Genomic DNA, 144179 nt, shown 5'->3' with positions numbered 1-144179 from the left:
AACACCCCAGGGAGGTAATAACGAGGCATACTTAAGAACAACCACGTCGCAGAACAAATACTCCGACCAAACTCAAATAATTTGTTTTAATAAAATAAATTTGGAAGATCAGCGTCCTAGGTCGTCGACCTCTAACTTTTTGCTCCGTAAATCAACACCCTAATCAATTTTGTTCTTCATTTCTTCGATTTGGATAAGAGCTTGACATAAATCAAAAGTTTTCAAACAACTTTCCGTTCGTAATGTAAACAGACGAATATTTTAACGTATTTCATTGATAATTTCGAGTTTAACAAAGACATCATAATAACGATTATTTTACTTGAATCTTATTTTAATTAATTTTTAATACATATTTCAAATAATTTTAAGGATTATATTACAATCTTGTATCGTGAGCAGATCATATTGGTTCCAAAGATCAGGCGTAACTCTACGCAACATACTTTAATGAAAGTAGGTGCGTGGATAATAAAGAAAGAACAAGTTCCTTATGTACAGCTACATCTTTCAGTACCTACGTAACTGAGCGAAATATAATACTCGTCCCAATAATACCAATTACTTTGGGTACTATACCCGTACCTGCGAAGGGTAAAGAACCCTGAGGCAGTTGAAATTGTTTGAAATCTTCTTACTGATCGACCGATTGAAGTTCAGTATTCAAATACGTTTTCCTACAGATGTATTCAACTTTATTCAAAAACACAAAGTAAACTTCAGAGACTTGAGGACCAGGGGTCTCAAACTTTATATCAACGCAGTTGCGTATCTTATCGTGGTCGTAAAAGAAAGATTTAAAGTTAGCGAAACTCCTGACCCCCATTCTATCACCAGTAATATTATTTATGACCGCAATTCTTTGTCTGGAACCGACAAAGTAATTGATTTAGTCTGTTTGTGTTTTTAACGCAACACATTTTCTGACGTACGTTTAAAATATTGCCTTTCACGTCGCACGGGGAATACGGGTTAATTATTTTAATTGTGGTTTTAAAATTAATGTACTCTTAAATATTCTCCGTTAAAACTATTAAAATATTTTAAAACCGAGTGGGGCGTATTGTGAATGCGTAATAACTTCTATAAGTAATTATTTTATGGTGGAAACAATGCATGTTTGTACATTGGTGAACCTTTTATCTCGTGGTGAATTAAACATATTTTTGCCGAACAAAGGGCAACGAGGATGTAAACAATTACAAAGAGTGTCCTGATTAATATTTTAAAGTAGAATTTAATACATTATTAATTATTTTTTAAATAGGTATAGAAGGTGATGTAGCAACATTCGTCTCTTCTTATACCTTGCATAATGAATTAAATGCCACATTGCCACACAATGACACATTCAAACCGCATTGGCTTCTGGTTTTATTCTTATTTCATAACAGTTGCAAAACCAGGCACCTTAAGCTACTTGGCCGGCTTCAAAAGTATACTTAACTATTGGCTACGTAAATATTCGTGATTTTCCGCGATAGTTATAATCGATGCATCTATGAAGAGTTATACCTGCAGCCGTTGCCAAAACACGACGCTAACAGGCAAAACCGCAACCATAGCTTGTATCAAACCAATCAATTTTTCAAGTGGCACATGACACACGACTATCAATACCGTTACCACATTTTTACCAAAGCAAACACCATTTTCCGCAATCTGTTATGCGTCCAAAAGGCACACATGGGGATAGAAAGGACGAAAAACATTTTTCCACCTCTCGGTCGCTGGTCTAAGATTCACAGTTATAGGATGTGCTATAAAAGCCGATAGCTAGTCTCCTGAGAAATTCTTGGATTCGTTCACACGTCACAGCGCCGTGTTCGATAGAAAGTTATTTGTACAAGCGATTCTCGTTAGGTGTTGCAAGATTTACTGGTGTGTAGACGATGAATTATGGTCCAGGGCGGCTTCTAGGAACGTATTGATCTTGTGGAATATTCGCAATTCTTGAGTCCTTGCCAGATTTCGAAACTATTGGATTTGTGTGTATTTCTTGGGAAACTTCTCACTGACTATCCACAGGATGAAATCTACGAACTACCTTAATACATAACGCTCAATGAGTGAAATTTGACACACAGCACTACAATACGTACTAAGGTCACACGCAAGTATTTCATTCACATATTTCTATGACCGGTAGTAATACCTCAAAGGTTTTAGCAGAATGCCATATAACAATCATTTTACATATCATAAAAGCTCAAACAGCTGCTCTCGCAGTTTCAAGTATCCAAGAGTTTCTGTCGGTATGTTTCTTTCCGTACTAAGTTATGCAAAGTTTCCAAACTGTCGGATAAGGACTTATTGTGCAAACCACTAAGTTACAAACAGGAGAAACTTTCCTCTTTATAATATTAGTTATGATAACATTATGTGGGTAACGCTGAACTACATGTTCCATTTTGATGTTATTACACGCCCACGGATCACATCAATCTTGGTTGTCAATCAAGTAATTATTGAGTCAATATTACGTCCACTTTACTTAAAGGTCAAGAGTACAATTATTCTAAAAAAAACTAGTTACATTTATTTTTCAAGATCTTATCTCTGTGTTTTATTTGTAGTTCGCTTCACATTTAAGTAGCCTTTACAGTATTACTGTATAAAAATGCAAAAGTGGAATTCTGTTAAGAACTGAAGCAAACATACATTTACTTTGATTCTCTTGACGATTCGGCGCAGATTAAACTGGCCATGTTTAGATTTTTCATAACGTGCAACGCAAATAACATGATCTGACAAGTAACCTTATTTTTATAGAGTAGCTTTTCAACCAATTCAAAAATGTCTACTACTAGCTCGAGGCGAACGACGCTAGTCACAACATTTGGCGCCAAACAGTCGGTGTAAACCGAAGAAGACAAACGTTCTAGTTTATACGTCACTAACCCATCAGCTGTCACTCTCGAATAGTGGCTGACTTTGCACCACGATGCAGTATTGTCGAGATTGGTGTCACTAAGACATTTACACTAGCAGTTTTACTAAATCAGATTTCTTATCTGATATATTTAAACGACAGATTATACAGGTAACCAGTCACTCACAGATTATTGGCAGTTTAATGGTGTTCTAATGATATTCTAACTGAGTGACTATTTCACACCTCTAATTGAGCGAATAAATAACATTGTAATTTTTGGCAACAGATTTTCCGAAACGGTGCAGCGATGGTAGATAAAAAATATTATGATGATTTTAAATAGTTGTTAAAGTTTATGAAATAAAGCATATTTAATTCATTCATTCATTGGCCTGAATACATCTATTGCAGATGATTAAGGTGGCGACGTAAAGGGAATTTTACAACTTCTCTACCTTAGGAAATAATACCGTTATTTTAAGAAAAGACCATTGATTGAAGACGTCAAATGGATTGCAAAATCATAACCGATAAATACTTCTCAATCCGATTGATGCAATCTCAAATAGATTGACACAAACGATTGACAGTTAAAACAACGTGTCACCTTGACTACATCTACACGTGTAACCAAAGCATTTCAAAGCAAGCCGTAAATCACGTCATCTTATTAAGCCTATTAACATTCAACACAAGTACCGGCTTGATTAAACTACACAAAGGCGCATTACTAAATATATATATGTACTGAAAATAGGTAAATAGAGGATAAATGTATTTAATCTTTAGTTTTAGGATGTAATTAATACATTATTTTGGTACTAATTAGTACATAATTAATAATACATTATAATTTTAGTTAATTCCTAGAAATGCTTAACTAGCGAATGTTAGATGTAAGGAAGTACACTGCTAGTAGTTGTACATTATTACAATTAAGATTCCGTGGTATGAGTAGAACGTGTACGTATAAGCTTTCAAAGAAAACGTAATTGTACACATATGTACATATTATCTAAAATAACGTTAGTATAACTAAAAGAGAAGAGAGGAAAAGAGGTTTATATTAGGTCGGGGAAAAAGTCTTTTCGCATTATAGTATGTAAGTATGAACTTGTAATAAAATCTTTTCTCTACACAAAAAAGCTTGATATTTGGGTGCCTGACGAGCTCATTGAAAGAAAACTAATGAACTGTGTACTCATTTGTGATTCTTGAAGCCAAAAAGATTTTATTACAAGTTCATACATACTATAATGCGAAAAAACTTTTTCCCGGACCTAATATATTTCGTTTGTGAATACAAACAAAATATAAAATGAAACAAATCAAACTTTATTATATCACTAACGTACGATTACATAACTAGAATATATTATTATCTTTTTATAACTCTTCTCAATGACCTGTAACCCTATTTGCGTTCTTCTTTTGTACTCTTAAGACTTTTATTCTTTTACACGCATACCACCCATCTTTTAGCTATCTGTGTATTAAAAATAATTAAATTATCACTTGCTCTAAGAGTGTATAAAAACATCGTGATGAAACTTGACTGCCTCCGTGGCGCAGTGGTTTAGGTCGCCACGCCGATACCACTGCAACGGGAGGTCGTGGGTTCGATTCCCACACGGAGCAATTATTTGTGCGATCCACAAATAATTGCTTCGGGTCTGGTTGTGCTTTGTGTCCGTTGTTTGTATGTTTGTAAAAGTCCCCGCGACACAAGAGCAATTCTTAGTGCGGGAGTTGTCTTTTTAAAACGAAACGAAAAAAAAAAAACCTTGCATGCCTAAAAGATTTTTTAACACATTTCTTAGGGCATACGAAGTCCCCAAATCGCACTTGACCAACGTAGTGGACTCAAGGCCTAACCGCTCACTTGTTCGGAAGAAGGAATCTGGAATAAAAACCAAATTGAATACTGACAAGTATTTATAGATGGAAATAAATTTTGGAAGGAATAGAATAATGGCGCAGTAAGAAAGAAGCCCTAGAATATTTGTTTTATTGTTCTATGAGAGTCCACACCGACTGTTATTACCATTGTCTAAACCAGTGGTCCCCAACCGGTAGTTCGCGGACCACCAGTGGTCCGTGGAAGTCAAAATATGGTCCGCGACTGATTTTAAAATTTTAAATTTTTAGGATGATATTACACTTTATTTTTAATATACTTAGATAGTGGTCCCTACTAACAAGAATAATATAAAAGTGGTCCCGGACTAAGAAAAGGTTGGGAGCCCCTGGTCTAAACCCTAGAGTTTGGATGAGAGAATTCGTACGACAATTGCTACCAATATTGATATTCATACTAATCTGATTATACTAATACCGACCGCAAGCTTAATGCAGATAAGGTGAAAATTAATTAATATGAATGCTAAACCGAATTAAACATGTATGTAGGTATGTCTATATCTTATTACATTTATTTATTATTCATTTATCGTCAATCAATGTTGATATTGGCTATTGGTATTTAGCGTTTAGCTAATATTAGATAGATACATACTAACGTTATAAATGCGAGCTTTTATTTGTCTATCAATTACGCTTTTAGGGCTAAACCCTAGAACCTTATACCTTATAACCCTAGAAAATTATAAAATGTTGGAAAAGAAATAGTGACATACATCCAAAGTCTATTTTCATTTCAAAGATCGACGCTTAATTTTTTTTTTAGTAACACGGCAATAAAAACTTTTCCAAGCAAATATTAATATCACCTCAATACCATTATTTCCCTTCCTCTTTCTTTCACAAGACTGACAACAACATAAAAATCACATTAAAATCTTGAAAGGTAATGCATTTGAATGTAACATAATATATTCAGATTGCATATTTCATTAAACGCATGCCTTCAAAGGCATTAGGGGAGGTAGGCCGAGTAACCACGACCGTCATTAAGCCGATCTAGGCCAACAGACCGATGGCGCAGAGGAAAATACGAAGGGAATCTTAAATAAAGAAAAACAGCTATGAGGAAATATTCCCTTAATTAGTTCGTGCTAAAAGTCAATTTGTTTCGAAGCTTCTATTATTTTAGTTCTATTTTTTTCGGTAAATCATTTACTTTATGTTGAAGCTTTTTGTGCGGCCTCTGATTGATGTAACATCAAAATGTTTGTTTTGATTTGATTATTTGTTGGGAATATTATAAAAAAATGTAACGTTTACATTTAAAAAATAGATTCTACGTGTTATTTAAGAGATGTCTTTAAAACACACAGAAATGAATGAGGAAATTTTTGAACATTTTATCGACAAGAAAATCACAACAAAGTATATCCTTAAAAGGGTTATGCCACTTAACTCCAAATCCATTGTTCTCTAATCTTTAACATCCCATACATTATTTCCACTTTGACTCCAAAGCAATAAAAAAAAATAATTTACAGATAGAAATATTTCCCTACATCAATTCCACTTAACTCCAAAAGAGTTTTTGTAGAGTCAGCAGCAAAAATTATATCTTGACGATATTTTGGTGTAAGCCCATATACCAAACGTCCTAGTAATTTTTCACAAACCAGTAATTTTGATTTAAGTTATTATAATTAGGTTAGTCAGTTCATCGTCCTCAAAAACGAACACCGTAGGATCAAAAGTGCTATCCTGGTGAAAAGATTGAAAGTCAAGGACGGGATTAAGCTGTTATATTAGAATAAAGTTCTAAATAAAAATTAAATTTCTTACTTAGCTAAGTTAACATAAAATAAATAGTGCAGGTTTTAATGTATAAGATATAAGTTTTTTAGATATAAGTTGTCGGAGTACACGCGCTGTTCGCTTCGATGTTCTTATAATTTTAGATTTTTTTTTTGATTTTTCAAGTGACGTTTACTACGTAATAAGATTGGATGTTCAATATTATAATTATTCAGGGCCTGACCATGCCTGCGCGTAGTGCAGCGACTCGAACTGCTCCCTCTGCATCCATGTCATCCGTATGGCTAAATATTTTATGCTGCTGACTCTACTTCTGCTGATTTCTTGGAGTTAAAGTGGAATGAATTATATTTAAATAAAATATTTATTAAAACTGTTTTGGAGTTAAAGTGGAACGTTTTTTGGAGTTAAGTGGAATAACCCCCTTAAAATATAGTCCAAAAATCTGAATATTATACAGTTACAAAGAATTTGAACATACCTTAACGCTAAACGGCTTAGAGAACAACAACAAGCGGCTTTTGTATAAAGGGATTAGTTTCATGTACTGATAATCCACTTCAGGTGGATATAATCCGTGTTACACACATGACAGGTCATTGACACTTACAAAGAAAAATAACACATACGGAATATGACGTGTTATACCTGAAAGTATAGGCAGAGGTGAATGAAATACTCCCACTAGTCGCCATTTAAAAAGATAGTCCCAAAAATAGGTGTTATATCTAATATATTCGTGATTAAGAAAAGACACCCGAAAGAAATCAAACCCGTCATCTCTACTCGGCAGTTGCGTACACTACCAAGTAAAAATAAGTAAATATTATATAAGACAATGCTTTTCTTAAAAATGAGGTTATTCATGTTCCAATTTTACAACAGTGAGGTCCCAGAAGGAAACAAAGAGAAAATTATAAAATACCTTTTTAAAAAAGATTATTTTTTAAAGTAACAAGAGTTGGACGGAAAGAAAAATTTAAGAAAGTAATTCTTTATTTTAATATTTTAAGTATCTATTATTCTAGGAACTTTGTTATTTTAACTGGCAGCCTGTTCTTACAAAGTAGTTAGATATAATAAACATCCTAATTAAAGTATCATAAAAATTAACACGGTATTTAAAGTTCCATACCGTTAGGTACTAACTTAAATCTTATGGTTCGGTATTCACACAGTGCATATAACATACTTCAAAATATATTCATATGAACATTTTCAGTGGTTAAGACCAGTCACAAAAATTATTAAAAAAGTATTTTTAAAATGTACCTGTGTAACTTTACCGCACACATTTCACAAAACAGGTACTTACTGACAAAAATCAAAATGAATAAATTTGCCTCTGTATTTCATACCCAGACAAAGCAAAATTATTGCATGACTTAATCCAAATACCTCATCGTTCTTCTTATCCTTGCATGCTATCTTAGAAGTTGCCACAATCTGATACTCATATTACGAGTATACCAGTCCATTCAAATTCCATAATCACGTTCTAACTAACATCATTGGGCGGTAAACTTAGTACATATTACGTTCCTTTGACAAGTGGGTCGAGGCACCTGTTTCGAACAGTGTTGCAGTACCGGGGGCTACTCCGTAAAGGTAGTCATACGTTATGGACCCTAGGACGAGCGAATTTGCATAAAACGAGCATACAATGTTCTCTTTTCTCTAAACACCATTAGATACTGATAATTGTACAATCGATCAAGAGGCAAACGAGATTCAGTCAGCAACTACGGTTGCTACAACCTGGCCGAAACGTCAAGCAAATCAAGGTAATTGATGCATAACTCTTTTTTCAATATCGTTTATTTCTAGAGTTTCGTTGTCACACTTATCATGCACATTCCTAGCAGTGCGATCAAAACTAACATCTGGTTTAGTTAATAAGTAATTAAGTTTAGTAAATAAGTGCAACAGGAATAAACAAATATTAGTTCCACCATTACTTCTAATGGTGGTCGCGTCAATATAGTATTTGACAAAAAAAAGTCATCGTTTATCCACTTACCACAAACTCCAGAAATTCGTGCTCGTGTTATGCTCGGCTCGCATTCGTCTGTCTAGTGGTAACGCAAACTAACATCTACGTCACGTACTAGTCCGTATCTTTGTACGTGACGGTGCAAACGAGTTGCGAACTGTAGGGTTCAGTACCCGTCTTACTGGTGTGTTTATTAGTATTGCAGTTCATCGACCCGTGAAACGGTCAAGGTAAGATAAAGCAAAACTCCATCGAATAAGGGGAACAGTCGTTGGTTTTATACATTTGATAGAATTCTCAATGTCGCAGCTAAAATTATTGAAGTTAGTCTTTCCCCACGAATTCCCCGTCTCTCTTTTGAGTAATTCAAATTCTTTATTTGTGATTTGACAGTCTTTGTCAGTTGACAACTATTTGGACGCTTTGAATACATTGTTTCCTACCTTAGATAATAGTAATTAACACGTTACGCCAAAGTAGCAATGTACTGAATAGTCAGTACCATCAAATTACAGTAGTTGTAAACTGAGATACATAATGATCATACTGATCATTAAAGTGATCCTATTACAATAAATGTATCAATTTGGTAGTACCATTTTGTCCTATATGTATCATGCATACTTTACCTTAAACGAACTTACTCGCAATAACTCAACGTGTCCATCAATCGGACCTTGGAACTTAGCAACTGCGTACTACTGATAAAGTAGAAATACCTACAACGTCACAAAAGTCAGAACTCATCGATGAAACAACTTCGATAGCATTCATCATTGCCCATCGCGAACTTACTAAAACTATCTGGTGACAACTACGTCTTGATAATAATATAATAACATATTTGTTGTTGTATGATCAGGATTATGTTTCAGGCGCCATTAACATTGACCCTTATCAAAAGTTTCTCTGATGTTGTACCCTTGTTGGTTACATTCACAGATATGAAATAGACTAGATACGGTTTGAGCATTATCTTATACTTTGTCCATTTAAAAGCCGCGTCACTACATCGTAAGTTTGCTTTTCAAGACAGTTTGAACTTGGCCACAAAAAATTAAAACCTAGGCATTGCATGAGGCAGGTCGTGTAGACACTTGCAACGCTTAACTCAGCTCACTGTCAATTTCGGTAGCAAAAAAATGTTTAATTAATTGACTGATTGAGAATTTGGATTGATTCAAAAAAGATTCATAACTATTCCCAAAATAACTGGGGAGCGATAGAAATTGACGCTACTTCCAATGACAAAAGCACTCCTTAGTGAAGTTAGGGTATCTAGCATAATATTGACAATATCCGTGGTTACATTGTAGGATTAATTTTCTCCTCTCCACAATTGTAAATTATGCAGGCCGGTAAACCTAAGAGATTTATATGTCATAGCGTTGCACGGCTTCGGCTTTACAAGGTTTATAATTGCTGTACCTTTAAAAAAGAACGTAAGAATTTTCCTTGTTCTTAAAAAGGATCTTTTTCTCGGGTCAAAGGTTTTTTTATGGGTCATCAACACTGAATATTCTACAGTCTTGTAAAGCTTAATATAATACACGCTTTTGTTAAATTATTTTTTACTTTTCAGCGGAGATGAGAGGGAGTAAGAATATTACATTTAAGGAGCAACATTTTTTCACAGATACTATGGAATAAAGTCTCACGCAAGTAAATATTGGATTGATTAAACAGTTATTGAGCTTTACAGAAGTTTCTTATACTTTAAGGAGTCCCAGATTTATTGTTACTTGCATAGAAAACAGTAATTAAAATAAACAAACGTATAAGAATGTATGTTGGATCAAACGTTGGTCAGAGCTTAAACGACCCTTGAAACCAACATGCCAACATTAGTCCAACAATCATAATTACGTCATAGAAGAAGTTTCAAAGAGTTTGAAAGTGAACTTCAATTCAATGAATTAATTACAAAACTCCATTTAATTGAGTTAATTCTTTTTAACAAAACGTTATTTAAAATACTTGAAAAGAGCTCGTTGCGAATACTATAACTAAATGTTAAGTTTTTGAATATTAAAACTTTTTTATTACTAACCAAAATTATCAAGAGTATTAAAATCAAGAGCAGATTGAAATATAATTAAGATCTAAGCTACTATTGTTTTCATTTATCGCCTAAAGCCCGAAACAAGGCACCTCATTGATGTAACAATGCATTACTTCTAGGTTTAATACCATTGGGTGCAGAAAGTCCTCAAATATTTACAAGATACTCTGGTAAAGTCTTTGGCATTATACTGAAGCAAAAGCAGAAAGTACCTTAAATAGTGTTGAAAGGTAAAGAGTATAAAGCCCGGTCTCCACTTTTGGATGACTATCTTAGCCTATCAGAATAAATTTAACTGTCACATCATCTAGCAGATCCATTGTATAACACTTATTTCTAAACTATAAAACTGTTTCTAAGTATTATGAACTAAATATCTTACTTATAAATATATACTTATAAGCGCCGTATTCTATCTACACTACAACTCACCTATAACTTCCCACAACAAAACAAACAGGCATTATCACGTGTACAACACGAAATACCTGCGAAGCACCTGTGTTTTGTAACAAACTACTTGATTAAATTCCACACTGGTCTGTCATGCTGTTACGTCTGATTTATGACATGTGTAAATCTTGAGGGTGCTCAATATGCCCGCTGAAACTCCCCGGTATTACGAACCTGTAACGGAAACCTTTAAATCAAGGGATATAATAATTCTATTATTAATGTTGTGGATTATAATGTAGAATGTCTGTTAGATCTATTTGTAAGTCTAAAAATTATTTTGATTTCGACATCACTGTATAATAAGCAAGTCTGTCACCGTAAACAGTTCATTGTGAAACTTTGGCCGCTAGGAAACACATACAACTTTCATGTGGTTGAGAATTGAACCTGGTATTACGTCATAATTGTTTTCATTATGAAGAAAATAAACTGTACAAATAAAATGAAATGACGTCACAGTAAATGTTTTTGGTTTTCAAGGTATAACGTAGCATAATAATATCTTGTAAATGCTTTGTTCTGTTGACAACTTTGTCATAAAATTATATTAAGCAGTAATTAGGTCGTACACAAGGGTATAGAATATTTAATTATAATTAATTTACAAAGAAACAGCAGCAAAGAAAATTCAGGAAAATTTTCGCAACAAATTGTTTGTCCATAATAAGTGAATATTAAATTACATGACGAAAGTAATGAAAGTAATGGAAAATATTTACGTTTCTTATTATTTTAATCACCAGAATTTAAATACTTATACAATTATTATTGCAGTATACATCCATTAGAACTAATTGAATCCCTCGATGTACTCAGAGTACTCAAATGTACTAACGTATGTACAGTACACATGTAATTATTTGAAAAATTCTCAAATCTTATCCAATTGTATCTTAAGGTGATCGAAGTCTTGGGAAAATAGAGACAGACATATAAAAACAAAGTAACTAATTAAATGAAATCGACTTTAAGCTTAATCTTCAACAAGAATACTCTCAATAAATTTATAATTATACTACTTATTATTTGACGTACAATTGTACATCATAATTATATTAGTATTTGTGCATAATTTTATTTTGAATGTTAGGAAAATAGCTTCCTATAGCTGCAATAAAGGTATAAAACAACCAATCATACAAATAGCCCATCATCTCTGCCACCCATACTTCAAACAAGTAGACTGACGATACCAGCCATTTTATTTATTTAAAACACCCCTCCTCATTAAATTGAGGATTCTGCACCTTAATTCAATGAATCAAAGTTTATTTTGTTGTGATCGAGTTGTGGATTTCGTTTTTATTCAAGTACTTGCACACAGCAACTGATTGACATCATTACTTTAACATAATTTCCGTCTTGTCAAAAAATATCTGTAGATGTTTTACATCAAAGATTTATTTTATTCATTTTTTTCTTATGATCGTCCGTGTTCTTTCAATTTAAGTAGACCGAACTGAGTACGGTTAGCGAGAAACAATTCTATACTCTGTCACGTTTAAAAGTATTTGAATCGATGATAACAACGAAATTAACCCTGTATATTTACTTCAAAGTTTTATTTCAATCACTATGTATTGCTTGATAAATAATTAAGTTGATATTTTCAAACAAAAATGATTTAAAACGTGAGTGTGTAAGTACATATTTCTGATGCCAACTGTACATTCAATTTTCTTTGCCTTCGTACTTATCATCTTCGATATCAATAAAACACAGATTTTTCTTCATAAGCTTATTGGCGTATTGAATACGAAGTTGGGAGTAAAGTAAAGAATTTTATTTTTAGATAAATTCTCACTTAGGACCCCGAGCTATTTATTTAAGGAGGGCAGACGAACGCTCCACATAGATACCTAAAGGACGAATTTATAGACCAAAAAGGCATTTTTTTTGTCTTAGAGAAGTTTAGGTAGCTTGCATGGACACTTACTTTTGTTTAAGAAGGGATATTGCATTTCTTCTTTAGTTAAATCTTTCTCCTTTAAATAAATAGTGCCGGCCAATTCGTTGTAAAGTTCGTTCGAAAAAAATTTGCACAACATTTACGACTTGCCAGACTTTCCAAGACACGATGCCACGTACTTCTACCATTTTTAACGACACCTAGAGTTCCGTATTTTACTGAAATCCTGTAAAATTCTAGGATTGTTTTAATATATTCTAGACGTAGCTAGTCGTAACCTAGGTAATATTCTCGCAGACCACTTAAATTAACGTCGTGAGCGTATTACTAAAATTCCGAGGCATGAAAGGGGAATGTACTTTAACGTTCTTAGTGCACCCTTCCTAGACACGTCTATGTGTCCATTGCATTACAGCTTATGTACGGGCTAGAATTTCCTGGCCGTATTCTATTTAAATATGTTGGAAATGTGTGTATAATTTAATATGTTACGATGCAAAACTTCTAGAAATTTAACTAATATTTTATTACTTAATTTGTGTGCTCAGAAAGAATTCATATAGTTTTTATGAATAGATTTTTTCTCTAAATGTAAGACTGGACGCGTTTATTAAATATTACGCTCCCAAATATACAAAAGCTTTTCAATTAAAGTAAATTCTAAAACAGCAAAGCAAAAATAGTCCTTTATGGTACCAACAAAACAATTTATCGTACTAAATGCCAACAACAACAAGATCGTTAGCCCACATCATAAAGAGAGCCGTGACAGCTCATTTAAAATTATTGAAGAAAAATACGGCAATATCATCGACCATTGTTAGACGGACGCTTTTAATATCATTAAAAAATGGTGGATAATCTGAGGTATAATGATCGGCGCATTATTGAGGTCGTAGACAGAGGAGCAATGGGGACCTCCACAGAACTCGATAATTGGATTCATTGCTAGCCCCGAGAAATATGGGCTCCATTTATTGCCCCCGGACGTATTGACGACAATGAGACCAGATAATTCTCTTGTATTAATAACGTAATAACGGTGATTTGTTCTGCCTTGATACTGATTACATTATTGCTAATTACCAGTGATGTTTCATCACAATGTCGTGGAAATATTTCAGGGAAAATTTCGTGGAAATATTGTAATTATGCTCGTAATGAATGATAATTACCAAATTATGTGACGGAATGTTTTCATAATTAAAAGTAATAAAAACAGTTTTAAAATAATCGTCGTTTTGCTATTGACACGAGTACACAATCGAAATTAGATTTAGGTTTTCCCCGAAGGCTGCAAGTATTTTAGCCTTGCTTTTCAAGCGTCTAGTTACTAAGAAAGAATGAACTTGATAACTATGTCACGATATACCCACTTGGAAAGGCTTTAGTAAAGGCGCGTCTGAGCCTTGATTATCCTTGTCTCGCAAAAAAGACTGATAGATTTTTGAAAAGTTTTTTAGTGCATCTAAAAATAAACTAATAGTGACACAAAAATCAGTTGCAAATGTCCTTTAATTATAAAAATTCATAGCAATTTAGATACAAAGAATCCGTAGAACAAATTGCATAATCAAATTTAATGAATACTAATGGAATGTTGAAAGTTTTCGACTTATTTTCCAACTCGACCAGCGAATTCGCAGGTACACTCTCAGTGGAACATGACGGGAAAAATCTCATTTCAATTTTGAAATTTTTCAAGTAGAACGTTTAAGTTTCTTTTGTTTGGCTCGAATGGAAAGTTCTAAGGGTTTAACCGAGGAGAAATGTAACGATTGTAACTTGATACAAAACGTTTAACCGACTCGTTCTTACGTAGACATTCGTTTTGTTCCTGTTTTAACAGTCTGTGAAGAGTTTTGAACTGAAGAATCCTTTTTATTACAGAACAGCGTCAAGTCTATAAAGTACTATAAGATTTCAAATATACGTATAGAAATGCCTCTTTTTAACATTCAAGATAAAACTTTGGTAAGGTCTGTTTTTGAACTAGCTATTTTACTTCAACATGTTTAAACTGGTCGTAGATATATAATACAAAAAGTCTGCAGTGGCGGATGAACATGAATGATGGCTATCATAACTTTTAAACTTTCTCGTTGTACCACTATTATCTTAAGTACACTCAGCTTGCTACCAGTGCTGCAGTGTAACGGAAAAATATCCGTACTTAATATTATAATTATGCAAAAGCCGGTCTGTTACGCCTTTATGATTAAACTGAACCAATTTCGATGAGTTTTATGTACGGTGATAGTTATTTAACAAAACATAATATGTAACTTTTAACAAAAATCAACAATTAAAGTCATATTTTTTTTACTTTTGCGTTGTATGTTTAATATACGTTGTCGCTGGGAGACTTAGCTTGCGCCCGCAGCCAGTTTAACCTACTTCGAAACGTTAGGCATTCTGAGTTAAAATGCGTGTCCGTGTTCCCGTATTCTATTATATTATACATCAACAATAGTGTTGTAAAGAGGATACAAGTTTTTAAGCGAGGATAACTACGTCAGTCATCGAGTCAAGAGACAATAATCTCTTTTACATTAACCAAATAACAACGAAAGAAACAAGATTTTGTTTACATCCCTTGCCTGCCCTTAAGGGAAATATTTCCGCTATGTTGTTCCACATTATCTCTGTACGTCACGCAAACACTATGCTATTAAAACAAGAAGATTTTAATAGAGGTTTTCATGTTGAAGAGTTACGACACTCATGGGAAATAATGAGGTAGTTTGGCCCTTCCTTAATAAGAAAGACATGGCAACAACTTTATAAAATGGGTTATAAAATTATGGTCTCATGGTAATTAGAATAAACATTCAAATATTAGCTTAGCAAGTTCTTGAGTATTATTATGTTTTGGGACATAAGGCTCACTAAAGTATCTCTATATTCTTGACCTTTATTCCTTCCACACTTCCACACTAGGTGGGTACCCCTCTCGTCATAGAAAACAGCCATATAGCCGAGTGCTCTAAGCTTGCACCACGCACGTTCACGCAAGTAGTCGACGGTTTAAATCAATGACTTATCAAAATGATTAATATCTCTAAGCCCGAACCAGTTTCTCCAAAGTATGACCTATGAGCTTATGACTTTGATTTTGAAAAAATATTTTAACAAATACGGTTACACTCAGTGGTTCCAAAAAATCCTTTCAATGTACATAATTCATGATATATTTAACACAGAGTCACCGTTTCTGCTATAGGAATAATAGCAGAAATAAAATAGTTAAAATTATTAGATATCCTAATTATAAACTAAGCGGAATGACACAAACCACGAAAGCACTATATATACTAATTACTAAATACAATATATTACTCAAATCTGAAACTATTTGCATGGTGACCGTATAATGTATTTGAATTGAATAACTATATAACATATTTGTTGCGGTTTACTAATGCTATTTAGAAAGAAATAATTTGTAATGTTTTTAAAACATTCAATGTAGCTCCAAACCAATATGTTACTTTAAAATTATAGCATTTCACGGCTGAAAGCGGAGACTCAAAAACTACCAAACAGATTTTCGTGACGAAAGTGTTCTATAATTTAACAAAAATATGACGTTGATTCTTATCAATATCTTGAAAATACCTGAAGAAGTGATTCTGTTCTACGTAGGAGTAAGACAATGTTTGGCCTATTCTCTGTTGTTGTAAAAAACAAAAACAAAAGTTTAAAATAAACCAAATTGAAAAACAAATCAACATCAATTTGAAAATTACAATTTGTAAACGTTAAATGTAAAGATAACATAAATATTACTTTGAGGAAGTTCTCCAACTTTAACAATTACAATGATCCATATTTAAAACCATCGGAATACGCTTTTCACGTCTTCTATCTCTATCTGTGCTTTGGTAATTTATCGGACCTCTCACTCTATCTGACATAATTTACGTTTGAACAAACAATGATCAGAACGAACGGTTAACTTTGAATCGTTTATGGTTGTTGTTTCATTCCTCACTTATCAGGTGATATAAGGAGCAAGTTATATTTGTCAGAAGTTTGTAAAAGTTATTTATGATATTTAAACATATGAGGAAATTGTTGGAGACATTTAAGCCTCTGCCTGCTATACATGCATTCATATATATGAACGTATGTATAACATATACATATGAAAAATATATTGGAAACATATAAACCTACGAAGTCTTCGAATACAACAGGCGTAGTATAATGTAATTGTGTATTAAAATAATGATAACTAATTAAACCCAAGACTGTAGACATAAAACGACGTAACAAATAACTCTTTTTAACAATTGCACATACACACTTGGCCGATGAAAAATAAATGTCGTGAAAAGTATTTACTATTAAGTCTTTGAAGCTCCTACATACATCTATAATAGCACGACTTCGAATTCGTATCGTAAATTGCATACTAGCCTTTTATTTCGCACTTAAACGCAGAATCTTCAAGATAAGGTTTTATTGAGGACACAAGCTGAAAAAGTTCGGAAATAAAATCTAGGAGATTGTATAAAGAAAAAAGATTAAAATGGTTTAGTTTTTTTTATTTCTTAGCATTTCTTGATCAAAGTTTTGGTCGTTATACAACTCTATACGCGTCAGTAGTACTAAAATCGGTATATTCCCGGTGTCCACCCCCTGCTTGTCCACCCCGGGTGGACAGAGACGCAAATCTTTTAAAAAGTTCTCGGTGTCCACCCCTGGGGGACAGTGAGAATTAATTTTAAATTATTCCCGCTGGCCACCCCGGGTGGACAAAAACACGGGTTTCATATTACTACTCTCGATGTTCACCGCCGGTGGACAAAGCCACTGCTTAAATAAACATTCTCAATGTTCACGCTTGCTGGAATTGGGTGTAAATAATTATAACAAAATTAATTAAGTAGGTATATAGTTTAATCGTATTATCAACATTTCAAGGGTAAATAAAAGTAGGTACACTATCTATTGTGTGTTTTCCCATATAATGTTGATTGACCCTAAGTTGCGGCACTTATTAAACCAAAGTATAAGTTATAACAATAAACGTAAAAAAATACATTTTAAGTGATCATTTTATTCACTATATACCTACTTAATTAATTTTGTTATAATTATTTACACCCAATCCAGCAAGCGTGGACATTGAGAATGTTTATTTAAGCAGTGGCTTTGTCCATCGGCGGTGAACATCGAGAGTAGTAATATGAAACTCGTGCTTTTGTCCACCCGGGGTGGCCAGCGGGAATAATTTAAAATTAATTCTCACTGTCCCCCAGGGGTGGACACCGAGAACTTTTTAAAAGATTTGTGTCTCTGTCCACCCGGGGTGGACAAGCAGGGGGTGGACACCGGGAATATACCCTAAAATCCATCATGTCAAAATAATATAATATTAGTTTAAAGCCACTCACGTCTTTAAGTTTACCAATTGTAAAGATTGGTTCAACACCACTTACACTAGAAATGCTAAAATATAGGTACGAAAATCTAGGTTGACACTAGAAAACAATTAAAGTAGTTATCCCCTATATTTATCCTTGTGTTTTACTAACGGTGTTTTTACTAATACGTTCATTTTCCCAATTAAATGTATCAGTAATCTTATCTAATAGCCACTGAAATAAGCTATCATTGTTGCCTAATTTCCACAAAATAATTAATCCAAGTAAAAGTAAAGATCTTAAAGGTTTTGGTGTACCTTTTCATAAAATTAATCCAGCGTAAGAACAATTACAATAGGCTCTATAGTTAAGATTACCGTTAATCGCTGTCTAGACAAATCTTGAAACCATTGTTTGATAAATGTAGAGAATTTTACCTTTTTATTTTGATTGTAAAGTGATAAAGCACATCTTCATCATTTAAAGTAAAAATACATGTATATTTTGTTATCAGACGGATTACCCGTATCGAATAAAAGCCTGAAAAGGAATAAAAAATGGAATGGAAACATTTTTTTTGAAGAAAATAATTTCACCAAACTATGTGACATTATGCCATAAATACATTTCGCTCCTTGAATACAAAAGGGCCACAAATCGAAATCTATAAATTTTACAGGAGAGCCAAAACAAATTTTTGAAACTGTTTTTTTATAACATTTCATATATTTATTTATTAAATATAAGATGTTAATATATCATTAGATGCGTATTTTTTAGCTCTATCTTTCTACAAAATAAACTTTGTAATAGCTGTTACCTATTAAGAGAAAAAAGCATATAAGTCCCTTTTGCATTCAAAATTTGAACCAATATTATGAGAAATATGTCAAAAATTAAACATAGTTTTACAAATAAAAATGGTTGATTGTACTTTTTTGGTAAAAAAAACCGTATCAAAAAGTTTAATAATAATTACTAAGTAAAACCATAACTGAATAGACCAGGAAAACATTGTATTAAACAATCTAAATGAAAAAATCTTAACTTTTTATTAAGTAAGTAAAATTATTGAGATCAACTTTGTGCGTAACTTTCATTATTTAGTAAAATTAAACATCAATCATCATCATCAATCAATGGGTAACGTGACGAGTAGACTGAGTGCAGCAGGAGTATTAAAGAAATAAGATAATAGAAAAGGTTTTTGAGTTTTATAAGCCTTTATATTTAGCATTCGAGGATTATTCCAAAGCTTTTGACAGCATTACTCACTCCGCCATAGAATCATCACTCCATCCAAGTCCTACTTAAAGATACTATGTAGAATCGAACCTTCATACATCAAACTCATCAAAGCAATAGACAACAATATCATTCCAAATCCAAAGAAGCGTGAAACAGGGAGACCCGCTATCTCCCAAATTATTTACCAGCACCCTCGGAAAAATTTTCGGGAGCCTGGCGGTGTTACGGCAATCAAAAGCATAGTTGTAAGTGGTAAACAGTTAACAAACCATTGTTTTGTAGATGACACAGTCCTCTTCTCTTTTTCGGCATCGGAACTCGAATCAATGCTCAAAGATCTGAGCACGGCAAACCTTCAGATTGGACTGAGTAAGAACCGTACAAAAACCCAGGTTATGACCAACAACACAAAACGTAGGCTCGAGGTAAACGGGCACGTCATAGACTATGTCGACGAGTACACTTGCTAGGGCCAGATAACCTCTTTTAACAAGCGACGGGACAAAGAGTTGGACAAACGTGTCACAAGTGCCTGAAAGATATCCTGGTCCAGGAAAGAGCTAATGAAGGGTAACCTTCCACTGTCACTGAAGTGAAAGCTCGTCGACATGTTTATACCTACTACCCGTCCTTACCTACGCTGCCTAAACATGGTCCCTTACGGAAAACCAGAAAGAGCCAGAGAGCGATGGAGCATAGTATATTATGCATCAAAAGAACAGATCACGTCCGAAATTCAATACTGCGCTCCCAAACTCGCATAGCCGATGTAAGGGAGAAGACCGCCTGGCTGAAATGGAACTGAGCCGGCCACATTATCCATATGCATTCGGAAAGGTGGACCCGCATATCTACCAACTGGATGCCAGAAGATGGTCATAGCAGACGCGGGAGACTTAAATGGAGATGGCGGGATGACCTAGACGCATTTGAAAAGGACTGGTCGGATCTTGCCCCTGAAAGAGGAATTTGAAAAGAAAGGGTGCCTCTTTACTTTGCCTGCATCAAAATGTATTATTTTATTTTTAAAATTGTAACGAAAACTAAAATTATTATCATACCAAACGGTCATATTTCTGGCCTTCCCATTCTAGCACGCTAAAAATGATTATTTATTCCACAATAATTTTATGCAAAAGGGACGTATTTCAAAATATGCTACTGTTATATTACAAAATATAATAACAAATACTAGTGTTTGAATGCAAAAAGGACATTTTCCAAAATATGGCAGTTTTGTATCGTAAAATATAATCACATTAACTTGAAATTTTGCTCCCAACACAGACATATTTTGGATTGTGGCACTTTTTCATGCAACTGACGAGCATTTGCGTTGAATCTCCGGGCGCAACTCAAAGAGTGGCTGTTTTGCACTGACATTACCTGTCAAAGTGAGCTAATGCAAAAAGGGCAGTAAGTCAGTGCAGCCATAATATAAGCAAAAATGATGGGGGTTTTTTTTTTACTATAAAATATAGTCGGTTCAGGTGTCATTTTTGCAATAAAACGATTTTCATTTTTTTTTGAGTTGTGGCCCTTTTGCATTGAAGGAGCGATTTAGCGGTAGTTTATCTATTCAATAGCGTTTTTTATATTATGTATTTAAACGCTATTGAATAGATAAAATATCGCTTAATGTACCTCAGAAACCGGGGGATGGTCAATTAAGCACCTAAATATATTATTTTACCAACATTATTATTAAAGTAATATACAGATTTCTAATTCGACAGTTAAACGTACAAAGGCAAATATATCCGGTCGTTATACCATAAATATTTTTACCCATAACATAAGGGGAATATCTTTGAAGAAAACCAATTTCCTTTTATCTCCCTATTTGTCAGTACATAATTCCTTATGTAAACTATCGAAAGGATAACTTTACTGTAATGAGTTTAGACACTGTATTCTCCATTCCTCACCTTACCAACTCCCTCTTTATCGCCTTTAAAGACCTCTGCCCTCTAAGGTACAATAAGAACCATATTATCTAGAGATACCAACTGGAACCGACCTTAATGCCCCATAAAGAAGCAAAAGGGACTTCAAATTTATACGGTTTATAAAGCTATTTAATTGAATAATTCGGTGATAATATTTTCCATTCAAAATTGTGTTTGTTTGTTGATGAAAGTCGGTTAACCAACACAGTTAATGTTTAATTGGTTTACTTAGTATTCCGGTTACTGTTGTATTAACATTGAGACGGGATTTTAGTTGCCCCAGTTCTTTTATAAAGCAATTTCTTTTTATGACAGTGTAATGTAAGCAACAAAGAAGGAAACTAGGAAAAAAGTGTTCCCGTTCGTTAAGTGTCATAGCTAGGATGTCAAAGCCATAGACTTCTATATAAACATAAGTATTGTTGGTTTATAGCTAGTACTTCTTTTAAATATTCTTTGACTGCATTGTTCCCACAATTTAACCTTCCGAAACATGGAGGCAATCGGTATGTATAAGATGATCCAAAACCCATCCAAAGATCAACTGTAGCTTTACCTCAGAGATCGCTCCGTGCAGCTGTTGTTCAGCCACGAGCTGTATTTTCAGTATGTAAATTATTGTATATGTATATACCTACGTAGAGGAAACCAAGTACATATAGTTACATTTTGAAGTGTACTTTACACTGCTTTCCTTCCAAGAACCGTCTGTTAGTTGTTTACAACTTTTTACAGTCATCAGACTTCATACAGAAGCTTTTAAAATGTTGTGTGCACTTATAAAGTACATCGTGGTCCCATAAGTAGTACAAAAACTGGCAAGTCTACACCGCATCTCGGGACCGTTAAAAACTTAGCCGTCCAAATAAAAGTTTTAATGAAGCGTTTTTATGTTGCAAGGTTTACTTAAACAGAGGTTTAAGACGAGACTATTTTGTATGTGGCTTTATTAGCGTTTTACATTCTACTCTGTATGTACTTTGTTGTTCACAGATTTCGGATTCAACTTGAATTGCACGCTTTCGTCTGATTAAAGTTGTCTTACTACTTGAAGCCATTTAAAATTAAGAAGGAAGTTTGTTTAATAAGAGTTTTTTCTACGAAGATGATACTGGATCCTCATTATACATCTATTATGGAAATATTTATTAACAAATACAACAAAACCGTTACTAAGAATTCCACACAAGTTGTTCTGCCTATATTGCTGGGAACTAATTAACTAAGCATACATGATTAACTCAATTATAATTCGTAATTTAATTAAATTATCTAGCTGAAGCAACAAGATGCCAAACTGACTTAATTGGACAAAAATAATAATCATAATACAGACAACGATAATTCGAGGCTACTTGATAAGTCACTCAATGAAATGTTAAACGGAATAAATTAAATTGTTTTAGACATTTTTGACGATAAAATCGGTAAATATAAACAAAATCCTTTTTATTAAACAGCGACTATTTGTTAAAGAATGCAGTAGCGCAAATCTCTGCCACTATCGACTAACCAGCGGCTAACTATCGCTAAATTCTGTATGTAAATCTGATAGGGACCTCAAGCAGGCGCTGCAGGAACTATTTCTACAGTACAATTTAATTGTCAAACCTTAGGTACTCGTTGTACATAGCGTGGCAGAAGGCGCTGCTTATTGCCGGCGACTAGATCGCGGTCAGAAGCGACGACAAGAAAGTGTAGACGTGCCATGTATAATCAAAAGAGCGAAATTGTAGCGCAATGAGCAACGATTCTAGATCACGGGTTCGTTTTGAAATCCGGCTAACTATTTTGAAAAAAGGACTATCTCGGTTCTTTAATAGGTGCGTATTCGCTTCATTCAAATGACACTTAGGGTACTATTTGATAGTTAGGTTTCCTAACTAAATTAATTCCTTTGCAGTTTGATAGAAGCTCAGGCCATTTTTTTATCAAAGGAGTAATTAGACGGCGTTACTTGTAACTCGTACACATTTCCCAGAACTCGATCACAGTACTAAAATTAAATGTCTCGCACAAAGGAGGCAAAGGAAAACAAAACACCAATGTAATAAAATTTATTCAAAGAATTATGAGTTTAAAAAATCACAGTAGGTATTTCTTTATGATCAACGAGTCTTAACTGGACTGTCAAGTTACGATTAACCTTGGGAAATTAGACTTTTGTTCTAGCAACAATCGTTTGTGACAAGAATAAAGGGCTCAGTTTGTCCTAACTTGCACCCAAGCCGAAGCTCAAAGAAAACCAGGTAATTTATAGGAGCGAGCGCGTCCAAAACAGCCTCTTAGACAAAGTAATACATTTTCTAAGGCTTCATAAAAGAAATTGACTTAAAAATACTACGGACCTTAATCTTGGCAAAGACGAGACTTGTGCCCTGCGAATAATCTTGTTTATTCGCTCCCAGTTTAATGAGATTGCCTCGCTCTAGTAGTCGTGTGACGTCACCACTGTCACGATCCTCACAAAATATATTTTATTCCTTTTAAAATATTGCGTTTTTTGTCCTGAATTTCGTGAAAGGAAATTGTATTAGGTAGTGGACTCTCGGGTCATAGATTGATATCGTGCATTAAGTGACGGATTGGAAGACCCGTCTAGCTCCTCGCTGACCTATTTCCTTTTGTCGATTTTACGACCCGAAACACGCTGTTTTCTTTTCATTTGTTGAGAAGCTTTGTTAAAGTAAAAAGTCGACCGACAAAAGTTAGGCAATGAGAATATTTAATCTAGAAGCGAATGAAAACTCAACTCAAAAGATCAGTTCATTTTCTTTTCAGTAAACAGTAAACGAGGCTACGAATTGAAAAATAACTTTGGGTTACTACAATATACTTTATATTAAATTCATCTTTTGTTTATTCCACATGATAAATCGTAGCAAAAGTAGCATAATGCGCACTAAAAAGTGAGTACGAACTTTGTGTAACATCGTAACAATATATCAACATGTGGGGGGAACCTCAGAAAGTAATTGATGGTACATAGTTGGAAATAAGCCTTTTGTTCTTGCTTTTGCTTTAGTTATTGGATAGTGGACACAGTGGCTACACACCTGCACATTTCTCTTGTCTCTATATGAGACATTTACAATCCGACATTTGTGAAATTGAACAAAAGAGAAAATACCTACTTACTTTTATTCTGCACGTTTAAAAGAGTAGCAAGTTGGTATTTATGTGTTTTTTGCTATATTTACAAAGAAAGATAGTGATTTTGAAACTTTTGAGGCCTTTTCTTACAACATTACTAATAATATTTTCGTTGAAATAACACCATGTCGAATTATTTTTATTGTTATGATTCCAAAATATATTGGGAATAGCTTTAACGTAACAAGACCACGAAATATCAGGGCTTCTCTAAAAGTTTTCTGTTTGTTCTCCGACCTTCATAACCCATAGAGACAAAAGAATATCGTAAGGTCAGACTTCAGCGGTGACAGCGATAATTACTCTTCGTAATATTTTTAAAAGCAAAGTTTCTCAAAGTCTAGTAACAAATAAATTGCATTTCGAATCCCACAAGTAGCTTATTCTGTTTACTTAATTCTTTTTCCCTAGAAACTTGGTTCTCTATAATCCAACTTTTAAATTCACAAATTGTATGGCTTGGGGAGTTAAATTTGTTAGAAAATTCTCCAACAAAATAAGTCCTAGCGTGGAATAAAAACTTTTGGGACACATCAAGTACTAAAAAATGCGTTGGTGAGGCCTCAAAGGTCGTTGACGTTTCTCATGTCGCACTCGGGAATATTGAACTAAATAATTTTAAATAAATTATAAAGAAAAGAAAACTTTATGAGGAGTGACGTCGTGACTATAGCTTTTGTATATGTTCGGACTTTTGGACGGTTGAGTCTATTAAACTGTCAACACATCTTAAAGTTAAAAGAAATACATAGCTGTTTAACAAAAAAAAGTACATGACCATTGTGCAATATAATTTTATGACTGGTCAAAAATCGGTACGATATTAAAAATATTTTTTTTTACATGTAATTAAAATTAATTTTTTATAGTATATTTTTATATTTGCCTAAACCTATTTGTAAATCCAATAATACTGGTTGATTAGAGTATTTTTCGTATTTACAAATGGTTTATACAGTCTTTGGGAGTAAATAAAGGAAAAACTGGGATCAGTGGCCGGACTTAAGACCACTCGAAACTTATTCTAAGTCAATAGCCTCGGAAACCCCAAAGGGTACATTTGGTACTCTGCAGTTTCAGAGTCTATAAATTCCTGACCTTTGAGTACAATTTTAAACGTAGATTATGTATCCCCAAAGAACCTGTAATGGAATTATATTACACACGAATTTTTCAAATTGATGGTTTCATCATTTTCAATTTGTTAAGTAAAAAAAAACATCGACTGATGTCGTTTTCGAACCAATTTACCACAAATTTAAATGGTTACATCCTTACACAGTTCAGTAGTCTGAAGAGTAAGAGTCCAAAGGCTTCTTGTGTTCTATTCAACTTGAATGTCTAGTACATACATGCTAATGTAAGGAATGGCGCTCTCATAAGCAACAAAGAAAGAATTTCTTTTACATACATGTTTATTTTCTAAGAATTTCTAATAACAACAGCTTTGAGCTTGTTCACAGTAATCTTCTGAAACAAAAACAACACACTAACAATTTAAAGTTAGATTTTTTCTACTTTCTAGTCCGTGACATGCAACTAAGAAAAACAATTTAAATTCTGACCTTTCCCATGTCTTTTTGTGAAAGGCGCGCGGGCTGACAAAAAACTTTATTTGAATTCAAATAGATCACTAATTAACGAATTCCAATGCTTAGTTGGCGAAAATAAACAAAATAAATGTTCTCTCAGATTAATATCAATGGAATTCGTTGAAACTAATAAGATTACGTGTAATGACAAAAAGGTCACCGAACCGATTTATACGCACTTAGATTAAACGCGAGACTGACTCAGGCGGATCTAAATCTCTACGTTACAATATTATTGAGACACACAGCCAAAATTCTGCTGTCGAAACATCCATTTGGCCTTTCAGTCCGCTACATTTTCCCTTTTTAGCGATTGGGCGATAAACATTACAACTTTATGTGTTTATTATGTTTGTACAATTCGTTTCGGAATCAATTTAATCGATTACATAGCTTTTTTCCATGTTTGTTTTTAAATAACGAATCAAAATATTCGCTGAACCACGAACTTTGTTCTGTCCAATTCATATGCGCATATAATTTGGCACAATATATTGATGCAATGATAAAGCTGCGTTTCGTTTTAATAAAATAAAATTTTAAACTCAAGATTATTTTATTTTACATATAAATTATACAAGTTTATTTTTATTAGACAGATCTTAACTTTATAGCATTCTTTCAGAATATAAATAAAGTTATAAGACTTCGCCTTTAGCAATTAAAGCCAGGTTATTACGATATCAACTGACACGTTTACAAACACTGCACTTGCAAATGTTTTTGCGTACAAAAAATATGAATACAAACTTCGTTTGTGGGTTCGTTCAAATAAAACCAATAAACCTTGAACAAAACCACAGTCCAACACCTAAATTGGAACACAAATAAATAAATACGTATCGATTCCACACATTGCTATGGACCTGTTGTCAAAACAAACACGATGACAACTCTTTTCAGTACAAATGCATAAGCAAATAATATGTAGGTTCTCGTAGCTTGAGCGTAGCACTCGTAGCAGACACGATACTTTAAAAACGGTTGTAAGAATATACCGGCTTTAGGATGTTCGTAAATACTAAACAGTGTTCTAAAATTAAATTTGTTAACGTTCTCACACTAACGTTCTCTTGTATTGGTGTGACTTTCGATAAATTTATCAGCAATTGACATTGGCAATACACAACCTCGTCGATCATACAAAGGCGAGGTCCGCCACAGATCCCTCTCATCAACTATCTATCGCCTAAAACCAAATCAAACCGCAAACCTTCTAACTATCACCGTTAGTCACTTTGGAGCCGCACCCAACAATCAGAACTCCAAACAGTTTCAATTCGATATCCCGCGGTACAACTAATTACAAACACGGATGTTAAAGTTACCAAGTTGGGTGCTTATTCCTCGCTACCGTGAATATTCATAACCGTTACAATATTTACTGGGGCGATCCCCTTAGGCCTTCTCAATGGTCCTATCTAACCAAGTTCCACTTAATTGCTTTCAACATCAACTAAACGGTACACTATTAATTTGATTGTGATGAATTCACAGTGTTAAACTTTATCATCTGAAACTAAGACTGACTTCTGTGATAGGGATAATGAAATTATTGTATTATGTATGATGCAAACTCCCGTAATACTTCAATAGTTTGGAATACTAAAAGCGACAAGTAGTTCCACCTGTTAGTTAATGTTTACCGAGAACTGTGCGAAAGTGTTTCAGGGAGGCTTGCTTTTTCATTGTGATTCGTATCCATGTTTATAATCCATGCAGTTCAACGCAATTTGTCACAACAACAAATGAAAGAACTAAACCTAAATAAAAGTATGTATATCATAACCAAAAAACCTAATTAGATTGTTCACATAAAGAAAAAATACCAATTGACTTCTGCATGCCGGAAGCCTTTAAAATGCAAGTACATCAATTTGTATTACAAATAAAGGGGCCTTATTTTATGCTTTGTCAAATGAAAAATCAAAGGAAACCCCCCATTTAAAACATGTATCTGCGTCGAATGATACCATTCGATGACAGGGGGAATTTTATTTCTGGGGACAGGCTTTGCATTTGAATTTGAAGGTATGTATTATCCTAATAAATATTTATTTTATGCGATTTTTGTGACCAACGGCGCTTTTATTACTTAAATACCTATGCAGAATGTAGATAGGTATGTTGGTATTCACCAATACAGTGCACTCGTCATTTCAAATTGAACTTAACACTAAAGTGAACTGTTCACTATTCAATCATCAAAAGTAAAACAACATGGAGATATATTGGATTAAATATACGTGAATCTGCTTTTGCACTTACTTTGACACTTAATAATTCCTTGAGCTTTTGTTTTCGAAATAAAAATGCTGACAAGAATCTTGTTAACAGGAAAGATAACAACAGGGCTGAATTAATGCAAATTCTCGACCACAATAAATTAGGTTCCCGACCCGAGGATACCTTACGTGACCAAAAGATCTTTATCGGTAGAAAACCACCACACACCGTACCCTACCACAACTTTATCAAAGAGAAGGGTTAAAGCCCTTTACTAAACATCTTTCTTGTGGATTGATAAGAAAACTTCACATATAAAGGTCAAACGTAATTTCGTTTCAGATTATTGAAGTGAAATGTTCAATGCACTCAGAATGTTATAGTTACAACATTAATAAAAGTTTAGCGTGTAAAAGTAGCGTAAAGAACTTTGTACCCATCAAACAGTATCTACTACAGCGTTTAATATTTGTGACGAACATCAAATTTATACGTACAAAGTCTTAAAATCTTGTAGTACGTTATAAATGAAAAGAAATCACTTTTTAAACAGGATACCGTGATAAAAGGTGGGCAATGATATAAAAACCGCTCATTCGTAAAATCAAATTTCCGTGACAACAGGCGACGCTCTATAAAAGAAAAAACTTTTTACGATCACATCAGATACGCAGGTCAAGTCATAACAAATTAAATAGCCGAATGTTGCAGGTAGAAAACCATCAAATCGTTTGTAGGGACGCATTTATGAAGACACAGATTTTCAACCAGACGGTAAACGGGATTACTGAAACTGTATGAAAGGTAATCTTGTGGAATTATTATGAAGTAAATACACTAAATAGAGGTTATGCGCTTTGCTGAATCAAGCATTATTACTGCGTTACGTATTCCTCGAAAATTGTCCTTCCAAGAACGTGATTGAATCTCGGGACTTTGTTTGATTATAATTTCCAATTTAATTCAAAAGTATATTGTTACATATTTCTTTTACACTTATAAATAAAATACTTATTTAATTTGTTGATTAAATTTAATTTTCGTAACTTTCAACTAAGACTGTTGTGTAATGCTTCACTTCATTAGTATTTAGCCAGCTCTTCGGGGAAATAACTTCAATTAACTACTATTTCTATTTCTTGTATCATTAGATAATAAAAACAAACTTACGAATTAGTAATTTTATATTAAACGTAACAAGAAACTATACAAACGGCAAATCTTAGATTTGGAGCGTAGTCGTGAAGGAAATCAACATCCTTTGCTGCAAGCAAGTAATAGTCATTCGAGAGGTAGCTATTACTCGCATAACATGAGTCCTACCGGTGCTAACTAGTCAATTAACACACTTGGGTGCGCTCCGAACCTAGCTCATTAAGTGCAATGATTTGAGCTTAGTCTTGCTAGACCAATGCTGAGCGAATGGTTAAATTAGGTTTCAACACCGGCTGTTATGTGACATTGTCTAACTGATCGAGCGACTAGTCTAAAGACCAGGTAGTAAGTTGGTACCTATTGGTATATGTTGGTACTCACTGTGTTATTTTGTGAAGCATAGCAGTTTAAAAATAATAATATAAAAAAAGCTTCTGGAAGAAGTTTATTAAAAAGTCAACTCAGATATTTTTTAATTCATTTTTATGTAATAAAAAATAAAAATTCTTTATTTAGTATTTGTGGGCTACCATAATAATTCAATATTTTCACCAAACCTCCCAATACCTGTATATTTGTACTTTTTCCTTTTATATTGTTTAAATAATTTCGTGTGTTACTGTACGTATGAAAATTTCAGGTAGGTAAGCCATTTCCAGTTGGAATTTTGAAACCGTGATCCGGCGGAATTTCGAATACCCTCCGAAAATTCAGTTTTGAAAGAATTTCAAAATACAAAATGTTACTGCATACTTCGTTACGAGTTTTGTTGAAACAGAAAGTAGAATAACAGATGTAACTTGACACATTGACTTCTAAACAAATATTTAAACCTATTTTGAGATATTCAATACTCAAAGAAACGTTTACTATTCTAGAATGAACGCAATATTCTTGAAAATTCTTTCCCAAAAAGGAATGCATATAAACACGCACTCTAATTTCAAGCCAAGATAATATTTGCTGTCTACTTAAATTAATTACTAAGTTCACCCAACTTGTCATTGGACACCATGTAATATATACTTACATGGATTAACATATTCACCCAAACTAAAAGGGTTAAAGGATTAATATGACTTCTGAGGGCAATGAACCACATCTCGTCATTACTTAATGCACTGCAATGCTTTTACTCGACACGTCTGAACAACGCTACAAACTGAGTTCTGCCATTATTAAATCACTACATAGTATAAAACAAAGTCGCCCATTTTGTCTGTAGTCCCTTCGTATGCATAAAACTTTAAAACTACGCAACGGCTTTTGATGCGGTTTTCACTAATAGAAAGAGTATTTTCTCCGACAGGTTTTTATATATAATTGAAATACATTGAAACTATATTAGCTGAGTTATAGCGATTTATGTCCAAGAAGTCAGAAAAAAAATCTAATTGAAGATTGCATTTGTGCGTGCGCCGCTTATACCGTTGGATACAAGTAAGAACAATGTATAGCAAAAACATTGGTCTTTATTAGTTCTACAAAAAAGTCCGCGATGACATATATCCAGCTTTTTTATTTAAGTCACAAAAACTACTTTTCTGTATTAAAAAAACATTTAATTCGTTGGGTGATGTTTAACTGGTGATATAACCAATAATACATATATCCTTATCAAAATAAGTAAGTTCATCATCACGAGCATTTAATTTAGATTATTTTTGCAGTTTACAGTGTGTTATTTAGACATATAGTTTAGGAGATATCACGATATTAGTATTGCGGCACGGTACGGGCCGGCCGCGGCGGCGGGGGCAAATATCAGGAACTACTGATCCGATTTGAAAAAATCTTTCAGTGTTAGATAGCCCATTTATCGAGGAAGGTTATAGGCTATATATCATCACGCTACGACCAAAAGGAGCAGAGTACCAGTAAAAAATGTTACAAAAACGGGGAAAACTTTGACACATTCTCTCTTACGTGACGCAAGCGAAGTTGCGCGGGTCAGCTAGTTAAAGTATAAAGTTCTCTTTATATCTTTCCTTTTTATGAAGTAGTATTATGAGGAATTAAATTATTATTATTTATCCGATGACATTAAATACAGTCTTAGAAAGAATCAAGACAAAATTAAATAAGTTACGATTTTAGACGATAGTATCATCATACTGGATATTTCCAAGTTAGCCATAAAGTTGTTATTAGTTTTGATGTCCAGTATATTGCACACTATAGAAAAGGAAATTCTAATTCTAACAAAAACACAGCGGTTGGTACCTAGTAGGTACATTACATATTTAAGAGTAGGGAGGTACATTTATAAAAATAGGTAGGGTAAAGCACCCAGTAGTCAGCCCCCAACCAGTAGTCAGCCTTTACAGGCTTTATATCCATATAATTAGTGTAGAAAATAGTAAAGACCAATAAAATAATCATTAATCGAATCTGTATAATCTTATTGACTAATATGCACAATTACGATTCGATAGCATGGCAGGTTGACGTGTTACACTCATTCTTATGAACTGCCATCAAAGGCATGGCCAAAAACGTCGCCATTGCTATTTTTTTGTTAAGGATTCGTGTTTTAGTTTTTGGCATGTTTTTAAATGAATTTGATGCAATATGGAACGAATTGATATTTTATGCTAGTATTTAATAGTTTATCTTCGATAAAATCAGGCATTGCAGGCGTTTTATTTGTCTTTTGTATTATAAATTAACGTGGCCGACTATTGGGTTTGCAAAATATGAGGTTGATCCAGTACTCGGCCATGAGTGGCTGACTACTGGTTTTTTTGCAATTCTCATATATGTGGTTGAAATTAACAGGGCGAATACTTCTCAACATAACTATTGCGTTGAGCTAAACTCTTCTAAGACAAAAATAGTATTTTACCAGTAGTCGGCCGCATATAAAGTCAGTGAATTTCATGAGGCCGACCATTGGACCTACATATCCCATAGTCGGCCGTCAGTTTTGCTAAATGAAATTGGGTCTTAAATCCTTTCATTAAGGTTCAAATTTGTGGACGGCTATGTTGGCACAAAACTTAGTTACTTGTTTTCGAATAGTATCATATCAAAAAGACCAAAAGATCTGTATAATTGTCATGTGCTATGGTGGCGATCAAAAATGTTATGAAAATCATGGTAACGAGTCGAGTACTTGGCATTTCACACATTATTATGACACTACAAGTCCGAAATCGTTAAATAGTCGCACAAATGCCCCGTACCATTAAGCTAGACTAAGTGCACTCCCAAAAACAAATGACTGCCCTAAGAAACTGGTCACGATATGCTGGAATCAGCTTCCAGTTTCACCGGATGCAGCTGAATACCAGTGTTTAACATGGAGCAACTGCCTATATGACCTCCACAACCCAGTTACCTGGGCTATACCACGACTACCATAAGACTGGTTATCAGATTTTCAAGCTTCTGACTAATGGCAACGATTGCCAGAGATCCTTGAATGCCCGCCGGGACCTACAATTTACCATGCCTTCCGAAACACGAAGGAATTTTGGGAAATGAGAAAAGAAAGGAATGATACCCGTTACTTCTATCATCTACCTTCTATTTCCTAGCCTACCATTGACTTATGTTTCAACACATCAAGAAAGCTAAAATAGTTTTATAGAAGAGAGCATATTTTGTGGAGTGGGGAGAGTTGAGAAACAGAAGGAATAAAGGAACAGAAAATAATAATTTATCGCTGTGAAACGTGTGAAGAAAGATTGACTAGAAAACATTTAGAAATCAATTACCTAAGTGCTAATAACTATAAATTAAAACCTTGAAAACCCTCGATTTCACAATATATTTTTTTATTTCATACTTTTTATAGGTTGGTGGTTAGGTTAAGCCATTGACTTTCCCACCATCAGCTTTCTCAGCATGCGAAGTCATTTGAGACCCCGTCCGAGTAAATTTGCAGAGATTCGGTTAATCTCCCCACTTTAACCCACTACAACTTTTAAACGGCTCCACCGATTTTCATCAAACATGTCTAAAAACACTCGCACATATGTCACCTTTAATTAAAAAAAAACTAAATTGAAATCACTGCATCCTTTCGGGAGTTATGATGTCATAGACAGGCAGACACACAGACAGACACGTCGAACCTTATAACACCCCTCTTTTTGCGTCGGGGGTTAAAAATTAATGGATGTATAAATTGTACTGCGTGGTATTATTGCAAATGTGCTTTATTTCCTGGAGATTTCAATAAAAATATATTTAAAATAGAACATTTGTTTTGAGTAAGTAAGAGGCTGACTACTGGGTAAGATATGGCTGACTACTGGCGAAATGGGGCTGACTACTGGTAAAAAGTGCCATATTTTGTTTAATGTGGATTTTTTCCATAATAATCTTATGAATATGGTATTTTGTTATTTTTTTCTTAAAGTTTAATAAATTACCTTTCATACAATGACTAATGATTTTACATCTAGTTGTAAATGTTAAAAATACGGCTAAATCAAATTGACATTTTCACTAAAAGGCTGACTACTGGGTGGTTTACCCTATCATCTACGTGAGTAGGTACCTATTCATCGAATAAAATTTAAAACACTGTTATTCAATATAGGTAGGTAAGTGAGGTCATAAAATTTATTGTTCCCATTTATAAAGGGAATAAATCGCAGCTGGCTCACAGAGCATTCGCCTTGTCCAATTTATGTCGATATTGTCGCAAAAATATTTCATTTAGTTCGTGTCGCTGTCGCTGCAAGAGTGCTCGCGGCGCCGCCGGCGGTGAACAGACTATGTAGGTATGTCTAAAGTAAGCTTTTTAGTTAAAACGTTACTAGATCCCTTATGAAATTATGATAATGATTAAAATAATTCCCAACGATATAAAACGTTTACAAGTTACGTCATACAAAAATTTAAGCTACTTCGATACTTAGTACCTACTCCACACGTAGGATAAATAACGAAAACAAGAACATTACGCTTTGTGTGTGTTAGTATTTTTTATATGCACATTTGTGTGTTAAAAGCAACTTAAAAAAACAACGTAGATATTGATAAATATCAGATATAAATAATGAAAATAATAAATTTGAAGATCTAAACGACTTCCTACTTGCTTATCAATTTAGCTTATTTACCAGTAGTTTGGATTTAGTTATGACAATTATCATTCTCAAAAATGAATTTTTTATGTAGTTATTCTATAAAAGGCCGAAAGACTAGACTTCAAATTAAAAATTAAGATGGGTTCAGAGATCATTCGTTCATGAATGTCTATGACCAACGTCAAACAATGAAACGTCAAAATTTTATGTTCATTCACTTCATTCATTTTGTGTTATCGCTGGTTGTTCCTACAACGTTGATTTATTTTTACGTATTGAATTAATGTTTTAATGAATAAAACTTCGTATAATATTAAAACATGTAACCTTGTATATTATGAATAAACTTGTTGCCTAGTTTGTAAGTTTATTAAACTCATTATCTGTGACATCAAATTCAAAGCGTCATGGAAGGCAAAAAGATTTCGTTTGGTTTTATGAAAACCAAGAAAGCCGACAAGCCGCTATCTGTTAACAATGAAGAAATTACGGAATTTATAGAATGTGTCGAAGAAAATTCTATCAAAGTTGTCGGGTTAGTGAATTATTTTCTTTGTAATAAACTTACAACCAATGTCACATTTATTATTTATCTTCGGCATCTTTGAAACAAAGATAACCCAGTTTGTAAAGCCTTTTTTATTCCAAGATAGACGATAATAAAAGCGTTGTACTTAATTCTCACAATATATTGCGATATTAATTTCATTTTTTGATTATAAAAGCATGCTTTCCACATCTATGGTTATTGTATGTATGGTAGCATTAAAAATACTAAGAGCTGTAATACCTAAATCTATCCAACTAACTTGGTTACTGAATGGCATGTTATTTTTATCTTAGTATTCCTATCTGCATTGGGAGATATGATATTGAAACCTATAAATATTAATGATATCTGGCATGAGAGATAACAGATTACCATTACTCAAAGTTGCACAATATGCTTTACAGCATGTTTAGTTAATAGTAAATATTAATAATTCATACTCTTACAAATTTGGTTGCCTGAATACTCTTAATATATCACATCAAATGCTGCCAGTTTTCAAAGATCTATCCATATGCCATGATTACCTTAATGGTATTTTCTTTAACAAAATACTCAATCATTTTCAGTGGCATAGAAGAAGTCAAAATCGACGTACCATTGGTTATCCCAATGAAGCCAAACACACTGACAACAGCGGCAGACAGGCTGAGAGAAATAGCAGTAAAAGTAGAAAGCGGCCTAGAAGATACAGAAGTGAATCAAGTAGTTGTACTTGAGGAAGCTCCATTGACTGGCAATGAGACGTTAGACCAAATAGCTGAAAGAGAACTGTTAAGAGAAGCTAGGAAAGAAGTGACAACCGAAGCTACCACAATGGCTATTACAACGCCTGCTAAAAGTATTGCTGATGGGCAGAAAGAGGTAATTATTGTAGGATAATTAGTGAGTTAATTTAGGATTTTAATGGAACCCTTTATAATAATTAGTTCAACATTTTATGTTAAAAAAGTTAAAACCAATATTAAAATACATAATTTCTTGCACTAAAATATGAAATCAATCGAAAAATAAACTAAATTTATCTTATTTTAATATAAAGTACAAATCAAGAGCTACCATAATACTAACCTTCAACAAAAATACTTAATTTTATCCTGTCAAAGCCATTGGAGGCTATTATCCTATAATACATTTATTCAAGTAATTTTTTAAGTTTTTGGGCCTAAAAGACTTATTATCAAGTCCTCCCATACGTTTCGTTATTACATTTTATAAATTATAAATAACAACTGTGTAAAACAAAACTAAACTAACACTAACTTTAAAACCTATCTGTAGAAATCTAACATCGTGAAAAATATAACTATGTGTGTCAACTTTCGATTAAGGAATTTTAATGTACTGTAAGTATCACTCAAACTTATTCAATTATTATAACAAATTGCTGAAATCTCCGGGACAAAATCGTAAAATAAGAAAAACTAAATAATTGTTGTATCAAACAAGCTATAATTTCATTCGTTTTAACGAGACGTATGGTTGATAATTATGCGTTAAAATGAGCCTGCTTTCAAAATTAAAATACCTCAAATTTTAAGAAATTCATATTGACCCTTCAAACTCAAAATATTAATTAAAAAACATGTATAAAAGATTTACGATTTTGTACCCAACCGCTATACAATATATTCAATGACTTACATTGTAATTTTAAAAGAACAATAGTCTGTAACCATATTTCAATTGCAGCAAAAAGGAATGCCCCTCTCCAAAGATGAAGTAGTCTTTCTGATTGATCTTGTTGAGGCCAACAAAATCATCATGAACAAAGCAACAAATGCAGTGAACAATAGCTTGAAAGAAGCTGCTTGGCAAAAGATAACTGATGTGTTTAATGCGTCAGTTGCAAGTACCCCACGGAGAGTAGACCAGTTAAGAATGAAATGGGAGAACTTGAAAAAGTCGTCACGCAAGAGATTCGCTAGAATTAGAATGAATGAGGTAATTAAAAGTATTTCTATATTCTTAAGCTTCCTATGAAAATTGGTCATCACTGTTTTACGGATGTTAAGGTCTTACATTTCATAAAGATGAAAGCTTTATACATGACCATTGGCATAAGTTTACACAGTCATATTACTTCATAGCTTGATAAAGTTTTTTGATTTTTTATTATTAACTTATATTATATTAGTAACTTTTAAATTATCTTTCTCTAAAACTTTTTGTTTTGCAGACTAGGGGAGGCAAAGCAGACTACATTCCACCAGATACCATACTAGATCGCGTATTATCCATACTAGGCGTAACTTCAGAACAGGGAATAGCCAATGGATCATTTGGAACTGACACAGAACAAAGTCAATTAAGCCCTGAAGCAATATGTGATGATGGCGGTGGTTTAGACAGTGCAGAAGGAGCTTCTAATGATAATCAGCCAGTGGAGAGTTCAACCATGGCTGGTGGCAGTACTAGTGGGAGTGAAGGTTTTGAGAGTGTGGAGACACCAAACCCTGATAAATTTTGCTTCAGTACATCACTTAACAAAGTTATTGGTGAGTAGTAGTAGTAGTAACAGTCAATCAATTTTTGAGAGAGGTTATAGATTATTATCAAGCTTTTCATGATTTCTAGTGTTAAGTTGCCTAGCTGTTTTTTACAGTAATCATAACCATCAAATAGAAAATTATGCAGCAGTATGAATTTTTTGTTACAAAGTAATTTATTTTAGAGCATGACATGACTAAGACTTGAAATGATTATGACTAATTGTTGCTTTCAAACTGGTTAAACAATTCTTAATGTGGTGCTTTGTCTATCTTTTCTGCAAATTTAAAATTAATATACTATTTATGGCTAAGATAATAATCGTGATAATATTGATATTCATGGAAATTTATTTTGTTTCAGCTAAACAGAAACGTAAAATAATGGACGAATCTGTGAAGGCCCGGATTGCAAGAAACCTAGCAATTGCAGAGTATTATAATTTAAAAAGAAAGAAAGTTGAACTAGAAATAATGAAACTACAAGTCGAATTAAATAATAAACGTTGATATCTACCGTTCTTTTATTTTTCAATACTATACTTCAATACTACTATATTTCGATTTATTTCTTGCCTTTCTGTATAATTTAAAAAATAAATTGTTACCGTTCCCTACTAATATTATAAATGCGAGTATGACACTGTTTGTATCTTATTCATGTCTAAGCCACTAAAATGCTTCAGGTCAATTTTGTTCAAAGCTAGTTTTAGTCCCTGGACCTTTCTCGGATGTCAAAAGATAGTGTGGTTATGACCTGAAACTGCCGGTAATAAGTCATGTTACTATCAACGCGTGAGTCGCAGACAAAAGCTAAACACTATTTTTGTACATAACTTTAATTATATTCATAAAACTATAAGACTGACAGTAATAATAACGTATTGATAAAATATTTTGTTTATTTTACAGTCGACTCTAGATGACTATGAAGCAGTACCCGTTCAGGAATTCGGCATGGCAATGTTGCGTGGCATGGGATGGACACCAGGCAAAGATGGGTACGCATTCTTATACTTATTAAGTTAGGGTCAACTACTTCTAAATAAGTGTCAGACAGCATAGTGCGAGTATTTAAATAATCTACCAGTATTCCACTTTATGAGCCTAACTTCGTCCAAACAGCCATATAAACTCTAAAACAGTCAAGCTGGCAATTGTTCCAGTTTGGTGCCAATAGATGGCGTTATTCATATGTACATAACTTGGTATTATCAATACTTTTGTTAAAAAGGGAGGGCGCCACTTACTTAAAAAAAAGATCAGCCTTTGTTAAAAATGTATTCACTTGATTAGTTTTTTAGTGTCGATAAATTATCTTATTTTGTTTTGTTTATTTCCAGTACTAAATACAAACAACCAGAGCTTCGTCCGAAAGGGCTTGGATTGGGGGCTGATAAAGTGGTCAAAAAGAATAATAAGAAGGAGGACTCGAAAGGCAGTAAAGGAGAAGAGTTAATGATTGTCAAGAACGCATTTGTGAAGATCACTACGGGAAAATACAGCGGCTATTATGGCAAGGTACTTATTTTAAATTACATATTATATAGTTTTGCACAAATTGAAATTAGACAAAATATCATTCGAATCTCCACATCGTGCGATTCCTAAACATAAAAATGCTTGATATATGACATTTTTATATAGATCGGGGAGAAGTCCCCACTTTTGTTAAGATTTGCATCTATTACAGGGAAGTTACCCAACTCCAAGCTACCGTTGTGAAAAATACGAACAAGAAATGGCCTTATAATACTTTGAATACTTTGCCCCATCAGGAATGGTATCTGCGCGGCAGTCGCATTGAATACTGACTATCCACAGAGACAGTAGTATTGACATTTGCCAATGAATTTAATTATATCTTAATTTTAATTTTCAGGTAGTCAGCCTGGACGAAGACAATGGACGCGTAATGGTTGACATTGCTGTCAAGAAAGAAACTGTCAGTCTCAGTGAATTCATGATGCAAGCTGTCACCAAATCTGAATATGACAAGGAATCTAAAGTTATAAGTAAGTAACATCTCTATTTAGTAGTTTGCCTTTGAAAGAACAAACTTTGGTGAATCTCTTACCATACTCGTAGTATTCTATTGAATGAATTTAAAATGGCTTTAAGTTAAACTTTATTATGCTTGTCGAAATAGTAAATCAAGCAGATAAAAAAAAAACCCTCAGAATATAAGTGATGAGACTTGAACAATGAAGGCAACTACGAATAAATGAGTACCACAATAATATTTTATATTTATTTTTACCAAGTTTTAAAGTTGGTTAGTTCTATTTTTGTCAAGAGAAATAATTTTACGGAAAATAGTAGACAGTATTGGGTTTAGTTTTCAATTTGAGATCCAAGCATTGTAGTCACAATGTTCAATCTTGGTTTCTTTCACAGATGCGATTGAAGACGTAACTAACAACTTCAAACAAAATTTTTACACAGATTTAAATTCTAAAAGAAACCAATAGGAAACAAAGCTTGGATATCAATAATACCTGTGCTCATAAATGTATTTCGTACAATTTTAGATGCGGATTCCTATGACGAATACAAAAAGAGAGAACAGACTCAAAAGTCTTCCAGGGAACAAAAAAGTTCTTCAAGTCAAAGACGAGATGAGAGAGAAACGGACAGGAACGAAGACAGAGAGAACAGAGAATACGACAGACGAGAAGAGAGGGAAAAGGACAGAGAGTATGACAAAAGAGAAGAAAGGGAAAAGGACAAACAATATAACAAAAGAGAAGATAGGGAAAAGGATAAAGGATATGACAGAAGAGAAGAGAGAGAAAGGGATAGAGAATATGACAGAAGAGACGAGAGGGATAGAGACAGACGAGATGATAGGGTGATGGAAAGAAAAGATAGACAGAGAGATATCGATGATGATAGACGGAGGGATAATGAATCTGCAAATGGTAGAAGTCGCAATAGACAGCGGCGAGACTCTTCTAGCGAAGAAGATAGATCTAGTAGGAAAAAGAAGAAAGACAAAAAGAGGTATAGCAGTAGTGATTCTTTAAGTTCTCTTTCAGAAGATGACAGAAAGCAAAAACATAGCAAGCATAAGAGTAGAAGACGAAGAAGTAGATCACGCTCTGATTCACGCAAAAGAAGTCCTACTCCAGAAGGCAAAAGGGATATAGATAAGAAACGCAAAGGTAAAAAGAAGAAGAGAGATAGAGATCGCTCGCCTAATTATAAGAAACATAGGAAATAAGAATAAAATGTAAATAAATCAGTGAAGCTGTGTCATTGTACATTTTTTTTATTAAAATTTATCTTTACGCCATCTGCTGTTTATCTCCTACTCCTTACCAACCCTTACCCTAATGTAAGAGTTAAACCAACCACCGTAAGGTCCTTGGATTTAACAATTTTACTAGATGGCGCTGTACCATGTTTATCTGCTTTAATACGTAGATGGCGTGCTAATCCGAAAGTAAGTAAACTATACCAGTTTTGCCGTTATCATCCATGTCCACAACACGAAAAATACGCACATATTTATGAAAGGTATTGTTCAAAACAGGACTCAGGATTTTACGCGCACACTTACTTTCAACTTAATGTTTAAAAAGATAACAAACTAAGTAGGTATATTCGATTTTCCGCAAAGACAGTTTTATCGTTGACAACGTTTTAACTCTTTTCGAGTAAGTATCTTCAAAGACGTCGATGACGAGAAAATTATAGGAGCCTGAAAATACCTGTCGCCGTTAAATAAATTGAGTTGCAAAACTGACTGAGTTTAACGTGGGCTTGCAATTGACAGTTCAATTAGTACGCCCTGCAGCTTTATTCGGCGTTATAGTGACCAAACTGCGTATGTGCATTACTCTCTTTATGTCGTATCTATTTGTGTATAGTCAATTTAGGTGCACTACAAAAAGAAAATTTAGTTATAACAATACAATTGTAGATATTTTTACCTCTTACGTTTCTTAAATTTCTTTTTTACTAAAAACTGAAATAGGTATGTGGGTACCTACCGTACCCGTTGGTATGTGACTCAATTAATCTCGTTTCGTCGTGGTCCGTGAAGCGTAGTGGTTAAGATGCTCGCCATGCTAGTTCACCCGTTTACGGAGGACGTTGGTTCAATTCTCATACGGTACAAATACCTATTTGAATGACCCACGTTAAAAGACTAGCTAGTGATCTAAGGGTCTAGGTCTACACAGATAAAAAGTCTTGCTAAGCAGCATGCTAAGCCCCAAACAAGTGCGAGACAATAGACTCGCAAACTTAAATAAATTACTTGCTTCATAATTTTCTATTTAGAACCAAAACAATAATTTTAAGGTAAAGTATAACATATCATTTGGTTTTAATGAAGCGAAAAAACACAATTAGCCAGCCCGCTTGTCGATGGTAGGCGAGGCAAAATAAACCCTTGCCTGAATCGCTTGACCTATTTGATAGCCCTCGACTTGACCTAGTAAAATTCACAGGAAAACATCTACATTGTTAGCTTACAATCGATGCTAAATAAGCAAGTACCTACTTAGGGTGAGAATGGCAGTAATTGGACTGCTTATCGTTTTGTACATAAATACGCAATAAGTATGGCGCGTTATATCTACCCGAAAGCTTAGGCCACAGAATAAGTAATAGTACTACCGTACAGAAGGTCCACTTCTGAACAAAAGTGAAGTTTAGGCATAAAAAATTACCTACACTAACGACTGCCACACGAAATTGAAACTTATCGCGCTGCGCGAGCGTTCATACTCCATTGGGTATCGCCGCGCGTCTCCGGTTTCACCGCCGGAACACAGGGTTATCACTAGTCGATATAAATATTAAAATAAATCAATAAAGAGAACAGTGTGTACCTATGCGAATACAATACTTCAAAACATGTTAATCTGTTCCTAATAGTGTCTGAAAAACCCATTAACCATTATAAAATAAAATTATAATTGTATTGCTGTCTGGCCATTAAATAAATATAGTTAGGTATCTACATTACTTTACTATAGGTAAAATCAAAGAAGCGAATAGAACGAACGATTGGCCGCCGCCACTTTTTTAATAGGTATTCCGTGGATTGCGCCGACGATATTAAAAATGATATTTATATAATTTATTATATTATTATGATATTTTCGATTCCGTATTGTCTTTGTTCATGCACCCATAAACACTACAGTATCTTTTAGCTTTTTTACGGGATTTTTGTTGTTTAGTTGACATTTTTTTTTATTTAAACAGAAAACAGATTAAGAAAATAGATAAGTGTAGCTAGCACTAAATCGCGCGACGCGGTCAGCGAGCGCGCCGAGTGGCAACCTACTGAGATAGGCCGCATATGCGGCCCGGCGGCCGATCATACCTACTCTGCGGAGTGAAACCCCCCTGCTTAGGCAGAGGTGTATGAAATGCTATAGTTGTCCGACCCGGGAATCGAACCCGACACATCATGATTAGCTGTAGGAAACATTATAGTCCACACCACAGTCTGGCTATAAACTCATTTGGGTGAAACCACGTCTTTTTCCCGTTAGAGTAGGCAGAGAGCAAAGAAACGCCACTTGCTACCTACGATCCCTACAAACTTCTTGTTTCATTCACGTTCATACTTTTTGTCATATATGTATGTTTAATAAACACATACAAATAAATATCAGGTAGGTACATAAGTTGATTCTCAAGAGAACATAATGTGTTTCTAACAATCATACAGAGAATTGAGGCCGAGCTTATTAGATCACTTTCATTCATGACTGTGTCTATATCTATTTTTCTCAAGTTTATCGACAGTAGATAATCATTATATTCATTCGGTATGCGGGTGATGCCTTATTATTCTGTATTAAATACGACAATATTACTACCTACTCCTTAATTAGGTACATAACTATATTTTAAATAGTAACTATGTACGTTATTATAGTTAATTCTTCTATCACATTTACCGGTGAGCCGGTAAATGAGTGTTTCTGATCAAATTAGTTTATTTCCGATTTGTCGCTTGCTATTTCCTTAGTTGTATCGGGCCAGTCGAGACCTTATTGCTGTAGAAATAGAAAAATGTCTGATATGATTCCGTAGAAACTTTTAACTATGTACTACCTCGTACACTAGATACCTACGCATGATTATTTATTCAGGTTTTATCCTTTTTCCGTGAACCAGAAACAAATATTTCTTCACGCTCAAGTTCTGGGAAGTTCTGAGTTCTCATAACAAGAATAGTAAACTACACCAAACACTCATTTACGTAAATATCAAGTTCTCTACAAAACACATTGAGGGTATTACTTGATAAGCTTCAAGTTGGGAATATTCTAAAATTGGCAAACTTGTGTCGTTACGGTGTGAGCCCAAACTTCGCTTGCTATTACGTATTGCTAAACTTCAATCTAAACTTTTATAATATTCAATAACTTTTGGTTACTGAGTGCGTACGAAGTTTCATTTCATTTTTTTCCTGAAAATTGATAAGGCGTTTTTTAGTTAGGATGATTTATGATATTAAATGTGACTAGAGATCATCGGATCCTTACCTAATTGTGACTTCTCTTAAATGCCGTTACATTATGTTTACTGTATTTAATTATATAAATTATGAATTTCAATAAACCCTGTGCGGTCTTCATGCTATAAGTACGTAACAAAGTAATGGATACATCTTGTTAATATCATTACCAAAACCTTTACTGTTTTATGGTCTGTGCTATGAGATAAAGGAATAATCGGTCTCTTTGGATACATTAACGCTAATAGATCAACTGGAACTAAAGTATATTACAGTTATAGCAGTTAATAAAACAAGTGAATGTCGTTTATAAAATCATTTTATTTTTTAGAAGTTTTCTGTAGAATCACACTGGAAAAGGTTTACAGGCAGGATATCACATTGAACATTTATCTTTAAACACTTATTCAAGTTACTTGTGACCATTTAACTACAGAAACTTACATTGAAAATATATATCTGATTATTTTATTTATATTTCTAAAAGACTGTCAAATAATTTCTGTGTGTGAAGTACTTAGGTAATAATTTTCTCTCTCAATTTTGATAGTTTTCTCATAAGACAGATTTCTGCTAAACTTAAGAAACGGTTACATGATTTACAATATTAAATACTTATGTCAAAAAATACTCGGAAAGTTAAATAAATAATTCGTTTGAAACATTTGCGCTTGTTACTTTAATTGTGCTTAAAATTTATGACTAATAATCAAAATATACATTCTTAGAAGTATTCATAAAATTATTTCTTATTTACTGTGATGGAAAAAATGCAGAGTAACAAAAAATATTGGTCAAAATAAACATTTCAGCGTTGTAGAAAATTACATATAATAGTTAGTTAAGTATAAAATTCTTAGTAGTTAAGATATATGTGTTACTATTTCGTATATTAGACATTAATACCAGATTAGATGCGACAGTTAAAAATATCTTCTCTACACATTTTCTTAAGTTATAGAATATTTTGGTACAAAAAAATATTAGGTACAATAAATACATAGAAGTTTAGAAATACATAGATATTTCGTATAGTAAGAGTAGATAGTGTATTATTGTGAGTTACAAAGGTATTATGATAAAGGCATATGTTTTTGTCCAGACAAGAGTAATTCAATTACATTATCTCAACGCATGCGTGGGTTTTGTATCCTCTCAAGAAAACTTTTTGGTAGATTTATTGTGATAAGAAAAATACTTACACTGAAGAGAAGGTTCTTTTTTCCCTATTCATATTTTTGCCATACGTGTTTTTTTCTTCCCGAGGAACATTACCGATAACCACGCCTTCTACTAAGATCGCCTATGCATAAATCCTTTTATACAGCCTGAAACGGAGCTACACAGTTTAGCTAGTCGTAAAGTATAGGATAAATAGGATTAAACTCGTCATATTAGATGTTAATGTGTAAAATCTAGTTTCTTATAAGCGATTTTCACGTTTTCGTCTATGTTTTTTATGATCTTTGGTTTCGATTTCTTTCTTTGGTTATCGTTAAAATGATGCCTTTAACATTTATGAAAAATATATTCTTCTTTGACCCTGCATTATGCAAAAATTGGATATTAAACTTGGTCATCGCTTCATTATAACGTCATTTGACAAATTGATCATTAAGTCTTATCGCCTTCAGGACTTTGCAGTGTGCAAGCGTTTGTAACTCACAACAATCATTACAAAAGTATGGTTAGATTACATGTCACCAGATTTAATACAATAAACTACTTAAATACATCCTTACGTACTATAAGCGTAATCACACCGATCACATAACACCATGTAACATTTCGGGATACTAGGAAGACTATAAGAAATTAACAGGTCTACTACTCTATGCCAGAAGGGTTCTAAGCTGAATTCACTACTTAGTAGAAAATTCGAGACCATTGGTACGTCTAGACTTCCAGATATTAATACTTCAGAAGTGCTTTGATATTTATTCAATTCGAATAGCACTTTATTGTCTAACGAACAATATAAATTCGTCTCATTGATATTTTTTATTTTACGCCATCTAGTGGTATCTTTATTCAAACCTTCACCATTAGAATTTTCGATCATTGGTTTAAGATCTTTGGTATTTTATTGAATCGATATGTCCATTATTAATATGTGGTAGCCTCAAAGTGAGACTTCTTTAACTGATTTGGTAACACTTAATTTTACTCTACTCAAACAATTTGATTTTCATCCCAGTCGGATACTGATAATTGTATTTTGAGATAGTTAATACAATCGCTGATTGGAGCAAGTGGAATAAAATATGTTTTCAATGTTGTTAATTTAATTTTGCTGCATATTTATTATCTAGGTCGAAGTTTTCATATTCCCTTTTATGATTGTAGCTCAGTCGTCCGTAGCTCAAATATGGGTCAAACAGTTCGATAAAACTGTGCGTATTTTGTTACTAAATATGAGCACGGTGTTTTTGTAAATAGGACGAGCTTTTTTCTACTAAATTATCATATTGCCAAGTATGACTTGTCCTCTCACAAAGCCTGAAAGTTGTTGTTAATATACTCTATGATTGTGAAAGTGAGAAAAGCCTCCAATTGTCTGAAGATGAAAAATGTTTTTGGTCAGTTGCCAATTTATTGTCTGAAGCTTACAAGCTGTATAAAAGCTTAGACTTGACAACGATCAGCTCTTAACTTATTGATCTGTTCTTCGTTATGGTGATTCTAAAAATATAATATCAGGCTCATTTCCCTTTCGCAATCATTAAAGTAAACTTCTAAAAGCTTTAAATTAACGTCTGAATGCCACAGGGTATTACAAACCCATTTCCCAATAATCTGAACCCAAACTTGGTTAAACAAAGACATAAAACCCTAATTCGTACCTACGCCCAACCCAATTGAGTAACTAAAGACAAAACAGGGTGCCTACTAAGGATTCTCATTACAAGTGAGATGTGATCGAGTTAACGCTTCGTGAACGGGTTGTTGCGAGTGGTCCGGGCGGCGGCGGCTGCTGCGGTCTGCGTGCAGTTGCAAAGAGCGTCGAACATGCGTAGTACGAAGCCGCGCGCCCGGCCCAGTCGCCTCTTCAAACCTGTACCTGAAACAAGTAGTAGGGGACTTGTTAATTAACGTCTAAAGGATGCTTTGATTTACACAGGGAGTTAAAAAGTAGAGAGAGATTATTTCTGCAAAGGGAGAATTAGTTCTCTAAAGTAATGTTTTCTGTTGTGTAGGTAGTTTGCGGATATCTTGAGTCTCCGTGCTCATTGATAGTTAGCTGCCGATCTGAACTTCGAGCTCCAAGCACATCTAAACTTCGGCTGTAACATACGTTTACATTCTCCCTACATTGAAAAAACTTATACCTCTACATATTAACCACTAAACATACTAAACAAACGAAGAACGTGGATATTTTTAGTAAACATCTAATCCATTTTAGATCTTGCTGAAAACCCACCGTAACAAAAACTGCTACAGATAAATAGAATTACTCCATAATACTTAAAAAAAATCCGATTTGTCCAACACAAACTCTATAATGTTCCATTCTCGTCCATCAGCTCTGTTTACTTAAAGCCTTAATGGCTTGTAACAAGAGCACCCGTCATTCACCATCAACGTGCATTGTTTGACATCCGAGAAACTCATTGTGTCTCAAGTCTCAACGCTCGAATTTTGACAACAACTTTTAAACAAACACTCCTTATTGCCCGTGGTTTTAAAAGGAAATGGTAGGTTCTTTGAGGTTTTATTAATATATAGTGACCGTCAATATTTTGTAATATAAGTAGATACTAGATCTTTACACCGTATAATTAGGTACAACTGAGAAATTGGCAGTAAGTGAGTTATAGATAGGTAGAAATGGAATATAAATTAATTAAATTAGTCACGAGAATAACTACATACCTATTTTTAATGCTATCATAAGCACTTTTATGTAGATAATATATAAAACATTAAGGAGAACCTTGTAAAATTAGTAATTATGTCATTCGCACTTCGTTAAATTACTTACGAACTAATCTACCGATGACTCAAGTACTAGAACTGTACCTACCTCAAAAATGTAAATTTTTACTGATAAGCTGTATATTTTTTTAAATGATTCACGTATAAGAAATGATTAGCGCTTGTTCTAACGGTAAAGGAAAAAATCGTGAATCGGGAACCTTTAATGCCTAATAGTTCTTCTTCCACACTACACCAGCGTGGAGGAATCAAGACTTAAACCTTCTCTTACTCCGGGAGAAGACTCTTGCCCTGAAGTGTTTTTTATCTTGTTCTTATCCCAAATTTAATAGGGCCGGCAGTTCTTGTTTTCGTTTTCAAAACATGCTGTCAAGATATTTAGCTTATGTTTTTACCACCGGCTACTGCGTTCCATAAGAAATTCAGATAGGAAATAAGGGCAGTGGTGGGGATGTGGGTTAGTGGTATAAGACAATTATTTATTCGCTTTTAAAATATAATTAATATCTAAAAACACGTGGGATGTAAAAATAAGTAAGTTTTAAATAATTTATGCAATAAACTAACGATAATATTCAAACTAAAGAATGGTAATAAACTCTAATAGCTAATTTATCTGAAAGCGTGACTTGTTTTTCTTTATCTAACAATAGTTTAGAATTGCTCCTTTTTTCAACACATTTAGTTGTAGTACTTTCATTTGAAACAATGTGGAGGCTAATTTATTTTGTATTGTTGAGTTTCTGTGGTGTTTGTAGTGGGTATAAAGTGCTGTTATTGTTTCCGTATCCTAGTGTTAGTAATGGCTTGATTGGAGAAGCTTTGCTTAGGCGACTTTTAAGTGCTGGACATGAGGTTAGTATAATGATACTATTTAATTTCTTATGTTCATTGCTTATGGTATTACTATGACAATAGTACGATACTATTTTCCATAATGTTTGTTGCTTAGGTAGTATCTAAATGATATTGAATCCTAATTTGCTCGTGAAGTTGTCTTGTTTTAGATTAGGTTCTTGGTTCAGTAATTTGATATACGGGTTTATCTAGAATTCATTATATTTTCAGTAGCGGTAGAATTGCATATCAAATACAAATCCATAAAAATGGGTTCATATTTTAAATCATTCTGAATTTCATTCTAAAATTTTGGATAACATGCAAACCAAACATAGTGTACTTAAATATCTACAACGTTATTCAGAGCCACACCTTTTATATTAACAAAAAGTTTCACATCACAGTAACGTGCATTGCTCTGAACTTTACAAAAGAATATTCATTTCATATCACTCTAACATCTTTTCATATACGGCTATAGAATCCTGAAACATATCAACATGTAGACATGCTTCCGTAATGAGATTCCTTTGCGAAATCCATTATCCTTCACACACATGAAACACATCATGGATGTTTGCTCGTGACATACAAATAACTTCGAGCATTTCAATTTGTGGTTAGCAATGCATGTACATTAATACAGCCTTAGCTTAGTAGATAAATACATTAATAAACAAGTTTCGGTTAACTAAACCTAACTTTGTTTGTGTAGCTAGATGTTACTAGGTACTGTTTATAGTGAATCAGGAATTGTTAAACGAAAAGTTTTACCTTCCAAACTAAATTAATTGGGTGGTACCATTGATTCAGTAGTTTCAGAGATTGGCTAAGCCCTACAAACAAACTATAAAAAGTAAGAAAGGTAACAAAGACTCCTTTTTAATATAGTAAACCTTTTTAGTACAGTACGATTAAACACGATGGAAATATATAATATAAATCCGTAAGATTTTGTTTATAATAATAATAATAATAAGCCCCCTAAATTCCTACCTTACGTCCGAGCCGAACACCAGGCCACGTGGGGGGCGGACACGCATACTATCGAAACTTATGCGGCTAACGAGGATAAAGGTAAACCCTTCATGGAGAATGAGCAAGAAAGTGTACAATTTACGGTCGCTTCCCGGGGGTCGCCGGGGCACATCTGGAGCCGGTGCTGGGTGTAGCAGCATGCGAACCGTCGGCGATCAGGAGTCGAGCAGGCGGGCTCCCATCGATAAATCTATGACAGCCGATCGTCGGGGGCTGAACAGGCGGGCTCGCGGCGTAGAAGTGACAGCCGATGACTCAGGCGATGAGACTACCTCCTTATTTTCCTCCATCCCTTCAACTCGCCCTTCATATATGACAAGAAGAACAGCTACCTTGTCCACCAGTAGTACGCCCGACAGTGTTGTGCAGGATGTCAATTTTGACAGTGAGCTTGCACCCACATCGGGCCATTCTATAACGCGCAAACGATGGACGTTAGAAATGAATGAGTTCATAATGCGCACGTACTTCCAACTTACTGCACTAGGAACTGATACGAAATCATACCTAGAACCCCTTCACCTCAAATTTATGGAAAAATTTCCGAACACTGAAGTAAGTCGTCAAAGATTAGGTGACCAACGCCGAGCTATAGTACGCAATAAATTAATACCACAAACAACCATAGATCAAATATATGACGAAGTAAAACTCGAACTCACCGAACTACAGAACTACCATCAAACACAATGCTCAACACAATCACTAGTCCCAAACGCACAAACACACATACCACAAATACAAACACAATCTCGAATGAAATGGTCCACGGAACATAACGAAACAATAATCCGATCGTACTTTCGTATTACTAATGGGGGTACAAACGAAACTTCTTACCGAAAACCAATGTATGAAGAATTTATTCGCCAATTTCCTTCACTGTCCCACCTAAGTGAACAGCGGATAGCCGATCAAAGGCGAGCTATAGTTAATAATCAGTACATAAGCAAAGATAGGTTGAATTCATTAAAGCAAGAAATAGTAGAGGAATTACAAAGAAACGACAGTAACACAAACACATACATATATCACGATGATCACCCTAACAACATTAATCAAATTACACTTATAAACAACGAGACATTAGAAACCTTAGATGAAACGCAACCCAATTCTCAGACAACTATACCAAGAAATACCACAATAGACGAAACCTTTGCACAGGCCCTACAGTTTTACAGAGACACTGACCCGACTAACAGATCTTACATACCAAAACAAAAACCATCTAAACAACTAGCGCAAATAGTCAACTACATTAATGTAATAACTCTTCCCGAGAATACAGACAACGACACTGACTTTTACACTTTACAAACAATAACATACGCCGCTGCCTGGACTGCAGCAAAAGTGAACGGAGCAAAGCTTTTACTCCAAACAGACATTAATACCCATCGAACAAAACCAAAACACATACCAAATTGGCAAAGAAGGCTAGAACGTAAACAAAATGATTTACGAACTAAATTAGGTAGACTAACACAATTTATTAATGGAAACAGGAGTACGAATATAGTAAACCAAGCAAACCGTATTTTAGAGCAATATAAAACACACACTAGACATGAAGCACCAAATACACAAGCCACGCACACTTTAGATACACTCAAACAAAAACTTTCAGTTGTGTCAGGTAGACTACAGAGATACAAGGCATGTAATCAAAGAAAAGAACAAAATACACAATTCACGCATAACGAAAAAGTTTTTTACCGCAACATTAAACAGTCCACATCAAACACACAAGAGAGAATACGTAGTGACGAAACAAACAACTCACCGAACCCAGAAACACTGCACACCTTTTGGTCAAACATATGGCAAAATCCTGTTGATCACAACACACAAGCTGATTGGATTCAATCAGAAACCAATAATTATACAGACATACAGACAATGGCCTTCGAGTGTATCCCTCTCGAAACCTTTGTAAAAGTACTACGCTCTCAACACAATTGGAAATCCCCAGGGTCAGATCATATCCACAGTTACTGGTATAAGAAATTTACAGCTATCCATCCCTATCTACATAATTACATAAACATGTTTATCCAAAACCCGACCACAGTACCATCTTATCTAACCTTAGGAAAAACCTTTATGATCCCAAAAGATCGCGATGACTTGTCCAACCCTGCGAAATACCGTCCGATCACATGTCTGCAAACGCTGTACAAGATTATCACATCCTGCATATCTGAATTAATTTACCAACACATTGAAGCTAATAATATCCTAGCTGAGCAACAAAAAGGATGCCGAAAATTCAGTCAAGGATGCAAAGAACAATTAATTATAGATTCTGTCATTTTAAAACAAGTTCAAAAAACGAAATCTGATTTATTTAGTATGTATATCGACTACAAAAAGGCTTATGATTCTGTCCCCCACTCATGGTTAGCAAAAATACTTGAAGTTTATAAAATTCACCCAACAATAGTAGCATTCTTAAAAAGCGTTATGACGAAGTGGTCCACCGTTTTAAAACTCACTACTTTAACCGAAGTCATCGAAACTCAACCTATTAAAATCCAGAGAGGTATCTTTCAAGGAGACGCACTGAGTCCGCTTTGGTTCTGCCTTGCTCTCAACCCCTTGTCCAATATTTTAAATTCAACCAACTCCGGATACCCATTAAAATGTTCAACAACTGACAGACAGACTGACACCCAACAAAAAATATTGAATCACTTGTTATACATGGACGATATTAAGTTGTACGCTGAAACTGAAAGTCAATTGGATGATCTAGCTAACCTAACTGAACAATTTAGTGCTGATATAAACATGGATTTTGGGATAGACAAATGCAAAATTAACTCAGTTAGATCAGGACAAAATTACCAACATAATTACACTTTGAACACTGGAGAAAACATAGAGTCACTAGACGAACAGGCTACATATAAATACCTAGGTTATAATCAGTCCAAACAAATTCAACATAAAGAAACAAAACAAAAGCTCAGAAATCAATTCCAACACCGACTAAACACAATCCTTAAAACTGAACTAAATTCCAGAAACACTGTAAAAGCGATCAACACATTTGTTATACCCTTACTCACGTATTCTTTTGGAATAATAAACTGGACAAAGACAGAACTTAAGTCACTTCAAAGAAAAATAAACACAACTATGACCAAATTTCGGAAGAATCACCCAAGATCATGCATACAGCGCCTAATACTACCAAGGAACGAAGGAGGCAGAGGATTAATTGACCTGCTCAATCTTCATAATAAACAAATAGTATCCCTTAGACAATACTTTTTCTCTAAAGCAGAAACATCTCCTCTACACAAAGCCATAGCACACACTGATCATAAATTCACTCCACTTAACCTTAAGGACACCGCAGCTCAGAAAAACGAGACAGTTACAGACATTAACACCAAAATAACCGAATGGACCCAAAAGTCTCTGCACGGAAGACACCGCCAAGATTTATGCCAACCAAATGTCGACAAAGAGGCGTCGAACGCATGGCTAAATCGAGGCGAGCTCTTCCCAGAGACTGAGGGTTTTATGATCGCCATTCAAGACCAAGTGATAGAAACCAAAAACTATAGGAAATATATAATCAAAAATCTGGCCAATGATACCTGCCGAAAGTGTAATAGTGTCCCTGAAACAATACAACATATCACAGGCGCATGCAAGTCTATAGCCCAAACTGACTATAAGCACCGCCACGATCAAGTGGCCAATATTATTCACCAAAAACTTGCACATAAATACAAACTTATAGACACAATCACACCCTATTATAAATATAACCCAGAAACAGTACTTGAAAATCAAAACACAAAAATATACTTCGACAGAGCCATCCTTACCGACAAAACCATCCACTACAATAGACCAGACATAACCTTAATAAACAAATCTAATAAAACGGGATACTTAATAGACATCGCCATACCAAACACGCACAACCTGCAAACGACAATAGCTGAAAAAATGACTAAGTACATTGAACTCAAAGAGGAGATCACCCGACTCTGGCACTTACAAAAAGTCACTATTGTCCCAATAGTACTCTCCACCACAGGAGTCATACCGAAGCAGCTTCATCACTCACTCAACACACTGAACCTCCCTCAAAACACCTATTTCCTCATGCAAAAAGCAGCCATTCTAAACACATGCAGACTAGTACGCAAATTTCTACAAGTTCAGTCAGATATCAGCCCCGAACACAACCCTCAATCACACACGAATACCTTGCACACAACGACACATCACACACAATGAGCATAAAATCTTACTGACGAACACTTGGCTTAGGCCCGTGCCGTCAGTCAACCCGGGCAACCGTGAAAAATAAAAAATACCGAAATAATAATAATAATAATATAAACTCTTTATTGTTTATCTGTATTTATCTGTACCTTAGGTGTAAAAATGTACAACGATATTTTATAGAGCTGGCGAAGCTAAAAGACTTGTACTAATACACTGTACGTCAGTTTTATTTGTTCAGAAAACCAATTTCCTAATTAAAAAGATAGCGTCCGTACTTTCACTAAAATGAATTTCGCATGTTTTATCGTAATGTAATTAATTTGAAACTACCGTTACAGGTGACGTATGTGACGCCCTACCCATTGAAAAATACGAAGGCCTTTCGGCAAATTCAAGTGTCGAACAATGTGAAGAAAATGCCAGGTATTTTGTTTGATACTAATTATATTCAATACTTGAATATCTATACTTAGCGGCAGCGCAATGTAGGAAAATACCCACACCTTGGAACTACTCAATTAATCGCTGTACAAATTTTGCAAATGCTGAAAACGTAGTCCTATGTACGATTCTTAGGTTTCCTTCTGAGATTTTTGTAGCAGAAAATAAGAAAAGGCTTTTGCACAAACATAGCTTGCTGAAATTTTAGCTAAAGTACATTTTAGCTTTTAAGGAAAGGAAAGATACAAATAAAATAGAACCAACTCCATCGTAGGAGTTGAAAGTAGTCGCTGAAAGAAACGAGGCACAATAAGTTCTTGAAACTGATGGAACTGAGGTAGTTTTCTGAAACGATCTCAGGCGAAACGACGACGCAGCAAAACGAAAAGTTTTACAACTGCTGCTTCGTGTACTAGTATTTACTATCACTTTATTTACTCTTTTATATAGATGACATAGTGATTGGAGTATTGGAAACGCAAATCAAGCGATAGACATGATTGGTTGAAAGCGAAAGAGGCCTTTGACCAGCAGTGGGACAGTACAGGCTAATAAAAAATAGGTAGTTTAAATGTCTCTGAATTTCAATAGTAAATAGGAACTAACAATCAATCTATATAATAATGATTTTAATGAAATTTTCGGCGTTACCTACTCTGCTCTATTTCAGATAAGATAACAGATTTGAAACACATATTGGACAAAAACATAGATTTAGAAGATATAAGATCAGATTTACAAATCGCGTTCAAAATAGCAAACGCAACAGTCATGAATGCAAATGTACAAAAGCTAATAAAAGACCCCAACGAAGGCTTTGATACTATCATTGCTGATTGGATGTACAGCGAAATATACTCCGGGTAAGTAGTCTTCTTCTTCAGCCTGTCCTTTCTTCCAACTATATTGGAGTCGGCTTCCAGTCTCACTAGATGCAGCTGAATACCAGTATTATACATGGAGCAACTGCCTATCGGACCTCTGCAACCCAATTATAATCATAACATCATCAAGGTCATAACACGCTACCCTTCGGTAAGACAGGTTGGTCATTGCAGGTTGTCAGACTTATAAGCTTCTGACTACCTACTGGTAACGACTGTCAAAGAACTTTGTAAATGACAGCTGGGACTCCCAATTTAACGTGCCTTCCGAAACGCGGAGGAACTCGCTGTATAACATGGTCACCCATCCACTGACAAACCGCGGCAAGCGTGGCTTAACCTCAGAGTTTGATCCCCGTGGCTGTTGTCTCGGAGCTACGGGCTCCTCAGTCTATAGATCTATTTTATTGAAGATAAGTTGCCTTACAACTTTTGCAACGCTACTATGAAGACAAAGTTTCCTAGTTCTTATGACTTAACAAGTTGTTCGCATGTGAGCGTGGCTATAAATTAAACTACATTTTAGAGTGTTTTGTGAGTAATTTTCCCTTTCTTGAAAGCTGCTGCTTTAAACCTGGAGGTTTAAAGAGTTCATCTAAGTAGTGTTGTAGTTTAGTACTTGGGTTGTTTTAAGTGCTCTAGATGTATGTAAAGATGCTACATGTGATAATGTTATTCTCAAAAGTTGTGTCACATAGATAGTAGAGATTTAAACTTGTAGTTACCTATGCATCTGCAGCTCGATTTTTTACCACTATCAACTATCGACAACCGACTAGCTATCAAGAAATTTTGTATAAATATCTGATCAGCGACTATTTTAGCAGTACATTTTCAATGTCAAACTTTCTATATTCAACAGTACCGACTGTAGAGAATCCCGCTACTGGTCGAAAAAAAATGCGTGGCTGGATCACATATTCGGCCAAGTTTTAATATTTCACACAGATTTTAATAATGTAAAAGAAATCCCGCCAACACGCTATGATACCGCGCTTGTTTTAAGCATTCCTCTTTTGTTTTCAACAGCACAATACGTGTTCTTTCATTCGCATTTTTATTGTCAGTGAAAAAATAAAGCATCATTGAATATTCCATAAAAACCTTAATCCACCTGATTACTATTCACTTCCTGTTTTAAAAATCAAGGCTTGTTTGTCCAATGGGAATACATTTCCATATTTATGATAGTGTGTAGTCCAATATCGAGCACCGCTTACGATTTACATTTGTATTGCTTATATTGAATATTGCGAAACAGAATTGTGCGAATCCGTGATAATCTGGTACATAAATTAAATTACATTACCGCAGTTTCCATTTTGATATTAATGAACATTCATGTTATTAATTTGCGGCTTTATTGTGCTGTATATATTGGTCTCATTAAACACACTTTTAAGTGAAAATTTAGTTATCCCCCTCTACTTTTTAATAGGGTACCGGACTGTAGTTAACTTGTACCTTAGAGGTACTGCTAAGGTACAACTCACCTACATTTTTCCAGAAGAATTTATGGAAAAATACATCTCAATTAGGTACGTTGTCAAATTTCAAAGAAAAGGGTGTCAAAAACATACTGAACATTTTAAAAGCTTTGAAACTTTCTCGTTCCCTTATCCAAGAGGGGTTGTTTGTTGTGGTTTTACTTCGCAAACGATCTTCAACAGTACCTACATTGTTTCAGTTTCGCCACAGTTTTCGACTGTCCACTCATATGGTACACTTCTATGGAACCTGATGCCTCTGTGTTGAGGCTATTGGATGAAGACTTTACTTCAAATCAAAGGCTTCCTTTCTGGCAAGGATTGATGGAACCACTTAGATCTCTACGCAACAAGTTTAATAGATGGTAAGACAAAGTTATTGACTATCCAGAAGCAATCGAGAAAATATTATATTAAGAACAGAGTCCCTAGCATATATAACAGAGGATCAACTCTTTAAAATAGATTAAAAAGTAAATACTCGATACGCTAAAATGTAAAACTAATAAAATTATGTAAAGAAACTCAGAATAAGGAATTGCTCTAGTTGTTACAGGTGTTTCTAGAGACTCGTGCTTATGTCAGCCACTCTTAAAAGCTTGTAAATGCTTACGTGACTAGATTCATCATAAAGAGCACACGTACGCGTATATCTTATGAGTTTTGAAGTAAGAGATTGTTCACGTCTTGAACACAAGTGTGCAACTTTTGTAGTTATAGTAGCATACATGCGATCACACGCCCTGTTCCCTTGGTACGGATTGATTGAAAGAACATAAATAATAACAAATAAAAATTAATTTTTACCTTAGGCAAGGCCTATAATTTATGTCATGAAAATACCTACGCTAACTTTTGATGTATAATTATTGCAACAAAGTACTAGGAAATACCAAATCACAAGGGTTTATGCATAGAAAATTACACGGTGAATATCAAATGCATTACCGTGAAAATCAATATTAGCGGCAATGGTAACCAATATGAATATTTGATCACTAATTTAGAATCGATACAAAACTTTTCTTTGTTAATAACACCTTTGTTTTACTGAATAATTAAACAATACCAGGAAAATAATAACTACATAGGATCATGACAAGCAGTAGATATTTGCAACGTTTTCTTACTTGTTTAAACATTTTGTTTAAACGACTAGAGACTCATTCAAGCCGACCTGACGGCGAAAAGTTCCTTGATTGTTCGAAAAAAAAAAGATTCGGAGTAGTGAATCACTTGTTGAATCTACTCTACTATAAACTAAGAAAGTATTAATGAATTTTAATATGAAACTAACCAAAATTCAAAATAAAAAAGATTTCCTAAAATCAACTCTATTTATTGATTTTTGGGGAAAATAAGCAATATACATACAATCGTGATCATATCAGTTTGGAATAAAAATAACTAAAGGTGACATTCACGAATGCAAATATATTATCTACAACGAAAGGATTGCGTGTCAACGAAATCAAATGTCTCAATTCAGTCGTAACTTCAACCTAGGTTGAAATAAAAAGGCGAAATTCACGACAAATCCAGTGTATTCAATCGATATGACTCAAAGTACTAGTCATGGCAACAAAGGACGTCGTAAAATGGTTGAATTATGGTGGTTGTAAACGCCTATTCGCCGTCATTAAAAAATTAACGTGACTTGACCGCACGATTATACGTAGTAACTCATTTTACTTGTACTATAACTGGTTGTTTATATTTGTACACGGTAACCATACTTTCATACTATTTTTGTAAACGGGAAAGCCGGTCTGTCTATTAGGTTTTTAAAGCTAAACTGCTGATCCGATAGTGACGAAATATGTGATGCATGAAAAATTGAAGATATATAAGAAAGAACCATGATCAATCATAAGCTAATTTTTTGAAACCATCACCTTCACCTAAGTTGCTGTAATAAGATATAAATATTAGTACACAAGCAGAGCCAAGAGAGCCAGTTAGTGTGGTAATATAAGGTTCTCCCCTTACAATATGGGGGTCCATTTACCTAGTGAACCGTTGGTGTAATGTATAATACGCTAGTTAACCCTTTAGGGAAGTGTTACATCTTGCATGTGCACATGATTATGATACCAGATTCTTCCCACTCCCACAAAAACTAACTTACCTAGTTCTATAAAAGTATAACCTAGCGATTGGATATTAAATTTGTATTAACATGATTGATTGGAAAGTATTGGGGGGGTTCTAATCAATCTGTTATGGGTAACCCCTAAATCACACAACTTCTGCATTTAGAACACTCTAAAGTTTGTAGATCGACTCCAAAATATTTTGATTGACGTTAAAAACAAATGATTATCAATTTACCATACTTCACAAGTGATTAATCAACAAAGTGAGTTCATAAATATCTTTAATTTGGCATCTCGATAATCCTGTCGTTCCATTTAATCCTTATTTCATTGAGAAAGTAAACTTGATGAATCAAACTTTGTCAGTTATAAACTTTTAATAAGACGGTAAACTTCTCAAAGGATAATAACGTAATATTGAACGTTTGGGATTTATATCGCTTATAATAATTGTTGCTTTTTGTATAAAAAGTTGTTTTTACAAGAAATATAGTATTAAAACTTCATGAAAAATGTTTTAATACCCCAAAAGTATTTCATAATGAAACTTTTAAGGTTTTTGTAGCGAAAAATGTTTGGCCATTTTCCATGTAGCTGGGGATTTTGTGCGGAAAAAGGTTTTTCTATATTTTCTTTCTATATTTTAGGGTCGTGTTTTTTATTTAAACATGGATGTTTATTTTGGGATTCGTGAACGGGTGGGAGGCATCGATCGTCATGTGTGTAGTAGAAACTACGTGGAGCGTAATATTGCACGTGTCAGTCGCGTCACAAACACCACAACCCTTGTTATAATGAGGCTTTAACGAGTAAATAATCCTATGCAAATATGTTAAAATATTTTTCGTCTTCTTATTATTATTAATGTTTGATTCTTGTATCACACGACTGGTAGAGTCGTAAAGTTTTCAAAGCTTAGTTTATAAATCATAGATACTGCGTGTTTGCAAAAGTTTCTGCGAATGTGACTTAAGTAGATGGTTTAGAATTATAACCAATAAAAACTTTTAAAACGGCACATTTTTATGACCAAGTCACTATTTAATGTTGCGACCTTATCGCATACAGTATTTTATGTTTATTCAAGATACCCAGAGCACATTTTCTCTAAAACCTATTTTAATATAAACCATGAACTATTTTAAACAATAAAACTTTCATTAAAAGTTAGCATCCGCTTAGTAAGTATTTTTAGCAGTACATCAATCACTTTTTATAAAAAAACGTCGTAACATTTTTCTGATTCACTGTCGCACGATGAGGTACTAACATTTCCATGTTAAAAGGTTGTTAATTAATTTTTCCAATTCCCTTTACAGGTTAATTAGCGATAAGGAAAACAGCGTATTCAATAAAGCCTTTGGACCCGCAGTGGCGAAGAGGGGGAGGGAACTACCCTCGTTTGAAGAAGTGCGATACAAAAGCTCCCTTGTGTTGGGTAATTCACATTCTACGATCGACTGGACACCTGGTTTACCTAGGAATTATTTACCAGTTGCTGGTTTTCATATTGAAGAATACGCTTTGTCTAAGGTAATGTAGGTGTTAGCTGTATGGGATTAATTAGGGGATCAACAACTAGGTTTATGGGGATGAAAAAGAAATAGTAAAACAGTCTTTGCTCTGTGACAATAATTTAAATATACTGTTAGAAAGTTGGTGGAGTCACAAAACGAACAACTAAAAATGTACCAACAGAACTATTCCTAGGGCGAAGTTGTTCTTGAAAAATAAAAGTAAACATACAAATTACATTAGGACATCATATCAGGATCTACCTGAAAAGGTCGAATCAACAATACGTACTTACGAAAATATTATAAAAATATTCTACCTCGGTTTCTCGTCAAGCTTAGTTCACATTAGACTCAGGTGTCAATATTATCAAGTACCTACCATATAATATTCGTGATATTTAGACCATAAGCCTTGTGGCCAAAGAGTAAATAAAATCCCTATGACAGGTGGCTAAGTGATTATAAAAGTTATGAGAGTATACACGTGGATTCCGTAATTCTGTTGTTCGAAACAAACCTTTTCTTGGGATCGCAACTAATTTTATCATTATAGGAAAAATATAACAGGGTTCTGGAGGACCATTCAAAAAGTTTCAGCGCTTGATAGGCTAAACTTGACTGATCAAATAATTGTTTATTTACTCCGATATCCATTACTTATTACGTTCTTAGAGGAAAAATATCAAATCACATTTTTGTTTGGCTTCTTAGTAAGTTCTTTGAGAAAATTGAACAGATGAAAATCAATTTATCAATGTTGTGATTCAGCTGTATTATTTAATGGAATAACTGAGTTAGCTAGATGGATGACTGGCGTCGTCTCTCGCATCCGTGGAGTCGATGAAAACTGCGAACTATGATAAATCAAGTGTCAATTTTAGTTCAAAAAGGAACTCTTTGATGGACTTGTTTATTACGAATTTATAATATATGTACGTTTCGTCACCACGTTTGGTTAAGGTCAGAATACCTAATCATTGTACTACAAAAACAGGTTGCAACAGTTTCCTATCCCGCAATATGGTTTACCATTTAATTTTTTTTTTCGAACTGGGTCATATATGTTCTTTTTTGTTTTTGAAAAGTTTTCTGTTAGGAATGTTAGACTCAAACAGGAAAAAACCTTAATTTGTCGATCTTAATATATAGTAAATAATAATATGTAGTCTACTAAGCTAAATTGATACTCTACTGATATTAAAGCACCAAGCAATACAGAGATATTACATCTTTCAGGAAAATTCTGATAATGTTATATTATTTTTTGCCGACGAGAATTCCTTTTCATCGTTCATCCGAAGGTTTAATATAACTGACATAATAGTGGCACGCCTCATTAGATAACATTATTGCTTTCTTAGAATGTTATAATACCGTTTTATTTGATGTAATAGGGAAAGCTAGGACAAGGAAAAGAAAGAAGTAGCAAACTCAGTCCATGTATTGTTTAGGCTCCTCAAAAAAAATCTTGTGTCTCAGACCCAAGTTTTGTACAAGCCCGCGACTTCGTCTGTGTGAAAAAATCCCGGGATAAAAAGTCGAATGTGTTAATCCAAGTTATAATCTATCTGTGTACAAAATCTACGCTAAATCGGTTTAGCCCTTTTTGTGTTAAAGAAATCCAAGTCATAAATTTTCGCATCACGATAGAATAAAACAGAGTAACGAATCTTTTTTCTTCTGAGCCTCCGCTAGCTAATAGAGTAGGTTACGATACGTCAATAGGAAATAATGGCGGCCATTCATTCTAATTCCACCTGCTACGTGATTAGTTATAAATGATCTATGCCAGACCGATTAACACATAGAGGTGTTACGTTTGTAGTTATTCTTGAGTCAAGTATTTCAACTTTTTTTAATGTATTTCTAAGATTAATAATTGTGGGATTTCGTACGCATTTTTTGTATAATCTTCTTGTCATTTTAAAGGTATTCCAACAAACTTTATTTGAGTAAAGGAATGTTTTCACCAACATATAACTCTCGGGAGATAATTTGAATGTTATGAAAAATGATATTTCTGAATAAGAGCGTTACGTTTAAGCTTATGGATAAATGTCAAAAAAAAACCGTTCGATGGATAAAGTAAATCCAGAGGTAAGTCTCTAACGATGGCCGCAACTTATTGAAATAAGATTTTACTTTCAGAATCTGCAAGAAATAATGGATAACTCCAACGGAGTAATAGTATTCAGTATGGGAACGGCAATAAGAGGACTTAGTATCCCAACTACTATAAGAACAGCTATTCTTAAAGTGTTTGAGAAGACTAATAGAACTGTTATATGGAAATACGAAGACAGTTTCGAAGTACCTGAAAATGTTCATTTGATGAAGTGGATACCGATGCAAAGTGTATTAGGTATGTATGTAATAATATTTACTTCATTTAAATTCTCAAAGCGGGTTTAAATAAGTTTCCCAGAATTGTTGTGAGGTTCTATAATTATACGGATGGAATTTCGCTTCATATTTTAATACAGTTTCTGCTCCTCTAACTATTAGATAATTTTAATAATTTCTGTAATGATAGTGTTTAGTGTTAGTTATAAAACATCTTGAACTTATGAAAATACATGTATAATATACTAAAAATACAAAATCATGTACTTGATTTTGTATTTTCACCAAGTGTAAGTGAAGAATTTTCCACCAATTCGGTACAAATACTTTTTTTCTTAATTATCATAACCCATTCTATTCAAATCAAAACCCCAATATGAGCAATAATAATATAAGGAAAGACATTGTTATGAATTTTATTACACCAATATTTTAGCAGAATCAACAGTTAAGTAATATCAGCGCAAAGAGTTACTCTTACAACATTCATAATTTAACGCATTCTACATTTCTACTTCCAATGACGAATACATATGCAATTTGCCTCACAAATTCGATCCCAGAGCGTACCAGTGTTTCTAAATACTGAATCCAAACATCACGTAGGGAACATCAACAATCATAGTATATTACCGGTGTTATGTATTACAACAATCACTTTGTCAACAATAGCTCGGCTGTGGCATTCACTGACGGTGAATTATAAATACTGCCTCGTTTATTGTTGTAGGAAATATTAAAGCAAAAATGTATGACACTGTTAAAATTGTTCAGTTTATGGTAATACGTAAATACTACTTTTTAGAGTTTTTAGACTATTTTTGATGTTATTTAAATAATTTACTCTTTTCTGTTTTTTAACTATTTCTATTTTGCTCCATATTATAAATCTAGTTTATTTTTAACGATTTTTTTTTCATTTTAGCTATTTGTTAACATTTGAGTTATGTCAGTGTAACCAATACTTAACTCTTACTTCTACGCATGTGTCTTCTACGAATTTTTCGTTGAAATATACCAATGAACAAGCAGATCAATCACTTTTATCATTATCAACGTGGTTCAATATTTAAACGACGTGATTGCGCTAAGACCTATCTATCAACAGTAACTAATAACGCAATTCCATTTCTATAGCAAGCTTAGTGAAAATCTGCGTACATTCAAATACGTCAAAGGTACTTGCACATACGTACAATACATACTGTATATGTACGTACATATCCCCTTGTACCCACGCATCGCTGAACGTGAACTGTCAACCCCCTGTATATCGATTGCCTACGTACATGGATGCACTCGACGTATACATTTACGTACACGAGCATACAAGGGGGCTACATTCCGATAATGAATACGTCTATCCCCTAGAGGGAAACGAGACAGACACACCTGAACCCCGATAAAATCAACCCTACTTGTCTCCAGGCAATTCAATTAAATATTAGGCAATAGACTGGTGAAATCAATACCATTTCCAGATGTGAACGTCTATACAATTTAATGCGTCTGCCGTCTCAGCGGTCTCATCTCGGTCTGAAATCTTTATCTCAGATCAAATTACAGACTATCTAGTATTAACTGAAATTTCGAACTCAAAATGAAGATAGGATTTCAGGGTACCTACTACTAAAAAGAGATTACTTGAAATTCCACCCCAATCACGTTGGAAAGGGGTATAAATATTCATGAATCTTATTATTTTCAGCTCATCCTAACTGTGTTTTGATGATCACAAGCGGAGGACTTTTGTCCATCACAGAATCTATACATTTCAGTACTCCAATTATTGGGATACCGGTATTTAGAGATGAAAAAAGAAACGTTGAAAGAGCCGTCAATAAAGGTTTTGCCAAGAAAGTAGAACTGGATACGAAAATTTCGTTAAAGTTAAAAGCGGCGATAGATGAAGTGCTAAATAATTCCACGTAAGTTAATTTTGTTGCTATTTTCAGGTGTTTCAAAGTATTTTGTTGAATGAATTCTTTGACAGTATGTTCTAATTATACCGAGCGTAATTATTCACTGTTACAAAGGAACCTTTCATCTTTGTTCGCGAAAAAATGTTTGATGTTTGAAGTGTTGTTGTTGATTGAAAATTATAAACTTGATACTTCTTTTTCAATTATAAAGCTTTGGAGGAATAAGAATTGCACCCAGTTCCCTTTAAACCGTTCTTTAATATGATTGAAACTGACTGAATTGATAAATTCCCCTGCCAATTCAGTTTCCAGTAAAAGCGAATAACAAGGCAAGCGATCAATATTGCAGCTCACAGGTATTTTTAATATTCCCAGCTTGCTAGGTAACCATCTCATAATGTTTTATTACGCAACCATTTCTTTGGAAACAACAATTCTTTACTCCACTGCTTTTAGTAAAAATACTCGCAACTGTTTGAAAAACTCCATCTAGTTTCATCACCACGGCACCTATTTTCCCGTTCATGAAACTAAGAGCTTTTCTTTTATGAAATTTTCTACTACACTTGGCACAAATATAGCAAATCGTTTGGATATTTCACGTGCCAAATATTTAATGGAATACGGTTTGTTTCCGGTCCCTAGTGGGCCTTATTCATGAAAATGTCCCGTCATGTTTGTTGAAATACTTGTCACAATGTTATAATAGTTTTACTTTGACGAAATCGGCTTTGAAAACTGATGTCAGGATTAAAACTAATGACTACGAAATTGAAATGGAAATGTGGTGCGTCGCTTCGAAAGCTATGAAAGCCGTTTTTGAGGCGTGGTTGAGGCAGGATTGTGTATTTTCTTTGAATCCGTATACAACTTCGCACATTAAAACTAGCATAGGAAGAAGGATTTGTAAGGAAGTTTCTTCGCTCCACGTGCCTTTTTAAAGCTAATTTATAATCTTTTCTGTACAAAGGAGCTACTAAACTGGCTACACTCAGCGTGTGCACAGTAGTGACTGAGTTAAATGTCAGATGATATTTCACTGGAATGAATCGCTTTCATTTTGTGTATCGAACTCATTTTGTATGATACAAATATTTTTTTTGTTGCGTATATAATATCCATAGGAAAACTCATGCATAAATGTGAGAGTACTGTCTACTACGCTTTTACGGATAAACTACTGAAACGATTGATTGAAATTCAGTACTTGTTTTATTTAAAAGCCGTCCTATATACAGGGACAGAGCTAGTATGTATAAACGCACTATAAAGTTCTACGAATCAACAAAGACTATAGACAGTAATTGCACCTCAATAGTAAAAAAATCCCTCGAGAGGGTTGGTTTGAAAAATAGCAGGTAGGCGGTACCCTCTGATGTGGCTAATTCCTTTGTTGTCTGGCACTGAGTTCTAAGGCTTAATGTCAGTGCAAGCTTTTACCAGCTTTGATTTGCGAGAGTACTGCGCTCTTTTGTTTCTGTGAACCTTTAGCATCTGATTTTGTTATTTTTGTTTGCGTATTTGTAGAAATATTATTGGCTATTTGTTGTTTGAGTAAAAGAAGCAACGTTATGAATACGCTGTTTGCGTATTCATAACCAACGTTATGAATACGCTGTTTGCGTATTCATAACGTTTGAATTTTGCGTTTTGGTAATGCTACCTTAACCAAAGGAAGTTACTATACCAATTACCATGTAGGTAAAATAGTTCTCTCTCTACTATTCTTCGTGTGAGTAAATGAGATAGCATGACGGAAACGCAAATACAATATAATATATGTTTTTGCAGAAATTTTGTTCATTTTTATTGTTCTATCTCTATATTTCGTCATCAGAGTACGTAAGACTAATAACAAAGTGAATGTTCAACATTTGTGTGAGTAAAAGATGTTGCATAGTTTCAAAACTATTGAACTGGTATTAATAAATACATATTCATTGACTCGACTAAGGAACTCGAATGTGAGTTCAGATTAGGGTCTTGTTCTTGAACGAACTCAGCCAGTTGAATATAAAGTTATTATTTTATATGTAAGCAAATATCTTTAACGTAAACTCGCTGAAGTATGATGTTTATTGCGAGAAGTTATTTAGAAAACAGTAAATTTTACCATTAATCTCAGCAGGTTTGATAATAATTTGCTAAACGGGTTTAAACGCGAAAAGAAATTAGGTAACGATACCGTATTTGTTGCACTACGCCGCGACGTTGCCATCGAGTTACTTAAAAATATGGTGTTTTTCAAAAAAGGAAGCAAGTCTCTATATTTCTTTGTTTTTTCTTTCAGTTACAAAGAACGAGTGCAACATCTATCCACAATATACCACGACCGTCCTCTTCCTCAAAGCATAGAGCTCATGTTTTGGATAGAACATGTCATTCGTACAAACGGAGCGCTGCATTTACGCTCCACAGTACCTATGACGCCCTGGTACCCGACGCTGAGGTTTGACGTCATCATACTAGCATTAACTGCAATAGCTGCTTTGATATTTGTGCTAAAGTTCCTTCTAGAACGAAAAAGAAGGGAAGATGATTTTGAGTTTAAGAAGTTTATTTAATTTATTTTTGTCAGATCAATCTTACATTTGAATTTTTAATAACACTATTTTTATTTGTAATAAAATGTAACTCTTAATAAGTCACTACTTTGTTTCATTAAAGTTTAGAAAAAGTTCTTATATTATTTCGACACAAAAAAGTTTTCTAATAAATGATTTAACTTATAAAAATGCGGTGTTTAGTATTTTAATAAAAATGTCGAGTATATAGCGAAATGCAGGATAAAAATTAATAAGGCTGACGTCACTACGCCATGGGGTTCATAACATGGAAGAAGGAGAGGTATGTTTATATAAAAATGTCATATTTAATTCAATATAGCGTAGGATCATTGGAAAATAAAACATCAATTCTGTAAAATAGAAAATAAACGCAAGAAAACATTGTTATCAGTGAAACGTGATATTTTCCAACTGAACCAGCCCACGGATAAATCTCATGATCTCTTGTATTTAATTTTCATTGTTGACATTTTAAACAGAGAGAACCATTGTAAACAAAGTGGAATTACATTGAAAAGCGTAGTTGCATTATTAACTATTGCTTTGCAATTATAGCTACAAACAGAAATTTAAAACAAATACAATGGAATTGACGTGTTGTAGTCGGAAAACCAATGGCGAATGAAAGAGGAAAAGCTGTATTTTATTTTCCTTAAAATTCGATAGCTAAGTATCATTTTTTTCTATCATACAAGTTGTATTGTGGTAAGTTTCGAAACGTAGCGGGGAATGGTCCAAAAACACCGTAATTACTACTTTTTAGGATGTTGTACCAAAAACTTCGAGGTTTTCATTAAAAACTCGTCTGCAAACATCAAAAGTGAAGAGTAAAATTCTTATAGCTCTCGAAACCGTCGGCAAAGGCGCATTTTCAAAGCACGTATCCAACTTCCGCGGTACATAATTACATGTCTGTCACAAGCTTTCCCTTTTCCTTCTATTTAGTTTATATGTGAAAGAAATCGATGATAATACCTTGAAACCGCTTACGTACTGAATAAACTCGCATCGTTTTGTTAATATTTACTTAGTATTGATTGCTTTCGTTCGATACGTACAAGATTCAAACTCGGTATTCGATTAACTGAAATGTAGTTACGACTAATGGGATTATAAATACGAGGAGAATTCTAAATTAAGTCATGAATATTGTTGGATACTAAATTTGAATTAAAATGTACGTTCAGAACATTTAATTTTGTTCCAAGATTTAATAAAAAATATATTTTAGTTCGATTAGGCTCAATTAAAAATGTCTCTAGCGGTAATGCAATGAAATCTCCTCTGTTTTAATATTTTAGAATGCAATTGTTATATGAAACCGCAAAACTAACTTACTTTAAAGTTATATGTGAAAATGTCATACAAAATTGAAAGACAACCTCTATTTTCTCTCAAAAATAAAACTACAATACCTCCCCAAACATTTTCATCTATTTTCACCGTATGCAGTATGAAAAATGGCAAAAATTTCACGCCTTTAACATCAAACATATTCAACAGAATATCGTGCCATGTGGCGCGGTGTACAAAATAAAAATAAAAATCTCTTAAAGGGTGGTGTAGCGTGTTTGAGCGCAATATAACGTTTGCAATACCGCAGAGTGTAGCAAACATCGTGTAAAAGGTACCTCTATATTTTCTCGATAATAACGATTATAGCCAATGTTGGTAATGAAGAAACCTAGTAATGTGCTATTTTTCCTCAGTTTATCTGTTCAATAATGTGTATTTATTGACTCTATTTATTACCTTATGGCTAAATATTTGATAAGCTTTTGCTTTGGAATAGCGGGGATTATTCGACGTTTCTAAGTATCACTGTTTTTTCTAATAAATTAATTGAAACCACATTTTTGATAGTGGAATTTTATGATTTCTTCCATAAAAACTTCATGTATAATTTATAAGAATATGTAGACAAAACAAAATGAAAGCATAATAGGCCAAACCCGCTGCAACATTTTAATATCTCGATCTAATGTCACTTACAAACTACACGTTATAACGCAGTCCAAACATACTCCAACTTTATCGTAGGTAGTAAACACTGGCTTCAAGTATTTCCTTTTATTTTTTACTACAATTTAATTAACAAGTCCAAAGAAGCAGTCTAGCATCAGCTTAATTCAGTACATTACCGTACCCTTTGTGACGAGACGCGAGGGTGACGGCACGGTGACGGGCGGTGACGGGCCAGCCGACGGTATCGATCTCCACTCCCGCCAGGCTCCAACCAATGCATAATTACAACTGAACTCTTGTACGTAATAATGTTAGGGATAATTAAGTTACGCTTGAATTTTCTAGGGTGCATTTTTTTTAGTTTTAGGAAGCGCTTTTCTTTATAGTAGGGTCTTAAGTTGTTGACTTCTAGATTTTTGTAATCTTCTTTAACTGTAGAACAGTTATTTAAGAAAGCATTTTGGTGCTTAAGTAATCTAACAGAAGGAAAAACAGTTAATCTTTTTCTATTTTTATAAAAAAAGCAGTTTTAATAACTTTTTACGGCACAAAATTATACAAGCCTCTTTATCCTTACAAATAATAGGAAGTTTTGACTGCCATTTCTCGATATCGACGAAGAATCACATACATTTTGTACAGCAATTTTTAAAAGAAAACATATTCACAAAAATAAAATAACCGTCCAAATAAGACAAAATAAACTTCAAGGTAGAAACAAAATTAACATAAGTTAATTTATTTTAAAGTTTCGTTTGGCGTCGCCTCGGTGCAAACATAACGACTGCATTCAGCTTCAGCAGCGGAGAACAAAGTAAACTTAACTGAAATAATTTGATTGTGACTCACATTAGCATATTAAAAATGTCAGAGGTATACAAGAAGCAAATTACTTAGGTATTTGTTTTGTTGAAATATTTAAAGTATAAAATACAGAAATTACCATTATTGAAAAGTAAATAGGTCTTCGGAAGATGGAGTAGGTATTAATTAGATCCAGCCAAAAACTTGATTGTTATGATTTTTTTTAATGCATAAAGCTTCATAACTTTTTATTCTGAGTATCGTATAGTGGTTTGGTTTTCGGTGGTGCTTCCTATGAGGTCCCATTTTTTATATATACTTTTATGTTGTCAATCCCTCTTCAAAATGTAAATGTCGATAAAGATCTTTTACTACTTATTAATAAAAATACTTTTTGTCAAAAAAAACGTGTGTAAGTGTATGTTTTCCCTGAATGCATTTAAAAAGTCCTTAGATAAGATTTTTAGTTTTTCGTAGTTTCGCAACTGAACTCTCGTTTCATTCTATCTTAGTTTCAAAAACTAAACAGGTTAAACCTACAAACAATTGCTATAAAAACCTAATACACTATTCTATTAATAATCTTATATTCAACACGCTACTGTATACGATAATAGCACCGATAACATTATCTACATGACATATCGTTAGTAAACACTTGCAATTACAATGTATTCATATTATGCAACCTACATTTCACCCTAGTGTATTTAGCATAACAATTACGTCTTTGCCATTAAATCAGAACATGAATAGGTACAGTGTCAATACAATATGCCTTAATAAGAAGACTGAGAATTTGACCTTAAATATGAGATGTTACGTTTGTATGCTACTGAAAATAAAGAAGTCCCAACAACAATTTGCTATTGATAACGTAAACATCCGATTCCACAGATGAGTTTCAAATACAAAAATCTTTTAAATAAAAAAATAATTTCTGGGAACCTGGAAATCGACGGGCGAGGCATTTGCCCAGCAGTGACTCTGATACATGCTTAAAAAAAGGTATGGTTTTGTAGGTAAGATTTTTACAAATAAGTATCCAAAAAAGTCGTTCTGATAATGAGGCACCTCCTGAACAGTTGTTGGGTACTACTAGAATTATAATACTGGTTTCGGAGAGGTAGGGCAGATTTCTTTTCTTGAGGTCGATTCCAATAACAATGATTGAATCTACAGCAGCTAAAAATAGGCTTGTTGGAGATATACAATGAAGGTCGCATTAGTTCCTACTTACTTTTATTTTATGGTATACAAACAATCCTATAAATATTTCAACCGCTACAAGGTCTGTGAATAGTTGAAAAATGGGACAGACTAATATCTTCTACACGTGGTTCCAACATTACAATAACAATGTCCGTATATTTAACTACAAATATACGTAAATAGATTTATTTACGAGTAAATCTGATACATAAAAAATAACAGACTAGCATTTCAAACAGATAAATTATTGTATTACTCACATTTTTTTCTATAAATAAATTTAATGTGCTAGCTCCTTCTTCTTTAGGCCTATGAATAAACCTGCATATCTATTCAAAAGCTGATTAAACATAAGTACATTTAAACATAAAATCACGCCTTTTTCCCATGGAATTAGACGGAAACCAAAGAACGCCACTTGGTACGACCCTTAATTCCTTACAAACTTTCCTTGCCTCATTCACATGAGGTAACATTTAAATGTATGTTATAAAACAAAGTTATTAATATTCCGAATGGCGAATATATCAAGAGAAAGACAAGTTGACAGATAATGACGCTTACGTCTTCAAAAATAAAATATCACGAAGAAAATGGCCTCGGAAAATAACTAAACAGCATTTTTCCATGAAATAATAAACAATGCAAGAGCTCACTTATTTTCGCATTACTTATTCAGAAGGCAGACACTGTAATGTTATGAGCAGTAAACAAAGATCGTTATCTCGTTGCCAACTCGTGATAAGAAGGTTACAAGTAAACAGCTTCTACTTAGTAAATATAATGAGCCAAAATTAAATACGTCGTTTTCCTTCTCAAAGAGACATAATTACCTTTGTATTAAAGGAATTTGTATTTGTACGTTGTTTACAAAAACTGTTGTTATTTAGAGGAAAGTTCAATGTTTAAATGTATTTTGTTAGCGTCCTTCAACTTGCTAATGAGATATTGTTAAAATGTTGCTGTTTCATGAGTAATAAGATATTCGTGGTTTTTTTTTCCAACTTTTTTGTATCTATTTTTCACATTCAATTTATAATTGTACGAATAGAATACTGATTCAAAATACATATTAATTCCAATCATTATGATGGCCAAATCATAAAGACTATGCTGTTGTCTATTGCTGCAATAAATATGTATATTTCCATTTTTTCATTATTTTCATTGATCTACTTGCTAACAGTATAGGTACTTATACTTACTTTTGACGTTGACCGTACATCAATTACTTCAACTCAAGTCGGCGACAATTGGGATTAAGGGCAAGTGGATTGATATCAGTGTCAATTGATAATCACGTCATATTTTATGGAGTAGGCTCGTTATCAAACTTCAAAGTGCCAATCTCGCGTTACGACAGGTATTTCCAATTTGCTACTAATGGCCGTTTATAAATTTAAAATAGAATATCGTATTATAATCCACCAATCAGGACGTTTTTGTTAGACTGGTATGTAATTATGTATTTTTGTGCATCTATTTTGGTTTTTTAAAACATCTACAACGGATAGGTATAACTCATGTCACGATGTACTAAGGAAACACATTATTTACGATTACAACTTCCAGCTAGACCAAAACTGTTTGTAATGAAAAAGAGTTTGGTTTCGGCCGTGAATAAAAAATCAAAAATCCGAGGTGCATTAGTCCTTATTCCAGGGGAATACGGGTCAAATACAACAGGTCTCAGGGCAGAGGGGTCTTCAAATTAGACAGCCGCGAAGATCCTTTATTTCTGATGACCTCTCTACAGATTTATTATAAGTATAGATCTGATTCTGCCTTGCCATGAAATCTCAAAATCGTAGACTCTAAATATATATTGGAAGATACGTACTTTCCGAATATATTCCGATAAAACACTAGAAAGTTCAATCAAATTATGCCATTCCTCTAACCTTCCAAGTTCAATCGAATATTGCCTTTCAAAAGCAAAATACATTTCTACAAATGATTTGTTGCATTATGAATCTACGTCTCTATTTTGTCTACAGTCTGAACTCTGAACATCGCGTGACAGAACATTTGCGTGCTATCCCTGTGTTTACTAGTGATTTATGGAGAGACTTTTGTTGATATTATTGTATTGTGCATGTTACGTAATTAGGTAATTTCAACAGCTGTTATTTGTGCAACATTGTTACAAAGTAAAATAAAATGTAGTAGTGAATATACTAAGATCGTTATCTATAAGTACTAGTATACAATAGGTAGTCTATCACTGAGCAAGGTTGCTGAAAGTACCAGATTATGAACATATTGTATGAACACTTGGTGGTATTTGACCTTTATATTGTACGTAACCTAAACTTATGTTTATCACCACGAGTTCAATACCTTTAGATAGCTGAACCATCTTTTACACTTTCGTTGACCGCTAACCACACAAAAGGCAGACAGTTTTATTTTTACTCAAAGATCCTTTAGCCCCTTTACATTCTTCAACCATGCAAGCTTAATGCACTTTAAAAGGCGAGCCGAGAAAAACATGCTGCCGTTTATCTACAAAATCGTTGCGGGTGGACGTAGGCGATAAATAAAAGACTGGCGAGTTTATGAGCACAGTATTATCTACAGCATATAAGCATTACACACACGGCCAAGATAAATAACCCCTCCGAGATCACGATATGATGCGATAAAGGAGACAACGGTCGGCCTTATTTTCACTTCATTTGTACGGAAGACGGCTTTCATTTACTCGTATTACATTCACGGAGGGATTTTATTATATTTGGGTAAGAATGACGTTTTATTTGGAGGTAATGAAGTTAATTAGCAACGGCAGGGCGAAGGAAAAGAAGGATAATGATTTTAGATGTCTGTGTGTACAGCGAACAAGTAAATATTCAATATAATGCTCGGGGCAATATACTTTGTAAATGTAAGTAGTGTTATGTAGCGCCGTTCAGTAATGTAAGCCGTATTGCAAATGTATATAGCCGCTGTAAGAAGTGTCATGATTTTCTAAAAGTGTTTTTTTTTCTAGAAAGAACTGAAAAAAGTCAGAACTTATTACCAAACTTAATTTGTTTACAAAGTCGAGAAAGATAAATCTTTACATTCAGAAATTCAAATATAACTAATAAGTCGGTGGATATGGGTCAAATTACTAACATAAGCACGAATTAGATACAACTCGTTTACAGTGTGATTAGAAAAGTAAATAAAAACAATAATTGGGAAAGTTTTTACTCGTAAACAACTTATACGTGAACGATTCGTACAATTCATTACAGTTCCGTAACTACGAATGTGGTTAGGACAGTTGTTCAGACTCGTACAAGTTAGTTCGACGGTACGACCTAGTTTAAAGAAATTTAATTACTTCGTATTTCTAGGTATTTTGTGTTGTTTTAAACTATAAGATAGCAATTATAATTAAGAGAGTTTAGGTAAAGGGTCAGTTGTAAGATTAATGTGAATAAGAAATGTAATGTAATAATACTTTTTTGTTCTACATTCAGTACCAGGTTTATTAACCTTTTTTACGTATTCTTCTAATGATGCTATAAGTAAAAAAGCGGGGGAACTTAAAAAGGTACCGAAAGTTTCCAATATAATGAAGTATTCTGAAAGAAAATATTTTACTGCAGAAACCTGTAATTTGAAACTTACGTAAAGGTAGAGATTATAGCGTATACAACTATTTAACCCTTTACCTAACAATAAATATAGATAAATATTTTAGGGTATAAACCTTAGCAACATACCATAACTTCATACTGTGTCTAGACATTTTCAATCGTTCCAGTAGCCCAAATTCCGTAAAGTTAACTCATTTCACGGTGCTGTGAAAGTAGTTCAAAATTCAATATGTAGTGTCCGTAACGACCTAGTTCACAAACAAGTCAGCCTGAAATTTTGTTGGCATACATTCAGCTTCATTTTACATAGTGAAATTTTATAACGACCTGCGGCCCGATTTGTTTTTATAACTTAGGTTTACTTTTTGGCAAAGACCTGCACTCCCATAAATTCTAAACCACTTGGTCGTTTGCTTATGCATTTCGGCAGGCATACTTATCATCTTACTATCTTTGGACCTGTTCAAATGTCCTGCATGCTTATTATTAATCTCGGTTGACAACTCGTGTACTCTCAATTTGATAGCCTCTAGGCAGTGCTTTGCTGCTTTGGCGTAACGTAATCATCACCATTATTTTAGGAAAATTACGATATAAGTACAGCATTGGGGCTATAAAATATTTTTTCACTTAGATACGCAATAGTCCCCCTTTCTACAGTATGGACTTTAGTAAAAAATGTACTAAATGTTCTTTAATTCGCCTTCAGTCTAAGGCAACACCAAATATAAAATACGTGACATTTGTTAAAAGTGGTTATTTCACACTGTTGTCTCTTTATAAAACAAATGACCCGCGCAACTTCGCTTGCGTCACATAAGAGAGAATGGATCAAAATAGTCCCCGTTATTGTAACATTTTTTATTGGTACTCTGCTCCTATTGGTCGCAGCGTGATGTTATGTAGCCTATAGCCTTCCTCGATAAATGGGCTATCTAATACTGAAAAAATTTTTCAAATCGGACCAGTAGTTCCTGAGATTAGCGCGTTCATACAAACAAACAAACAAACAAACTCTTCAGCTTTATAATATTAGTATAGAAGTATAGATTAAACGCGAGCAAAGTCGCGGACAAAAGTTAGTATTATAAGCGCCTACGTTCATTTAGATTGACAACAATAACAACGTAACAAGCTAATAGCGAAACACAATTTCCCCTCTATTAAGCGGACCTATTAGTTAGTACTGGGTCGAGCACACACAAGTTTTTACTCCTACAATCGTAATAAATTCGGTTGGAACAATAACGAAGTTTGTTTTGATTTAGCGACCAACATATTTTACGTAGAGGGACGGAATTGGCCACAGTCCCAAATAAATCACACTTAAAGAATATGGTGAATTAAAAAGATTGAGGTGCGGATAATTTTTAAAATATGTTTATACTGCTACATTTTCAAGAGCATTTTATCAATGAAAATAGTGAAATTTCCTCGTAATATTATCTCGAAGCAACACCACCAATAAATTGATATATTTCTACGAAAAGAGTAATCAACATTTAGTTTCTCGATTTGGAAATAGTTTCTTTTCTCTCGACTTGTATTTATATATGTACATTTTACCACATAGCTAAAGTACCGTGGCAACCAACAATAAGTTTTCAAATTGAAATGCTTCGTGCGTAATGACGTAAAATAGTCACGTCGTTGAAAACGATTTTCCTGCTTCAATGTAATGGAAAAGCGCGGTGAGGAATAAGAAAGCAACTTTGTATGGTTTTACTGGTAATCGATCTAAAACTGTTTGTGAACAATATTTCGCTTAAGCTATAAATAACCTATGACTTAAGCGAAATACGAAATGTGAACGTTTTCCTTTGAAGAGAAATAAAACCCTACTAGTATTATAAATGCGAAAGTTGTGAGTTCATTTATTAGTCTTTCAAGCCTAAACTGCTGGACGGATTTCAGTGAAATTTGGCGCGCAGGTAGTTCATTACTTGAAAGGATTGCCAAGACTTCTTTCCACGTGAACGAAGGCGCGGGAAGAATATAGTTTACGTGTCAAAGTCGTACCAGTTTGCGTGAATCCATTTTTATGCTAAGATATAAATTAAAATGTAAATCGGTATCGAGATAATTTACTCGAATAAAATTATAAACAAAATGCCTGTTTCAATATAAGTGCTAAACAATGGTCGCACGTTTTTAGTTGTTTTGTTGTAACAAAATTAGTGTTTATATTCTAATCAGTCATTTAGTTCTCATGACTATAATTTAAAAGACCTTGAGAGGACACACACATTCGTAACTACTTACCTATTTATTCTGATATAACCTTTGAAAAGGAAACTAGTGATATAATTTGACGTAATCTCATCCACTCATTTAACAACGGAATGCGTGGGGCTACCTGCAATTTTCTTAAATAAGAACATACTAGAACTGTCCTCTAAAGAAACTTCTCAGATTTTTTATGCCGTTGTTTTAAGTCAGGAAACTGCCTTATAACCCCTCATATTATGGCATCTTTTTGGTTCATAAGTGTTCTTTTACTTCACAAAATAGTCTTTTATTATTAAAAGAAATTAAGCAGATATTTTCCTAAAGTAGAGAATTGTTACTGAATAAACGTAAAAAACCTAGTCGTGTATTAATAACTTCATTTACATTTACAAACGAAAGGGCTTTTACAAAACAAGTTAAATTATATTTGAACAAAATCGTTATTAAACTTCTTGTTTTTCGTCCAAACATTTTACCAGATAAACCTTATCCTATCTAAACAAAAACACGAACAAAGTTTATACAACTAGATAATTTAAATACTCAACTCGTTAAAATTATGGTAATGACAGAACATTGACTAAATGAGTCGTCGGTGGTAATTACTCCTGACTATTTATATCGTACAAAAGGATGTGAGTTGATTTCGTGGACAACAATGGGTACACCAATTTATGTTTTAAGAGATAATTGTTTGGTCGATTTGAAAGTAATGTATGTAATCTATTGTTGACACGAACAATATCTACTCGGCATGTATCTGTATATCTACGAAACCGATGAACTGGAATAGCGTGAGTCAACATTAATTACAATAACTTTTTCTATGTTCTGTTCCGTTTTCGTCCTTAAAACACTTTTGTTGTACAAGTATCTTTTTAAGTCATAGAGTCACAAAATGCAAGAGTAACTATAGAACAGGAAATGTAGAAAACAACTCACAACGGTTACGTTAGCTGCAAAAGATATATGATGAGTGAGAAGACTTCAGCGTATCTTTGGTTTCATTCATTCCTATGTGATTAAATATATAATAAAGAAACCGATGTCCATAATATACATCAATAAATAATATTTACAAAATACAAAAATAAACAACATCAAACTTCTTAAAGTAAATTGGATATGGAGAATATTATAGATAGGTATACAAACTTGAAACCGTATTCCTCGTCGGAGCGAGATGAAAGGAGCAGACCTTAGATCAATATCTCTACAGAGTTATTTTATAGAAGTAGATTGCTTGCTGGCTTCGCAATGAAGGCGATTCAGCTAGTTATTTGCCTTTGAAAAGCACCGTTGGAATGTACAGAAGTTATTTTAAAAGGCTTAACGTAGAGTTTCTGCTTCACGTTTGAATGTTTTATTTTAACTGAGGTAATGCAATAAGACTTTTAAAGTTGTATGACATTTAATAAGACTTCACTTTGCAGTATTTTCCTACTTTATTGTAGGTAGTACAACAAATTTGAAATGTTTAGTATACTTACTATGCTATTTTTTAAATTTCCGATATTTGTGTGTAATAACGTAGGTAAGTATTATGATTCTCATAGAACACCATAGTCATTAACTAATCCTGTGTGCAATGACAGTCACAGGAGCAGTTGTGGTTTACCGCAACTTGATGGTTTTGATGGAAAATGACATCAGACAAATTTGTTGTTTATTGCAATAGTATATCTATTGCAATAAACAACAAATTAATTAATTTAAAATATTGTCATAAAATAGCTTTGAAACTAAGACATATCCTGCTATCTTAACTTTATTTCACCCATATAAATCAAATGAATAATTTCCAACAACATACGTATGTTATGCACAGTTTACAAAACAAAATTCCTTTCATCACCTCTATATTAAAACAAAACCCAGCCTTTTACCGTTTATGAAGCCACACTTCAGTTTCCACAAGCAAAGATTACCTCGTAATTACTTTCTCAAAGGCAGTAGAGGCAGACTTTCGCAACTCCTTTAATCTTAACTAAGAGCTCTACCTCTTAGGCTTTTAAAAACCGTTTTACATGTTCTAAGGCTTGCTACACACATATTCGGTTCGGCATTACTGGTCAATTCGTGCGGCAAAACCGAATATGTGTTGGTGAATGTTCAGGAAAGACTCCGTTCGACATCGACAAGCCTGAATGTCTTAACCGAATTGCGACGATCGGACCTGAAGGCACTACCCAATCGGCATAAGCGGAACAAGTGCAGTAATTGCCTCAAGTTGCTTTGTGTTCGATAAATACTACCGTACCGAATATGCCGTCCCGAATGTGTGTGTATCAAGCCTAAGACGTTCCAGCGAATATACGAGCTAATCAGTTAAGCCAAGAAGTAAATTAGCTTCTAACGTTGTGGTAATTGGGAATTATTTTAGTACGCTCCGATGCGGCTGCGGTTACGTTAGCTGAGCTAGTTGAAAGTAATTGAATATGACTAATTAGTAGTGCATATGCATACCGTAATTATACACATTTTTTTTAAATAGTTGACTTAGTAAAGATATACTTAGTAATAGTTGAATACAAAAAATGATAAGATAATGAAATTAGATTGAAAGATATTATACAATTTTCACTAAGCGGATGAAAATGTCATAAAAATAAAACTTTGTCCTAAAGCCTTTTGTACTCAAATACAAAAGCTATTTAGTGTAGAATTTTTATATGCTTATACAGACAATACCTAGAGCTATGGTTATTAAAATAAATAGGACACATTCTCTCACAAGCTCCTACTTTGAAAATCCTTCGTTATACTCCCACTTGAAGTCAATCTTTCCTAATTGAACATTGTTAAAACATTGACAAATTACAAGGGAAAGATAATCCAGATCACAATAGAATTTACGACGACACAACCTTTTGTTTACGCTCTAGGCCATAGCAGTAAGTAGACATCTTCTCTCATTTTTATTCTTTTAAAACCAATAAGCTACACGTGTAAACAAAACCCTATTTTTATGAAAATATTGTAATATGAAATCGACTCTTTATCTCTTTCTCTGTCTCTCTCTCATTCTCTCTCTTCCATACTTTAAATGCCATACGGTAGAGGGATCAGAGATCTTAATCTTACTCCACTTCGCTCTATCCTGTAGCTCGATTCTCTACTACTATCGACTACCGACAACTGAACTGTCATCGAGACATTTTGTATGAAAATCTGATCAGCGCCTTTGACGGGTGTCGTAGGAAACTTTTTGGCAGTACACTCTAAATGTCAAATGTCGATAGCTAGCCGGTTGTCGGTAGTCGATAGTGGTAGAGAATCGAGGTACTGTGCCTCGATTCTCTACTACTATCGACTACCGACAACCGAACTGTCATCGAGAAATTTTGTATGAAAATCTGATCAGCGCCTCTGACGGGTGTCGTAGGAAACATTTTGGCAATACATTCTAAATGTCAAAATTTCGATAGCTAGCCGGTTGTCGGTAGTCGATAGTGGTAGAGAATCGAGGTACTGATCATCGTCTTTGGAAACCTCACACTCGCTTACGACTTTATATACTACAGTTTACCTTACCTTCTAGGCCATACCATAAAGCAAAACATTTACGGCAATGTTTCTATTTTAAAACCAATAAGCAGCTGCACGTGTAAACAAAACCCAATTTTCATGAAAATATAATATGAAACCGAAACCCAGATTTATTATTGAAATACCGCTATGATAAAATAATACTTATTTCGCCCGGCGAAATATGATTTATCGGAAAATAAATTATTCAAAGTAGAATCATGGTTGGTTCAAGAATCACGAATTTCATTAACTCACTCAAATAGATTGCTTAAAGCCTCTTTAAACAGAATTCTTAATATCAGAAATTGGCACTGTTTATTACAGCTTCGAACAATAACATTTGAACATAAATAATTCATTAATATTATATTATAATGCAACGAGTCCTAAACACGATTGAAAATTAAAGATTAGGATACCTTATTTGTTTACCCGACGTTTTGATCGAATTACATCGACCGTGATCATGGGCTAATTCATTAATATGCCAGCAAAAGGTATGTTATTAAAAACAATACAAATAGCCACGTAGTGTTGGTTACACTATACTATTAAACAGTTTACAACCATAGAGGACGAAGTTTTTCGAAAGTACAGTATGTAATACACACGAAAAATGTCCTTTTCCCGCCTGTTCATGGAATCAAAGGCAATTCAAAGGGAACCATTAGGATATTTGAAATGAAGTGTGAAAATCCGACGCTTGGGAAAAGTATTTCCTTTGTGCCCATTACTGCCTTACATATTCAACAGTCAATTGTAGGAATTTACGAAATGAAATGACCATTTACGATTCAATAGAGACTTTATGAACAGTAAAATAATCTGTAGTCTGCTAGGTATTAGCAAAAATCTCGTGATACTTCGGGTTGGCTAACATTTTTACATGCGATGGGTATTATACAGAAGTACTCAATAACAATAAAGAAAAAAAGGAAATATTAATTTTCAAATCGAAACATTTGTACAAACCAGTATGATCGCTTATATCTGAAACTGTTGACATTTAGGATTCACCCTCAAGGGGTGTCAATAAATAGATTGATGATTTAAAATTCTTGACAGAGGATTGATAGTTTACTTTATCCAGTATCCATGGCACAATTGACCGTCAATACGTCAATCCCATTGATGGGCTATGATTGATCGCTTCGTGAAAATCGTGGGCGAAAGTTTGCTATGATAAGAGAAAGTCAACAAAGGTCGTGTTAAGAAAGGTTAGTGAACAAATAAAGTTTTCTCCAGAGTGTTTGAAGACTCAGTTATTTTACTACTCTTTTGGGACAAATGCTTGGAAAAGTAATTTGGTTACAGTCACTTACAGTTTATGAGGGATAAACGGTGACTTCTTCTTTTTATTTACTTGTTTCTATCTACGAAAATAAAGACAAGTTTAATTTGTACAATAAAATAAAGATTTTTACAGACTTATTATTTTTGTGGCCTTCTTTTCACAGGGAATTTGCCTACAAGAGCTAGGGGTGTAAAATATTATCACTGATGCTATAACCTTTAATGGCTAATAAGCTGGCAGTAAATGCTAGGCTTCCGAATATTAAGATTACGTTCATTTTACACACTTAATAAACTTTCAGTAGTTATGTATTTACTTTATTAATATGTAGTGTAGAAGTAAAAATAAGCTTGCACAATTTGATTTTTAAGAAGTTCAATATAAATTATAAAAAAAAAAGGAAACTAAGTTAATGGCAATGCCATGAAATCTTTATTTTATTAGTGCGAATGTTTGGATGTTTGGTTTATGTTTGATTAAACGCATGTAACTCAATCTCGCCAAGTTACGAATTTTCATGATATTTGGTACACAGCTAGATAATAACGTGGAATAACACATACGATATTTCCATCCCAGAAACTAGTAACAGTATATTTGTCATTATCATTTCATTTAGTATTATAAAAACACGAAGGAAAACACTGAAACACTGAGGATGCTATTTAAAGAACAAAGAAATAAAGCACTCTTTATATTTCTAACGAATCAAAAGCCACTATGGCTAGACAAATAAAACAACACAATTCTAAACAAAGGCTGAAAGGTAAAAAATTACAGCCGACAAAGAGCAACGTACTAATGTTATTGTTCTATTATATTCGAAGGAGCTATGAAAACGTCATAAAGTGTGCCATGTTGCCACATAAAACCTTTATTAGGAGATATTAGATGGATATTAGTTATTTCAATCGCAATTTTGATGGGCTGCCGTGAAACCTATATGATATGATGACAGTATTATTTTTTATATATTTTTCTTTTTTTTCGTCTTGTGTCGAAGGGTCTTTAACAAACATACAAACAACGGACACAATTAGTATAACCAGACCCGACTATAGAGAGATATAACTATTTGTGGATCGCATATACAATCGTCCCGGGTGGGAATGGAACCAACGACCTCCCGACGCAATGGTAGCGGCGAGGCGGCCTAAACCACTGCGCCATGCAGGCAGTCATTATGCCATATTACACCTTCTACCCCTTTGTTTAAAAATTCCCTTACAGTAGTCGATTGCCTGATAAGGAAAATCGTTTATTAGCTAGAATAAAACAGCTCTATTAATAATTAGTCCTGAGTTCTTTCCGTTGTAGGTGCACAAACAAATCTATAGGTACAGTACACTGTTTGTATTGTGCTGAAAACAAGAATAGCCGAAAATATGTTATTTTGCATTTGTCGTGCCAAGTATTCAAATAATTATTTTAAGTATTAGCGCGATGCATCTTTTACACATACTGCAAAAATCGTAAACCGTAAACACTCTTTTAAATATTTTAAAAGTCACTTTACAATGCATTTTAACTAATGTTCATTAACATCAAGCCCATCTTTCCATGAAGCCTAATTTCAAGTGTACTGATACACCAGCAATACTCCAATTTCTATTTGGTTAAATGTAACATTAATTATAGCAATATTCCAAAAAGTTTCATTATAATAATATGTCTAACTGTCGATATTTTACACCTGATATGTGTAAAATATCGACTTAGACTAGTTGCCTTACCCCCGGTTTCTGAGGTACATTTAACGGTAGTTTATCTATTCAATAGCGTTTAAACTCATACAAAAAACCGAGCGTTAGTGTTATAAATGATTAAAGCTTCATTCTCACCTTCATTATGTATACGTCTAAACTACAGAACTGGAACAGTTACATTTTATCAAATTCTCAAAAACATCTTACTCTACCGACCACTAACCGTTTACTAAAGCATCTATAACGAAAAAAGTCTATAAATATCTTCCGAGAAAGTAAACAATCTAATCCTGTTAACTAAATCTAGCAAATAAGTGCTCCTAGATAGTTATTTGCCACAAATTAAGGTCGTCGCTAAACCAGAGCTTAGCTCACATCCTCACTTACTTAGCTGACCTGGATTCCGAAACATTATCCGTTGGACACACATTACAGGCGAGCTGGGTTGAAATATTTGGAACAAAATCACGGTGATGAGAGCAGATTGGTTGGCCGATTTGTTTGAAGATTAGTCGAGATTGAAGCGACCTGTTGATAACTTAAATAATGGTGTGGATTTATTTCTTAGTAAGAATTTGTGGTGGCCTAAATTGTACACTCGTACACTCGTAGCCAGTACAGATTTTTATAATACAACATTGTTGGTCCTGTTCTTACAGACAATAAATTATATCAACCGCTTTACTACTAAAATCGAACAGTCTTTGTTGATTATCTTTTTAATCAGGAAAAATACTAAAAAAACAAAAGGAAATGACACTAATAACCTGTTTTGCCTTCAACCTAGAGTTTATGAAATAACAGTAGACCTACATAACGTTTATAAAACAATAATTGCGGCATTTTTATTTCAAGAGCTTAATTATAAGGTAGAACTATAACACGCGATGGTGCACTGAAAATAGGTAGAAGTGTTGTTTATTGCTAGAAAATATAGCTGTCTGTTCAAACGATTAACTCTGTGCTAATCTTGGAAAAAAGTGAATAACTGACAGTAATGGCTTAAGTCGTTATAAAGTTTATCCTTTTCTTCAACTAAGGCAAAGTCAGAGAGTTTGTGACAATTTTACGAGTGGAATATCATTCGGGGAACCTTTTAGAAATGCGTATGGTATGTAACAAAGAACAATTTTATCCCCTGCCTTGGATTAGTTGGGTAAACTAATTGATGTATGGGTGTGTTCTGTCAACGAATTTCGTTTGTGTAACTCATCAACCAAACCGATCAATCTTATCTAGAAACCTTTATAAGCCGAAAAAACCAAATTGAGGATGCGATAGTCATTCACTCTTTCAAATAATGTGTGTAACGTTCTGTTACAGTAAACATTTGGTTCGAAAAAGGACATAACCTACCAGACTTTACACAAAAATCGTGGCAAGACGCTGTAGTAACTTTTAGTAAAAAAGGCAAAAAGTTTTAACTGAAAAACTGAGGTTTAAATTAATTACGTGTTGATCTAACATTTGCGTGTTAAAGTTTAATATAGACTATAACTTATGTTCCTAACCTATACAAACAAATGACCTTTGTGATTATGCAACATGTCCTCAAGGTCAGACATTCTGACCTGTTGATAAGTGACTCAGAACAGTGCTGTCTCGAGTGCAATTGAACTAAGCTGTTGTTTCATTAAGAACTGTTATCGTATTGTTAAGTACTTACATACTTTGTGGTATCTATTTGTGTTTATTACTACTACAAGTTACATACAGACATAGTCCTTGCTTGAAATAACTATTTGATATACAGTTTCATTTCCATATGAAAGACGACTAAGAGAAAATAAGAGACCTCATAATATAAATAAACACTAAAGTGCGTCATTATCAATTTTAAAATATAGAAGTGAAATAAATCTGTAGGTCAATCTTTTATTGCCAACGCGACGAGCGATATCGAATATCTATTCTCATTTTTAATTATAGAAATAGAATCTCTCTGACCTTTCGATTTTCTTTTTATTTACAATAAAATTCGTTGCACAATATTCCGTCAAATCCAAAGTTTAAGTTGTTTTTACATACTTCATAGTACAAGTTATGCTTAGTTTGGAATGTGATGGCCGTGTGTGAGTTGTCCAATGATATTTATTTATATAAATTTACTTACGTCCATCGATCATCCATTAAAAGCAAAAAAACTGCGGTACAAACTCAATCACAGAGCATCTTCCGTGGGTTAAAGTAAGTGTATCTGTTACATTGAGTCGTGATTCCACTGTCTCGTATTTTAATCCCAGATTTCCCAACTACATTTTTTATCCCAAAAATTATAACCAAAAAGCCTTACGCAAAATTCAGGCAAAATGCAGTAATGGAAGTAACACCAACACACGTATTATTCATAACACTACTTTGTACGTAAGCCGATTTTCATTAGGTCCAATACTCAGTAACAAATAAAGCCACTGCATTTAATTAGTTTCCCGCTGCGATTCCTATTACCATGTCCTCGTTCCGGTAATCGGTATTCGAGAACAACCCTTATTGTTTGCAGCACGGATATAGTTAAATACGGAAGGCTGTTATTTGTTCTACGGATTAATTGGATACATATATTGATTTGTGCGTGGCACTGTAAATGAGTAGAGTATGGCGCTTGAAATAGATGTTAAATGAAAGTATTTCATATATTACCTGTTGAAACAAATTTTGTTTTACGAGAATTACTAAACACTGATACTTTCAAGAATTACGGACATAACAGTACCTGTATAAGGCTACCTTTGAATAGGCTGGTCGCGTCAAACCTTATTGACTAGCACTACTTCTCTGCATTTTATACGGACATAAAAACGTAGTCTTACGTCATTGCTAAGTCAATTAGAAAATAATTCCCAATAGTACCACTGGGAACTGTCCAAATGTTTTATCAGATGATAAAAGTGCAACGGGCTTTTCTGCAAACATTTTTGTTATAACAAAAACATATCCATTTCGTGATTTAACAAACAAAACTGCGTTTCTAACCATTCCAATTTTCCGCAATCCCATATTCAAGCAAAACCCTTTCACATTTATCACGAACACACTCGTATGTGAAAGTACATCTATTTCTATAAATGTTATACATAAAGTAGAGTTCTCGGCGGAAGCTCTTCATCTCCGTCCTGACAATTGTTTCCTCCGTTCGACAATCATATTACATCGCAGCAGACATTTTATTTTCCCGTCTGTATATTTTACTTGTCCTGTGATGTGTGGCGTCCCTTATCACGTTGACATTTATATTTTGTGTTTCGTAAAAGTTTTTGGTCACGGAAATTCGGGATTTTGTAGGCTATATTTTGCCCTTAGGCTTGTTGTAACCCGTCTTTAGAAAGATCTCAACGTAGTATATTAAAAAATATACGTTTCCTCTCAGCATTCGAAAACACAACACACACACACACTCGTTTACAAATGACCCTATGATATAATCATCAATCATTAAACTGTGAGTAAAAATAGCACAAAAATATGTACAGTCAATTTAAGAATTTATCTTCCAAAAAACATATCTGTACTGTGCTTAGTTAACGTTCGTACCAAGACATACCACGTTTTATCAATGAAAGGATTTAACTATAAATAGTAAAAGACAAAACTTAAGCAAGCCCTTCACTTCCAAACTACAGCGGTAACACGCTCTTACCACTACATCGTATCAACAAACCAAATCACACATCAACTGACATTAAATTAAACCTAAACCCAAACATAAAACGATTAACTACACTACATGTTAATGCTTCAAGGGTATCCAAAGTGATTGAACCAACACCGACGCAGATAATTGTATAACCCCTGTCACTCAATGACTATTAAGAATCTAGCTTATACATCACTATTATTAATTATCCTTACTTAGCAAAGATTTCGGGACAATAGAACCTCTTGACAAGGCCTTTGTCAACGTCGGCAAAGTTTGTGGTGCCTAAAAGCCTTTATTTGGATAAATGGAATGAAGTGACGTTGTTATTTTTCATTTTCTATGTTTGAGAGATAAGAGTATTTTGTAAATTGTTTATTTCGTTCTTTAAACAATGTCTTGTTGAAGACCATCTAATTATGTGAAGTAGATAAAATTGAGTTGTTCTTCCGACTCTTTTTGATTTCATTAAGCAAGGTGCTGTTCTCGTAAATATTATTCTGCGTAACAATTCAGTTTCAGTTCCATATTATTTTTCGATTCTCTCTAAAGAAACCAAAAGTTACGATTTGCACAATGTCTAAAATAGTTAGTATAGTATCAAAATGACTAAAGCATTATAGAGAGTGTTTTCACTCTTGTTATATTTATGGCACAAACCGCTACAGTCCTCGCCCTCTCTTTTGACACTTGAGACGTGTTGCAAAAGAAACCTGCGAAAAGGACTCACTAAGGACCCATCGAAAAACACCGAGAAAGAAACCGCTTCAAAAACATCCGTATTTGTTTCTATACTTTTTTTTTACTGCTATTCATGGTCTGGGCTTGTTACTGTATACGACTGCTGGTCGTGAGGCCTTAGGTTCGATTCTCGTGTCGGCCTTATTTAGACAACTAACATTGTAAATGCTAAATTGTATCTTACACACTTTTCCCTACACTTGCATTAATGCATGTTTTTTTAAATTAGTAAACGGTTTTAATGTAAACTCGTCAGCCAAAAAAGTCATTTTAAAATCCATTTATTCACTAGGACGTACCGAAACCCTGTTACAGAATATGTTGATAAACTGATTAAGCTGTCAGCTTTCAAGCCCAATTATCTCATGTTATGTGTCGTGAATGGTCAGTAATTCAATTTCATACGCGCACATACATAACTGATATTGTAATACAACCTTGTTTGTTATGACATTGTTTAAATAATGGACATTGACATATCCAATGTAAAGTTGGTTTTGGCTGGAAAAAATTACGAAAATGTAGAACAAGCACATAATAACCAATTTTATGACAAGCTGTACGGATGTGAAGCAAAGGCACTTAGAAGGGATTGTACCAAGTGGCGTTCTCTGGTCCCTGCCTACCCCGATGGGAAGAAACCGTGATTTTATGTATGTATGTAATAATATTAATGTGTAAGGACTATGAAGTGGAATACTCCTTGATACATCTACTTAAACTTTTACGGTATAAAATAGTATGTAGAATACACATTATATGAGAAAACTAAACTAGATTTTCTTTCACCTATACCTTTAAACGGCCACAGACTAATATCACTAAGCAGTTGTCCAATACCAACAGAATTTCTTTTACCACATTTTTTCTTTATCATTCCACTCTACAGATTGCTTGTAGCAGTTTTTCCGATTGCGTACAAGTTATACGAAAACCAATTGCTGCAGGATACAAAGGAAAAATGGTAGTGTTTCTAATAAAAACCTTTCAACAACATACTAAATGGTAGCTCGTTCAAGAGTACCTACGCTTACTTACATGAATTTCAGAGTAGAGCTGGCTATCTCATACATATTAAGTGAACCTATAAACAGATGCATGCTCTTGCATAAATAATGTATGCTACTAAACACTGATAATACAATATGTTAGGCTGCCTACTATTTGTTTTCTTTATACTTCTACTGTTTGCCTGATTTGTTCGATTTCAGTCGGTAACATCTATACTAATATTATAAAGCTGAAGACTTTGTTTGTTTGTTTGTTTGAACGCGCTAATCTCAGGAACTACAGGTCCGATTTGGGAAATTCAGTTTTAAATAGCCCATTTATCGAGGAAGGCTATAGGCTATAAAAAATCATCACGCTACGACCAATAGGAGCAGAGTACCAGTAAAAAATGTTACAAAAACGGGGAAAATTATGACCCACTAGCTGACCCGCGCAACTTCGCTTGCGTCACTTAAGAGAGACTGGATCAAAATTTTCCCCGTTTTTGTAACATTTTTCGTTACTACTCCGCTCCTAATGGCCGTAGCGTGATGTTATATAGCCTATAGCCTTCCTCGATAAATGGGCTAACTAACACTGAAATAATCTTTCAAATCGGACCAGTAGTTCCTGAGATTAGCGCGTTCAAACAAACAAACAAACAAACTCTTCAGCTTTATAATATTAGTATAGATTCTCTCTTATGTAACGCAAGCGAAGTTGCGCGGGTCAGCTAGGACAGCTAATAACCTAATAACTATTAAAATTAGAAAGAAAAATGTGTAATGTGCAAAATTTAATTGATTAACAAACACTACGAGCCAAAATACTGTTTAACCAGGTAGGTTTTATTATGTTTTTGATCCTCTCATATTGCTTTATATTTTGAAATGCGAATAAGACCTTTATATTATACCTTACATATGAGAACTGAACTATATAAATACGTCAAATAAATAGTGGACCTACATATTCAAAGCATTAGAAAATGTACGAGTTGGCATTCTTATTGTGCCTTTCAAGTTCTCCACAAAGGATGTTTTAAAGGTAAATGGCCACATTACGTATAGACACACGCGCTGTGAGTAATCCTAAAAGGGTTTTCTTTTGCTTTGCATAAAAAGATTTAGATTTTCCTTTATGCTGCTTGATCCGCAGTAAATTGTAGTTAGGTTTTAGAGTACCTATTTGTCTTGCTTAGGTACGATAGGCTCCTGTCGTATTAGGATATTATCTACAAAAATAGCACAATGGGGAATAAAGGAGGCTTCTTCGTTACAATGTTCATGTACGCGCAATTTATTTAATCTAGTATATTCTATGATTTTTTCATGAATCTGTCTTCTTACTGGTAAAAATATTAAAATTGTATTTTGAGAACGTATATATCAACGTTTTAATAGCAAAAGAATTTTGCAAAAATATTTAGTAACATTTAAAACCTTTTAACAGAAATTACACCCATTTTTATAAAAGCAAATATTGAAGAGGAGATAAACAAACATATTTTTTATTATTTTTTGCAATGTATATGTTACTGTAAAAGCCCGAACTGTGGTAAATCCTAAGATTTTCCGGCAAAACCTAAGATTTACCAACTCTCAATGGTAAAAGTCCGAATAATTCTTTTATTTCGAACTTTTTCCTCTATTCACTTGATGATGTCGAGATGCCGCCGGAGCCCCGCTTCGCGGGGCTCCTCCTTCTGGGTGGTTTAAAAAAAAATAACAACGAAGGCTAAGGTGGGAGCGAGCGAAGCGAAGCTCCCACCTCAGCCTTCTAACCTAACCTTCCCATGTCGCTTTGCCCAAAACTTCTCTTTATAACTATGTTACGGTGTATAATTATACCGTAACATAGTTATGAAGAAGGAGTTTTTTATATAGGTGACGTAAGACCGTAACATAGCTTTTAAACTCCGGCTTGTTCGGACTTTTACCATTGAGAGTTGGTAAATCTTAGGTTTTACCAGAAAATCTTAGGATTTACCACAGGTCGGGCTTTTACAGTAACATATACATTTAAGAGTAAATTAATTTGTGCGGTACGTTTACGAGTTATCTACTTAGCTGGCTTAAATACAATTTGCTTGAGATAACTTGGAAAAGATTATGAATTTTCATCTTGTTATCATAAACCCACGTAGAGGAGTGTGGGCGTAGAACAAGAAACTTCATTTTTATAAACCTCATAATTATGTTTCTTCGATTCAGTGTCTTATAAATCATAAGAAACACTCTTCGTTTTGGAGATAATGATTTAGTGTTAATTATTGTACTCATAATTTTAGTAACGATTTCGCCTTTTAAATCATTTCCTATATAGATATCTTCCTTTTACACAAAAATATCTGACTTTATGTACTGCGTTAATAGTAGTGGGCTATTATAACAACACGAGATTGGAATTTTTTGGAGAAAAAGTGGAAACCTTTGCCCAGCAGTGAGAGACACCAGAGACTAACAAAAATAGTAAACAAAAATAATATTAATCGAAACTTTTACTTTAATAGGTAACATTTCATATAATTTGTGTTTTCTTTACAGCACTGTATGCAGTATGTAGTCACTGTCTGAAGTATGAAGAAACAGGTCAAAATATGATTTTAATTGTTTTTTTTTTCATAATACAATATATTTGTCGTGTTATCTCATACAATATATCAAGTAAATGAACGATTAATCTGTTCGTTAGCAAAGTGGTAACCGACACGCACTCCCCTGAATAATGGATGTGGTAATAACCAATTTTGGTTTATATCGTTATTCTTGATTAATATACTCAACGTTATTGTGTAAAGCTGATGAAATGCTTTTAAAAGTTATAATAATTATAAATTCATCGTATACAGATAATGTATAAAAATGTTATAATTCGTTCATATGTCGGCATTTAACTACACTAAAATGACAGAAAAGACTAGAAAGACAGTATTATGAACTTCAATTGTTATCACGTGAAATGCATGTGAAATGCCATGAATGCCTGTGCGTAGTCGCCACTAGTAATAATTTATTTTAATAGTCCACACAGATTAATTATTTCCTTCCTTTGCCAATATCCGCATATTCAATTGTGTCGTTAGATAGTCTGAGTATTTCAATTGACAAGTACGGCTGATCAGTAATGAGATAATTACAATTAAGGTATCCCACTACCAAGCAAGCGTGGACTATAATAACTTCTGGGGGAGCTCCTCTCGAATACAACCCTGGGTATTATAGTCATGTATACAAAGAACAATACATTCTTAAACAATATACAAATCTAATTTTATAATGTTTTACTTTAATCTATACTAATCTATACTAATATTATAAAGCTGAAGAGTTTGTTTGTTTGTTTGTTTGAACGCGCTAATCTCAGAAACTACTGATCCGATTTGAAAAATTCTTTCAGTGTTAGATAGCCCATTCACCGAGGAAGGTTATAGGCTATATATCATCACGTTACGACCAGTAGGAGCAGAGTAGCAGTAAAAAAATGTTCCAAAAACGGGGAAAAATTTGACCCAGTCTCTCTTATGTGACGCAAGCGAAGTTGCGCGGGTCAGCTAGTATATTATAACTGTCCTAACTAATTTGTAATTTCATTTTGTGACCTAAATCAGTGTAAAGTTACATACGTAAGTACAGTAGCAATATGCATTGTACTGCTATTGCCGCTTATCTCTACTGTTAATCTAACATGACACACTCGAGTACCGTAGAATTAATTATTTCGAAACAATCGTGACATGTAATCTAATTAATGCAGTAGAAAGTCATTATGAATCCCGTAATCGTTCACACTTTCACAACTCTCTGTGTTGAAAAATAATGAGTTCTCACTATCACAGACTTGGTCGATCAGGCAAATGTTATAATGATAAGCCCATTAGGTTCTGCTAGCTATGACCTACGGGTATAAATCTATTTAGATCTTATTACTAAAAAAAATAACTTAAAAGCAAAATGCCTGAATTATTGGCACCACTAAACTAACCCGGTCATATCTGTTTTCTTGACTATATCATCAATTTATGTTAACGTTACGCATTCTTATGATTCATCTAGGTGGAAACTAGATGGACCCATTGTAGAAGCACCACCATCCAAACAAAACATCGGTAAAACATACCGACAAACTGAAAATCTTCTTCTATATTTTGTAGTAAGTTAAAAATAGCCAGCATTTGAATGCATACGTAATCTACTTATTCAGTTTTCGCTCTACATCATGTTGCTTACGTCCAGATAAACTAAGTAAGTAGATATTGTGCTGTGCTACATTCATAGTAATGTCTTTTCTATATGTCCTTGTATCCCGAATATCTCAATGAACTAAATTAAATCACATAACTACACAGATAGCTGGAAACTACTCAAAGACTTGTACGTATTCCTTTTACCGTCTTTTGAAGGCTGCACTTAGTAATTTATTCCATTACAGACATCATTAGCTGTAACGTATGCAGTCTTACCCTATGACTGTGCATAAATGAACAACGTTAGAAAACAATTTGCATGTTTTAAAACTAAATTAAATACTAGTAAAGTCACAATACAATATGTTGTAAACTTTGAACAGGCTCTTATTTTATTATGAGTACAAGCCACGATAGTTTTAAAAGGACTCTTATTTAACTTAATTCCTAATTGATTTATAGATATAATTAATGATTAACTAAAGCATAATTTATTGTAGCTTATTTTCCTTGCAGGCATATCAAAATAATGATAATATTGTACAATCAACACCTACAACAATCATAGCATTGATTAGTTTTTTTTAATTAAAGGGAAGTACATAGGCATATTAATTACCCTTAAGTACAAATTGCGCGTTCTGTTAATATAAATAAGTAAATTGTTTGTAACTAAACTGTTTATAGAAGAATAACTACAGTCTATTTGCATAAAGGTATGCATCGTAACTATATAACTTAGAACTGTATTTATACTTAAACACATTTTCAATTTTCTCCAAAGTCGCATTTATTTTCAATTTAGTTTCCCTCAAAAGCCTTTGAGTCAACGAGAAATTGCACTGCAATAATAAACCGTTTATTTCTATTCTACTTATTTCTCTGCTATAAAGATATGAGAAAATATACACCGTGTTTCTTTCACTCTCAAACCGTGAGGGGAAATGTACAAATTATATTGCCGGCGAGATATAAAATTGTCTGTTAGTAAAATTGCATTTTCCGACCTGATGATTAGAGCAGGACTACGGCGGACTTTAATACTATTCCTTTACTTGTGGAAATTATTTATATACGAAAATATGGTGTTTATAGTTTTCTGATTGTTTACAAGCCTGTATAATATTTCTGAAATGTGAACTAGTATATTTTGTTAGCAGAGGGGCTATTTCTGAAACTACAGAATTTATTCATTAATTTTAATTACCTATTTGAGTTATAGGAAGCAATTACTCTCATGCTTCTTGATTCCCAAAAGATCATCAAAACATAATATGTATTACATAGTGAGATAACAGATTAGATTTATGTGCTGTATTTACTAACCTATTTATCTTTATGATATTTATAGAAATGTGTACAGTTATGTTAATCATAACTTTCTATTTATAACTTATCTAAGTAATTACTTTATAAATAAGTAATCTATAAATACTATAGACCTATATTTATTCTACTCGGACAATCAGCCTAGCCTTTCTTCCAACTGTGTTGGAGTCGGACCTGCAAAACCCTACCTGAGATATAACATGATACCCCTCGATAAAACTGGTTGTGACACCTTCAAGCTTTCGACAACTGGTAACGACCGGCAAAAATCTTTATAAATTACAACCAGGTCCCACAATTTAACGTGCTTTCCGAGACACGCAGCAAACGGTTCGTATAATATGGTCCCCCATCAACAGATAAACCTCGGCAAGCGTAGCTTAACATCAGAGATCGAGCCGTGCGGCAGTTGTTACTTAGTCACGAGCTCCTTATCTATTTATTCAATTCGGTGTTAATACATTAAACAGTAAGTTAAAGACATTGATAAATCGGGTCTTTTCCTTAAATTGAACAATCTCGGCGGAATAATGTGACAATCACTTCGCCAATGGATCAGATTGCAAAGGATATTGCCATGAGAGGTTTTGCTACGGCTGAATGGACATTTAGAAGGACTTGTGTTTGTTTACCAGAGAACAGAAAACTGTTGTTTTATAATTAACTAGACATATTATTATTAACGGTGAGTACCTGGCTATTTTATAAATAAAGCGTTTTTACTAGAATGGATAATGTAATAGGTAACTAAAGAATCCTTAAACGTCAACGTTCAAGTACGTATGGACAAGCCTCCATTTCCCAAAATACTGGTAAATTTAACACTACAAATTATATTTTGAACTTCAATAACTTTAATATGTTGACTAAGACAAATGTTCTTAAGAGCCGACCATTAAATTCTAACCGTTGCTAAATAAATAGTCCCGCAGGTAACAATTTTCTTCCATTCCAGTATCCAAGGAAATATTTCCTGCAATAAATCAAAAAAATGTTTTGTTTTCTTACGTTATTATTATACAAATCCTTGACATTTTCATTCAGCGATAGTCTCATTCTGAATACTAAACGGCCAGGGCTGTCTCAACCATGTCTTGAATCTACAACTCAGTCGCGTGACTTATTATGTGAAGGTAACATTATTTTCCTGTAGACTGTTAGCGACAATAAGGCTTGCTATGCTTCACAATATATTCGGCTCGGCAATATTTATCAAACAACAAAATCGACTCTACTCTCTTGTTCGGCCTCAGTTTCATCAACACATATTCGGTTTTGCCGCCGAGCTCGGTCGGCTAATGCCGAACCAAATATGTGTAGCCCAAGAGCTAACTCGCACTGTGGTGACTTATGTTACCGTGACAGTTTATGGAGTGTTACTGTCACCCAATTGTCACGTCATAACGTTCGTGCATCTCTAACCATATCTATACACTTGGTAAAAGTGACGAAACAATAACGGTGTAAAAAAAGTACGCTCTTGTTTTTATCCATGATCTCGAAAATAAGTTTTTGAGGCTTCGGTAGTATATTTTGTTAGACGAAGTAATAAAGAAAGAGTCAAAATTTGATTAAATCCGTGAGCTAGAATAGTGATAGCCTGACGTCAGCAAAATGGGAACATGTCATGTATAGATTTAGTTAGCAAAAGACTCAGTAAAAATCCAGGGCAAATGCAAAATTGTCCTATATTCAGGAGTGAGTTTGTTTGAATGACGTTATTATGAATATTCTTTTCATTTTCTAGTTCTTAGGATGCCTATTTTAAAAGTAGATAAAAAGGGGACCTACGTTATTGTAACTATAAAAACTTCGTTCTCTTTAGGATAAATAGCCTAATCCTCAATGTTAAACTCGAGAAGGATGAATCTACCCACTGACAAAGGTAGTTTGGCAAACTTCAAACTCCTTGGAGAGTTCATATAAACTTATGACGTAGACAGGTTCTGTCACGATGTTTTCCTTAACAGATAAGCAAGGCATTATTAATTTCTTAATACGCTCATAATCTCAAAAGGCCAGAGGTGTGTGCCTTGGGTTTGAACTCGACACCCTCCACTTTGTATCATCTCGGATATACTTATAAGTTTACGTAATTCTAATTAGAAAATGGTATTCCAGGAATTGGAATTATGGACGATGTTTAATAAGATAATGAGTTTTGAGTGCACCTGGCTGGAAAATCCGTTTTATGAAATAGAAAAGTAGAAAAAAAATGCGTTGCAACTTACCAGGTTCTGCATCAGGTTCCTGTAACAATGATTAAAATAAAATAAATATGATTATTATACACGTGGTATGTAATAATATCAAATCAATGCAAAAGCACGCAATTTATAAAAAATCTAGAAATCCGTATTAGTCTTTAGTGAATATTTGTTGTTAAATGAACCAGTGATTATAATTGATTTTGAAGCAGCTCTAAATTGCAATGTGAAAAAATGTGCTAATGCTAAAATAATCGCTGCTGTGTACGTAATGATAGATATCACGCAAACTATTAAAAAAACATGTAGGAAAACTGTTCAGACAATCTATAATAGATGCGATAGAAATAATTGGTACATTTACGAAGAGGGAAAACTCACTACAAAGAGACTTTAAAGATGAATATTTAAAATCAAATGCATCTGCTCGATAGTACGAATTTCAACATTCTATTTTCTTTATTTTGTTGACCTTTCAATTAAATTTAAAAGCTCTTCGTACATAGAGTCCATCTAATCAATAGTCAACTTCGTGTGGCTGCCTAATTTCATTGGTGACCTGCCAAAGCGTCAACTGTAGAATGTCGAGCCGCTATAATCGATCAAACACCAATTCGCTGCATATAGCTACTTCACATTACTCTTTATCAGATAAAATATGAGTCGATTGCTCACCATAATCTCGTAAACATCAATACAGTTTTACCAAAACCACATTATCTTCATGACATGGATGAAAATAGTGATAAGAGATAAAAATCTCAACCTCTCCGCTAGGAAATACATTTGCATAAACTCAGATTTATTGCACCTATGAAACTCGAGCTTTGCATCGGAAAACAATGGTCTATCTTTCACAATATTGTATGGTAAATTGAAAGTTCATATATTACTTGTATATTTTATATCATAAAATATAGAAATACGCAGTCGTGTCAACTAAAATATTGTTAGAACCCGATCAATTAGGTGGATGAAAAGTGAATGTAAAGTTTTATCAAAAAAATATAAATGCATGCAAAAACATAGGCGGCAATAAGTGATGTGTTTCGATAGATACTTAAGTTGATGATATAGCATTGCTATTTGGGAAGAAGCCAGTGTTGCACTACATCACTTTTAACACTTACCGCCCTATCAATTCCATTTATTTCTTTTCCTTACGGGGATAAATATACATTGATACTTACGAATTTACTTCTTTCATTCTCTTTTTGTTTTAGTTCTGCCTCTTTCTTTGCTTGCTGTATCAGTTGGTCTACAAACTCATTGGCTTGGCGAAGTTTGTCCGGATCACTCTTGAAGGCGGCTACGCGCTCTTCCAGCGATCCTTCGGTGTCGTCCCTCATTTTTACCAAAAGTATATTTTTTCCTTATTAGTTTTAATGCAGTTAAATCTCGCAGGTGTCAGTAATCACTTTTCGCAGTAAAAGTCTGTTTCACAAAACTCAAACACTATAATTTAAAACTTCAGTCGCGAGTACTACGGCCATCACTTGGGAACGGAGGGTTGTCGCCCTTCACTTATTTTCGGGGGTCCCGCGTTTATTTTTGGGGGCAATGTCAGTCATTATTATAGAGCTGGGGTGATTGAAGAGTGAGACACGTGTGTTATGTGCGAGGACGGTGGAGGTACTGGCGCCGGGCGAGTCGCGATCCCCGATCATGCGCCGACGGACGGAGCGCGCGGCATACGGACTGCGCTCGGCAGATTACCACTAATCATAAACGCAACCTATGACCGATCTCGAGGTAACATTTCAGGTTAATTGATGCCTCTTATCTTCAAACGGTCTCATGAGATATTCTTGGGTATGGCCAATTAAATTTGGCTTTATTTACTTAGGTACCTACTTACTGAACTGGAACTCTGAAACTAAAACAGTTTTCGTTACAATGTGTGTCTGTTACTTTATGTGCAATACATATAATAATGTGTCACATTTCACGCTCAGCTGCTTACCTGTGTGGACAAAATCATTAAAGAGATGATTACGTATTCTAACGAAATTATGTCAGACTAAGGGTGGTATTCCACCGCCCCTATAATTTTTTAATGTGAATTTCAATGGGGGAGGGAATAATTAAATATTAAATTTTATTAAAGAGCATAATAGTAATGCGAGTTTTATTGCTGCGCTTTACTCAGGTAGAATTCATAAAAACCACGCTTAATTCAGTTCAAAACACATACAGTATTAGTAATTAAATTATTTATTGACATCAAACGAAAGAATTTATGGGTTGTATTGCCTTTTCTTTAAATTAATCCAAGAAATATGTATTGACGACGATTTATTGCGTCTAAACTGTATTTCTAAGTACTAAATTAATAAAAAAATTATCTACTTTTTAATTTAATATAGTCTTATATGTAGTAAATCGAATTATTTCGTAAGTCTACGTTGGAAACTAGCCTTATCTTCAAGAGACAGGTGGTTACACTCCACGGGCGTATCAAAAATGTATTTTCCCTGAACATAGAGTCTCATGTACTGAGCTTATAACTTTTTCATAGAACCTCCTTTACCGGAGCATAAGATTGAAATAACACGTTTTATTGACATAAAACCGAGGATGGGAGCTATAAATATATGAGAATGTTATTTTTTGTCGGTATAGTACGTGATAGCGAGTATCGTGGTTTAAAGAGGGGATGAACGGTTATTGATATCATTATGTGTTAAAAAATCTTGAAAATACTGTTTAATAAAAGGCTTGGGAAAACTTTCTCAGGTATTTTTTACTTATATTGTAATTTGGCAAGAAAATATAAGGCAAAATATATCTAATCTCTGCTTATAGTTTTTATAAAACTTTATTTTTATATGCACCTTAAAGAAATTAGACACATTTTCTTAGTTTTGAATATCTACCTTAAATTTTACTATAAACCTAACAAATAACATAAATATCGTAGTATAATTTTTAGAAATCAAATAAAAGCTGGTAAATTAATAATACTTACGTAACATTACGATAACAGTATCTTAAATTAAATTATACACCCGTAATATGTTTTCTATCAGAATGAAAATACGTCTTATCACTATACAAAGGAACGTTTTTGTTTATACAAACATATGCACTAAATGTACTGATATCAAATCATGTCTAGTTGTCGCGTGACTCTGTTCAAGAAATATATAGTGATATAACTATAGTCCAGCAACTTTTATAAAAAGTCTACTAAGCAAAATTTGCTGCTTGTGGAAGTATACAAAAGTTAGAATTTAGAACATCAGTGACCCGTAGGCTTATGCAACTGAAGATGGCCTGTTAGATAAGGCTACTTTACTTCAAAACTAAACAGGATTCTTATTTAAAATTTAGATAATTCGTGCAAGTCGAAGCTCTATATATAGCTCTAAAGTCGAAATATTCAAAAGACTGTCCATGCTGTCCATACGGAAATAAGTAGAGCATCGTAGTGAAGAGTCGTATAAATGCAGGCATTTGCTGCATTTAATTTTATTGAACCAAGAGAGGGTGTACTAAATAATATTGTAAGTAATAATCTCTAATTGCCGCCACAATATATGCGTGTGAAATATGCGTTCACTGATTAATAAGACCTCAGTTCATTAGTTAGTTTCATTCTGGTTTGCATCTGGCTTATTGGATACAATAAAACTAATATACAATAAGGAAACATAGAGTAGGTCTATCCGCTAAAATGTCTGTGAATTTCGTAATTGTTGCAAGAAAATAACAAATTATGGAGTATGTTAAAAATTACGTAATAAGCGAGGCTTTTACTTTTGGGTGACATCAAAAAAATTAAATGCCGGTTGTTTTTTTTAATTTGCTTGTTACATATTAACACCTTCTTGAAAAAAAAAACCGGCATGTCAGATGCAAAAGCAAGGCAGGTTGAATTCACCTTTATCTATTCAATAATATTCTAGAAGTTTGTAATTGCATACCAACGAAATATTCTGCCCCGGGAGGAGAGTAAGTTTTTTATTCGTAATTAATTTATCCCCTCATCGTTATCCTTAACATTTTATAGCCCTTTTGGTGTCCCGTTGCTATGTCCTCCCTTTTTTTCAAACCATGCAATTAATCGTGTAACATGAGAACGTTTTATTAATTAAAGGAGGTTACCTCTTCCACGACTACGTATTCAAATTGTGTTGTTAAAAATCAATTCGTTCACTCAAAAAACTTACCTATTGACTTCAAAAGTTGTTATTATATTCATATAGGTACATCATACTTGGCAAGTACCAATAACTATACCTACTCTTTAACATTAAATGGCATTTTCAGTTGAATTCTAACACATTTTTATGAAAGATCTGTCAATATACAACTCAGGATATACGATGAGCAAATCTATCTATGGAAATCATATTAATATGGACTGTAATTCTTAATCTTCTTACCCTATGACCTTCGAATATCCCAATGCCTTGGTAGAAAAATCTGCGTATTAGCCGTATTCCCTTATTGAATAATACTGTTGGTTGGTAAGTAAACAGCGTGTTATAAAAACGGAATTCAATTGGCCGACATATTGCTGGCTGATTACCATTGCAAAGGGATCCAATATTTGTTGCGATACCGAATAATATCTTTTACTTCGCTACATTTGAGATGGAACATATTTCTGAGAAAAACGGAGAATAAAGAAATTATTTTTTGCGGCACATTATCGTACGATCGAGTCTTCCACGTGCCTTTAATTACATTTCCCGATATCTAAGAATACCCCTTAATGGGAATCTCTTTAGAATCTAACACAAAACTAGCTGCTTAAGGGCCGATAGCCATAGTAGTCCATATTTTCTGATCATGCATAATGATAATGGGAGAACTGTGTACATATAAAACACTACTAACAGAAGTTGACAAAACAAGTAACTAGACACAGTCAGCTCCAAAAATCAGACTCAATCTTTTGTAACCCTATATACTGAAGTGTGCACATTATTCCATTGAAAAAACATTTGCCATTGATTGAAATGTTTAACTCTAACTCATTCTATCTGATTTTGATCAGTTATTTATTAAAGTTACATTACACAGAGGTTTTGAAAATATAAAGTTGGTAAGCAACTTTTGGAGCTGACTGTACATAAATAGAAAGATAAAACTACAACAGCTGAAATATAATATGTGCTTGTTACGACACGGAGGACTATAACGTGCTAAGGTTGGTGGTCGTACCAAAATCCGCAAGGGATTTGAATATCTTTTGAAGATTTTCCCCCGATGAAAACCGCTACAGGGCCAAGCTAAAGCATAAGTAATTCACCTGAAGCTCTCCACGGCCTCCAAATATGCACAGAGTAAAAACATTTTAGCTTTCACTCACACGCGTCGCGGATTACCCGTTATTACTTTATGAGAGCCAAGAGTCGTTTTATTTTATGCGATCTACGTGAGCTGAGAATATTGTACTGGAAGACTGGAACAGTAGGCGATAACAACATCTTGATTTGTAGACTTGTAAATTGGTATTTTTCTTTTTATTTTCCGTACAGCCTACTTATTATTTTTCTACTAACGTGATTTCTAGCCCAATAAAACACCTTGGAATACAAATTTTAGAAGACAAATACATTCTCATTCGAAGATTGCGACGTAGGGATTACTTATATCTAATTGCTTCACATACTTATCCACGTTTTAGACAACTTTCAGACTTGTGTCATCAACACGCTTTGAAAGTTTATGAAGTCGTCTCCCATTTTCATAACGACCGCCGCTCATCGTTATTTTCACACAAGAGCGTAGCCTGTACTTTGGTCGCAAAAGTTTCGATGGGTAAGAGAGGTGAACAATTTCAATAAAGTAACGATTAAGAGCCCATTATAATAAAAATAGGCGTTTAACTAAAACTTTTAAAAGGGTCTAGTGTACAATATTCTGTTTTTCTAATGAGATGTTCCAAACTTACTGTTTATAGGTGCATAAGGTTCACTATTGATTGCTACGTTGTGTGGTTGAGTGAAACACGTCTTCCCTCTATAACGTATATTGAGACACTGATTTTATAAAACATTAGTTTAAAGTATTGATAGGCGTAAACATCCCGCCCACCAAAACAAACTGTTTTATAACAATAAACATAAAATTTAACATCAATTTAGAACCAGTGGACTGTATATAATTCAAAAATTTGTTTATAATTAATTGTGTTAAACAAATTTTAATATAATGACACATGCAATCTTTAATTTACTTAAGTGCAACATATTGTATTTACTCTTTAGGCAAGAATATAAGTTTTGACAACGGTCTCTTCAGTTCGTGATTTCCCTTACATTGCACAGTAACAACGCGAACCAAATTATCCGCTCCAGGATGGAGAAGCTTTATGCGACCTAATAACCATTTATTAGGTGGTAAATCATCCTCCTTAATTATTACAATATCGCCAAGACTTGGAGAAGGAACCTTTGATTTCCATTTGTATCTTTGCTGGAGAGTGTTAAGGTATTCCGATTGCCATCGCCGCCAAAAGTTTTGCGTCATTTGTTGTATGATTTGCCATCTTGTCAGTAAACTAATCTTCGCCTCTTTGTAATCAACATCTGGAACACTTATAAGCGGTTCTCCCACTAAGAAATGTCCAGGTGTGAGCGGCGTTAATGTCTCAAACGTGTCACTAAGTTGACAAAGTGGACGCGAGTTGAGACTTGCCTCTATTTGAGCCAGTAGTGTTGCCATTTCTTCATAAGTTAGTTTTATGCCTTGGTTCATTCTGGTCAGGTGTCTTTTGGCGGATTGTACTCCAGCCTCCCATAAACCACCATAGTTTGGCATACGCGGCGGAATAAAGTGCCAAGTCGTGCCGTCATTTGCCAAAAGTTGAGCTATTTCCTTTGTTATGTTGGCTTGTCCCGCAGTAAACAGTTCTCTTAGTTCCTTAGCGGCCCCAACAAAGTTGGTGCCGTTGTCGCTCCACAAGTGAAGACACGGTCCTCTTCGAGCAATGAATCGTCTGAATGCGGCGATAAATCCTTGGGCTGTAAGGTCGGTGACAGCTTCTAAGTGTAGTGCTTTGGTGGACATGCAGACAAAGAGGCATATATAACCTTTAACGGTCTGGTGACCTCGACCCTTAGATGTCCTTATCTGTACCGGTCCCGCGTAGTCAACGCCGCTGTTACGAAAAGCTCTGCAAGGATTTACTCTCTCAGCTGGTAGTTGTCCCATCATTTGATTATTCGTCTTCGCCTTGTCTATAATACAAATTTTACATGTTCGAGTACATTTTCTTACTGCGGACTTCATGCCAATGATCCAATATTTACTGCGAAGATAATTCATCATCATCAGATTGCCACCATGACAGGTTCTGATGTGTGCTTCTGCAATTAACAGCCTTGCAATGTGAACATCCTTTGGTATTATTGTAGGATATTTTGTTGTGTCAGGTAATATAGCATTTTGTAATCTGCCACCAACTTTTAGAATACCCCTTTCATCCAAAAAGGGTGCTAATGTAATAAGTGAGCTCTTAGCACTGACCCTTCCTTTATTCTTAATATCTTCTATCTCTTTAGCATAAACTAGACTCTGATAATATTTTATGCATATTACTAAAATTGTCTCCATTTCTTCTACAGTTAAATGATCTTTTGATTGCTCCTTATTTCTCGTGTGTAAAACTCTTCTGCAATAAGCCAATACTCTTTTCATTCTCGATAGGGTTGAAAATCTTTCCCACAGAGGTGCATCTTTCTGGTAAGTATGGGTGTGAACTGATAGTTTCATTTCCAGCTCTGTTGCAGGGACGTCTGTTGTTAAATTGATGATCTCTCGATTGGTTAACCATTTGGGACCTTGCCACCACATTTCTAGGTGTGCCAAATCTTTTGCCTTAACTCCTCTTGTTGCTATATCTGCTGGGTTTTCAGTTGTAGTCACGTGACTCCATCTATTACCTTCCAGGTTTCTTTGAATATCTGCGATCCTGTTTCCTACAAAAGTGCGCCATCGATTGGGACTAGACTGTAACCATGACAAGACTACCATTGAGTCTGTGTAAGCATAAATATTGTTCACAGGTATTTTCAAAACATCGGCCACGTCCTTTATTAGATCAGCTAACAATACTGCGGCGCACAACTCTAATCTGGGTATAGTTAGTTGTTTTACAGGTGCTACCTTTGTGCGACATGCTATCATGACTACATGGACTTTGTTATATTCATCAATTACTCGGAGGTAAGTCACAGCTGCATATGAAGTTGATGAGGCATCTGAGAAACCGTGAATCTGGATTTCTTTGCATCGGGCAGTGATATGAAACCAACGTGGAACTTCAATGGCTTGCAGGTAAGATAGATCTTTTCTATATTTTATCCATTCTTCTGCGATATTTACAGGTACTTCACTATCCCATCCGAGCTTACCAAGCCACAGTTTCTGTATCATAACCTTGGCTACGATGACTACCGGCGATAACCATCCAAACGGATCGAACAGGCGAGCAACGTCAGAGAGGATAGATCTTTTCGTTATTGGATATCTCAATTCAGGTAAGTTAACTGTTACTTTAAATGTGTCATCTTTTCTGTCCCATTTCACACCTAAGATTTTAATTATTTTATCTAGTTTTATTTCCAATGTATCTGTAGTATTTTCTTTAGCTTGTAGATAGTCTAATACTTCTTCTGAATTGCTTGACCATTTTTGCATGACAAATCCTCCCTTTTCAAGAATAACCTTTAGATCACTACACAGTTTTTTAGCTTCTTCGACTCCTTCAAGAGAAACCATGAGATCATCCATATAAAAACAATGCTTTATTGCAGCGGAAGCTTCTGGATATTGCTGACCTTCATCATCAGAAAGTTGGTTGAGTGTTCTAACAGCTAGAAACGGAGCTGCAGCGGTACCGAACGTGACTCTTTTCAACCTGAAACTACATATGTCTTCGTTTACTTCATTACGCCAAACTATGTGTTGTAATTTTGTATGTTCTTCAGCAACCCTTATCATTCGGTACATTTTGACAATGTCTCCTATCACACAAATCTTATGCTTTCTCCAATTAATTATAAGGCTACGCAGATCAGGTTGCAATATGGGTCCTACTAACATGTTGTCATTGAGTGAACAGCCTCCTGTGCCTTTAGCAGATGCATCGAAGACGACTCGTAACCTTGTGGTGTCTTTATCATCTCTGATTACGGCATGGTGTGGTAAGTAATTAGCTTCTTCATCTATGTCCTCACATTTTTGTAGGTGTCCCATATCCAAATACTCATCAATCACCATTTTGTACTGTCTTTTAAACTCTTCATTTCTCTGAAATTTATTTTCTAATTGTTGAAATCGCCTTAATGCCATTTGTTTTGTGTCTCCAATGTTTTGCATAGTTTCTTCTAACGTTTGTTTCAATGGTAATTGCACTATATATCTACCGTCTTCATCTCTGACTGTTGTATTTTTGTATTGTGATTCACATTCTTCTTCTTCTCTAGTCAGTATCCTCCTTTTGGTGTACGAATCCGTTTCTATTTCCCAAAACCTTTTTAGTATGTTATCATCTTCTGAAATCATTCTTGTAACGTGTAGTGTGATAATCTTATGTTCGTTACTCAATGATAAGTCTTCCTTTTGACCCGAGAGGATCCACCCCAAACATGTATTTTGGGCCACTATGCCATCTGGCATTCTCATCAAGCCAACATCTATTATTTTACTAAAGACATCGGCACCAAGCAAGATATCAATCCTACTCGGCGTGTTGTACATAGGGTCCGCTAATTTTATAGTTTGAAGCTGTGGCCAGTTCATCGTGATTGTTTGTGCAGGTAACCTTTTCGACAAAGTTTTCATGACATAAGCCTTCGTCCGAAATACTTCGTTGCTATCAAAGCGCGATGAAACTGCTAGTTCCACTAAGTGTTTTATAGGTATTTGAGATTCTTCTCCTATCCCAGAGACGACACCGTTGATGCATGTCTTCTTCAATCGCAACAGTTCAACTACTCTTGCTGATACCAGTGAAGCCTCCGATCCCTGGTCAATCAAAGCACGAAGCAGGTGTGTATTTCCGTTACTCGCTTTAACTGCTATTTGTGCTGTGGCTAGCAATATTTGATGACCGGGTTGTTCTCTTGAGAAGTGTGCGGTTGTGATTCGTTGTTCTAGTTGTGATTGTTTTTCTTCTGACTGACTTGTTTCTTTATTTCGATGTAAAAGGGAATGGTGTTTTCTTCTGCAAACTCGGCATGACGTCTTTTGTTTACAATTGTACACTGTATGGCTTGGAACAAGACAATTAAAACAAAGATTGCTTTTCTTCACAAGTTCGTAGCGTTCTTCTACCGGCTTACTAGCAAACTCTTTACAATGATAGATGAAATGTTTATCATTGCAATAAGCGCATAAAGGTTGTAAATGTTCACTGCTATGCGTTGATGCCTTTTTGGGCGCGTCATCCTTTAACGCAACGTGAAATGATTTATGGCCTTGTGTCTTCTCTCTTACAGAATTTGCATTCGGTGTGACAAGCTCAAGCGTTCGAAACTTTGACTCAAGAAATCTTCTTAACTCGTCCCACGTAGACAGCTCATCACTGTTTTGTTTATAGGCCTGTTCTTCCCATTCCTTTAACGACTCTGGGTCCAATTTCTGTGATATTAGAAATACTATTAAGGAATCCCAAGAGGCAGTACAAACATTCATATTGTTCAAGCTATTCAAACATTCCATTGTTGTGTCGAGTAAAGCCTTAATGTGGTTAGCCGTCTGATTTGTAATTCTTTTCTGACTAAATAGTCTTCGTAAAAGAGAATTCACTATCATCTTCTTATTCCCAAAACGTGCTTGTAATAGGTTCCACGCGTGGGCATAGTTGTTTTCTGTTATTTGTATATGCCTTAATAACGCTTCAGCCTCACCAGAAACGCTCGTCTTCAGATAGTGTAGTTTTTGCACATCGCTTATGGTAGTGTTATGTACTAGGGCAGTAAACAAATCCTTGAACGTAGGCCACTCATCATATTTGCCTGAGAACGTCGGAATCTGTATGCGTGGTAACTTTGCAAACGGTAATTGACCCCCTTGTGACGTTGTTGACATGTTTACAGCCTCAGCCATCTTCTGTTGCGACTCCAGGCTTGATATAAGGTCGACTAAATCACCCCGTAAACATAGATACATGTCCTCGTACGTGTAATATTCCTCGTGAAGAAAATATGTTAAAACACCTCTCTGTTCCCTCGGTGTGCACTTCGTAAGGTTATAGTGAGCTTGTTTGAAGGTTTCCCAGTATTCTTCGATACATTTGAGTCTTGTTTTAACATAACCTTCTGTTAAGCGCTGCTTTGGGCATTTCTTAAGGTTAGTTTGAGCCTTTTGAATCATACTGGCTACATCTTCTAACGTAGATAAATACTTGCTCTGTTCCGAGGTTGGTGACGTCATTTTCAAAACTTTTTGAGTCCAAATTCACATACAAATGCAGTCAATACGATGTTATAATTCACTTTCAAACACTCAGTTTTTATAACTTCATAGTTTTATTAAAGCGATATTCACTAATGACTTGTAAACAAGATGATTCATATCTATTGGAATGCAGTTCTTTTGTATTCGCACGGCCGGGTTCGCGACGCAGTTATCAACAATTAATCCGGTTCGTTTGGACCATGTTTATAGGTGCATAAGGTTCACTATTGATTGCTACGTTGTGTGGTTGAGTGAAACACGTCTTCCCTCTATAACGTATATTGAGACACTGATTTTATAAAACATTAGTTTAAAGTATTGATAGGCGTAAACACTTACCTAAAAATTCGCTCAAAAAGTTTTATTGTTGAATATTATTTTGCACTAAATATTTTAGAACCAACTTTCATAAAATGGAATATTATAAAACTGCACGTAAATTTATCACGACAAGTATAAAAGTAATCTTGAAATGGTTTTAGTTTGAAATAAGAACTTCACATAAAATAATATTTTATTGCAGCATGAGTCTTGAAATCCAGCCAGATATTATTAGATTGCAGTTTGTCTGGATCGATGATAGATAGCCCACGTTCTGTCTCAAGAGATTTTTCGTTAAATTGTTATGTAATATGTTGCTTTGTTTACAGCTTGCAAAGCAAATTGTTACAAAAACTAATAAAGAGTAATAAACTTAGATAACTTCGATTCCATGAAAATAGAACATTTTTTTGTTCGAATTGTCATTTTTTGAAAAAGGAAATAAGAATCGAATTTCAATTTCCTTTTTTTTTAAGAGGACAGCTTAGCTAGGATAAAAGTCAGTAAAGCAAATTGGCAATTCCCAGTAACTTTATGAACAAAAAACTACACAAAAGATTCTTTTGTGGGACGAAAAGACGAAATGGCCTGAGGAAAATCGCTGGTAAAGTTCCAAATGGAAATTTACAAGCCGTTAAGATGACGAAACTTTTTTACAACAGTTTTAAATAAAGAACGCGGCGCTTATAAATCAATCGTTACTTTTTAAACAAATGGTATTTTTTGTTGTTTGTTTATTCCTGAGTGAAAACGGCAGTTTATTACGTGTGATTACTTACTGTTTATGTCATGAATTATCAAAATAATCCCAGTAGTAAAGATAGATTGCCTGGTGTCATTTGGGAAGGAATATTCCCAAAATAGCTATGTATAATATGAACCGTATTCAAAGTTTCTTAGTAGATCTATAGTAAAGTTACGTACGCATTTCTCCTACCTACAGTAGGTACCTACCATAATTTATCTGAGTTTTCTGATTCTCAGCTTTAACGACCGTCATAGATTTTCCTCTAGCCGCAAATAAACCTCGATATCATCTACTTAATGGCTACTTGTAAGTCTTTCTTACAAAACATTCGCCAAAGTGGGTAATTTATGTTGGTCTTTAACATAAGGCACATTCTTCTTGCGCCACTATTCAGTATTAAATAAAAAATGTTGGTAGCTACTTAGGTAGGTACCTTAACTCCTGTAAAACGTAGAACTCTACAAATTTACATACATCTAAGTAGGTAGTATAAAATGAAATTCGAAAAAACACTTCGTTATTCTTTATTTCTGATATGTTCCTGTGTTAAGAGATAGTAATGATTTTTCAAAAGAGTCTCTCTCTTTAGCACGAAAAACTTCACTGAATTGCCCTTTATTCAGGTTTTTCTGTTCATTCGTATTTACTGAAATACGAATGTTACTAAAATCTGTTAACTCTAAATTACAATTAAATGAGAAGATTAATATTCGTATTAACCTCAACAAAATTCTCTTGGGACATAATCAAGTTCATTACTTACCTACTTGGCTTCGAAATTGATAATAATTCTAAGGATTAAAACAGAAACTGCGGGTAAAGACGTATAATGTATCACTAATACCTACTCGTAAAACATTCCCGTAAACTGTAAACTGGATAAAAGCAATTATTTAGTTAATCAACTACTAATAGAGTAAGTATAATAAAACACGGCCCTCGCTTGCAGTCTCTGTTGACTTTTACGACTTTTATGAGATCAAGTAATAGGTAGGTATTTATACTTTACTTTTTATGTACTTACGTGCCACCCGGCTAGTCCCCTGTTAACTGCCTTTTTAGATATTTTTTAAGCTGTCTGTAGCCAAACTAGAGACCAAGTCATCGCTAATTCTAGGTCCATGCCTACATACTACAGTGTATTAGTAATGTAGGTATACTAGACTTACCTTGACGGATTAACTGTTATTCATAAGTTACCACAATTTACATAAAAGATATCTAATATTTTTTACTTTTTTATTTGTCAATTTACTTGTATACAGGTGCAAGGTAGAAGATGCAGGTCTAGCCTAGTATGGGACCTATTGTTAATCTCATGTAAGTAGTTAACTCTGTGCTTTTTCTGGAAATAAACTTTTTATCTTTATGTTACATTTAATTGCCTGAAACTTTAAATCTTCGCGGGCTTACGAGGTGTGCTTATAGCAACGTCGCAAACGACTAGCGAGGTAGGTACTATCAAGGTCTCGAAGTCCTAACAGTACCGTGATATTTTTGGTACGCCTCTCGTTAGTGCAAAACTGTCAAGGTGCTCAACCCGCGAATCTAACCAGAGACTTTGTGATCAACAGTCGCTTACGCTACCGCCCAGTCCACAGAGGCAATATCTTAATAGTCTTGGTATTACTTTCAGTAGGTAAAAACCAGACTCAACTACATACTAGTGCCTACACACCTACCTGCGACCTATTACCTTAAAGAAGTATGCTGGAATAACAATAGAATGCTTACCTATATTATATAAAAAAATGTATTGTATTCAAATCGGTTATCAACAAATAATATAACCGATCTTTATATTCGGTATACGAGATACGAGTTTTAAAAATTAGGTACCACATGCACCAAGTCAATAACCAAGGTCTACGAAACAAAAATCTACGATACAAAAATACCTCTGTATCGATTCTTATAAATATCGATACATTATCGAGTAGGTATACCTATCTAAACTGCAATGATTCAATCATAAATTGTTAATTTAAGGAGCGGTTTATTTAAGGTTAAACCTTTGGAATTTACGTTTGCGTGGTACGAAACGTTATAGCGGAGAGCGTCGAAAGGTGCGTTCCAAGCTACTGATAAAAATATGGTATGAATCACGGTATGAATATTGCGATTTATGTCGGACGCGTAAAATTATTTAATAAACAAAAAATAAAAGAAACCTAATGTCTGATTTTCACATGAACTAATCAGAAGGATTGGAAATTAATATAGTTATGCATTATTATTTATAATAATATAACTGATCAAAGACGTGACTGAACTTTTTTTTGGTGAACGTGAAGTTAACCTTTAAAAGAATTTTAAGTTTTCGAACGTAACTTGAACTCCCGCGTTTTCTAACATCTGTCAAAAATTGGTGAAAAAGTTCATCGTGATTTGTTGAGTGTGATATTATTTGTTTTTAGATTGTTTAAAGTGTTTATTCTGTACTAAATTTACATTCATGTTATATCTTAGTATAATTTAGTTATAAAACAATGAAGACTAGCAAGTCGCCTGTAGATACAGAAGTTACACCATCGAAAAAGAAACTCAAGCAAGCTCGGCTTCCATTTAAACTTTTGAGTGATGTATCTCCGAAGCCAGATGCTCCAATAACAAGAAAGAGGAAGCTATCTGCGCCTGAAGTAGAGTCAGTCACAAAAGTTGGAAAAATAAGTAAAGAAAACGACTTTGTGGAGGAGCCTGTCGTAATTAGTGATGATGACAGTCGAGTGAGTACAGTTCTAGTCTTCGAGGGCAATAACGGGTTCATTATGATATTATTTTATAACAAATAAGTATTTTACCTTCAATGCTTAGTAATAAAGTTGTTCATATTATACAAACAAAACTAATTTTGATTACTTGTAATTAGAACTAATTATGAAATGTCAATTTTTGTTAATTAATTACACAATAACCTAGTTACTTATAATTTTAACCGGCTACGAAGTATACATTTTCAAAGCAATAAATAAGAAAACTTTATTTTGTAAGTCATTGACCTTTGAAACATGTTCTTTCAATTAGGTAGTTCATGGTTAACATTGAAATAATAACTTTAAGTTTATAACATAAACATCTATAAATAATATTTTTGTTTAAAACTTTTATTTAAATTTATAATTTTTACACATTCTCAGGAACAATTTTCCAAGTCTGATGATAAGGAATCAAACAAAAAGGATCAAGAAACAAAACTGCCCAATCCATTTGTGAAACTAGTAGATAATGCATGGAAGAAGAAATTACAGAAGTCGAAAAAGCAGAAAAAAGGTAAGAAGAAAGACTCCAAAGCTGCAAATAGTTCTTGTGAACTCTCAGAGAGTGACAATAAAGAACCGGAGAATGAATCAATGGATGTTGATGAACCAGAACTGAATGGTTCACAAACTACTGAAAATTCAGATGAACCGGAACCCAACAAAGTACTTACAGGAGAAGAGGAAACATCACCACAACAGAAAGATGTTGAAAAGAGTACAGAAAATCCCTCAAAGACTGATGAGGTTATAACATTAGAGGAATCAAATAATGCAGATGATGTTATCAAGACTGATAAACCTAATGACACTCTTACTGAGAGTTCTACGGAAGAATCTGCAGACAAAGATGAATCTGTCCTTGACGAATCTCAAAATGAAAGTATTATTGAAGAGTCAGACAAGAGCTCTCCATCTAAAACTAAGGGAAAGTCTAAAAAAGATGAAAATCAGTCTACTCCTAAAAGGACTCTTAGAACAAGAAATAAAGTTGAACCTAATAACAACTCAAAAGGTTCACCAAGTACTAAATTAAATGATTCTGTGCGGTCCAAGTCGTCACCTAGTTCGAAGTTCAATGATTCCGTTTGTTCTGCTCCGTCCACTCCTAAAAATAGTAGGAGTTCGTCTGTCACAAATAGCCAGGGTGATGTTTCCTTGAATGAGTCTACTGCTTCTGCCAATTTGACTCCTAAACAGGTAAGATATGATTTTATTAATACCTCATTCCAAATCATCCTGTGATATGATATGGATGATATTAACAAGATTATTTCAACCGTCTTAGTTGTAATCAGTCTTAAAACTTTATCTCAGGTGCAAAAGAAGCTTGAATCTGCTAAAAAGAAAGAAGAAAGAGAGAAGGAGAAGCAAGAAAGAGAGAAAAAGCGTCAGCAGGAGAAAGAAGAGAGAGCCAAGTTGAAACAAGAGAAGGAAGATCAGAAAAAACGTGAAAAAGAAGAGAAGGAAGAAGCTAAAAGGAAAGAAAAAGAGGAAAAAGAAGAACAGAGAAAGAAAGAAAAAGAAGAAAAGGAAAAGGCGAAAGAATTAGAGAAAAGTAAGTATTAAGTTTGATTGATTTCTCATTAAAACAATACAGTAGATTTACTATATACCTCTATGTTGGCTCAGTGTTTATTCTGGTCACTTCCATATCAGTAGTGCCGCATGTTATGGGTTCATACCCAAGACATATTTTTGTGTTATAAGCATGAGTATCTGTTCTGGGCCTGGATTTAAATTTAACCATATTAGTTTATCAGTTGTCTGGTAACCATATCAAATCTGCTTAATTTGGAATCAGTTGACTATGTGTGAGTTGTATAAATGTTTTTATTTATACAAAGAACAAGATTTGGTTTTACACTTATGTCATTCTTTTTCAGAACAAAAGGAAGAAAAGGAAGAGCAAAAAAAGAAGGAGAGAGAGGAAAAAGAGGAACAAAAACGCAAAGAAAAAGAAGCCAGAGAGGAAGAGAAACGAAAGAAACAAGAGGCTTTAGAATTAGAAAAGCAGGAACAAGAACTTAAAAAGAAAAAAGCTGCTGAAGCTTTCGTCAACTTCTTTGTTCCTAAACAAAAATCTGAAAAAGACCAACCTACTATTTGTTCAGTGAGCAATAGTATGCTCTCAAACTTCACTATAAAAAATGATATGAGACTCGCTCCTTTGGTCAGAGTGAATTTAAGTGATGATCAGAAACAAAAATTGGATACTTATATAGAGAAGCAAGGAGAAAATGTTCTGTATTTGAAGTCTCTCAAGGATGGTATTGCTAAGCCGTTGTCGGGAGGCAAGACTTGGCCTTTGAGTGATAAAGATGATGATGACGATGTCATGATTGTTGGTAAGTTATTTTACGAGTAGTTTAACAATATTCACTTTTCAGCATTCAATAGTTTCCTTGCAAATAAGGTTAGTTTCATTTTCAAGGGAGGTTTCTCATATATATATTTCACTATTATGCCGATATAGATAAGTATCCCTTTAGAGGATAAATTAAAAGTATCTGTTTTCACCTCATACATGTAACATACTTACCCAAGGTTATAATGATACTTACATAACATGATAATGGTTTGAATGACAATAATATATTATTATTAGTTGTAGTGCAAATGAAATGGAAAAAAAACATTGTAAGAACACTTTATTTCAGATACAAATGTATGTATGTCTTAATGTCATTACATAAGTATTTTCTCTTTTTAGAAGATGCTGAGTTGCCTCCTATGGATGGAGCTGGTGAGATACTGACCTGTGAACCAGCCCCTCGTGAGAAGCTTAGACCTAAGCTGTTGAGTTTCCATGAGAACCGACGTCCACCTTATTGGGGCACTTGGCGTAAGAAGAGTGCTTCTATCAAACCAAGGAATCCTTTTGGGCAAGATCAAGTATGTTCTTATATCTTGTTAAATTGTAGATAACAGTTTTTGTTATGCTAAGGTCAGAAGTGTGTCCAATGTGCATTTTGATTACTTAAGAAATATTTTAAGAGATTGCATTAGTTAGTAGATAGATAGCATCATCGTAAAAGTAGTTACACTAAAGATTGTTTAGTTCAATTATTTCATTACATTAACGTCAATTATATAATTCTAGAAACAACTGGACTACGAAGTAGACAGTGATGAGGAATGGGAAGAGGAGCAGGAAGGCGAGAGCATCGATGGTAGCGCTGCCGGCAGCGATGACGAACAAGATGGCGACGAATACGAGGTGGACAATGTCGTGTTTGTGCCGCACGGATATCTTAGTGACGAGGTATGTACGCGCCTTCCTTGGTAAATAGGTTGTGATTAATTAAAGTCTAGCTCTTGCCTATGACTCTGTTCGAGTGGTGTACAAAATGGCTTATAACCCGCGTAGTTCTTGTATTCCAGGGATTTCTGGGATGAAAACTGTCCTTAATGAAAATCTCATATTATTTTTGAACAAAATTTCATCAGTGTTCAGTATTATAATATTAAAGTACTCAAAAGATAAACAATCCATTACACCAAATTTACATTAGTCTGTAGTCTGAATTCTAAAATTGTTTAAATAACTCTTGTCTTATGTTTATAGGAAGCAACAATGGATGAAGATGATGTACTGTCTCTATCACCAGAGACTCAACAAGCAAGACTGAAACACTTAGAAGACGAGTTCGCGTCTGAAATGAAGAAACCCACAGAAAAGCTCAAGCCAAGAATGTATGGTTTGCTCTGGGAAACTGCTGATGGCGGGAAGCCGGACAAGTGCGTGAATGACTTGTGGACTTACTTCACACATAAGGCCATGATCATGAATGACCCCACTCCACTGCTTCAACCACAGAGCGAGCCTGAAGAACGTGAGAAAAAGAAAGTTAAAAAGAAGAAACAAGCCACTCAACCTGATGGTGAGCCAAAACAAAAAAGCCCTAAAAACGAGAAAAAGAAAAAACCTAAAGCAGACGACAAAGAAACAAAAACGCCCAAATCAGAAACAAAAAAGAGTGTCGCTGAAACAAAGAAAAATCAACCCGGTATTAACATGTTTTTGACTAAAGTTAAGTCGTCATAATTCAATATTTTAGAGTTTCTTATATATTAGTTCCAATATTTAGGTTGAAATGTAAGATCCTTGAATTTTATTTATGTGAGGTGGTTACAGGCTTTACTGAAGCCTTAAGTTGTTTAATTCATGTCTGGTATATCTATTCTATGGTCAGATCAAATCATAGACTGATATAATAATTATAGAAATAGTTAATTATCTTAAAATAAATGTTTTTATATTGTGTGCTACATAATTATAATGCGAATGTTATCCTATAGACATAAATAGCTGTAAATATGTTGAATAAGCCTTAATATCGACAATAGAGATTATTCAATAAAACTGAAAAATATATGCTCTGTTTATTTCATAAACAATCCTTATTAATATATAATACCTAATATGTTTGTTAATAAGTCTACATGATGCTTGAGTGATGCAACTAGAAAGCTCAACATGGTAAAACCAAAAAACAGGAAAAATATTATCGTTCTTTTTCTTTACAATAAACCGAAGTAACGGTTCAGTGGTCACGGCAGACCGTATCTTTTTGTACGTATAAAAAAAAACTTATCTCGGTCGTGGCTTGTTTCTAGACGTTCCATTCTTTCTAAATCCCTGCCGCAGTTTGTCCAAAATAAGTAAAAGCCCGTTATAACATTCGTCTTTAGGAATCAAAAAATTACCTTTGAATTAGTTTCAATTTTTGACCACAGTGCATATTTTATTAATAATATTTAAAATTTAATTTACATAAAACATGTAGGCAAATCGTAATTCCTTATCCATAACGTGGCTTTATGTGACATTATATCACTGACATTTTCATAAAATCATTCACTCGACGGCTGTCATAATGTCATTTCTGCTGTCAAAATGAAGAAAGATCATTGACAAATTTTGGAACGATTCGATTGAGTGCGGCGTTTTTTCGATTTTTTGTAATTATTATTTGTGCATTATTTAAAAAAAATAGTGCTCTCAGATTTCGCAAATATAATTATCTTTTCGGATGCAGTGACAGGGGTGAAGAATCGGATTCCTGTAAGTGCGAATTACTTTTTTTTATTTGCCTACACCCTTTTTGATATTACTCATCTTGAGTCATTTCGACTGATATTATTATATTTCAGCTGTACATCTATGTGTTTGTTACAATTTTGGCTTTTTAATGGACGTAAAACTAAGTGAACGATATATTCATGAATACAGAACTGATAAAGAGCGCAGTATAGGTATTTAAACTTATCACACACCTTTGTTTATCACATAAATATATCTACAATTCAAATAATTATATCCCGGCTTTACAGTATAAAGTATTTTAATAATTTCATCAAATAGAATTATCTCTGAATTACGAAAGAGGGTGTTTTATCTTAGCATATTGTTTTGTAATTTATATTTAACTCGGAAAATGTGTTACGCGATTTAGCCTATAGGTAGTAGCCTGTAGTAACCTTATTTATGTGCCTACATAAATAAGGTTACTACAGAAAAATTGTATTTGAAAAAGCCACATGAATTGAAGGTCTAACAAATTACTGAGTGTCATTACAATACAGTGCTATGCCATTAGTCAAATTGCTTTAGGACAAAGGTTCCTCTTTAAATACCTTTCATAAATACTGGACAGTTATCATAAAGACTTGAAAACCTATGTATATATGTGATGAATAATCTGAGAGCTTGATATTATTGCTTTAAATTGTTGTGATGTTAACACTACAATAACAACTCTCAATTTTTTTTTGGTAAAGTGCCATATAGTCAAGCTAAGCATACCATACCTTATAGACAGGGTTGGTATGTTTATGTGGGATGCATTAATAGTGGCGAATAGGCAATATGACAAACACTATATACATGCTTGAGCACAAAGACACACCCTACTTACTTATGTTAGGGTTCAAACCAAATGAATTTTACTTACTAATGCACCAATAGGTAATTACTTCTCTATATTGTGAACAAATAATTGTTATAGCTAACCAGTTAAATCAAGAAAACTTCATGGGTTAAAGAGTCTATAACCTGCATCCAAGATGAGTAAGATGTCGAAGAACAAACTGAACTTGACCCTGCCACCAGGGTCAATAGATACAGTGCCGGCCGTCACACCATCAAACATGACGCCTCAGCTAAAATCTGCCACAGCTACTGAGTAAGTATATATGCTTAGCAGTTGAAAAATATGACTTCAAAATATTTAATTGAATATTGGGTTATTGGTGGTATTCGGCATAAAGCTAGGATCACAACGAAGCTAATAATACTTTTATTTAACTCTAATTTCTACAGTTTTAAAGGTCAACATTTGACCTTTAGGATTAAATGATTTCATTTTGATATGTTTTGTAAAAGCTTTCTAGATAATGAGGTTTATGTTTAATGTTACAATCAAGAAATTTTGTATGCTGGTAGACCTTTCTTTAGTTGACAGAAAACTTTGTTGGTTTGGGTGAAATTGGATCATCATACTGTTGCAAATAATTGATGTTAGGTACATATTTATATTTTGACAGAATTTCTCTAATAAGGTTGAAAGATATTCTATCTAACTTAATTACATTGTTCCATGTACATTTATGTAATAGGCACAGACATTGATGATCTATAAATTGGATACAAATAACACAGTTATATTATGAATAGTATGACAAGCTTTGACAAGCCCACATTATTTGAAGTAATTAGTTGTGTTTTATGTGTTTAGTTCTATAGTACTATTTATATTATAGGCGGCAGGGGTTAGCTGGGAAGTCCAAGACCAGCATTGAAGCTCTCACTGAAAGGTTGGAGCAGATAGAAATGGATGACACACAGCGGCGAAGGATAGAAGTATTCCTATGCCAGAAGGAGAAGATTGGAGAGCTCAGTGATGATGACTTTGAAAAACTTGGCGAACTTGGTAAGCACATACCAGAAATGACTGGGTTAATGGTTTTATATTGTGCGATATTTTTGACAGTTGAGGTTTGTGCTGTGATTTATTTGTTTTTATTGTTGGTTACATAGTGATCAATTTTGTTGTGCAATACTATTGTAGGTCTATTGATGTCCTAAATCTGCATGTACATTTAGAGCAGGTTTTTGGCAAAACTACAGCCATGTTAGTCAAGTTCAAAGGAACAACCTGCAAGTGAAATATGCCTGAAGTATTTAGGCTATAGAAGTTTCAAATTCTTCCTTATAATAACTTCAACATTTTGTATGGAAAGGAAATGATTTTAATTCTTATATCGAATTTCCTTATAACATTATATTCACATAGTATTTTTTGTACTTATAGAACATCATTATCATTATACCGCTTTTACAAGACACAATAAACATTTTCAGGCCAAGGTAACGGGGGCGTCGTAATGAAAGTCCGCCACAAGTCGACAGGCCTCATTATGGCGCGCAAACTAATTCACCTAGAAGTGAAGCCCGCCATCAAAAAGCAAATCATTAGGGAGCTCAAAGTCCTTCATGAGTGTAACTTCGCTCACATAGTAGGTTTCTATGGAGCATTTTACAGTGATGGAGAGATCTCAATCTGTATGGAATATATGGACGGTGGATCTTTAGATCTCATATTGAAGAAGGCTGGAAGGATTCCTGAATCAATTCTTGGTAAGTATTTGCTAGATTCATTTAGACACCAATTATCATTAAGAATAGGTTGCAAATTGGAATGAAAATGAAAAACGATTATTTATATACATTAAACAAAGTACAAACAATTCTACTTACTACTTTTATCTTATAAGCTATTGAAGTCATTTTACGTATTGCTATAGTAATACATTACAGATCTCCTTAAATTTCCTAATTTGGATGTCAGCTTAAACCATTTACTGCAATGCTGTATTAGTAATTAGTATAATCCTGTAATAAAGGTCTAAGTGTCGTAGGATTAAATAAGCAAATGTCGACAAAGTACTGCATATAAAAGATATATTCCTGAAATATTTATATGTTTAGTTACATAGAGCAAGTAACAAATTAATTTCCCAAATAATTTGCTTAAGATTTATACAGTGAGTTTCTTTAGTAGTGGCAGATTGAAGAGTTTTTAAATTCCCTTTCTTTCAAGCTCTATTCACTGTAGAAATTGATATGTTATGAGCTAAACAAGTAATGTTGTGCCATTGTGCTTGCAGTGACTCAAAGTGAAAACAGATGTAGGTCCTTTTCACTGACTCACTAGTTTCTATGGAGGCACATGCTGCCCCACTTTAGCTTCAGCCTTATAAAATTGGCATTGTGTTTAAAACATTGTCACGGAGTTTCTATTCATTCATGGATTTTAAATGATATTGAGCATACCATAATATATACATTATTGAAATGCATCTTAATCTACATTTTGGCTTTTTGTTATGTAAAATTTTGCAAACAAACAGGTTTTTCCAGTTTGCTATCATTGAATGTAATTACCTCAGTACTTTACAAATGTTCTGTAGTTATTGTGATGTTGATTGAACATCCATTGGGATGAATTGAATTTCAAATACTTTTAATTAAGAATGTTAAGCAATTTGTTTGGCAAATTACTCTTTATGACGAAATATCTATTACCTATATATTTTTTAAACTGCATAGAAATGTTATTACAATACATCCTTCTAGTCTTCCTTCTTACGAAGATTACATAATAATATGTCAAAGTTTGGACGCTTAGATGGTTTTTTATTAGTCAACATTTGATAGTGTTCTAATGTAATTTGGTACAATCATAGGGTACTTTTACCCCAGGAAATCGTTTTACGCCGCCGGCTTCGCGAGTAGAAGCTATTATCATATAAATATCATGAGATGTAAAGATGAAATGGCGGAAAAATGCCCTTAATTATGCATATTTCAAAAAAAAATTCGCCATACATACGCTTACTATAATTGTCCTTAATTTTGCAGGAACCATAACATCAGCGGTACTAAAAGGCCTGAGCTATCTTCGCGATAAGCATGCGATCATGCACCGCGATGTGAAACCGTCCAACATCCTCGTGAACAGCAACGGAGAGATCAAGATCTGCGACTTCGGAGTGTCTGGACAGCTCATCGATTCCATGGCCAACTCGTTTGTTGGGACTAGGAGTTATATGTCTGTGAGTAGCATGATATATTAGCGATTATAGTTGCTGCATAAGTTTAGGCTTCGTGTTGAAACATTTGTCGTTTATTGGGTTTTTCTGTAGCCTGTAGTAGTTTTGCAGTTGGTTATAAGTTGGGGTCGTGGTACCCCGGGTCCGGCAAAATTGTTATTTCTGACAAAACATTCTAATTGATTGCGCTGAGTTAGGAAAGTTTAAAGATGTTTAGCCATAGGTCCTTGGCTTGACCCTTTACAGATCGTGTCTGTTATCTGACCAGCCGAGTAAGGATAGCAATGGTATAGAGAAAATATAGTACCAGTGTGTATTGTGTACACATGTGCGACACTAAATTAAATTCTGCACAGTTGGCTGATTTCAATAGAAGTAACTGCAGAATATCGGCTAGGAGTAGCTTAAGAGCTCTGAGTCTCTGTGATGAGCACAATCATGAAACAAAGTATCTAATATTTTCTTTCATATTACAGCCTGAACGTCTACAAGGCACGCATTACTCAGTGCAGTCAGACATCTGGTCCCTGGGCCTCTCGCTCGTAGAGATGGCGATCGGCATGTACCCGATACCGCCGCCCGACGCGAAGACACTCGCGGCGATATTCGGAGGACAGAATGAGGATCATTCACCTGGACAGGTTAGTAAAAATTACTGTAGATTGAAACACATCATTAATAAAAATATTTTAAATTTCGGATCCGACTTAATCTTAGGCAAAAGTATGTTTATGCATGCGTTTTGCAATAAATTGTATGTTTGGAACTGAAAAATAAGCTATTTTACATGATAGTTTGACGTACTTTGCTGGATACAAAAAATACCAGCCATTTGTAATTGTGAAGCAATACCTATAGATTTGGGTTAATGAGAATAAGTGGGATTCGAACCCACGATATCTTGATTACAGCTTACCGAACTACACACTTAATTTATAAGTAGAGTAGTTTTCTCATCCACTATTTAAAAAACTGAAAAATCTAGTGTAAGGGAAAACATTGATATAAAAGTTACATTTGTCATGCAGGCGCCGAACTCCCCGCGGCCGATGGCGATCTTCGAGCTGCTGGACTACATCGTGAACGAGCCGCCGCCCAAGCTGCCGGCCGGCATCTTCTCCGACGAGTTCAAGGACTTCGTGGACCGCTGCCTCAAGAAGAACCCGGACGAGCGGGCCGATCTCAAGACGCTCATGGTAATATACACCTATAAGTCCAGACTTGTCTACTGTCTGATGATAATTGATGAATAATGTTGACCTTTTCATGTATAGAAAAATAGCACTTATAAAATAATGTACCTGAAACCCTTACAGAACTAAGATACAGTGCCCAAATAACCACTACTACATCCACACCAAAACAAATTCTCCTTCGTTGCGTCTGTCCGTGTGTTAGTTATACTTACATATGTCTGAAATTAATCTTAATAGTAACAAAATTGTTTGTTTGTTGCAGAATCATGAATGGATCCGTAAGGCTGACGCAGAGAAAGTAGACATAGCGGGTTGGGTATGCAAAACAATGGACCTCATGCCTTCCACGCCCAATTCTAACGTGTCTCCTTTTTCTTCATAAGCTGCAAGAAGTGCATACTTTCATCAGCGAAAAAGGGTAAATACTCTTTGTTTACATTAAAAAATTTCAAATTTTAATAGCACTGTCGTAAATAACTAACATAACTCCTAAATGCTGATGATGATGAGACCTTGGGCTCCAGCCCAACGATTGACATTAAAATTAACTCGCGTCTTATAAAACTTTCAAACTCTCTTGGACTATCCTCTGCTACATTCCAGTATGTGAATTACCGCGCAGTAGTGGTCTACATTTGTCGCTTTTCCTTAACACTGTCAGATAATATGATATTATGAAAATCTCTTTAAATTTCTTCATATTAATAACTTGTTTTACAATTCAAGGTCAAAACATTTCCCAAGAGAAAGCGGGCGACACAATCAGTGAGGACGCAAGCGCAGAAGAATAGCTGCCCAACAACACGCGATGACAGTAAACAGTATGTCAACTCTAGATACCATTGTCCAGTACTACCACGCCACACCACCACTACTTAAAGAGACGTGATCCTACATCCTTGATTAAATAGCAAATATAGGGCACGTGAAGCGAGTGCGATGTTTTGGAAAGTTCTAGAATCTACCACATTTTGGTTATAAATAAAAAAGACCGTTCTAAGAAAAGTGCGCTATTTGATGTTGGATTTATTTTGCTTTGTTTCTTGTCCAAATATGGAAATTAATTTTACACTAGCATTTGCCATGAGTTTCAATTAAAAGTAATGAATACGACTCTCGGGTTGTTCTTTAATAAATTCCATCCGAAACTTCGCACTCTACTAGAATGTAAAGCCCTCTGAACCTAAATACATTGCCCATTTAATCTCATGTTCGTTGATGGTTCAATACAAACATTTGCTATACTGCAAGTAGATCACATTACATTTAGTGTTACAATTAGCGGTTCTCTGTAGATCAGCGTATAAATCAAGGTTATCACGTCTCATATTATTAAAATTTCATAAATAAATAACATTAGAATTCTTCGGGAGACATCCTGTCATCGAAACGAGACTCAAAATTAAAAATTTAATTTATAGAATTGGCAAAAATTTAATGTAAAGAATTTGTAGGAATTATTAAAAAAATACGGATGTGTTACGCTACACTTTGAATCGCTTTGAAGTTGGAGTAGTCGACGATACGGCCAACATTCTTGATACTTTTGACGATAACGCGAACAGATTGGAATACGTTATATTAACAACTGTTTCGCCGGCTACATGTAAAAGATAGGACTTTCCTTTTCATATACTCGCTATATGATTACGAGAAAGCAAATAGTAACGATGTTGCGTGTACCGTAACCAATAGCACGGACGATAGATAGGGTATTATACTAAAACATATTGCATTCGTGGACGAACTAATCGAGGTTTTATAACAAAAAACGACAACTAATCGATAAATGGTCAAGTAGAGTTGATTTAACTAGTCGCAAGTCGAAAAAATGTTAGTAGTGTTTTGACATATTTTTCTTTGCTGAAAGTGCGTAATTCATGTCAGCTGATAACCTGTTATTTGAATAATTGCGGAAGCGTCTCGTTCAGAGACAATTCCGGAGTGCTGGAATACTCAAACGTCCGCGCCCCAGCGCGGGGGTGGGAGCGTTCCAAACCTCACACGTATCCTCTTATAATGTGTAAAATAGAATGCATTTTTAGAGACTACACCAAAAATATAAAAAAAATGAAAAAATAAAAAATCGTAGGTATGTTTTCTCCTATTATTGACGTGATGCACTTTTCCCGTTTGGTTTGTTGTGTTATTTGCTTCGTTTTAGTATGTCCGCCTTTTATTTATCCGCCCTGTCCCGTGCACCTTGCGTAGATGGTAAACACTTGAAGCTATTCACTAATGTAATGTGTTTGCGATGAATGTATGAGTGGATGTTCATTTGTTCATTCTCACAAAGTTCGGATTTAGAAGGCGAGTGTGGGCGGTGGTCTCACTGTCTAAATTCGAATTTAAAGAATATTGTACACGTACGGTGGCCGTATATCCCGCTGCACTTATACCTAACACGGAGTCACTTTATCCCACGTGTGTACACAGTATGTCTACGCTTTGTGATCGCTATTATTTGCCCCGTCTTCCTTTAGTATGTAGAGCGTTATATGATTTATACATGTATCGTGTTCCACGGTTTTTGCGAAGTGTTTTGCCTTTTATACCCAGCATTTAATGTTTTTTATTATCACTTTAGATAATTTACGGTGCTTTTGTTATCTGATAATGATTATAAAAAAAAAATGAAAAAAAGATTTTTTGTATAAATGGTCTTATCGTGATTATAGGTTAATTTCTCTTTGGTAAGCGTTCGTAGTTGTCGTGCTAGGTTAAAATGTATTATTATAGGTATTTTAAAATTATGTTACCTATGTAATTCTTATTCTATCATGTCGTGAAACTTGGTGAAGTGAGACCTCATTCTTAAATGTCAGTCAATTATATTACATTTTACAGTTACATTTTGTCTGTAGGCTTTAAGTATGTCCTTAGCTTACCACTGGTCGTAACAGAATTAACTATAAGAAAATTGATTTTATTCTCAAATTACATTCATAAAAGACAAAAATAAAATTATTATACCGAGTGTTCCTTGTGAATCCTACACAGTACTAAGCCAGTCCCTGCTTTTCTTCAAAACCTTTTCGATAATTCTGTTACAAATGGTAAAAAACCAAAAAATATCCCGACTGCTTCTTTTGCTAACATTTATTCCTCACATAAATGCTTTTTTGTACTAACAAACACTTTAACACTATATTCAAATTAATTGCTCACAGGACAAATACATACTCATATAATTTACACAGCGAACTTTATTCCCTTACATTGTATTTAGTCTGACTAAAACCCCATACGTCTCATATAATATGCAAAGTAGAAACTTGCAGTAAATAGTTAGTTCAAATTTGTTTAGGACTGAGGTTTCCCTTATAGAATTGTATTCATATTTTATTAAACGTTTTATACAGTACTCTATTGTGAATTTGCTAGTGTTTACTAGTAATATTGTGGTATATATGTAAGATGTCTTTTATATATTTTTGAATCGTTGTTATGATTTGTTTTTGTACATTTCACCTTGTTCAGTGGGAGATGATAATATTGACAACTAAAATGATTGCTTTTGTATCTTAAAAACTGGAAACCAAGACTCAAATAGCATACCTTTTGATATCCCTAAAAAATTGCGATTGAAAAATGTTGACAGTCTCAAAGTCACTGTTTAAAAATGTACAATACTATTATTATCGTCTCTCACTGAAATCTTAGAACATTAAACACATATTGTATGAAACATATCCATAAAAGATTCACATCTTGCTATAGTATTACTTTACGTATTATCAATATAAAACTACAATTGCTCCATTTACTCTAGTGTCCTTTGCGAATACATTTCTAATTCTGTGCCTTCCGTCCCTGCTATTTCCTTTACCATATTCTTATAGCCCTATGAACAAATTACATTGAGAAATATACATTTTCCAACGCGAGAATCTTGAAACTGAATGAATGACCCATTAAAACTCAGTTTGAAATAAAACCTAAGCCTAACTAACGCCATCTGTTGAGCTTCCAGATTGAAATAAAAATCATTCGAGTTCATAATAATCTTGTTTGAAAGTGCGTATACGCTTTTAATCCTTCGAATCCCGAATATATTACGGAAATAAATTTTAATAGTTACGATTATAATTTTAAAACTGAATGAAACACCAATAAAATATCTTATAGGAAATAAGTGATATTTTTTTAATGTTTATTTTGCTAGTGACGAGTCATTTATTTATTTGGATTGACTAGTATTTTGTAACCGTGATTGTTGTCAATGATTTATGAGGCATATTTGAATGGAATAACTTGTTGTTATTTATTCACGTTCAATTTAAGACTAAGTTTTTGTTGATACGACGGAGAATCGACTAACATTAAATAAGTCGGTTATATTTCGTCGTTCAATGAAAGCTTTCTATATCGTGTCACTTAATGTAACTCCAGTTATTTTATATTTAAGCTTCTTCGTTAGATAACATATGTAGTTAGGTACTTATGTACAAATAAATGTTAATGAAAACCAGTTCTCGTTTAATTTAATTTCCTAATTTCCCAGTTATAATGCTCGCAATTAACTCTGTGAAAAACTTAATAGCACAAATTGTAATTACGGGGTGAATAGTAGGGGTGATTGCGAGAGCCGGCCCTCGGCAACATTAAAATGAAATATGCGAAGTTGAATCGCAAAGAGGTTGCAAAGGGAGGCTCCTTGCCCCTCATTATAAATGTGCGTAAATATTGTTTCTGCGGAGAGCCTTTTGTCGGGCCTCATTAAGAAGCCATTACGAGTTCGAGTTTAATCCGCGTTGTGACTTTTTGCCTAAATGCCAAAAAAGATTGTTTGTGAATTCATAAATTTAAAGGTGAGGTGGTAATTAAAAGAAAAATTAAGGTGTAAAACATCTGTAAAGTTAAAAGGGAGCTGACAACATTGTTGTTCTGAAGTTTTTATTTTTTTAAATTAGAAAAGCTAATCCAATTATAACCCTTTATTGCGTACAAGTGACAGTATTGTGCCTATAATACATGCAAACGTTATCCAGTGCATTGGTGAAGTGTAAACAATAAAAAATCTTAAAACTAAACTTAAATATAAACTCTAAACAAATTGTGACTTATAACTACCTTAAACCTAAAAAAAAAAAGTGAAGTACAAAGTGATTATAAAATTTTCTAATAATTATTACATTGATGAACCCCGATATTATCAATCTTACAAAATCATTCCATAAAAAATCGATTAATCTCCCCTTGCCTCAAGTATATAGTCGCCGTTTACAACGCCATCTATTGGAAACCTGGGCTAACGCGAACTAAAATCGATAAAACTCAGCTGATCTTTAGAAGCGTGTAAACATGCCGTCCGTCAAATGCAATGGTTGCGCCAAGTTCCTTTCATCGCTAGATGCCGCTAAATGTAGCAAATGTGTCGCCGTGTACCACCGTTCTTGCGGAAAAGCACCAGTTTCAGGTCGCGTTAGCCCATCATGGATATGCCCGGAATGTGTAAAAAAAGTGACGGTAAACACCCATGATTTGGCACGCTCCGATAACGACTGCGCATCAGAGGGTCAAGTGGACTCAAGTCCGTTGAATAGTAGCACGGACAGCAACTCTGATTTGGCCGGCCTCCTCAGGAAATTTAAGGAAGAGATCAAGACTTTCGTTAAAGATGAGCTGCTTAACTTGCGTAAAAATGTCTTAGATGAATTTAAAAAAATACAAACCGATATTAACCAGCTCCAAATAGACAATGAAGTCTTCAAGAAATCCTTGGAAACCCAAAAATCCAAAATGGATGCAATGGAGGCGAGAGTCTTTACTCTCGAACAGAAATTGGCCGAATCTGTCAACGGTAACGCAATGGCCCAGTTGCGACTTGAATTAAATGATCGCGACCAACAGCTATTAGCAAATGACATCGAAGTTAGTAACTTGCCTGAATGCAATGGGGAAAACTTAATACATACTGTTAAGTTATTAAGTACAAAGCTCGGTATTCATTTGGAGGATCGAGATATCGTGAGTGCGGACCGGATCGGTGGGAGACGTATTGACGCCACAAGCGCGGCCGGCGAGATGGAGATACGTCCCCGTACAGTCATAGTACGACTGGCGCGTCGCAGCCTGCGTGACGATCTTATAAATGGTGCGCGCGTGCGGCGGGGGGCGACTACAGCTGACCTCAACATGGCAGGTGCACCGAGACGCTTCTACGTTAATGAACGTCTCACAAAGCTGAATCGTCTTTTGTTTCGTCGTGCGAGGGACGCGGGACAACGTGCGGGATGGAAGTACGTGTGGACCAGGCACGGCCGTATTCTTGCCCGTCGTGGGCCTGGAGACAAGGCAAGTGTTATACGTAGTGAGGAAGATCTTATACGGGTTTTTGGGCCGGCTGTGGTTGAAAGTCCAAATAAGTAAATGTTATTATATAATTGATAATTTGCGTATTTATTTGAAGGTTTATCAGTATGTGTGTATTTCTTTTTATCGTGATTTTTTTTATTTCATAAACATGATATTGTTTAACGCTTTGGTATGGCAATTTTCTAATAGCAGTATCCAAAATAGGTGTGTTTTTAAAGTGTGTATTTTTTATTGTTTAGAGAGCCCGTTTATAACAACTTCATATCAATGTAAAATGGTATGCTGTGTTCCTTATCCAACCAAGATTGATGCCACGCAATAAAAATATACTATTTGGTTTTCATAATGCTGGCTCTCTAGCAACGAACCACGACGAATTTCTTATTGCCATGAATAATTATCGAGTTGATGTTATGGCAATAAATGAAACTTGGCTCCGTGAGGGGGAGGAAGGTCGTGCACCTGAGGTTCCCGGGTATAAGTTTCGTCATATTCCTCGTCCCGCGAATGTTCGCGGAGGCCGTGGAGGGGGGGTTGCATTTTATACCAGACTTGACATGAGCACGCGAGTCAAAGCTCACCCTATCCACCCCTCAGTTGAACAAATGTGGATGAGTTTAACGGTGAATACAAAAACTTTATTGATTGGAACTGCGTATCGTCCTCCTTGGTTGGATCTGGATACTTTCCTTGATGCTGTTACTGATAGTATTTGTGCTCTCGCTCCTTATGACAATGTTATCCTACTAGGAGACTTTAATGTTAATTTATTAGACTGTGGTAGTATCAACACTAAGCGCATATTAGATTTTTGTAATTACAGTGATATTGACCAGATTGTTACCGTGCCTACACATCACGTAGGGGATAGTGCAACATTAATTGACCTGATCTGCACAGACGCAAACTATCGAAGTGTAACCGTCAATGATATAACCGAGCTGGGTCATCACGCTTTTATTACGTGTGAATTACTTTTTAAAAAAAATAAGCCTGAGGCGGTTGTCAAAATTTACAGACCCTTACGGAATATAATTCTTAATAACTTCTTGACCGATTTGGATTCGATCAGGTGGGAGGCATTAAATTGTGAGGTTGACGTGAATGACCTGGTGGGTATGTTTAATTCATATGTTTTAAGTATTTTTGATAAACACGCGCCAATAAAAAAAACAACGTTTCGGGGTACACCAACGCCGTGGATTACAGATAACATTAAATTAATTTTCAAATTACGCGATGAAGCCCGCTGTCGGGCTCGAACAACTAATAATGAAGCACAAAAACGTTACTATTTAGATTTAAAACACCAAGCCGCCGTTGCATTATATAACGAAAAAAAGGCATATTTCACCAAAAATATTACTGACAACACAAAAAAGCCTAAAGTTTTATGGTACAACATAAAAACGCACGTACTGTCCACTCCTACGAAGGACAGTACATTTTTAGAACAATGTGATGACCCAGACGGTTTAAATACTGCGTTTCTAGATATACCCGGCAGCTCAAATGTAACGATTTCGGACTTATCATTTTTTGAATTCCATAGATACAGCTCAGCTTCTTTTTCTTTAATTCCTACAGATTCAAACACTGTTTTAAAAATAATCAACAACATAACGTCGAACGCTATAGGTATAGATGGTATATCTAGAGATATGATCCAATTAACTCTTCCGCAGTCCCTTAATGCAATAACTAATGTAGTCAACAAATCTATCAACACACATACTTTTCCGACTTTATGGAAGTTCGCGAATGTACGGCCACTGCCTAAGAACAACAACCCTCAAAACTATAAAGACCTCCGACCCATAAGTATTTTACCGAGTCTGTCCAAGGTTCTGGAAAGAGTAGTGTATACACAGGTGGTAAATTTTTTAGAAACAAATGGAATTCTGCCGGATTTGCAGTCGGGCTTTAGACGGGGCAGGGGCACTGCAACCGCACTGGCAGATGTTGTTGACAACATACTAGAGGCAAGAGACCGGGGCGAAGGCTCGATATTAACATTATTAGATTTTTCCCGCGCTTTTGATAGTGTAAATATAAATTTGTTACTTTCAAAATTGTCGTTCTATGGTTTTGACTGCGACACGGTCAAGTGGTTTGAAAGTTATCTAATTAATAGACTCCAGCGGGTTGAGATTAAAAAGAAAGACGGTACTACTTTGTCTTCCACCCCTAAAGCAGTTCCCAGGGGAATTCCCCAAGGATCACTGTTGGGACCGCTGCTTTTTATTATATATAGTGCAGATATAACAACCTGTATACGAAACAGTAAATACCATATTTATGCCGATGATACACAATTGTATCACTCCATGACGGCAAACAACGTATCGACTGCTGTGCAAGCTATAAACTTGGATCTGGAAAGACTTGTATCTTGGAGCAATAAAAATTCGCTATCACTAAATCCACAGAAATCCAAGTTTATGATTATGGGCAGCAAGAAACAAATAAACTCATTATTATCATGTAGACCGGAAATAAAAATTATGGGGGTAAATATTGAAAGAGTTGATACAGCTAGAAACCTAGGCCTACTCTTTGACCCTGAACTACGCTTTGAGGGACACGTAAACAATCTGGTCAAAAGCTGTTTCTATAAATTAAAGGTTCTGTATAGGATCAGGAAATTCCTTAGCATACCAATGAGAGAAATGCTAGTTGAATCCCTTGTTCTATCTAAGCTCAATTATTGTGATGTGGTTTACGGGCCTTGCCTGTTGTCACGTACAGTCCGACTGATTCAACGGGTACAGAACGCTTGCGCTCGATTCTGTTACAATATACCCCGAAGGAGCCACATCACTCCCTATCTGAATCAATATAATAAATTAAAAATGGAGGCAAGGAGAGAACTTCACCTGGCTACCTTATTATTCGGGGTTCTAAGTAATAAAACACCGGAGTACCTCTATAACAGGCTGGTTTGGCGACGTGATCACTATTCGTACTCCACAAGATCGTCATCGAGGCCGCTTTCCGTACAAAATCACAAAACTGTGGCATTCAGGGGATGTTTTAGGTATGCCGCCACTCACTGTTGGAACAATATACCACCGCCTGTAAGATCCCTAAAATCAAAATTTTGTTTTAGAAGTAATATGAAAAAAATACTTCTCAACCAGCAAATAACACGTAGTAATATTTAGTATAGATAATCTAATATGTAATTGCCTACTACTTACACTATGTTTATGATCCATGCACATCATAATTTTGGCATAAGCTGGTTTTTCTTACTGCTCCTCATACAGTGGTGGCGGTGATTTGTTATCTTTGTTGTTGACGAAGTGTGGCTGCCATTTTTGTTTTGCATCTTTGTTAGTGTCCACGGAAATTTTTAAAATCAGGCTGTCGAAATTATGTTCAATATCGCGTGACTCGTGCGCTGCTGTCGCGCCGGCGCGTGTTTGTGAGTAATTCACGTGATGGGACCGGCGCGGCGGCGGCGAGCGAGACGGGTCTTGTGTGAGAGAGATAACTACAAGTATGTACGACAATAATTTGTGTACCTACATAATATTTATAATGATACAGTTTATTTGATGAATGATATTGTTTATTATTTATTTATTAGTATTTTTTTCAATTAATATGTGGGTATTTTTGTTGGTGATGGGTATACAAGTAAGTTTGTAAACAATGGTTTTTTGTTTTCTGTTTCTGCTGCTCCCGTAAATGGCGTCATTTAGGGTGGTCACTGAAAACCAGCGCTGTGTTGTGGTTTGTCACAACCAGCATAATGCTGAGTGACCTCCCTGTTGGCACACAGGACGCTGCTTATTTAATATTAATATTATTGTGTTTTGATATGGTTTCTGTGTGTTTCAATAAATACTATTTTCTTTCTTTTCTTTCTTTCTTTCTTTCTATATACGTTGAAACAGGGCAGGCTATTTGCAAGGCGAGAACTGTGAAATACTCGAAGTGAGTTCGCCTTGCTTTGAATTCGACTGTTACTCTCGAATATAAGCAGAATAGACTACAGAAGAGAGCCACTCTAATCGCCACACATTAAATAAAGTATGTACATTTTTGAACACTATCAAAAAATCTTAGCAATAAACAAAGAGGTAAGTATAGATATTTTCTTTAAAATATTTGCAATCTTCCGATCCCACACTATTCCATAAATATTTATTGAAACGTTACATAGATAACCGCCTACTCTAGCGTATAAAGTTGGATGTTCAATAGCAAGTGTTCGTTTTAAAATCCCTGAGTTTAAGGTAAGTCTCGGTTTTCAGAAGGTTTCGTAGTAAGTGATAAAGTTTGTTAGGAACTTGTAGGGCTTAGTACGTCGTAGTGCCTGAACGAGGGTCAATTTGGTCGTGAGCGAGTTTCGGCTTATTTTATTTCAGCTGGCTTTCGAAGATTTTCTTAGAGAGTTATTTTATTGAGATACTTTTGGGTTCTCCCTCACATTAAATAAGTGTCACAATTGAGATAGTTATGAAGTGATTTACTGATTTCCCAAAAGGAAGTTAAGATTTTACCAGAATTTTATATTATTTTAAATTTTGACACCTGCTTCGATACTTAATTATTGCTATAGTTAGTGTGATGAAAACTAAATTAGCAATGTTGACTTTTTTTTCGAAATTTCTGAAATGTCATTCTCTTTATGCATTTACGTTTGCAATGTTATTAAGATTGTCATTAATAGTTACAATGCACCCCAAACATTCCTAAAGACGCCATTTTAGCAGAAGACGAGAACGGCAAAGTACATTCGGACTCTAGTTACGACCGAACTTTGACATTAAACACCCACTGAGGCAACTTTAGTGGGGTTCATTAACAATTATATTAAACCCTTCAATGGCATGCTTCCCAGTTTTAATACCAGATGCTCAATTTACTGAATAGTGACGTCATTATTCGTAAATGTACTACCCGCTTTAGAACTTCGAACTACAGTTGTGAGTTCAAGAGATAAAAGTTTGTCAATCGTTTGTTAGTTTCCTCTTTCTCAGTGATTTGAAGCTAATCTTTTTGTTAGATGTTGGAAAACAAGTTTAAGTCGGTTCAATTACTGTTTTCTAGTTTTGTTGATTTATTTGACACTTGAAAATTTTCATGGTGATGAGCAGTATCTGTGTTACTGTAAAAGCCCGAACGGTGGTAAATCCTAAGATTTTCCGGTATAACCTAAGATTTACCAACTCGCAATGGTAAAAGTCCGAACAATACTTTTATTTCGAACTTTTACCTATATTCACTTGATGATGTCAAGATGTCGCCGGAGCCCCGCTTCGCGGGGCTCCTCTTTCTGGGTGGTTAAAAAAAAATAACCACGAAGGCTAAGGTGGGAGCGAGCGAAGCGAAGCTCCCACCTTAGCCTAACCTAACCTACCCATGTCGCTTTGCCCAAAACTCCTTCTTTATAACTATGTCACAGTATATAATTAATAATAATTATACCGTGAAACAGTTATAAACATAGTTATGAAGGAGGATTTTTTTATATATCGTAACATAGTTTTTAAACTCTGGCTTGTTCGGACTTTTACCATTGAGAGTTGGTAAATCTTAGGTTTTACCGGAAAATCTTAGGATTTACCACAGTTCGGGCTTTTACAGTAACATCTACATAAATAGTATCTAAAACTTCGTCAAAGTTCGTTATAATTATTATCTGTGTTACATAGTAGGTTTTTATTTCTAGACTCGGAAATGCTAACACAACTAGTAATTCCGTGTTCCTAGATATTAATACCTACCTATATTATTTATATTATTTTATGTTACCATTTTATTGATCAGATAGATACCACAAAAAAGTAGAAAAAAGAACTTTGAATACTGAAAACTGTTTTTCTTGATACTTGCAATTTTTTTTCACAATTATTATTGCACCGCGATTCATTTGCATTTTTACAACGAACCAGAAAAACTGGTAAACGACTTGGAGAATGAAGAGTTGGTTTTTAAATGCAGTTATGCTTACTGATTTGCATACTGATTGCGAACTGATGGTCCTGGCACCGAGCTTATTACACTGATATTTGTATGAACTCAAAGGTTGTAAAAATGATAATACTTACTTTTTTAATATCAATAATCTAGAAACGGACGTTAGGCTTTTTTGAAAATCTAACGTCGGTTCGCTAATTTAAAAAAAAGTATAGGTACCCCAGCTAATTTTGTAATTTTCTTTACCACTATTCACACTTTTCGTTCCGAATATATCGTAGAACTGTAGGTAAGTGCATAGTATAAGAAGTGATCACCCGACTTTGTCTATCCCTGAGTGTAGGTGTATGCCTATCTTCGTATGAAGATTAATGGACTTGGGTATATAAACAAACAATATCGTTTCCTTACAAAATTTCGTATCAAAAAGCGGGAGGAAGTTAGCGTAGGCTACAAAAATGCAATCGAAATGACGCTACTAAAAGGCTCCCAAGTGTTTAGTTGTCATTGAGACCTTTTGGGCATCGCAAGGCACGTAACTTCTAGCTTATAAGTAGGTCAATCGATATACCATACTCCGAGGGCTGTGATTATAATAACAATATATAATCACAAGTTTTTCTACGCCCCTTCCTGTCCTAATAATAAAACAGGAAGATTCGTTGAAACTTTGATGAATTTGTTTTCGATATTTGTGTTCGTAAACAGGTTACTTGCTAACTTTACCGTGGGGTAGATGTCGAGGTTTCTTATGTATGTTATCAGGGAAAAAGGTAAAAAAAACTTTGAGAAGAAATACATACTTCTTAAAGTATAACTCATAGTACGAAAAAGCATAAAGTTTGTCTGCTTGTTTCGTTTGATTGATCAAATTAAGCTTAGATATTACAACGGATCAATAGTGTTCGAAGTGTTAACCGGTTTAGGACCGTTTTTTTTTTAAAAAAATTTTGAGTATCTGAAATGGCTTTCGCAATGATGCGAGCGGAGCCACGCTGGTCGTCTAGTATATAAACTGCATTCAGGGGTTTTCTAGATTGTCGTACAAGTAATTTAAAGTCATGAACACTTGAACTGTTTTCTGTTATTAAATTAGTTAGAATGCTTTTCCTGTATGAAGTTTTAGTTGTATTTAATTAAGAGGATACACTGTTGCTATGCTAAACCAACTGAAACATAACCTACCTACAAAACAAACTATATTCCAAAAGTTATAAACTCCTTCACAAGGCAAACTTTGCCTATAGAGGGAGTGTCTCGCTTTGATAATAATATGAAATAATGTATCGTACGCAATAAAATAAATCATCAATATTAATGGTACACTAAATCTTAATGTTATTAGCTATAAACATTCTGCTTTGTTTCCTTCAGTTGTAATAAAACTATTATAGATTAAGAATGCTGTTATGAGTTCTCTGTTGTTCTATTTGTTACTCCATAACTTATGTGTAATCATTTTATTGTATCTCTTCCAAAACTAACGGCGTAATAAAGAAATTTGGGTTACATAAAATACATTTTTGTGAGTCCTTTCTAAGAAATTGTATTCCCATTTTATAAAAGAAGCCTTATGCCAGACATCAGGCACGCGTCGAGCCTATTCTTCAATATCAAACCTAAAAGCTAGCTGTCAAAGCAGCCCCCAAAAATATATATAAAGATTGATGAGCACTAGCTACCTATTACGACTTGTTCCCTTTACCGAGGTAATCCTGAATAAGTTATCGGCGTTCTATAGGGAAACACCTTAAAAGTAAATTAGGCCTGGATTAGGGACCCGATCTGTGGAAATCCGAGGACGGTTGGGTGGCGCAAAGGCGGCTTTCCGGGATAACGGGAACAGCTATCTATCCGCCTATCCGCCGCCCGTGCTCGGGTAATCTGGACGAGTCTTTCTTTTTTGTCAGTCGAACGAAAAGCTTTGATCTGCTGAAGTTTTGCGCGGAATCCTGTCAAGAACAATGAAGCTGTGGGCGCTTTTTCTGTGAGTCGACTTTTCATTTTTAGGGACCCTTGATGAGAAGATAATATTTATTATCTCTTAACGTCCACTTGACAATGATTCAAAGCTTTTTATACCCGTCAAGATTACTACTTATATGTGGTGAACGGAATTTTATTCGCTTTGATAAATCTCTGCTAAATTCAGAGTTCTATTTTTTGCTTTCTGTAATTTTCAAGTAGGTATCTAGGGATAACAGTCATTGGAATGTGTTCTATTTAAATTCGATTCCGGGAGAAATTTATGGAATTCTAATAGCACGTTTGCTTTGCTACTTTATTGGCTATTCGTGATTTCAGAAAAGGAGAGTAGATTAAAACTCTACTTTTATCGGAAAATTCCCCTTTATTAACTAGAACATTCGAGAATGATGTTCAACGTTTTTAGTAGGTACTATTTCCTGGTCCACATTCATTGCGAATAAAAGCGCTATCACTTCTCTTCATTCACGTTTTACCCCTTAATATAAAAGTAAACTGACGTTTTATATGAGAGGCCTACTAGTAAAGTTGCGAGGAAGTAATGTTTTTACGAGAAGGAACCCTCGGTGCGTGGTCGAAATCCAGATTGCTCTCTAACTTACTTATCCGATTTTAACCGAAGTGGAGTATGAAAAAACCTTATTTTTATAGAGCTTTCACACGTTATGCGATGAATACAAAAAGAACTCAGCCAGACGTTTTTTTTGTGCCTAGGCTTAAGGATAGTTTTTCACTTTTTCTAATGACGTTACAAAGATCGCGAAGCGGAATGTTTTTGTGTTGTTCGAGATTTTGTTAAAGTATTTCTTCATAGATGACATGGAGGTTTTCCAGGAAAAAGAACAGCTCTATTAAAAATATAGTGACTGTGATGTAATTAGTAACTGGATGAAATATAAAATGTATCTATTTATCATTAGTATCTTAACTCAACCAGACTAGACTAATATTATTGTTTGATAACAATAAAGCGCTATCTATTCCACACTTCACTTAAAACAATTCTTATCTACTTACCTACTTAAATTTAGACAAATGAGTAATTACAAAACTCAGTATTTTGAAGTATATTCAGCGGAAGAACCCAAAGCCGAGAAAAAATTGCAAGGAAATAATTTTGAATGCGATCGCAAGTTAAATGAGACAACCGAGACAAAATACACTTGAGTGCACGTTTGTTTCGCCGCGTAAAAAATAACTGTAATAAACGGTAAGGGCGGAAGCGCTACGGTGTGCCCTAAATATTATTGTTAACAGTCACAATAAAAAATACGAGTGGATCATTCATAGTGGGGACTTCGCTCACTTTATTGTTATTTCCCCGGGCGCGGCCGCGGTACGCTCTCGACGCTGGCTGATAAGATTTTGTATAAATATCATTCACCTACATAAGTAGGAGACGCTTGAAAATGTTTGTGAACAACTCAAGGTTGACTGATATTGCGGTTTTCTTTTGTGGTGTTGATAATGGCTTCGGAAAAGACTCTTCAGAGTGCTTGAATGTAGAGCTAGATCTAGAACTATAATATGTAGGACTAGTTTATCTTATGCTAGACAGCAAAATATAGTCTGCATAAACACAGCCTTGCAAGTATTTCTACCAATAGGAGTCGATAAAACGATGTAATGTATGCAGAGGCTGTTCTTTCGGCTTTACTAATGTCATAATCTCACGCTACTTATAGTAAAGGCTCATCAAAAATATTCCCACCATAAAGACCACCATGAATAACGCTGTTCATAAGTATGATACATGGGACAGGCTCTGTCCCTTTCATTATAAAGGGAGGGTGGAGAACCGAAGACCGCAAGCAACGTCTATGGGAGCGTAATGAACTTACTGTCACGGATATATCATGGCGCGTGTAGATTTAGGGACTATCAAATAAATTGTACTATGCAGTGCGGTTTATTTCGTCTAAGTGTGGAGACGTAATTTTGGCTTGGGTTGTTTAATTTTCGGCTGGTTTATTGTGAAGTAAGAAGAGCTATGTTTACTACTAAACCAGAGTTTTGCGTTGTCCGGAAACGTTACACTACATAATTTGTGAAAATGCTACCAGTTGTAGCTGTTAACATCATCTATTCTTTATCATTGTTGTTATTGAAAAATTAAATATTTTCTCTTCTTTGTCACGCAGTTTTAGGTCTTAAGAATTTTAAAAGACTAGGAAATAATACATTTTCTAATATAAAGGTGTACCTGTAATATATAGCAACACTTGTGAATTGTGATTGTTGGTCATAAAATACAGTTAAAATAATTGGGTTGTTTTGTGACCTTTTCGTGGCATAAAAGCCCACGTTATGGAGTAGTTTATTATAACAAAACACACAAAGAACATTATCTTAGCCAAGATAAATGTGCTGCAACTATTAGAATTCTTTCTGCTAAATGCTCCCCGGAGAACGAGCTCGTGATATAAATTGTTCCTGCTATAAATCGTGATCACTGAATGTTTATTGTGCTTCTAGAAGAACTAAGAAATGTATTAATGTACGGTTAATTAATATTTAGGTTTATTAGGGAGGTACTTCTTACTCAAGCATATTATTATATTGGCGACGTCTTTGACGTAGAACGATTGACGTGACGTCCGCCAATGGTGTTATAAATTGTATGAATTGCATGCGAGTCTCACCCGGAACTAGTGGTTTCATCGTATGGTGAACAAGTTCGCTTAACGCATCACTTATTCTAGGCGAGTAATATAAAGATAACTCGCAAAACTATAAAAAAATGGTTTTAAAATTGGATTTTAATTGAAAATTTGCAAACATTTCTCTGGTTTCTCTATAGCGAGCTATACTTATGCCTCTTTAAATATGGGTCAAAGTAACTAGGAAGTAAATACTTCCGCAATTTATACAACATTAAAAAATATTGGAAGATCCTGTCAGTTAATGTTTTCCTTATAAAGGGAAAAACGACAAGAAAAGCCAATAAAAAGAAAGGATAATGAAGATAGCAAAGGAAATGTATAGCCACGAATATTTATTTATGTAAATGTCAACCATAATACCCTTTGCTTCATTGGTTATTTAAAATATTGTTATTGTTAGCTGTTCTAATTATTTTTAATGGAACAATATTGGGATATTATAGCGTCGTGTCTAAAAGGTTAAATTATTGATAAAGATATTTACTTTAAGGACTAATGTAATGACGAAGAATACATTTACTCTTGTTTATTTAAAAATAATCTATCTTTCACTACTAATCAATAGAAAAAAATATAATTATCGATTAAACCTATAATATATTTTGCAACTTACTTAGATTAGCGTCTTCTTATCGTATGGCGTTTTCGAAATGTAAGGTAACTATGATATTATTTTTCAAGATACAGTCACTATTGATTACGAAAGACATAACACATCCCATTCGACGGTTCTAAAATGCGGAAAACCTCAGAACAAGACTAAAGAATATTTTTTCGAACGTTCAGTGTTTCTGGCAGCCGTCTGAAGACGATTCGTTTGTTTTGAATAGAAGGATGACAACAAAGGATTGTGACTACAGAACAATAAGAGTACTCGCAATGGAGCACAGTGATAACTAATTTCCAGTTAGTTTTTGTCTTTAGGTTTTGAAGAAAAAAATTTAGAATCTAAGGGTTTATTTTAATGTTAAATAATAATTCACACGATTGATGACTCATTTTCAGACGAAGTGGAGTTATTGAAACTTTTCAATGAGATACAGTTTTGAATTTGTGTGACCTGAAAAAACTGAACATCGTTAATGTAATAGAGTGATGTTACGGTTCAGCTTGCATTTAAGTGCAACTGCTTTAATATCGTACGTTATACAACAATATTCAAATGCAATACTTATCTACGTTTACTTTTACAACTGATCCACGAGTTCATGGATCAGTTAAGTACTGTAACATTACTTACCTACCTAATGCCCGGTTTCTGAGTACAGCTAAGCGGTAGTTTATCTATTCAATAGCGTTTTGTATATGAGTTTAAACACTATTGAATATATATACTACCGCTAAATGTACCTCAGAAACCGGAGGTTACTGTACTAGTATTAAAATTTACCTAAAATTCAAACTGAAATCCACTCGAGACTGAAGATCCATCCATCACGGTGAAGCCTTTAAGTCGTTGTTATAGCTTTGAAGTTTTAGACAGGAGTGCCACATCTATTACAAGTTTAGTTTGAGTGGTTTCAGGTTATTGACTACGTGAAGGCCTAGACGGAAGCTTGGCAAGCGATGATCCGTGTTACCAAATATACGCTGATTTTGATTCTCAGAAGGCTTTATTGAGGAGAAACGGCTATTTTGGTAGGCAGTTCATTTTCACTAGTAATTTATTGAAGTAAAGATTTTGTTTGTGTACAATTAAATTATATATTAAGTATATTAGCGTCTAAAATAATAACTAAGTAGAGTCGTGGCTGGTGGAAGTAGGTATACAAAATTCAGAATTTAGAACATCAGTGATGCGCTAATGCAGTTAATGGTGACCTGTTTGATACATAGCTACTTTATTTTGGAAATACATAATTCTTAATCATAATGGATGCAAACCGTGGGTGCTAAGGCTATTATTAGACGTGGCAAACGTATTATATTCAGAGATATGTAGGCAGGTGATCTTTGCAAATAACATATTTCATTACAACGTTTGGGAATATTCATCACACCATGTTTATTCATTTCATAAATTATCTCGCTTGAACTCAGAAGAAAACTACATTTACGAGAGACCTGTTTTTCGATAGCGTCCTTTTACTTAATGATGGTACTTGCGTCTTGTTAGTTCCAAATAAATAGCGCAATATTGTCCCCTATTTGCGACCTTTCAAGATAATTAAATGTATCCGCGGTCTAGACCTACTAAGTATCCACTTTGGTTTATTTATTGGTTTACTTTGTAACAAAAACGAATACATTTAGCAACAGAAATAAAAAGGGTCTAGAAAAAGGATCAAAATCCGCCTTGCCAGATTTCTTAGTACGGTTTTTGCAACAACTGAACAGAAAATCTTGAATAGAAAGTATTAGATTGTGTAGTAATTTTTCTTCAAAATCCCTGAACAAAGAATGTTTATCTAAGTGCTTAATGAAATGTTATAAATGCAGCAGAGATTCGTACCTTAGTCGAATAATATTGTATAAAACTTTAAGCTAAGTAGTAGGGGGTGACCTAGTTGCAACAGGACCGAGACACCTTAGTTTATGAAGCAGTGAGCCGACGTCAAAAGACCAAGTAAATTGAAGGAGATTGGGTGGAAAAGCGGTCTTTGACAATCCGGAACACTGGCTAGGATTAAAATGATTTCAAAAGGCTTGTATAATCAAAGGCTTTATTTCAGAGACAAGCAAAATAGCAGCAATATTCCTCCTTTTGGATACATTATGACGGAAATAATTAAAATTTTTGCGTTAATTCTTTCTTTCCAGCGCTTTGTGGAATGAAAATATTCTTGCGGCGTTTTAAATTTATGGTTTTCTTTTAACCCTTTTTCCATGCAGGTAAAATGTAGGTGGGAACCCAAAGGAAAGTTCCGACTCCCGGGAATATTAAATTTGAATAATTATATTCATAACATCCATTATGTTAGTGACAATCTAATTGAGGATGGCGTTGTTGTTATAAAATAAAACCGACTGTGAGCCTATTCCGATCGCGAAAAGCTCCTTTGCTATTTTCTATAATACAAACAGCTTTGCATTAAATATATTATGTATTATAGGTCTGGTTTATGATAAGTCGAGATTATTTAAAATTGTAAACCTATCTATTATATCAAGTGAAATCGATACAAATTAATATTAATTAAAAATTCAATTGTCATCGAACTCCAAAATCAAGTTGTTTAATTGCTTCGCTTCAACGAGCATCATCTTAATTAAGTTTGAAAATGTAGACAGATAAATAATACGACGATAGAGCCCAAATTATTTGCTGGAGGGTCTCGACTTCATAAATTAAGGGAGGAGTGCCAAAGTACGTGAAAAACAATAAGGTGCGTCGCGACAACACAGTTCATTTTGAATGAACTCGCTACTCTCTTATTACAAGTTTGTAAATTTTATTTCCTGGAATACGTTCTTTGTGCTTTTTATTTATTTCATTTGATTAGTCTAGTCTTTCTGTGTGATAAAAATGTATTTTTTCAAGCTTTTAATTACTTTCTAAATTGAAGATCTCTCGAGGTTAAGTAATTTTTAGGACCCTAATTTTTGAATATTATATTTTTGTGAATGCGGATTAAATTCAAATAAATATAAACGACACAAACAATTTCATATAGAATTAAACATATTTTGAAATATAGAATAGTAATAATATCAAATGGATACAAGCACAATAAATATTCAAATCGACCATAACTACGGACTGTCATATAAGTATGTCTACTCGAATTACAACAGGACCCAACGGCTTAATGAGCCGGAGCCCAGAAGCCCATATATAAACTGTGGGAACCCATGTCACACTGCGTGAATTAGTCCACATTTCACCACAAACGTCTCATTATAGTAAGTGAAATATAAACCATTTTGTAAACTTATTTGAAATGTATTAAAAAGTAAGTACATCCATAGATTGCCAATCTCCCGTCAGACGGTTTTTGACGGTTCAAAGCGGTGTCAATCAGCCGTTTGGTCAAAAGCCGAAACTTTTTCTGCTGTAGACTTTGACTGACATGCTTCCCGTTGCTCGTTTGTTATTCTAGAGAAATAGCACGTTCGAATATCTTTGTATTGTAAAACTATTATCGACTTATAACCAAATCGATGCATAAGCGAAAAAAAGATGCGCCATTTTAAGTTTTGTTTTAACGGTCGAGTTTAAAATTTTGTTTGATATTTAAAATTCTTTTCGCCGAAACATTTTGCTGTGAGGTTTTTAATTTAGCCTTAGAACCTTAACGGGCACGCCTCATCCGAATTATAGTAAAAACCGAGCGTATTTTTTACCACCCCGAAGCGAAATTACGATGAAATTTTAATTTGATTAGAAATCTGTCGGGTGAAATTTCTGGGTAAGTGAAGGATCATGAAATTTAAATTTTATTTGGACAAGAAGGGAATGGCCTGTTTATCAATCTTGGGTTAACATTACACGGTTAAGGAATGCGTTAATATTTTTAAGTAAACGGTAGACGCTTAAAAAGGCTTTCGTGTAAAAGCTAAGCGGCTTATTTAATTTAGTGCGTAACGACGTTCCCTAAATAAAATATGTTTGAAAAGAATCCGGAAAGTGGACGCGGGTGAAATAAGGTTAGAGGTCGTTCACTCCCCGAATTCTTCATGAATATTTTAGATCATTTTATCAAGCGCTATTTATAGCGTTTCGTTATTACACTAGACAATGTTCTATTCTTATTGGTTATGGATTTATATCGGAGTTACACCATTTGAAATCACAAAATTAATCAG

At 34.4% G+C, this 144179-nt stretch overlaps 6 protein-coding genes and 1 long non-coding RNA gene across 7 annotated transcripts; 4 read left to right on the top strand and 3 right to left on the bottom strand.

Annotated features, from left to right (window-relative positions):
* The first annotated feature begins 34920 nt into the window (after positions 1 to 34920).
* Positions 34921 to 41041, top strand: LOC142978892 (uncharacterized). Its single transcript, XM_076123498.1, has 6 exons — positions 34921 to 35242; positions 35827 to 36121; positions 38659 to 38747; positions 39090 to 39267; positions 39629 to 39761; positions 40278 to 41041. Exons 1-6 carry the CDS (start codon positions 35115 to 35117, stop codon positions 40967 to 40969), a joined length of 1515 nt encoding a protein of 504 aa, XP_075979613.1. The 5' UTR covers positions 34921 to 35114; the 3' UTR covers positions 40970 to 41041.
* Positions 41042 to 44534: 3493 nt separating this feature from the next.
* On the bottom strand, positions 44535 to 98679 carry LOC142978877 (uncharacterized). The gene is made up of 3 exons (XM_076123482.1): positions 98170 to 98679; positions 97004 to 97022; positions 44535 to 47294 (listed from the first exon to the last, which is right to left on the bottom strand). Exons 1-3 carry the CDS (start codon positions 98326 to 98328, stop codon positions 47158 to 47160), a joined length of 315 nt encoding a protein of 104 aa, XP_075979597.1. The 5' UTR covers positions 98329 to 98679; the 3' UTR covers positions 44535 to 47157.
* LOC142978870 (UDP-glucosyltransferase 2-like) lies at positions 48779 to 67698 on the top strand. The gene is made up of 8 exons (XM_076123466.1): positions 48779 to 49027; positions 54643 to 54727; positions 55416 to 55608; positions 57317 to 57481; positions 60532 to 60745; positions 62878 to 63091; positions 64781 to 65000; positions 67285 to 67698. Exons 1-8 carry the CDS (start codon positions 48881 to 48883, stop codon positions 67556 to 67558), a joined length of 1512 nt encoding a protein of 503 aa, XP_075979581.1. The 5' UTR covers positions 48779 to 48880; the 3' UTR covers positions 67559 to 67698.
* Positions 98680 to 103189: 4510 nt separating the features above from the next.
* Positions 103190 to 108373, bottom strand: LOC142979059 (uncharacterized). Its single transcript, XM_076123819.1, has one exon. It carries the CDS (start codon positions 108371 to 108373, stop codon positions 103190 to 103192), a length of 5184 nt encoding a protein of 1727 aa, XP_075979934.1.
* A 3438-nt stretch (positions 108374 to 111811) lies between these two features.
* Positions 111812 to 116598, top strand: Caf1-180 (Chromatin assembly factor 1, p180 subunit). Its single transcript, XM_076123440.1, has 7 exons — positions 111812 to 112192; positions 112604 to 113422; positions 113540 to 113780; positions 114109 to 114570; positions 114936 to 115117; positions 115326 to 115487; positions 115791 to 116598. The coding sequence occupies exons 1-7, from the start codon at positions 111956 to 111958 to the stop codon at positions 116268 to 116270; spliced, it is 2583 nt and encodes an 860-aa protein (XP_075979555.1). The 5' UTR covers positions 111812 to 111955; the 3' UTR covers positions 116271 to 116598.
* Positions 116599 to 117100: 502 nt separating this feature from the next.
* Dsor1 (mitogen-activated protein kinase kinase 1) lies at positions 117101 to 127006 on the top strand. Its single transcript, XM_076123235.1, has 9 exons — positions 117101 to 117290; positions 118234 to 118410; positions 118988 to 119157; positions 119589 to 119864; positions 121149 to 121342; positions 121816 to 121980; positions 122368 to 122535; positions 122798 to 122953; positions 123262 to 127006. The coding sequence occupies exons 2-8, from the start codon at positions 118292 to 118294 to the stop codon at positions 122915 to 122917; spliced, it is 1212 nt and encodes a 403-aa protein (XP_075979350.1). The 5' UTR covers positions 117101 to 117290; positions 118234 to 118291; the 3' UTR covers positions 122918 to 122953; positions 123262 to 127006.
* Positions 127007 to 127457: 451 nt separating this feature from the next.
* Positions 127458 to 132714, bottom strand: LOC142978910 (uncharacterized). The gene is made up of 2 exons (XR_012959788.1): positions 132054 to 132714; positions 127458 to 131939 (listed from the first exon to the last, which is right to left on the bottom strand). It is a non-coding gene; the product is annotated as an uncharacterized LOC142978910 (long non-coding RNA).
* Between the last annotated feature and the right edge of the window lie 11465 nt (positions 132715 to 144179).

Source organism: Anticarsia gemmatalis, chromosome 15, assembly GCF_050436995.1.
Source record: "Anticarsia gemmatalis isolate Benzon Research Colony breed Stoneville strain chromosome 15, ilAntGemm2 primary, whole genome shotgun sequence".
Taxonomy (NCBI): Eukaryota; Metazoa; Arthropoda; class Insecta; order Lepidoptera; family Erebidae; genus Anticarsia; species Anticarsia gemmatalis.
The sequence above is the reverse complement of the archived record's forward strand: the minus strand, read 5'-3'. Positions and strand labels throughout refer to the sequence as shown.

Bases quoted from the DNA above. Each gene is read 5' to 3' on its own strand.
- LOC142978870 (XM_076123466.1), top strand. From the start codon at position 48,881: ATGTGGAGGCTAATTTATTTTGTATTGTTGAGTTTCTGTGGTGTTTGT. The intron at 57,482-60,531 runs GTAAGACAAAGT...TTCCCTTTACAG, and splicing joins CGCAACAAGTTTAATAGATG to GTTAATTAGCGATAAGGAAA. The intron at 63,092-64,780 runs GTATGTATGTAA...TATTATTTTCAG, and splicing joins ACCGATGCAAAGTGTATTAG to CTCATCCTAACTGTGTTTTG.
- Caf1-180 (XM_076123440.1), top strand. From the start codon at position 111,956: ATGAAGACTAGCAAGTCGCCTGTAGATACAGAAGTTACACCATCGAAA. The intron at 113,781-114,108 runs GTAAGTATTAAG...ATTCTTTTTCAG, and splicing joins GGCGAAAGAATTAGAGAAAA to AACAAAAGGAAGAAAAGGAA. The intron at 114,571-114,935 runs GTAAGTTATTTT...TTCTCTTTTTAG, and splicing joins TGACGATGTCATGATTGTTG to AAGATGCTGAGTTGCCTCCT.
- LOC142978877 (XM_076123482.1), bottom strand. From the start codon at position 98,328: ATGAGGGACGACACCGAAGGATCGCTGGAAGAGCGCGTAGCCGCCTTC.
- Dsor1 (XM_076123235.1), top strand. From the start codon at position 118,292: ATGAGTAAGATGTCGAAGAACAAACTGAACTTGACCCTGCCACCAGGG. The intron at 118,411-118,987 runs GTAAGTATATAT...TTTATATTATAG, and splicing joins AAATCTGCCACAGCTACTGA to GCGGCAGGGGTTAGCTGGGA. The intron at 122,536-122,797 runs GTAATATACACC...TGTTTGTTGCAG, and splicing joins CCGATCTCAAGACGCTCATG to AATCATGAATGGATCCGTAA.
- LOC142979059 (XM_076123819.1), bottom strand. From the start codon at position 108,373: ATGACGTCACCAACCTCGGAACAGAGCAAGTATTTATCTACGTTAGAA.
- LOC142978892 (XM_076123498.1), top strand. From the start codon at position 35,115: ATGGAAGGCAAAAAGATTTCGTTTGGTTTTATGAAAACCAAGAAAGCC. The intron at 35,243-35,826 runs GTTAGTGAATTA...AATCATTTTCAG, and splicing joins AATTCTATCAAAGTTGTCGG to TGGCATAGAAGAAGTCAAAA. The intron at 39,268-39,628 runs GTACTTATTTTA...TTTAATTTTCAG, and splicing joins ACAGCGGCTATTATGGCAAG to GTAGTCAGCCTGGACGAAGA.